We start from the raw sequence: 144,179 nt of genomic DNA on the forward strand, positions 1-144,179 counted from the left end.
ATTTTTCTTAGTTTGGAGCAAGTTATGATGAGATATGAGATATGAGATAATAGTAATCAAACTAGTGCCCTAGTTAGGCAACCAAATTGTGGATCTCTACAGATACTTTGGGTAAAGGATGAAAACTTCCACACACCATCATCCCCAACCTACATATGTCGATGATATTTTGTTGGTCTTAGACACAAAAAAGGGATTGTAGCTACATTTTTTGACTCTATATTCTTTTTGTGAGAACAAGACAGGAACGTATACCTAGGTAAAAGAAATGTTATGATTTAATAATGATAAAGCTCAGCTCCATTACAAGTCACACTCTATGTATACTTAGAACATATCTTCAAAGTTCCTAACGTCACCACCAAGCTAGAACGAGTTTTTCAAGCACATTTCTCACAGATACTACAATGTCCCTCCTTAACTCTCTAGTATATATGGGGGTGGTAGACCTAAAGGAAGACAAGTGGGAAAACTCTGAAAGGTTACCAATGCCCTCTCACAACTCCACGGAAGAGAGGTACACTCCACATGATATCATACTGGTTGAGTTCATAGAGAGACCTCTACAAGAAGCTTCCTCATTCATATCATTATATAATTTGATTAAGCTAGATAAGATCATGCAATGGACAAGAGAAGCCAAAAACAACCATGGGGACTCTTTCATCATGCACATTTCCCCACTGAATTCTTAATATTTAGAGATTACAAGATATGGATCTTTTTATAGCTAACAACCCCCCACTCTGGGTTCAAGAGAAGTCATTAGTGTTTGTCCCTATGCCTCTTATAGCCCCTATGTCTTTTATAGTCCATAGTGAAGTCATTAGGGTTTGTCCCTATGTCCTATCGAAACGTCAAATGAGGATTGCCTAAAAGACAAAATGTTGTAGGCCATGGAACAAAAGCTTCACTTGTCTCAGCCGCCACCTCAGACTTATCCAAGGCGAGAAAATGTATGGTGTCCACACTGCATGGCCAATCATACAGCAAATGAGTGCCCGGTCCTAAGAGCCAGGATTGCTACACAAGCAAATACACCACCAAGATTATGATGCCATAGCTACATCGTCGGTGGCCATGATAAAAACAATTGCATCTTCAACATGTGCAACAACCTGCCTGGACCTCAACAATACCAAGCGGCACCCATGATCATGTATAGGCAACCGGCACTTGCACAAGCACCCCTAGCTCTGAGGCTAAATCCTATTCCTGTTCGGACACACATCCGACAATTACTCAGAAATTCAAATCCACAACCATATCCAAGAGTGCCAAATCCAGCTCCTCGGGCAGTTCCAATACATCAATTACAAGTCGAGAAATTAGATTTGCCATTTGAGTATGAAGCAGAGTACCCAGTGTACTATGTCGAAGGCACACAGGGACTAATACCAGTAAATGCAAGTCAAGTACGTCCCAACACATATCGAGCACCAATCAAGTGCTACAGTTGTGGAGAAAATCATCGGATTGCAGAGTGCCCTCATCATGGTAGTCTCGCTACTTTCCAACCACTCTGTAGAGATTGTGGCATATGACATGCCTATATGGATTGTCCCATGAAAAATAAGGTCCCACAACAAACAGAGGTTAAGCCTGACGTCCCAATCAGCATCATTGGGGTGGACCATCAAAGTCTACGGCCGGCAAGCGTAATATCACAACCTGTGAATGTAATTACACGCCAGCAAAAAGAGGCCACCAAGGACCCTAACATTCCAATCCAACCAAAGCGACTTCTTAAAAAGAAAGCACAAGTGCCTCCACGTCCGCCAAGCAATGAGCAGCCAAGCTCATCCACATCAGCTCTCGAGCCTCAAATAAAAGAAGCTCCATACCCAAATGCAGAAGTGGAGAAGGCTCGTTTTCAGGCACTTCAAAAATGGGTACAAAAGGAACAAGCTCAATTTGAGACTGAGAAATAAGCTCAATTCGAGGCTGAGAGACAAGCTCAAGATCCAATCCATGACTTGGGTCCACAAAGTATTGATACTGTACTCGAGCCTCTGTTCCAACAACAGACTCCACAACATAATGTACCGCCATGTCAACTTGAAGGAGCCACACTCTCTAGCATCCTGAGTTGCCCTGTGTCAATTCCCATTGGAATCCTGAGTTGCCCTGTGTCAATCTTTGGGAGAGTTTCAAAGGATGGATTTCCAAATCCCCCTCCACCTATGAACAACATCAAAGATATCCCTGTGTGGATGGGTAAGAGAGATGACATACACAACATCACTGTGCCTTTGATCGACAAGGCATATAATGAAGTCCAAGCCATAGTGGATGGTGGAGCAGGTGTAAATGTCCTATCAAAGGAGCTCTATGATGAATGGGGTCTTCCACCAATGCAAAAGGCTAATTTCAACATATGCCTTGTCGATGATTCACGAGCTCAACCCTTGGGAATAGTGAATGGCATGTCCACAAAGGTCACAGGAGTCCGCTTTTCCCTTTAATTCACAATCTTAGATCTGCCCAAAAAATCCTATCAAATCTTACTAGGATATCCTTGGTTACGGGAAGCATCAGTCCTCCATGATTGGGGAACTGATAGACTAACAATCCAAAATTGTGACACCACAATCAGGGTGAATGTGGGGACGAGAGCTATAAAAACAATTGTGCCTAGAGCATTGGATGACACATCTTCAATAATAATCTCAAGCAAATCAACTCCCTTGCAATAGCATGCCATAGTGGGCGATTCACAAAGCAATGTAAATAATTGGATACAAACATTGGCAACCATCGACAACTAAGGTGAGAGTAAGGTTTGCATCATCGATAAAGATTGCATCAAGACTATGGTCAAAGTGTACTCGAATCACGTCTTATGTATGGCAATGCAGTTGAGATACTGGAGGATAAATATGTTTGGTCAACGCCAAGTGGGAGGGGGGAAAGTAAGAAATCATATACCCATGTCACAAAAGCCGGGGAGCCCAACAGGATGTCCACTTTGCTACTACCCCCTCCATGTGGAAAGCAAGTAAGCCCTCTGGATAACGGCCATCTGTGGAGGCCATTATATATAATCAAGCTGTATATAACTCCCATCTCAAGTAGGTGTCTCCCATATCTTGCTACATGTGCATCATCTAAAGATCCTTGCTATCCCAAGATCAATTAGGTCCATCTTTGGTACTCTGAGAGGATCCATCTCAAAGTCTTGCAACCCCACATGTCCATCTCTTGTGCGTGCGTTGAAGTCACCCAAGAGAATGATTTCTCTGTGTCTAGAGAGATCCATGATGTCATCATAAATCATCTCGTATGGACTGTGGCCCTCTGCAATGACTTCACATGCGTAGGATCATGTATCTAGAAAAAACTAGCACACCGCAATGAAAATCAATTATGCATCAGGTGGCTAAATCCAAATCCACATTTGTCATGCATGCTCCTCCTTCCGCATAACGGATATGAGTGATCTTAGATGTGATTTGAAGAGGACCACGCCCCCAAACCCTCGTGTCCCTATATCTCTCCTCATCTCCTTTCTATAAGCTAGCTCCTAGGTATACCCTAGGTCTCTCTCCTCATCTTCTAGGTATAAGCTGACTCCTAGGTATACTTTACACAAGGGGGCAATCGAATTGACGCATGGAGGGGGATTGCTCGTAAAAAATAGGTACCTTAGAAAGCTTTTCAAGCTCAGTTTTGATGAACTCCAACGGCATCTCAACATTATAATTCTCACTAGCACTATTGTTCTTCACATATATGTCCCACTCACTTGGGCTCTCATGTGTCTTGGTATAGAAAATAATATCTCTATCTTTGTATGTGTCTGAAAAAACTCCTAGATCGGACCAAGAGAGTACCATTATAATTCCAAACAACCATGCTCAATCTGTCCCGTGTCTCTATCTCAAAGGCTCGATGCCATCATGCACTATCTGTTCCTCTTCCTCGTCTTTTGGGCCTCTCAAATGATTACCATCTTGCTATACCGCCCATTTTTCCTCTTGCCTTGCAGCCAACACTCAAGTCATTCACTCTCTTCTGTCCTCTTGTTGCAAGAGTGTGAGTTCATCATCCAAGTATGTCTTAATCCCCTTTAAGACTACCCTCATGCTCATGAAGATAGTGCTACTGTCCGAAAGTTAACTATCATAGGTCTCGGTGGTGCCGCATCCTTTCCCAATCGCCAAGCTACCTAAAATGTGAGATTGAATCCCATCTTAGTGATTAATGCTTCAGCATCTGCCATCACAATATCCCCAACTACTAGGCCTCTAACAAGGATGCTTAGAGCTTTACTATTTCTTCTCTTCTCTTCTTCTAAGACATCTAAAATAAATTCTTTCTTTATTGGGGCTATTGTGCCCTTACTATGAACTTGTATTGTAATTGGGGCTATTGTGCCCTTACTATGAACTTGTATTGTAATTTGTAGGACAACCATCTCTTCTTGAGCTTTTTATTCTCTATATTCATCTCCTCATTAAAGGGTGGTTGAATCTCCCCGTCTTCAAGTGGATTGCGAGCCTTCAGCAACTAATTTGCTTCCTTAGTTTAGCGACCTGAACTTCTAGTTCTTTTATCATGCATCTTCTCTCGCATCTTACCAAGTTGGATCCCCATTTGTATGTGGATTTCATATTTCCACTTGTTTATTTCCTCTTTCAATGAGGTACACATAACCTGGATGAATGCATCAATATCTGTCTCTTTATCACCCCCAAACTTCTTTTGCAAGTTTTCAATGTCCACATTTTAGAGACTTGTTTCATTGTATTTATGCAATGATTTAATGTGCTAGTCGCTTATCTTCTAAGTACTAGCCCAAATGGCACTGTACTTCCTTTCTTTTCCCCCTCTTGTCTTTCTATCCCGTGAGCCATCCATGTTGGGCATACAACTCTACATATCTCCTTGAATAGAGTGCCAGATGTGGATTTTTATCATTGACAATCTCCTCTTTTTCTCTTTTTTCAATAATGCATGCTTCTCGAATATTCTAAGTGCTTACCACTATCTTTGCATTCCAAGATAAAGTGCTTTGGAACCTTTTCTTACTTAAATTCAAAAAAATGTGAAAACTACCTTAATCTATCTTGTGTTCTTTTTGTTGAAGTTGTATTGTTGTTTGATGCTGATTGTGGGCCCTTTTGATTATACTGATTTATAGCATTCTTGGTTTGTGTAGAAGCTCAATAGGCGCAACCCCTTCAAGGTAGCTATCTATGTAGAGTGGGGCAAGTATACCTCTATTGCAAGTAGGGATTGCTAGAGACAGCTCCCTATGGATCTTGTGCAAGCAACAACCCCCATAAGCGCTAGGAGCTCGATGCAAGGTTGGGGGGAGCCTAGAGTGGACCAACAACGTGCAACTGAGGCATAAGGACTTGTAGGTGCCCTACAGCCTGCACAATGCCAAGAGGGGGGGCTAGAAGAGCCTCTTGCTTCCTCTGGCATAGGGGGTTAAGAGCCCCATGACCTATTGGTAACTAGTTCAATATCAAACAAGGGAGGGGGGGCTAGAAGAGCCCCTCGACCCTACTACCTATGAGAGAGGGGACTAGAGAGCCCCGCGACCTATTGGAGCTATCATCAAGCCACGACCAAGAGGGAAGAAGAAACAACAAGACCTCACAACCAAGAGGGGAGCCGAACGCTGTACCAAGGGGGACGGGGAGAGAGAGAGAGAGAGAGAGAGAGAGAGAGAGAGAGAGAGAGAGAGAGAGAGAGATGATACTTACATTTCAAGCATTTTGGAGAGAATGAAAAAAATCGACGAAAGAGTACTATATACATGATAGAGCGGGCTAATAATAGCCTCGATTAATTTAAAAGAATGATTGTACTCATGATAGTATAACAAAGGCCGTAGTTACTATGGTTAAATAATTGAGAAAGGATTGTAAAGATCAATCGCAATATAAAACGTCTTGTGTGGCTCCAAATAGCTAGTTAACTCACATCACATGGAACTGAAGTTCAAAAGTAGCATATAATATGAAATGAGTTGATAGGCTAGGACACGTTCATTGCAAGTAGAGGCGGTTTGGTTGTATCAAGCTAGTTTTGATCCAATGATAACGAACAAGTTATGAGTTCTCTTTTGTTCAAACTCTGTTGTTATCTTCTATTGTCTAAGTGTAGAGAGTGCATGATAAGTCAGTATTCTCCCATCATCATACAGTTCCCCCCCATTAGCTAACCATGACATTTGAGTGTTTATTTGTTGCCGTTTTTTTGGCACCCGAGCACACTCACCTAGGACTGCAAGAGTAAGCATATTCACTCAACACAGCACCGAGCAAGTTAATAGACAAAGCAGTTCTCAATTAGCTGGGTGAGTGTACATTTTACTTAAATGAATACGCATTAATCCATGCATGACTTTCCTTAAATGTTCAGATTTTATTAACAACTAATACTTTCAAGGTTTCCAATTGATTTAATTAGGCGCAAGTTCTTTCACAAGTTTCACATAATTATGCATTGATTGCATTTTGGCTCAAATGGTTATGAATGTTAAGTTCATAGTAAGAATATCCACATACATCTACATGAATTCAAGAACATGCCCAAACTCATCATCTGGAATCATCAACGTGGTGTGCAGTTGCAATCTCATGACCATCACTCACAATGTTGAAAACCATAACTACATCACTCATACTAGGGTGACATATCCACACCCACAATGACTTGAGATTCATTTCAACAAACGTCTTCCTAGTGCGTTTCTATCAACACTCCAGAGGTGAAGGGCAGACTAAGCCATGACAAAGGCCAGCACTGAAGTAGTCCAAATTCTCTCCAATCAAGCTAGAGAATGTCTGCTACCTACTTGACCAATGGTTCTGGTAAATTTTAGATTTCTGCAATTGCAGCAACGTATCAATAATTATTAAATTAACTCATCCGACCCAAAGCATGTCAACCAAAATCACAAGTTGTCAGCAAACATTCCAAGACAGTCACATACGTATATCTCATTTCTTTTCTAAAATGGGCACCTCAACCCAAAAGGTGCCCCAAGAATCCTCTTGAAGTCTCCAATAATTATTAAATTAACTCATCAGACCCAAAGCATGTCAACCAAAATCACAAGTTGTCAGCAAACATTCCAAGACAGTCACATACGTATATCTCATTTCTTTTCTAAAATGGGCACCTCAACCCAAAAGGTGCCCCAAGAATCCTCTTGAAGTCTCCACACTACATGCTAGTTCCCAAGTCAGCAACAAGCAGATGCAGTCTTGAATTAAGCTCAGCACTTCCAACATTTAAACATATGAATGCCTAAAATCGAATGAGCTGCACCATGTCTAATCACATAACCACGACTGTAAGTAGGGTCTATCAAAAATAAAACTGCATTCCAAACTTTCTAAATGGACACGCAGAACTTCATTGCATTCCCATTTAATCCGCTTGCAGCTACATTTTCCATGTTGAAGGGCATTCATTAACACACCAAATTGCTAAGAAGGATTTTCTTCAAGTGCTATGATAATGGTGGCAGCAGGTTGGGCAAGCCCACCATGCAAATTTGAGAGAATCAGCATAAACCAGCTGGCGCCAGAAGTTAGAAGGCTTCATGAGAATCTGCAAGTCCAATAAAAAGGCCCAAAGATGAATCTATAGAAGACAACAGACTAATAACGAAGAGCTGCCCTGAATCTATCAAAGATGCAGATCATTTAGCCCAAATTATACAAAGAAAGTAATATCTGAACCCACTAATTTTTTGTATCCGCTTTTTTCCAAGTCTACTGTCACAAGGTAAATCCTTGACTGCTGAGGTTATAAATCAATCTTCCATCTCTTGTAAAAAACTCTTACGCAACTTGAACAGGGAAACTTGCTGATTTGAAATCATCCACCATGGGCCATGCAGAGCTTCAATCAACTGGACCAGAATATGCCCCAAGAGGAGAGGTGTTCAAATGCTTCTACTTTTCAGCCTTACTACTCGATAGCAATGGCCCTCAAAGTTGCACGATCAGTTGCATAACCAGAAACAGAAAGAGCTACTAAGAATATAATTTTATAGTTAGTAAGAAGGTGCTGTACACAATAATAAGAATTGTGATTGAAAATGGACTTATAACATACTAATGGACAAACCATTTCAAGTTCCTTCCAGGGCAATCAGTACATTTGGTGGGACACACTAGACTAGACCAGTATTCAACCACAACTAACACATACTACAGTTCAAAAAACAAATCTAAGAATGAGCACAGCAAGAAATCTGGTTACTAGCTCACATTAGTGAATTGAAGTTAACCGAACAAACACAATTTTTAGAGACACCAATAAAGTATAATGAGGATAGAAACACTACCTGTTGTCATTAATACTTGATTATTTGCTACGCCTCACAAGCACATCTCTGCATCAACCTTCAGCACATGCAACCACTAACTGAGCAGTACACGCACCCTCATGCCATGATTTTTTTACGTTGCTAGACCAAGTTAAAGAAAGACATATTATTTATGCTCTAAAGCTTGAGACTGCTGTGCAGATATAACAGGACCATCATCCCCAAGCTGTTCATCTTCTGTTCTGCTAAGTTGTATAGTACTAGCTTCTGATTCTCCAACCGGCATCTCAGACCCATTCTCTCTATGTTCAATTTCACCGTTCATTAAAGGTCGCACAGACTCTGCATCAACATCTGAACTTAATCTATCACCTGTAATTATAGAAGAGGATAATATGTTACCATCCTCCACTGTTCTGCTTATCCCATTGTCACGCAAAACAAGGAATGATGCAGTGAACACCAATCGACAAAGGTTCTCTAAAAAATCCTTTGACTGTATTAAATTTGAACCAGGATAACACCGTCCAAAGCAGGAGACACAGTAAGGACATGCCACCTGCAAGGTCAACAGTATGATATTTAGCCCTCTATTTAAATTTTTGAAAGACCACGGGGAAGGGGCGCAGGGGGGTGGAGATGTTTGACCCAGAAAACTAAATAACATCAAAAAATTGAATTTACATAATCAAGTATCGAGCATTAGAAGTGTCACATGAGTCTCCAAAAAATTAGAGTTAATATGTAAGTTCATTTCTAGACAGAAAAATTAACAATCTCTATTTTTCCTTACTGAACGAAATTCATCTTGCTCGCTTTACCACATGATATAGATTTCTCGCAGATTGGTTCAAAATTTTAAGCCACTTGATTCAACATGTAAAAAGTAGCACAGCTTTGTCTGCGCTCTGCTACTCATTCTCATCTTTTACATGTTCTAAGGGATGTCCTCCTTCGATCATTTTTAAGACAGCCTTATTATTCAGTAAAAAGATACTGAGTTCGCAGAACCTACTGCTCTACGGACAACAACAGAAGAATATGCTAAAGAAAAAGTTGCTCAGAAATCTCAATTTGATATTAGTTATACTCATGTTTGTGTAAAGAAATCTCAATTTGGTATTAGTTATACTCATGTTTGTGTAATTTATTCACCTACCCTATATAAAGTGAAATCGTGACGTATCTGAGTCATTGCAAGAAATTCCATCAAAACAACATGCATTTTGAGGCACATTCTGTGTTTTTAGGCATACATTGTTGCAATTATTTTAGGCTTGATAATCTTGTTGGGCGATATTCTCAAAACATCCACATTAGGTGGAGGCTTAAGGATCTCAAAAGTGCCCCTCTTTGATGAATCTAGCTTCATTTGAAAGTTTTTAGAAGCTCTTTTGTTGCAATAAATGTGTGAACCTTCTATCAGGGAAGCCTTAAGGTCAATGCAAGCTTTTCAAGTAGTGTAAAGAGGCGCATAAAAGGCAGAATTTCATATCTTGATTGTTAGTTATGATTACTCTCTCAAGGACGCGGTGAGTAAGATCTCCTTGCTAAGGAGTCTCAGGTAGGCCTTCTAAAAGAACCACAAGAAGCTATGTCCAAAATTTACATGGTTGAGGACTGAGACACAGTGACTAAGGAGTTTCAGGTAGGCCTTCTAAACGCACCACAAGAAGCTATGTTCAAAATTTACATGGTTGAGGACAAAGACGTTATGCATTGACCACTGCTCTATTACAAAAGTTTCTTGCAAAATACTCTCTAGCAACAAAGTGAGAAGCTACGCATTAAAATTCCAACACCCACTTGGCCATTAGATAATCTCTCTCTGTAACCCTGGGCATGAGTGGCTGTGTTGGATAAATAGGGTCAATACCCCACCCGTTAGCCCCTATATAAGGAGTGCGACAGGGCTTGATACCTGTAGGAGTATGGGTATGTCCGGGCATGTCGAGAGGGAGGTGAAAAGACTGCCAAGTGGCAGCAGACAGGCTGCAACATGCTCAGCAACAGATCGTCCTACATATTGCAGCCAATGAGGCCACCCTGGTCAGCAGATATGGCTGACAGTAGACCCAAAGAGTGGGCTGATTGTGGGGTTCATTCTTGGCAGCTCATGCATATCTTACTTGAGCAAGAAGCAACCCATTGTGGTCATCTACCCTGAAACGAACAATTTCTAAGCTCTCTGGTTTTCGTTGATTCTGATTAGCTCACAGGCGCTGGCATCAGTATTTCCTCCCAGCCAATCTCATGGATCGCATGCTCACACAAGATACGTAAATTTTTTTTAATCCTTCATGCCTATCCACAAGCCCACAACTCCCTAGATGGTTCCCTCTGCCACATGTCGTCATTTTAGACCTTTAACTTGGTACACCATTTACCCCTCTCTTGGGGCACAATTAAAACATTTGCCCCTTGGCATTATTACACATTTAGGTGCACCTAGCCCTTAGCACTCAGAACCACCTAGTCGATGCCAATACACCCTCACCTAGGACCTTGGCAGTTACTTCCCTTGACCATTTTATTTACGCACATAAAATATTACAGAAGTCAGTCATCTAAGGGAAAATGCCCACCAATCTTTCCGAGGTCATGCTATCTCGGCTAGAGCATAACATTCCTTCCCTCTTCAAGCATCAGCGTCCTCCATGATGAAATTTGGGAACACTCTCCGTAACTAGTATACGGATTCCCACGTAGCTTCCGATAGAGGTAAACCATGCAATGCAACCAATACCGTGGGTATCTTCCGATTGCGCACTTTCATTGTTCCTCGGTCCAGGATTCTTGTTGGTTTGCGTCTTGCATTATCCTCTATCTCCTGAAATAAAACCACACCTTCGATTAGTGAGTCACCAGTATGCAAAAATTTCTTTAAACGAGAAACATGAAACAATGGGTGCACCTTACACCCTGGTGGTAATTCTAATTTATAGGCTACCTTGCCTATTCTTTTTTGAATTAACCATGGCCCACAATATCAAGGTGATAGCTTAGCACACTCTCCTGCAGTCAAAGACTTGGAGTGCGAACGAACTCTGAGAAAAACTTTTTCTCCTTCCTTCAATTCTCTAGTGGATTGGTTCTCATCCGCGTACACCTTAGCTCTATCCATAGCTTGGCGGATGTTAGCTCTCGCAAGTGCTAGCATCTCCCGACCACAAAGTTCGCGGCACTAGGCACTTTCTGAGGTACTCCAACTATAGTTGGAATTGCTGGTCTATAACCATAGTTCAGCTCAAACGCACTGAACCCTGTAGAGAAATGTTTTCTATCATTGTAGGCAAACTCCAACAATGGCAGCCACTTGTCCCATGTATGTTGCCTCAATGACACATATGCTCTAAGCATATCCTCTAAAATCTAGTTGATTCTTTCTGTCTGACCATCCGTTTTTGGATGATCCCCACTACTCATTCCCAACTCAGTCCTTAGTGTCTCAAATACCGCAGTCCAAAAATGACCGGTAAATTTGACATCTCTGTCTGACACTATGGATCTGGGTAATCCATGCAGACGAAATATGTCTAATAAACAAATCCGCCACTTGCGGGGCACTAGCAGATTCTCTAGTTGGAATGAAGTGAGCCATCTTGGTAAGACGATTAACCACCACAAGTATAGAATCGTATCCACCTTGTGTCGTAGGCAGACCTACAATAAAGTCCATGGAAATGCTCTCCCACTTACTTAGTGGTATCTCCAAGGGCTGTAAAAGTCCGAGGGGCTTCACCCGCTCGGCCTTACTTACCTGACACGAAAAACAACATGTCACATATTCATGAATATGCTTTTTCATCTTTGGCCAAAAGAAATCTCGCTTCATGAGATCATATGTCTTCTCGACTCCTGGATGTCCCGCACACGGGCTATCATGGCACTGTTGAATGACTCTCTGCCTGAGATCATTCTGATTAGGTACTACTACCTTGCCATTTCTTTTCAGCATACCATCTCTTATGGCATATCTTGCATAAGTTTGGCCTTTTTTGAATGCCAAGTCATCATTTTCGTTTTTCCTGGGTTTTAACACATGAGCCTTAGGCCATAGACTCTGGACAAACTCGTCCACCTTTTAAGTTTCTCTAATCTCGGCCATTAGAGCACTCTCTAATACCGTGAAACTCATATTATTCATAATGCGTGACAACGCATCAGCAACCTTATTATCCTTCCCTCTTCGGTACCGAATCATCAAATTAAACTCCTGCATGAGTTCTGCCCACCTAGCTTGGCGGCCTCTCAAGTCAGGTTGTTTACAAAAATGTTTCAGAGTATCATGATCAACATCCACATAAAACTCTAATCCATACAAATAATGTCGCCATGTTTTCAAAGCATGGACAACAGCATACAACTCTAATTCATGAGTTGGCCAATTCCTTTGAGAGGGAGAAAGCTTCTTGCTTTCAAAGGCTACTGACCTTCCCTCTTGGAGGAGAACTGCTCCCACCGCAATGCCACTTGCATCGGTTTCCAGGAACAACGGTTTCTGGGGATCAACTATTTTTAACACCGGTCCTGTGACCACATCTTGTTTTATGGTGTTAAAACTTTCTTGTTGATTCTGTCCCCATATAAAAGGTACTTTATCTGAGGTCAGATCAGTCAATGGCGATACTATTTCGGAATATCCTTTGATATGCCTTGGATAAAATTGGACAAATCCCAAGAATGATCGCAAAGCGGTCAGACTCTGAGGGATTGGCCAAGTCAGTATCGCAGGCACTTTCTTTGGATCCATTTCTACCCCCTTTGGAGTAATTATGAATCCTAAGTATTCAAGTCTAACCATGCACAGTATAGTTTTCTTCTTATTTACATAAAGACTAGCTTTCCTCAAAGTACTGAACACTATTCTTAAGTGTTCACGATGCTCAGTAATACTTTTACTGAATACTAGAATATCGCCAATAAAGTGTACTACAAACTTTCCAATATACGGACGTAGTAAATCGTTCATAAGCATGACGAATATAGCTGGAGCATTGGTAAGTCCAAAGGGCATTACCAAAAACTCATAATGACCAAACTTGCTTCTAAAAGCGGTTTTATGCACATCGTCGGCTTTAATGCGGATCTGATGGTAGCCACACTTAAGATCTATCTTACTGAAAATTACGGCCCCATGTAATGCATCTAGCAAATCATCGATCCGAGCCATCGGATACCTGTGCTTAACAGTGATATTATTCAATGCTCTGTAATCTATACAGAGACGAAAAGTATCATCTTTCTTACTCTTTGATATCACTGGCGAAGCAAAAGGTGAAAAACTGGGTTGAATCTGCCCCAGCTTGAGGTATTCTTCCAGTTGTCTTCGCACCTCAGCTTCTTCTGTAAAGCTTAGTCTATAGGGAGGTCTATTTACAGGTTCTGCCCCCGGAATAAGCTCAATTTTATGTTGAACATTCCGCTCTGGAGGTAACCCATAAGGTAACTCATCCCTAAAATAATCAGAGAACTTCTCCAATATCTCTTTAGCCAACTCGGCCATTTCCCCATCTTGGGTAGCCTCAGTGCTAGTCGACGCATCATCAATCGACTCTACCAATGCTATACACAGACACAGAAACTCTTTCGGAGTCTTCCAAATTTCCATGGCTGAAATCAATGGTCCTCAAGGTAAATCCTTTTCACCTCGCAAAACATATTCTACCCCGTTCATCTTGAACTGGTAAATATGCTTTTTCCAATCAATGGCTGGATTTTTTCAAAAATGCCAAGCCATGCCTAGGACTATATCTGCGTGAGCTAGCCTGGTCAAATCAAAGTCCAGCTTCTCAACATAGTCCTGAATTCGAAGTTCCAACTGGGTAACCCTCTGGTCCCATACTTCAGTTGCACTTCCGTCCGCCATCTTGACCGTATAAGCATAGTCAAACGGACTAGTTTTCAACTTGAGCCTCTTAATAAGCTTCAAGTTAATTACATTGTGCGTTGACGCTAAGTCAAACAACACAATCACATCACGATTGGCTACTTGCCCTTTCATTTTAATCAACTCGGGCTCATCGAAAACTGTATACCCCGTTGCTGCGGGCTTTGAAAGGATGTTATCAGGTGCACCGCTTACTAACTTAGTAATAGACACACTTAACAACACAGGTACTAACCTCTGAGAAGGTCCCGCCAATTGCATCTGCATATGTTCTGCATTGGGACTCTCCTGCATCTCCGCGTCGCATTCAGATATTATCATGTTGGCCATGCGACGGTCTTTATTTAGTGGATAATCTTTCCACTGATGTCGCTGAAGGCAGCCGAAGCACAATCCTTCTTTTCTAGCTTTCTCCTTTTGCTCAAGGGTCAACGAGGACTTTGACCAAGCCCGGGCTGCCATTGGAGTTACTTTCCTTTTCACCCAACGGTGGTACTTGTCTTTGATGGTCCCTCAACCGGCTTCACTTGCTTGGTTTGGCCACTTGGCTGCGAGACACTTGTCTTTGAAGTCCATTTCCTCTGAAATCCCCCTTTTCTCGGGTACTCATGCAGAGTCCCTGCCTGCACAAACCCACTAGGTCTACCTCTGGCATCCTCATAGTTCAGGGCTACTGCAATAGATTCATCTAATGTAGTCACATATTTAGCCCGAACTTCCATTTTAATCTTGTCGTTCAGTCCATAGATATAGTCTTTCAACTGAACCGACATAGGAAGAGGGTATGTTATTTTCATAACACATTCCCTGAATTTGTCAGTGTACTCTGCCACCGACAAATTCCTCTGGCGAAGGTTTCTATAAGCATCCCAAGCTCGGGAATCTTCGTTGAGTGGAAGAAAGTGTTTCTTAAATTCAGCTTTAAACCCTTCCCAAGTGGTAGGGGCAACTTGATCTTTCTGTTGCTTAATCCACCATCTATCCGCTACCTCAATAAATAGGTGAGTGGTCTCGCGGATTTTCTTTAGATCAGATCCAATTTCACAAATGGCGAAGGCTTCTTCCCACTTGTGTAACCAAACCTCGATCACATCAGAACTGCGCTCGGTCATCCGACCAACGTACTTCTCCGGTCTATAGTTGGCAATATTAGGTACCTTGACCTTCGCACGTTCTGATGAGTGTATACTGGGCTCTGGCTCTGCTGAAGCTTTGCCCTTTTCATTTCTAGATGGTCTAGCCGACAAGGCTTGCACCATCTCCCTCATTTCATTTTGACCAGCGTTCACTTGAAGCTGCTAGTTCATGATCTGCTGTAAAGCATCTTCTAGTACAGAAATCCTACCCACCAGAGTAGGTGTTGTGTGATGGGACACTTGTCGTGTAGACTGCGCTCTAGATTCGCCAGGATTTACCCTGGAATCTTGTCCCTCTGCCTCCATTCTTTCAAAAGGGAAAATAGAAATTTTTTTATTTTTATTTTTATTTCAACTTTTTTCCGTACGTCAAAACCCCAAAAGTATATCACACTTCGAATTCCCCTTTTGCTGTACGGGAGATGCTCCCTGGATGTTCCACGTAGTGCAGATGTCCCGAACTTCCTTCTTCTGCCCAAGCCTTTGCAAGTCTCTAGATTTCTGCAAAACTCTGTCTTTCTGACAGGAAATTAACCGACAGCAGATAAGTGGAAATTGGTGACCAAAAACCTCTTTTTTTTTCTCTCTCTTTTTTTTCTCCACAGTAATTGGATGGATAACTGTCTGGTTACACTAACTGGACCAACTGGCTCTGGTTTGGTGAACAGATTGGTAGGCTTGTTCACACGTAGGGCTTCGAGCTAGGCAACGGCCAGCCTCGAGTGATTACCCTTGTCGATCAAATTTTTCAATGCAGCCCAACATTGACGATCCCTTATGAACCAAAAAAAAGGGGATCATTTATCGCGTCAAAGGACCTCCAATCTACAAAGCTTACAAAGACGTACGTGGTGACAGATCGCAGAGCGGGCTTCTTGAGGTGAGGACCTGGCTTCTCGCGTCAGGACTGTTTGAAGAGCGGAAATCAGTGCTTCCTTCGTCGATGAGGCCACTGATACGCTTGACACCGCCAACACCTCACTCACGGGCTATATCGCTGTCTGTGCATCGTCCATCGCTACGCCTGATTTACCAAAGTTCGAAAGGGTGCACTTGCTCCAAAACCTGTTTCCTCATTTTGCAAAACCACAGCCTTGCGTTTCCTTACACGGATGAAGTTCCGAATGTGGCCAGCAGAGTAAGAGCTTAAGCTTCTGGCATCAACCACTAGCACGCGAGGCTTGTCCATCAAATAGTTGAAGGTGCGCCATGCCATCACAGCTCATCGTCAACCTACCCTGCTGCTTTCCCCCTCGTCAAACCTCTCTCCATGAAGTAATCCTCCGTCTGCGCTCCTTTCGTCCAACCTGAACGCTCACCTGCTCTGATACCAAATGAAACGAACAGTTTCTAAGCTCTCTGGTTTTCGTTGATTCTGATTAGCTCACAGGCGCTGGCATCAGTATTTCCTCCCAGCCAATCTCATGGATCGCATGCTCACACAAGATACGTAACTTTTTTTTAATCCTTCATGCCTATCCACAAGCCCACAACTCCCTAGATGGTTCCCTCTGCCACATGTCATCATTTTAGACCTTTAACTTGGTACACCATTTACCCCTCTCTTGGGGCAATTAAAACATTTGCCCCTTGGCATTATTACACATTTAGGTGCACCTAGGCCTTAGCACTCAGAACCACCTAGTCGATGCCAATACACCCTCACCTAGGACCTTGGCAGTTACTTCCCTTGACCATTTTATTTACGCACATAAAATATTACAGAAGTCAGTCATCTAAGGGAAAATGCCCACCGATCTTTCCAAGGTCATGCTATCTCGGCTAGAGCATAACATACCCACGTGAAGCTGACTACAAGGCAGCCTTCACAATAACAGTTGAGTTTGTATAGCTCAGGAGATTGTTGAGGACCTTCATGGAAGTTTGCAATCACCCACGCGAGTGCTATTACAATAGCACACAGACCTATGTTTCGTGCTTGCATGAAACACATTGAGATACACTATCACAATGTCAGAGAAAGATTCCATGTAGGAGAGATTAGACTAATTTTATTGTCCTACACAATGTTGCAGATCTTTTCACCAAGACTTTATCCAGAGGAAAGTTTGAAGCTTTCCGCAAAGTAGTCTTGATACTTTGTGGTGATTGATCTACTTTCCTGTACATGTTCATGCTGCCACTATAGGGGGGAATTTGTTAGATTATGAGTACTGTGGTGTGGACACATCCACAGGGCACTTTTCCCTCCCGTTAGGAGAATTTTCCCCGACGTTTACTATTAGAGTCAACTTCCTTTGTAGAGGACATATTCCTCATTTTGGTCTTTCTTTGTGATACAACTCTTGCGTCTCCACATTTTTGGTGTTCTCCTCTCATCCCCATTCCCAACTAGATACCTCATCCAAGAGGGAGGGAGAAGTAATCAAAGGCCCGACGTTTTGTGACAGCAATAAGGTAGAGACATGCAAACACATGCTATATTTTGCTCTGCATGATTTTTAACACACACACACACACCACACAGAAGTATGTGCAAGTGCTCACTCATCAGGATCAGTTGCTTAGCTCAAGTTCATACTAAACTAATCCTAGCCAGTCTCCAATTTTCAATCAACCACTATATCTCTGTTTTGTCAACAACATATGCACATGGCCTGGGCATCGGTACACCACGTACACTGCAGCTTTCATGCTTTCTGCTTTTGTTTTTAGATTCAAGATTGCAATGTAAGTCACAAATTTGCTGAAATCTTCCACAAACTAGCAGGGTTTTTTCAGCTTTTTTTGAACAATGCCTACACAGGGATTTGTAGAAGACATTTGGGGAAAACAGGCCCTGGAAACAGCTATGGAAGCCCTCTCAAATGGGACAGCTCATAAGGGTCACTTTCCCCAACAAAATATGCCTCGTGCTGATCGAGAAAATTGAGGTTTGGATGCCACAAATGCGGCTTTATTGGCTGATAAAGCTCACATAGACAAGACACTAGCTGAAATAAAAAAGCAAGGCGGGAAAGTACAAGAGGAATGGAGGGAGGAAAGGGCCAAGGAAGAGGAATGGGAAAAGGAGAGAGCAGGCTGGGAAAGTGAGAAAACCAAGCTTCAAGACAGGGTACATGCATTGAGAGTTGAATTACAGCAGATGAGAGAGATGCAATTGACCTCAGAGGGAGGCTGTGAAGCCATGGAAGAGCTCAGAGCAGAGAATGCAGGTCTCAAAAAAGAAATGGCTGCCATGCAGGCCACAATGAATGGCAAACATGCAGAATTCACAATTCAGCTCAATACGGGGAAGGAAGAGACGCTTGAATGGACAGTGGTGGTTAAAAGGGATCTGCAAAGCCCCTAAGAAAGAGTTCATTTCTGAGGCTCTAGAAGAAGAGAAAAGGAGGGCCAGCAAAGCATTGAATGTCTGAGTAAGAGGTTTGACAGTAGGAGACACCCCAATGGCAGACGCTCAATCTCACGTGTGAGGCAGCCTGGAAGATGGGAAAACAACAAGATGGGGGTCAATCTCACGTGTGAGGCAGCCTGGAAGGTGGGAAAACAACAAGACCACTAGTGCTGAAACTGCGGACTGCCATAGATAGATCTACCCTCGAGGGCAACTCTGAAAGGGAAAAAATATACTTGAATGACAACCTTACTCTCTTACAACAGGAGCACAGAAGGGAAGGAATGGTACGAGTAATGGCAGCAAGAGAGGCTGGAAAGTGGGCTGCCTACAAAGATGGCAAATTAATAACCTAGAAAGAGTAGATAGAGGAGAGAAAGAAGAGGGGGAATTATGACAGTGACTGGCCAATGGGATGTGTGCACAAAAGGGGCTAAAAATGGCACTGTGGAATTGCAATGGTACCCTTTGGTCTGACCCAGGGGGTTTTCTCGGAGACCTACACTGATGAAGACATGATCTTCTACATTGAGACACATGAGAGCCCAGAGAGAAAGAAAGAAAGAAAGATAATTTATTAAAGTCTTCGGAAGACCAATGGGTCTATGAGACTGCGAAAAAACCTGAATACAATGAGCTGTGGTAGTGGAGCTACTAAATGAGCATCCACACCAATGCAGAATGCAATAAAATGCAAAATGGCAGTACTAAGTCCTAAGTACAGCATAGTCGTATCCCAACTATATATATATATATATATATATATATATCTCAGCATCATCGTCGGCATCACCATCATAACCATCATCATCATCATCATGAGCAACAGAACATCAGGATGGATGAGGCTGTGGAAGCGGAGACATGAGGTCAGCAATAGAGCGTTGTCGCCCCCTCAAGGGTGCAGTCCTGGTACGTCTCCTGGTCGTAGCTCTGTGTCTAACCAAGGCCATTGTGATCCCCGTCGATCAGGCTCCGACCCTAAACAAGGAGGGGATGTCCCCCAGTGTGATCTGTGAGTCAACCCTCTGTCTGAGCTGTCGAGTCACAGGCTCCGGGTTGCGGTCATGTCGAGGTCTCGCCTCATGGGGGTCTATGTGATCTGGCTGAAAGAACTCCGTGATAGAGCTCTGAGAGGTATCAATCAAGGGAGAAGTCTGCTCCTGTCTCCGTGCTCGCAGTATCCTATCTCGATGTTTTAGCATCTCATGAATGAAACCAGCCAAACATCGCTGGTCTAGGTAGGAGAGGACACGAGCCAACATCCCAAAACTATCTCTAAAGAGGCTGTAGAAACGCCCTCGGATCTCATAGTAAACAGGACATCTGAAGATGAAATGCCCCTCTATCTCAACCTCCTGCATGTCACACAGTGTGCATATGCGCCTCTCCCTGGGTAACCGCTCTGCTCGGCTGCTCTCGATACGAAGTCTGTGTGAAAAGACCCGGAACTGCCTAAGGGAGATCCTCAACGAGTGGGGTAGGTGAATCTGTGTGTACCCTGGTGGGTCAATGAAACCCTCCACTGTGATATGTAAGAAGTGATCTCTGTAGAAGCCCAACTTCACTGGAAGATCACTCAGGCCCACAAGCCAGGTCCGAAATGTGTGTAGCTGTAATAGATCCTCATGGATAACCTAGTTGACCTCGTGTGATAGGAGGGGAGAGAAAGGAGCATACATGCTGTACTGGAAAGGGGGTAGTCTGTCCATGTGGAGTCCTAATCCTGCAAACCATCTCTCTGTGCGTGCATACCAACACCTCTGATCTCCCCCTGCTGCAAGTGCCATAGAAGAGGACTGCTAGCCATGGTATCCTGCTACACCCGAAGGTGTGATCCCCATACTCCTTGACTCGATACAGATATGTAATGACCCGAAATGCAGCATCTAGCTGTAATGGAGGTGACCCAAACTCCGCCCGAATGATCTGGTGAGGGACGGATGGCTTACCACGAATCATCTGTGATAACATAAGAACATGTAGCCGCTCCACCCTGGCCCACTCTGTATCCGACAAATCTGGTCCCCAACATGGGCTGCCATACATCCCTGCAGGGCGGACCAAGGAGTCAAAAAGCAACCCTTTGGTCCGTGGATCCTGAAAATGAGAGCAGAAGCACTGTCTCTCAAGTCTAGCCAATAAAGAATATCCTCTGCTCAGGCGCACCTGCATCGCGGGTCTCATAGTGAAGGTGGGTACGACCCCCACATAAGTGTATGATGAAACTTAACCTTGGTTTTACCCAAGTTGACCTTCAAATCATGGGACTCACAAAAGGATTGTAGTGCGTCAAGCTGTCTCTAGAGCCCCTCTACTGAGGACGACAAGAGAGCCACGTCATCTGCATAAAGTAATATCCGGATCAGCGTGCCCGCAAGAGAGCAACCTACCCCACCTTGTGCCTGCATCACTGTCTCGGGCTTGTCAATGTAGAGGCCAAACAATGTAGGTGACAATGGGCACCCTTGTTTGACCCTGATAGTGCTCATGATCTCGTCTGTCCATCCGAATCCTGTCCGAACTCTGGCTGAAACTCGCTCATAAAGTGCCATGACAACCCAAATGATCTCTAGGTCATAACCCAGATCCTGTAGGCGTCATAAGAGACGGGCTCTCGAAACGGTATCAAATGCTTTGCGGAAGTCCACAAAGCAACAGTAAACCCTCTGCTTCCGTGCCCTCTCCTCCTTAATGATACATCTGAGCGTGAGAATGTGGTCCATGGTCCCATGATCCCGCCTGAAACCGGCCTGTCCCGCTGCTCTGAGTCCTCGACACTCCGCAAATCTGTTGACCTCAGAATCAAGTACTGATGCATAAATCTTGGACATGACATGTCCAATCATGATGGTCCTATAGTTCTCCGGGTTCATGGGATCCCCTGCCTTGTGGATGGGTGAGAGTGTGTTGATGGTCCAGGTGCGTGGAAACCCCAAGCAAATGGCTTCATTAAATAGCTTGGCTAAGATCGGGGCTAGGAGGTTAATCCCATATGCAATGAACTCAGTGCATAGTCCCTCATGATCCTTCGCTCAGCCATTATGAAGTTTCATTACAGCATCCTTTACCCCCCCCCCTACCCTAGTGAAGAGGGTGCAAGATGTGGGGTGTGGCATATGTGATAGGTTAGGGACTGGCTGATATGGGATATCATAGAGCATGTGTGCATAATCAGACCACACTTGAGTGTCATTGAGTGGCGGGGGTACCGTCCCTCTAGAAATCTCCGCCTGAAGTCCTTAGAGTTGTTACTGACCAGAATGTTCAGTAGCTCCTCGTTCCGACGCACGAAGTCAAGTTTCTTCCTGCGTACCAGACGACAATACTCGCAAAGCGTCACTGATTCGCTCAGAAGGCTGTTTTTCGTTTCGAATCTGAGCTGACGGCGTAAAGCCTTACACTCATCATCGTACTAGCTATTATAGGGTACGGTCCCAAGAGGTGTTGGACGGGTGGAGCGGGTGGTGTGGGGGAAGGCATGAAGAGCAGCCTCGTGTAGTGAGCGAGTGACTAGGGCAGCATGGTCACAATTACCTTCCCACCCTTAAAATCCGCCTTATTGGTTTGCGAGTGCATGGTTGGTATCCTTGGGAAAGTTAAGGCTCTTAATGGAGAGTGCATATAAGTGTGCATTTCCATTCGCATTTCAAAAGTCTAGTGGGACTATTGTCTGAGGGGAAGCCACCTATTCCCATCACGAACCTAGGGGTTTGGCACACCTATGCGAGTACACTTTATGATATCCAGATGTAGACACCACCTTATATGTCTTCTATGTCCAAGCCCACCACATGCCACTTATTCACTACACAAAATGTATGGGGTGCATTCATTCGGCTTCATAACCAGAGAGCTCAAGATCATGAGGAACTACAGACTGAGCACTTCGCACATGGGCAAACGATCCTGGCTCTGATCCTTGCGGAGATGTTCAACCACGCTATATGCCACGGCTTTCCATCTACCTGGATCACTACCATTGTGTCCATACACAAAGCAAGAGACCCCATGGACTCTGGAAATACTGTAATCTGATGACTGGCCACACTTTGGCCAAGATCTATGAATCAAAACTGGAGAGGGAGATCAGCAATCATACAGAGACACACGGGCAGCAGGCTCTAGGGCAAGCAAGTTTCCGATGACACCACTCCACCCTTGACCACATCTTTACTTTGAGGTCCATCACTGAGGAGGTAAAATCAAGGCACCAGAAAGTCTACGCTTGTTTTGTAGACTTTCGAAAGGCTTTCGACACTATCCCACGCTCCCACATGATCAGGAGACTTCAAGAGATGCAGATTCCACAGGTTCTAATTTAGGGGTGACAAGCCTATACGAGTCCGTCAGAGGTAGAGTTCGAGACCTGGGAAGTATATCAAACTAGGTTGAGAGCACCATCGGAGTGAAGCAGAAATGCTCTCTTTCGCCGACCCTCTTCGCACTCTACATCGACGTGATCACATCCTTTATTAACCGATCACTATTGGCCGACTTAATGATACAAATACTGCTATATGCGGATGACATAGTCCTCGTATCATCTTCAGCAGAGGGACTATAGAGGCAACTGGAGGCATTAGAGGTGTTTTCTAGAGAGAGAGATACTTGAGAGTCAACCTTGGAAAGACCAAGGTCGTGATCTTCAACCCCTCACGTGCGGTACTACACTGACATAGCTTCACTTACTGAGCTGAGCCAGTAGAGATGGTGCAGTCCTACACATATACCTAGAAGCAGTCTTCACAAGACCAGTTTACAAGATGAGAGAGGCGGCCAGAGCACGACTCTCATTTGGACAAGGAGCCTTGGCCCAACTAGAGAGGCAATGTTTTCACGCGCACTTTCAGGACCCGCCAACGAAGGGCTGGTTGTTCGACATCCTAGTGAGGCCAACTGCCATGTATGCAACACCTTTCTGAGGGAGCAACATTTCGGCAACGGAGTGGAAGAGATTCAAGCGGGCTGCAAATGATCATGGGTTCTAGGATGATCTGAAGTAAGCCCTCAGTCCCACATCAGATAGTACAGGCAAAGTTCGCCATGACACCTCTCCAAATCGATGCCATCTTTCAGAGAGTGGCTTTCCTCCACAGAGTATGGGCCTTACCCCACTGGGGACTACAGGCGAGCACTGGATTCTTCCATACGACTAGCGGAGAGCAGGGCTGATAAATGATCGCCCTTGAAAGGGGGGGGAGGGGGGGCTGTAGCTACGATACTAGATCGGATTTCACCTTGTATTCCGATGACATATCATATGATGATAGTGATGATGTAGATGATCATTCTGTTTGATGGTTCTGATGGTATCAGTAACATGATTATGACTCTGTAGCATTTAGCATGGGTGTTCGTGCTCATTTAGTAGCTCCACCCTTTCACCTTGTTTGTATCAAGTTTCTCATAGTCTCATAGACCCATCAGTCTTCCGAAGCCTTCAATAAACTTTCTTTCTTTCTTCTTCCTTCTTTCTTTTTCTTTCTTTCTCTCTGTCCACCAATACATACATACATGTGTGACACGCATGCACCCTCACAAGCATGCATGCATGTGTGCTAGAATCTAGAGGGGTGCACAAATGTACATACATATTTTTATATGAATCGTTGTATCTGCGCACTTGCATGTAAAGGTAAGTGTGAGTGTGGGTGCATAGTCTATGGTAACGCTCGACTCCATTGTCAGTAGAATAAAGGGATGTTTTACATAACATATGAACGTGATTTACCTCAATAAAAGCACGGCACATAGCCATAAAAAGGTTTGATTCATTCTCTCTCAGCATGCAAGTCGCATTGTATCGAAGGAGGGAATCTGAAACACTCTGCAAAGCTTGTTGAAGTTCTAGAGCCAAAATACCCTTTAGATTTATTGGTGCACAATGCCTCAGTTCATTTAAAGCTGCTAACACACCTGCATAAAAACCATACAGATAAGTTTCCTAAAGAGATAAAAATGAAATACAACGAAAAGTGTCAGATGCTAGCAATGCTTTTATTCAAAGTCTTAAAGATGAGAAAGAAATTTAAAAAGAGACAAAGAAATAAAAAAGTGAAATAAACACCATCTTACCATTGACAAATGCAGCAAGAGGAGGATGTTCCATCAAGACATAGGGTGGGGCACTATCATTCGATGTCTCATCACTTGCACCTCTACTTCCCATACCAATAGGAGGAAGTGAAATCCAGCGATGAGAGTCCAACACATGCTGAAACAGACAGCTAAATGTCAAATGGTTGCCTGTACCTTACAAACATGTAGGCACTGGGTAACAGCAAGAAAGATACTGAGGACAGTTTTTTTTTAAAGGTGATGCAGAGATATGTCTGCAAAGAACATACCATAATCATCTCAAAGACAAATAAGGCCTAGATTTAATCAGTATAAGTAGTAAGGCTTGGCGAATTCCACTGAAAGATAAGTACAGCAAGAGAAAACAGATAGGTGACTTGCATGGAAACCCAAAGCCTGGGCTGTGGCCATAATAGATGTAGTACATGGCTGTGTTAGAGACAAAATTGCTTGCTACTGCCAACCCTTACGCAGCCGAATAAAGAAAGTCTTCATACCTTACAACAAAAACTCTGACTGCCAACTCAATCTATCACGTATGTTACAAACAGAAATTCAGAGAAGCAAATCTCATAAATAGAGGTGATGTCCAATTACATATATACCTTTGTAAGACTAGAATAAGTCCAATCATACAACTTTAGAATTTTTTGTTGTTCTAAAGATCAAAAATCTACAAAGAAAATAAAAGAGAAAATGAAAGAGAAGAAAAAAGAGGTAAACAAAAACTTTTATGAAAAGCAAAAGGAAGACATACTTAGCAAGCAAAGCAACACTTATGTTGTCATCAGTGCCCAAGCATAAGCAGCTATACTGGGTTTCTAAAAACCCGCGGAGTCTCTTGGGCAAACTATAGCCAATTACAAACTATAGCCAAAACTGTCCAATTACAAACTATAGCCAAAACTGTGACAATATGCTGAGGTTAGGCACCAAGAACAAGCTCTATTTGCTGATGCAACTGTTGTAAAACTCTCCTAGATCACCGTGTTTCCCCAATGGACTTCAGTAGCTGCTGTAGGAAGAGGATCCTCACCCCCTTCTTGCATTGAGATTGTAGCAACACAAATGAACTACAAAGCTAGGGAAGTCGTAGAGACAAAACCCTAGGGTGGACCCTAACTGAGGTCAAAAGATGTGTGGTGACTGACTCACCCACAAACTCAACCTCTAGCTGAGGTTAGGAGGAAAAACCCTTAATAAAGGGAAAAAGGGCCCCTAGCCCCTTATTACATAACATTGGTCATTCCCTTCAGAAATATAAATATTTTTAACACCCCCCTGCAATGACATTGTCACAATGTACAAGCTAAAAATCAATCACCAAATGGATATAGGTTTAAAGTTTTGCAAAAAGCCTTAGACTTGGATGAGGTAATGCTTTCGTAAAGAGATATGCCACATTCCCTGTGTAGGGAAGAAGACCAAGCTGATGTCCCGTGCATGTAGCCGCTCATTACATAATGATAATGAATTTCAATGCAAGCATGAAACACAGAATTCCGTGCCACTACAATGGCACTCTAAATGTCAATGAGAATTGCAGTAGGCTCCTCCAATGAAGCATGAAGATCACCCAACAAGTGCCTCAGCCAAATACGCTCGATGTTGTTATGAAGGCTTCCTTGTAATCAGCCTAACATGCTGAGGTAGCCACCGTAGGCTGTTTCTTGCTTAGCCAAGAAATGCACGAGTGCCCAAGAAAGAAGAAGTTACCACTAGTGGACTGCCAAGAATCAAAATCACCAGCCCAATCCGAATCGTTGCAAGCATGTATGTGAAAGTCAACCCCCCCAGGGAAAAAGCAAACTAAGAGACCGAGTGCCCTACAAATATCAAAACACATGCTTCACAGCCTGCCGATGTGAAGTCTTTGGGGTGTGCATAAACCTACTCAACTGGGACACTGAACACTGAATGTCAGAACATGTGTTGCATAAACAAATGAGGCATCACACAGCGTGTCTGTAAACAGAGGCATCAAAAGGTTCATTGGCATCATGAACGGACAGCTCAAGCCCCGGCTCCATAGGAGTAGAGATGGGCTTGCAATTCTGAAATTTGAACTGTTCCTGCAACAGCCCAATACTTCTACCCTCCTGTATAAACTGGATGCCCAAATAGTAGCAAAGCAACCCCAAATCTGACATCTCAAATGGCTGTTGTAATTCAGCCCTCAAATCTGCAATTTTTGCAGCATTAGTACCAATGAACAGCATGTCATCAACATAGAGAATAATGCTGAGCAAATCCCCCTTTCCTTCCTCACATAAAGCTTGCTCTCATGTGAACTATCCTGCATTCCCCGGCTGGTCAAAAAGACATCTATCTTTGCATACCAAGCTCGAGGAGCTTGCTTCAATCCATACAAGGCCTTTCTCAGCTTGCATACTTTGGCTCCTTGCCAGGTTCCACAAATCCAATGGGAATGAGAAACATAGACCTCCTCCTGAAGGTCCCCATTCAAGAATGCAAATTTGATGTCCAACTGATGGATCTTCCATCCCTGAAAATGCGACCAATGCAACAACTGTACACCTAACGGTGGTCATACGAGAAGTGAGCAAAGGTTTCATCAGAATCTATGCCTTTCTTCCACTTCATGCCAATTACCTTCTTGCAAGCAGGTAAGTCCGCCAACTCCAAAGTGTGGGTTTTCTTGATGGAGTCGATTTACGCTTGCATTGCCCGCATCCAATGCACATTGTCTCGTGCATCATCAAACCAATCAAGCTCATATACCTCAACTATGCTGCTGACCCAAGCAGCTACATCCAAGTATCCACCATAGCCGTTGCTATCCTTCGTCTCATCGAGCTCTCCTTCTGCTGCCCATTCCCACCATCACGGGCGTGGAATCAGGGGACTTCTTACTATTGACCTGCTTGGATCCTTGACCCTACTAACTTTCCACCTTCTCTCTCTCTTACATAGCACCTTCTCTTTCCACCCCTTGTCACTTCCCCCCTCTCTCTACATCACCCTTCTCTTGTCACTCCACCTTCTCTCTTTGCATGAGGCCTTCTCTTTCCACCCCTCATCACCCCCCCCCCCCCTCTCTCTCTCTCTCTCTCTCTCTCTCTCTCTCTCTCTCTCTTGATTGGCAGGAAAATTGGGTTCATCCCCTTTTCAAGGGAGGCGACAGAAATTCAGTTACCAATTATCAAACTATAATGGTCAGCTCCACCCCAGCCAAACTTTTTAGTACAATACTTGAAGCAAAAATCAGCAGCTGGGCAGAAGAAGCCAAGAAAAGGGCTATTGGGCAAGCAGGCTTCCACAAAGAACACAGAACTGCAGACCACCTCGTTACACTGAGGGTCCTCATGGATGAAAGCAGATTACACAGAAACACTCTACTCTGTTGCTTTGTTGATTTCAGAAAAGCATTCGATACAGTACCACGAGGAGGTTTATGGGATAGAATGCACATCCCGGAGGTCCCTCTGACACTCAGAGTGGGCATCTCCCGGATATATGAAAAAGTTCTATGCCAATTGAAGCAATCTCAGGGACTATCGACTGCATTTCAAAGCAACATGGGAGTCAAGCAAGGCTGCCCACTCTCACCCACTTTATTTGGGATATGCATTGACAGGCTAGAAGAACTTGTAAAAGAAGCTATGTCAACAGAAGACATACAAGGCCCCAAAATAGGAGTGTGGGTAATATTGTTACTACTATATGCAGATGATATAGTTCTTTTTGCATATGATCCCGACCACATGCACAAACTATTACAGATATTGAAGACCTTTTGTCTAGAGAGCGGGCTGCAGGTAAATGTCAACAAAACCAAAATGATGGCAGTGTGCACCATTCAGCCTTTACATCCCCCAGACATTATATTCGATGGACAGCCCCTCGAATATGTCAATACTTTTAAATACCTAGGAATTGATATTCCAGCAGATCATAGATGGTGGCAATGTGTCCAAAGAAGACTAGACACACGCTGGGGCAAATACTATCACTTTGAAAATGACTGCAGGCACATCGACACTCGCAATTGGAAGATTCGGAACATTTTGTTTGATGCATATGTAGTTCAAACAGTACTCTATGGGGAAGTATGGGGAGGCAGCATTCCCCCATCGACATGGAATGAGATCGAAAAAATGCAGAAGGCTTTCTTACACCGCCACTTAACTATTAGAAACAGGCAGGAGACCTATCGAGTTCCATGCTTTGGTTAGAGTACTGCAATACTTAGTGGAGGTACAACAAATGCAAACAGATAGATTACTCACAGGGCATGGATGGCCAGCATGAAACTTCAAAAGAACCATAAGAGCAAGATCATTTGCACAGGATGGGGGACAGATATAAGGAAGTGGTTCAGCAGATGGAATGTAGACTCATACCTGACTATGCCACCCGCAAGAATTGATATCCAAGAGTTTCAGATGTCCCTACTGAGCACTCTACAGACTCAATGGCTAACAACAAAGAAGAGGGTGAAGCTGGAGTATTACCAAGATCACATCAACCCCACATGTTGGTCCACATATATGACAAAAGAGGCCCCTGCTCAGGCATACATCAGCACTTCCATCCCCTTGCTCTATCGCAGAAATATTGCTAGATTCCGGACTAGATCTCACATGCTTGCAATTGAGAAGGGAGCGTGGTTGAATCTTCCGCGACATGCCAGAATATGCAGATTTTGTGACACTCAAACAGTGGAGACAGAGGCACATATAGTTCTGCAGTGTCCCAGTTATGCACACATTAGGGAGGACTACCGGAAGTTACTGGGAGCCTCCACACAGTTAACATCAGTCCTTTCCACTGCCTCGCCGGCAGCATTAGGATCTTTTGTTACCCGCCTCTTTTTGTACCGTCAAGAACTTGAAAATTCTTGACCCCTCCACACCGGAGGAGACTTTTCTTGTACACCGTTCGGGTCCCATGGGTCGTTTTCTGCCCCCCGTGGACGATAATAATTTCTACTTCTACTTCTCTCTCTCTCTCGCGCCCGCTGCAATGAGCTAGAAATTCTAAGCAAGCTCATATGCACTCTCATAATCCTCTGGCTTGAAACTACAAACACATCACTGAATGTCTATACGCAGCCCATGGAGAAACTTGCTCAACTTTTGGCTTTCCTCCAACTGCATCTGTATGAAAACCTAAGTAAATTTATTGGCCTAATGATTCACCGCCTCAGTGTCCCCCTGGCGCCACTCATAGAACTGACTCTGAAGTCTATCCAGGTACTGAGGTGGTAGGAACACTGTTTTGATATCTTTCACGAACTCCGTCACCATAAAGAAGTGTATCCTCGTCTGCATCATTGTGGTCCTTATACCACTTGAGCCACCAGGTGACCGCCTCACTTGTGAGGTACATCGATGCCAGAATGCACCTTTCGTTGTCGCTCGTAGGCACAATTGAAAAATAGCTTTCGAACTGATTGAGCCACGAACCAACACTAATTCGGTCTTACCATCATATTGAAGAAAATTGAGCTTCCTAGGAAAGAAGATTTAACGGGCTGCTAGACTTTCTCCCTTCCTTCATCTCCATGTGGAGGGAGTAGAGAAATGAAAATTTATTGGTCCTGTTCATCCTTCTCCTCCCGAGCATTGCCAACAGATATTCCCCCCCACGCTCTGAATGGAGGGTCTGCAACCTGCATTCAGATTGATTTTCAACCAAAGCCACAGTGTTTGACCAAATTGCAAACTTTGGACTTGTCCTTAAGAGCAAAGACCCAAGTAAAACACATGAACTCATCTATGAATGTAACACCATAAAGATGACCTCCAAGGGACGAAGTGAGCATGGGTCCACAAACATTAGTATGGATGAGCTGTAATTTATCTATAGCGCAGACTGCCACATCCTTGGGAAAGGAAAAATGATGCATTTCACCCAAAATACAGCCCTCACATATTTTGTTTAGAGAGATCTCCAAATGAGATAAGGCATTAACCTTATTAAGCTTCCACAATAACCGAAGGCTGCCATAATTTACATGTCCAAACCTGGCATGCCATAGTTCTACGTCCTACGTGGCAGAGGTAGAAGCCACAAAAGCTGAACATGCTCTTCTCCCATATGCATCAAGCTGAAATAACCCATGACATACTGTACCTGGGAAAACCAAGGCATAGTCTCTCTCCATGTCATCACGGACCGTACATCAATCATCCTTAAAGATGACTTGGTAAGCTCTTCGAGAGAAAGAAGATCTTAATCCCAGGGACATACAAAACATCCTGGATGCAAACATATGAACCATCCATTGTTGTGAGCGAAAGTTATCCAATCCCTTTAATTGGATAAGAAGAGTCATTGGCACAAGAAACTGACTTGACAACTGGTGCACTAGATAACTTATCAAAGAAGGATTTATATGGCGGGAAGCACCCCATTCAGAATGTGCATGTCCAGAAGAACTACTGCTAGAGACATGACTTGGCTGAACTTTCTTTTTTCCCTCATCCTTGGCTGAAAAAGCATGCTCCTCACTACGAGAACATGAATCCATAAGATTCCCACACATCGAAAGGTTGAGCGACGTATAAAAAGAAAGATAAGACATCGACAAGGAGTTTAAAGTAGTAGAAACAAGCTATGAGTCTGGCATCGATATCAAGAGTTGCTCACATAAATCTTGAATCATGTGCATAGAGTCACCCTCATCCATGTGCAAGCTATCAAGCACTCTGCGCAAAAACCAGACTCTAGCATCATTACAAGGTTGATACATATTCTCCAAATATCATAGGCAGCTTTAGCAGTCCAGCAGGCCTTGATACGAGGTCTAATGAACCTCTTTACATTCAATGAGATCAAAGACAATGCTCAGGCATTCCTAGTATCCCACCTCTTTTGCTCAAGAGTGACACCTACAAGTGTCATCCAACCTATCCTCCTAAGAAGCATCTAAAAGACGATCTATATTCGGATTTTGTTGTGGCATTTGAGCAAACAAAAAGAGGCAAAGAAATATCAGCAAAGTTCACGTGCTGTGAATACTCTGCTCAAGCAAGAGAAATCACTGGCAAATGCTATACTAGGCTAGAGGATGCACCTCAAATCTGCCAGAAAAATCCATGCTGGGATAAATACTGCAATTTCAGGATTCTCTATGAAAATCACCTTTGGTCCGAACCAAACAACCAATTACAAATTCCAATGTCCTCTCAAGGATGTAAACGTGTGAAAGTGAAGACGACGAGAGCCCGCCCGATGCACGAGGAAGTAAGGGTGGGATCGGCTTTTGGTTCTTAGCTTCTTCGCAAAGGTATGTCATGTATTGACAAAATGCATCTCATTCCAGAGATATCATTCATTTCTCCACTAGCATGATGGGGCCTATAGGGGGTTTGCACTTTGGTCCCCAACTCTCCTATTAAAAATCTTTTGCCTTTTGTTTCTAGTATTTTCCAATATGCTCTAGAGAGCTCAACGTGCCCAGGCTTGGCAGCCATGAAGAGCCAGCATTTGCACAAGCATTGCATACAAAAACTTCCTCATTTATCGATTCCATAGATGTGATTTCCTGCCCCTTTTCTTGGAAATGGTATAAGACTTTCAAACCTCCTTTACTCTTTTTTCCACGCAGGCATTAACAATATGTAGCTCTACGTTACCCGACCTCCATACCATATGTGCACATAACAAGAGGCTATAGAAAGGAGCTAACAATGCAAAAGCACAAAGTAATCCATGCAAAAAGGTAACCTGTACATTCCAAAGGGCCAATATAATAATCCCACGTTGCAATACAATTGAAATAAAATGCAAGATCTAATTTTTCTTCACCCCTTTCCACACTATTAATCAACCCCCAAACGACTAGACAATAACTAGCTCTGAATTCCCTCTATTAAAAAGTAAACAAAAGGATAGGCATATGAAGAAATTGTTTGGTTGCCTTCAAAAAATAATTCCTAGAAAATAAAATAAGGGAAATGAACATGATGGGCATGCTTAATTGCCTTCAGCAATATTATATAGATCGATCTTATCTTTAACTGTCTTTTTCACTAAAAAGGAACATCTTGTCAAAAGGTTACCCTCCTTCATAGAGAGCAATGTAAGACAGAATCAACTAAGAAAGTAGGTAGAACTCACTTGAAAATTTTCAATTGTAGCTGACATATTGTTAGCGAACAGATTGTATACAGATCTGTAAAGTTTCACAGCAGGCAAGGTGGGATCAGCCTTATGATTCAAACAATAATAAACGATCATTTTCTTGGAAAAAGGTAATCAAAACTCACGTTTCAAAAAGTGGCAGGAGCAGACCTCTGAAATCCATACCCACACGGCCAAGGCTCATGCCACAATACTGAAAGAATGAGCACCAATGCACACAAATCACTGAATCATTAAAAAATCCAGATCAACAGTGCTTCCAATTACATCCCACAAATTTTAAGTGCAAACATACCATGCATTGCTCAAGAAGAATTGCCAAAGATACTCCCTCTGTTATTTTGGGAAGTAAAGCCTGAAGAATTGCCAGGTGTAAGGTGATTCTATGCATGGCCCAGCTATAAAGAAGACCCCCATCGTAATTTTCCTCATTTCCTGAAGTGTCGTCAGCAAAGATGGCTCTGTATTGAGTGACTACATCAAAAAGATGCACTCGATGGCAATCTGCCATCCTTTTCAAGTAATCATATGGATTTCCCTGATCCAGATCATCAATTATGCCCGCAAGCCATGTATCTCTGCACCTCAAAAACTGTGTGGATACGCAAGGCTCAGGAATGGAAAAATAAAAAATTAGACATCTGACAAGGCCTCTAAGGTCGCATTGAGTGGAAAAGGTACCTGCAGACGCATTTCATGTTCAGTGAACACTCCCAGACGCCGCAGATATCCTATTATCCTGAGACATTCTGGCAACTGGATTCCATTTTATCAAAGACAGAGAAATTTTTAAAAAAATTAAGAAGCATACCCTAATGAGAACTTCCTACACCCCTTTCCACAAAAGAAGATGAGTTTAAAATCTCGCAATGAACTCTAGGAATTGAGTTAAACTCACCAAAGGAACTTTACTTCAGCTTAGCAATTTTAATCATCAGAATCTCGAAAAAACAGCTGAGCAGGTATGAAACTTTTACATACTTGAATATTGGAGCGTAGCCTTTGAAGCAATTGTAAAAGCATAGACTCTGTTATTTGTTTTACATCTGCTACCAAAGACTGAATTACAGGAAGCCTGCAAGTGTTTGGGAATGTACTTTTACTTAACTAAGTTACATCAGAAGTATAGAAAGGACCTATTGACAACATTGTGGAATTTCTGAAATTTGATATCAAGAAAGATGCAGACAATAGAAAATATCAAGAACCAAAATTGTGAAACACATAAGATTACTTGGAATGCATAGTTGCCAGCTTGGAGACGAATGCTTCCAAATCAAGTGCTTCATCGTAATTTCCATTCCGCACACACCTGTGTATGTAGCTTGATCATGTTCAAACCTCTACTACCTCACTTACATGTGCCTTCAAAACAAAAAGCTGCAATGGTCGTTTTACATTGGTTGTTGGTTATCAAAGAGGGCTTCACCCACTTTATCAATGCAAGAAATACTGCTACCGAGAGGTCATTTAGAAGGAGCAGAGAAATAGACTCAACCTTCATCCTCGGTAGTTATAGCCCTTTTTCCACTAAGTATAAAGTGTTTCTTTCCCATTCCATCCACGTTGCTTTGTACACTCAAACAAAGAGGTTTTTACCCCGTACATTAATATTTTAATTTCCCATACCTTCTGCCCTCGTTTGTGCCTATACACTAAACGCTAATTGCAAGCCAATCATAACTAAAGTAGAGCCAAGATCAAATCAGAAAATGAGATGAAACTTGCAACAAGAACCCATTCCATCCTATTTTAGAAATAGGCGACTTTCAGAGATAAAAACCAAAAACATTTGTGCATAACAGAAGGCCTACGTGTCCATGAGCTGAGGAATTTCTAGCAAGTCTAAGATAGCACTGTGATTTGCGAGGAGTGTCTGGTTCAAGCTGCGCTTCTCCAATATTTGTTGGCCAGAATCCATGAAGTTATTACAGCCACCAGTGAGCTCTGGAATCTCCCCAATCTGCATGGTCCATGACCACCAATGTAAGTTCATTCACAAATTAAAGCACTACTGCAATTTTGTTCAAATAATACTGCCAAACAAAAAGTGCCCCAAGATGTTGGCTTTTCCTGAAGTTTTATAGCACAATAGGCACAAAATTCCAATTGTAATATAAGATCTGAGAATTTCAAACAATCTAAAACCAAAGGGTGGGTGTGTGTGTGTGGGGGGGGGGGAGGGGGGGGCGTCTTGGCCGCTCAACCCAAGTGTAATTGTGTATACCTCTTTACTGCTAATCGTATTGATGCTGAAAAGTACAGCAAGGAGAAGCTTGAGTCTGTTTCCAAAGATCAGCCACGTCATGTGATAAAAGTAACTGAGACCATTGGAGGTGCTCTAAGGCTAGCATGTGCGTGCGACCTGAAGTATTATCTCCAGGCTGTGGAGCATTATTAAAATCTCCACCAAGAAAGGCATTTTGCCTCCAGCGATATTGTCGAAGGTCCTGCCAAAGGGAAGCTCGCACCTACGAGGACTCAGTGAATTCATAAGTATCTCCTTGCAAAAGGCATTGTATCAGCAAATTCATAAGTATCTCCTTGTAATAGGCATTGTGTCAGTATCCATCGGCCATGTTGGACATTCTGATCCAAAACGAGCTGAATAGTATGTTTGACTACTATTCTTGAGAAATTTCAGGTGCCAGCATAAAAGATATCGTATCCCGCAAAATGGCTAGTCTGGCCTGCATAACCATGCTGGTTATGTTCTTGTAAAGCAACCATATCAGGCTGAAAAGTATTTAAATAAGCCCTAATAATCTTCCATTTGTGCAAATCACATAACCCATGTACATTGTAAGTGAAGCACTTTTTGTGACTGCATATATATAATGTAAAAGTATATAAAATCTGAAATACGCACTAAGGAAATCAGGTCTTCATATCCATCTCAGGATCCCATGATCCTGAGACTCCGGCAAAGAGGTAATGGCATCCTCTTCAAGAAAAAGCGTGCGATTAACAGTCACCGCAGCCCAAGTGAACACATGCCAGAGTTTTCAGCTGGACTATGTCCACAGGAAGATGCACCATTCCATGTACGGGAGAGAGGGGGCCTTCTGCCAGAGATCATTACCCTGGGTGTTTGCCCGTGTTTGCCAACCGTCACTTGTACCATTTTCCTTTGCTTTTGGCTGAGCCAGAAAAGAATTTGAACCAGCTCCATTGTTAGTTGGGGCGACTTTGGCTTTTCCCTTTTCTTGCACTGTAGGTGGTGATTTATTGCTTTTATTTTTGGGCCCAGAAGTAGAGGCAACATCCTTGCTTTGGATAGGAGCCGGCATCGCATCAAGAGGCATCTTATGAAGAACCAATGGACATTGAGAAGCCATATGCCCAAATTTTCTACATTCAGAGCAAGCTCCTGCAGAAAAAACCCATTTCAATTTATAAAAAGCACTTCCCATAGCCACATTATCTATTGTGACAGAGTAGGAATCTGGAGTGGGGACATCTCTGTCCCACAATATGCAAAAATCTGTTAGAATTGCCATTCTGTCTAGGAGGGCATACAACGTTGCCTAATGCAGCAACATCGGGGGAAGTCCACGAGCTCTACCCATACTAGGCAGCGATGCCTAATCAGCAAGCCATGATCTCGAGTGGGAGACCGAGGCAAGAGATGCAACCATCTGATGCCCATAATAAACCAGAGAATGCTCCAAGAGTGTTTGTTTGTGCTGCTCATCAGTCATGATAACTTCAAAAAATCCCCTGGATGCATAAGCCCTTTCGCAAAAAACAGCCCCCCAGGGTCCTTGTGAGCCAGTTGTCCACATCAGTAGCTTTAGGCATAAGACCGAGAAACAAAATTATGACAGCATTTTTGGCTACTCCCTCATGGGATAAACTATCTCATCAACCTACACCATTATGCCCACTGCAGGGGCAGGATCTTTCCAATCCTTACTGGTGTCTTCGAACCTTCATGCATAACTTCATATACCAGCTGTGCCATCATGAGAGGTGCGAACAGGGTCATCCTGGCCTTAAATATGCTTTTGTTTCTTACTTGTGAGAGTCTTCCCCTGACAAAAGTCTTATCCATTTGAGAAGCTGCCATTTCTTCAAACTTCGATAAAAAGATGAGTCTATTTGAGGAAACAGCAGTGCTGAAGCAAACAGCCACAGAAAGAAGGATGAAAGTCGATCAAAATATACAGGTATGGAGTGACAAAACCCACACAAAATTCACGCACACAAACCCTCACTCACACAGTCCACAGCCTGCTAAAACACACACACACACACAAAACTACGTGCACACACAAAGGCTGCGTCCAAAAAGACAGAGAAATATGGTGATTAAGCAGGTCGCAGGAGAGAGAAGAGTTCTGCAGAGGGAGTCGAGACCAATGAAATCCCTGATTTAGGGTTGCAAACAGCATAACGAAGGCTCCAAGGAGAGTAGGAAAGACCACAGAAGGTCCAGCCAAGAGCATGTGTAGCAAAAAGAGAATCCCAAGAAGGTCCAAAATTAGGTCATAGCAGAGGAAAACGAATCCGAGAACACACATGACAGCAGGTAGAGGCAAAATTAAACTGCAAGCACTTGTGAGGCGAGGCGCTGCAGATGGGCGAAACCCTAGGAGCTGGCAGGACAGGAATCACCATAGCTGAGCTCCTCTCTCAACACACACACACACCACACACACACACACGTGTGTGCACATATATATAGATCTCTACATATGTATAATTCATATTTTCCACACACTAGATGCGATTTGCAGATTCAGCCTTTTTTTCTCTGAAAGTGTGATTTATTTTCAGGCTGTTTCCTCAGTCCAGGATTTCGTTTTTCATCTATGGGCACTTCTAAAAAGTGAAAGAGATTTTACTTATTTCTAACCTACCTTCTCTGAATCCTGAGAATTCCAGTCATGTTTGGTTTGAGAACATTGACTCCTAGGGAGTTTCTAACTAAAATTTCTAACACTAACAATTTCAAATCTGGATTTTCTATGTTTCAGAGCTTGAGAGATAGATTGGTGCCAATACATGGTGATTCTAAAGATATTGGCCTTGATGTTTTGCTGAGGCTCGAAGGATTTTTGGGTCTTTCTTCACCTAGATATCTCTGGGGGCTGCTCGTGGCTATTTCCTTTTATTTTCTATTACTTTGGATTCTCATCTCCCATTTTCATTCCTTGGGGAAATCATTGTAATAAACAAATATAGGACTTCTAGGTTTCCTTGGGTTCTGTCTGAGGATCTGAATCGCTACTGTAATTGAAGCCTTTGCATCATTGTAATAAAGAAATATACCTAGGATCAACCCAAGTAGATTCACACCCCATCGGGTGCCGAAGTCCTCTCTTTTTCTTCTCGTTATCCTATCCCTTCCAAGGAATTTTGAATCATGTGATTGTTAATTTCTGACTAATGGCGATTTGAATTCTAAGTTTATTAAGTTATTTAACTAGTAATTGCACAAAACAACTCTGAAACTAACCTGGGGTCGCCAACAACCTAGAGTTAGACTAGAAAGAAAGAAAGAAAGATTATTTGAGGCTTCGAAACTTGCAGGAAGGGAAGCATAGGGCTGAAAAAGCTGACTGTCAACTATGCGGCACATCCTCTACATTATGTATGAGGGAGTAGGCACCATGTTCAATAGCGGACTAAGAACAGATAGGAGGGTCTCAACTGACAGTGGCTCCAACAAAGACTAGGTCGCTGAGGGATAAAACCCGTGATGGAGCATTGCTAGCGACCGACTTGGGTAGTCGTCTGTGCCCACCTCATGGTACCTCACTGTCGGAAAGTACCACTGTCACCCCAACCAATTGTCTCCCTGAGCCAGCGAACATAGGGGGAAGATTTCCGAGCCTCGAGTGTCGTCAACACGCTGGTGGGCTTGTCAGTCACCTTCTCTAGGTCTCGACTGCATCTTCTCCCAGGGGACTGCTGGACAGTGCCATCTGACTTTAAAAAAGCAGTAATCACCCTCTGTCTAGACTCTGACTAGGCCTCATGATCTTGTCTCTATATCATGAGCAATTGGTCTCTATGCCAAGAGGTTGGAGAGGGGTCGAACCCATCTTTGAATAAACAGTGGTGACGGCCTCGGATCTCATAGGACACAAGATATCTGAAAGCAAAGTGCTTATTCGACTCGATCAAAAGGCAGCAATCTATCCATTTGAAGTCTGACAAATCATCTACACGTCCAAGCATACCACATCTCTTATCTCACTTGGTCGCTGAGTGGATAAAGCCAGCCATGGTTCCGCCTAAGGATGTGGAACCGAAATCCTTGACTCGATGGGGTTATGTGATCATTTGCAAAGATGCATCAAGCTGGAGAGGGACAACTGGTAGGATCTGATGTGGGACCAAAGGTTTATTGCAGATCATCCGTAAGAGCAACAAAACCTTGAGTCTCTCTACTGAAGCCATCTCTAAGATCAAGGCCCCAACAAGGACTTTCATACATACAGGTTGGGCGGTCCAAAGAGTCAAAGAGAAGACACTTGCTCCTGGGATCCTAGAACTGAGAGTGAAAGCATTGGCGCTCAAATTACACACAGCCCCTGCTCAATAGGGCCTACATAGTTGGTCTCATAGTGAATATCAGGCCAGAGCAGAGCACTCCGGATATTTAGGACACAACAACCTCTGTTGGCAACCCATTGATAGTTGATTGCTCTCCATGCATGACTGCCCGGGATGTATTGAAGATCATAACTTGGTTTTACCAAGGTTAAGCTCCAAATCATGTGTCTCACAAAAGGTCAAGCAACAAAAGAGTCAAGTAAGATGTTACGCTCAAGTCGAGGTAACATGACCTCGGAAGGATCAGTCGACATTTTCCTTTAGAGGATCAATGTTTGTATTATATTTGTTTGGGCTTCATGTAAGTGATCAAAAAGGAATCAAGGTCAAGGTCCTTGGTGAGGGTGATATGGCACTAGACTAGGTGGATCTAAGGCTAAGGGACCTAAATGCATGAAATGTGCCAAGGGGCAAATGGTTTTAATGATATCCCAAGAGAGGGGTAAATGATGCATTAAGGAAGGACCCTAAAATGAAGACATGTGGCATACTAGATCCATCTAGGGAAATTTGGGGCTTGGTGGAAATTAAGTAAGCAAGAGCTTCACGTAATGAATTAGACAAAAGAAGAGAGAGCTTACGACCACCGAGATCGGCTGGGAGGTGATTCAATGTGCCTGCGCCCGTGATTCAACGTAACAAGCTAGGAGCAAACAAGTTTTCGTGTTATATTTGGTATCAAAGCGCAGATTTGGGATCTTGTCGAGTTGACAGGCTAACATTGAATTGAGGAAGGATTTGGCGACGGACAATATGGAACTGGGATTTTGTCTTATGGGATCAAAGAAAAAAAACTAAGGTGGTAGATTGTTTGCGTCGTCTGGTTCGGGCCATCGGACAGTTCGTTAGTTTGAGTGGACGTCGAGCATCACGGTGGCGCACGCGCTGGTCACGACTTGTTGACTGTTGAGCAGACGAACCTGAAGACAGTGATCGGTAATATCACTGGATCATTCGCTGTATTTGAATTTCGGGGTCCACTTCTCCAGACACACGGCTGAGACATGGAAAAATGCCGCTTTAAAACCGAGGAACCAACAGTTTTTTACAAGTAAAGGGGAGAAGCCAGCAGGCAAAGCCAGCATTTTGGACGGGAGATTTCTAAAACTGACGAGCAGATGCACGAAGCAATTCTATTCCCAAACAAGTCCAAAAGCTGCTTCAATACTCCCTATCGATCATATAGGAACCAAAGCCGAACCATGGATGAAAAGCCTTGAAAGTTTTTTCTAAGTCTCCTGAACGGGCAGCTTTTTTCACCCATTCGTTGCAATGGCCATGTTTGGTTGCTGCCTATGGGTCGATTGCAAAAGAAGTCCATGTGGAAAAGCAATGTATTTTTGAATTGGCTGGCTGCTGCCTTCATACGTAGGGCTCTCTTCATTTGAAGGCGAGATTACTGGAGTTACGACTACCTGCAGAGTTACTGGGTGATCGTAAGAGCTGTGGTGTTTTGGGTCTCCAACGAGGGTGATGTTACATGAATGACAAGGGAGTTTTCTATGCCTTCTAAGTTTACTGGTCTCCGTGTTTGAGTTATTTCGGACTGCAGGAGTTTCCCTAGTATAGGGAAAAGTAGGTTTGGTTACAGTGTGATATATGCCTGGTTAGCTGTAAATTTGGAAGTTGGGCTTTTGATTTGTAAATACAGTTTCAAGCGGTGTTTTATTATTATTCCAAAAAAAAAAAAACCACCCATCGACCTAAATGAAAGTAGAAGAAGAAGCTTCTAGGATGGATCCCGTAGAGTCGGGAGTCCGGCCGACCCCGCAGGTGTCGCGTCCAGCAGGTCATACACTATCTAGCAGAATGGCAATGTTAGAGGATGCCTTGCAACAGATTTTAGTGCAACAGTTACAAGCAAATGCAGGGCAATATGAGCTCAGGAAAATGGTACATAGTATGTCTGCTAGGCCATCCCGTGAAGAGAAAGGTAAATCTTCAATGGAACCGGAGTCCAGTGTTCATACGGTCGAGCCTAAGAGAGCTAAGGTACCTAATATTGCCAATTATAGGCCAGAAAAGTATTCTGGTCGGTATACAGCCTTTAATGATACAGAGTTAATTAAGATGAAAGGGCAAGTAGCTAATCATGATATCATTGTGTTGTTTGACTTAGCGTCAACGCACAATGTAATTAACTCCAAGCTTGTAAAGAGCCTGAAACTAAAGACTAGCCCATCTGACTATGCATATACAGTCAGAATGGCAGATGGAAGTTCAACTGACCACCCGAGATTCAGATCCTCATGCCTGGTGATGACCATTGGCTGGGACAGTTCACCCCCCGTGGCATCCCACTGGTGGTTGCAGGTCGGATGGACGACACCTCTGTTTCCTTCTTCGCGGTTATGGGGGACAGCCGACTCAGGAGAGAGGATGTGCTCATCGACCCCCTACTCCCATAGCAGAGGGTTCGGGTCGTAGGCCTCGTGGGGAAGGTTTGGCGGACCGATCCCAGTATAGAGCAGGATCAGCTGCAGTTATGGCGACTCTGGCTCTAGGAGGGGCGGGCCTTGTCAGAGCTTGATTGGGACCCAAGAGAGTGAAGATGGCCAGAGATTGTGACTGGTCAGGGGCCGACCTCTTTCTTTGCCTACAGCACGACATTGGGCAGGCGAGTTCTCGGGAGGATGCAGAGCCGCCCTCCCACCCAGCGGCCCAGTTGGTATGCTCAGGGTATTCTCCAGGTTATTTTTGCAGGCCTTCTGGAAGGCCTTGTGGGAGAGCTGGCGGCCGCGGAAGATCTCCTACTTCCTTTGGCTTCTCGCCCACAAAGGTCTTCCAGTGGGGAGCTGGTTGCGGCAGATAGGTCAGGATGGACGTTGTCAAATCTGTCATGAGGACGAGGAGTCACCAAAACACTGCCTATGGAGCTGCACTCGCGCCCAAGAAGTGTGGAGGTGGACCTTCAGGATCCTTACTCGCGCAGCACCGGAGTTAGGTTTGATCACTTGGGGCGCGTTCTGCTGGTGCAGCACCGCACCTGGTTTTCATCACTTGTTCGAGGCATGTCCACAGGACCCCACGTTCCTTATCACACAGGGGACGTGGGGGCCGCTCGAGAGCATTCCGCCGCACCTGGTAGAGGTTGGCACAGGATCTCAAGAGAGGCAGCCAGTCTGGGAGATTATTAGCAGCATCGCAGGATGGCACATTTGGACCTCGCGCTGCACGCAGATCCTCGGTGGCACCTCCCTTTCGACTGCCCAAATCATGACTGACATCTGGAGTGAGATTATACACACCCTCAGAGGCCAGTGGGACCAGATACAGGGAGACTCCCGGGCTGGCCGGGAGAAGCGGAGACGTTTCCTCCGTGTTTGGGACACACAGGGCCTCTTCTTCGAGCATACTTCACAGGGCCTTCAGTGGCGCTACTCACCACCTCTCTGGCTGTTCATTCACACTCGCCTGATCCCTCCGTGAGAGAGAGCTTTACTTTTTTGTTACCTTTTGGGCTGCATCCGATTTGTGAACGCAGCCCGTCAGTTGCAAAGCTGACCTCATGTATCTTGTTTTTGAAGTAATATAATTAGCACTGTTTTTTCGGCCAAAAAAAAAGTAATAACCTAAGTCTTAGGGACAAATGAAAGGGCACATATAATGAGCTCGTGTGGTCACATCCCGTCTTCCACTTCTTCTATTGGAGGGAGAATAGAATAGGTTCTAAGCACGTAGTTAGTCAGTCCAAGGTAGGAAAAGATTATAAGATAGGCAAAGAGATACCCAACGTAGAGGTCATGGGATGCCACTACAGCTTTGAAATGCTGCAAGAGCGCCTGGTAAACAGCCATAGAGTCTGAGTTTCTCATCAAAGCAAGCGAAAATGAAGAATCCGAGGAGAAATAGAGAATCTGGTTCATAACAAAGGAAGTAGTGGAGGTGCATGGGATCTGCAGGACTCTGATGTTAAGAGCCTTGCTGGCTCTCTGCTGCTGTTCAAGTATGGAAGCTGAAACAGTGGATTTCACAAGCTGCCATTTCACGACGTCCACCAACCTAGTGGTCTCCTCGATAGCTGACTGCATGTTGGCTATCCTCCTCCACTGTTGGTCCACCACTCAGTGCTAGCTCAACCTAGTGGCATAAATTAATGAGCTCCTTACGGAACTATGTAACCTCATGGCTAAAGTTATGAATGTATCTTGCTGGTCGGTCTCTCGCATGCAAACATGGTGAACCTCCACGAGAATCTTCTCCAGAAGAGCTGTGGGAGCTGAGAGCTGCTGTGGTTGATAGGTGTAGAGGAAGGGCGCGACTGGCTGGTTGTGAGAGGAGGGGAGTCTAGAAGTGGGGCAGGAAGGTCGTGAAAGAACGCTGGGTAAGGGGTATAGGGGCCTTCATTTCAGCAGCCAAGAGGGGGGCACGAGCAGGGAGGTGGAGGAAGAGGGAAGGGAGACAAGGAGTATGGAGGCGTAGGAACGGAGTAAGGAGGCCGTGAGCAAGAGGGAGATGGAAGGCAGAGAGGCGAAGGGAGGGAGCAGGGAGGGGCGAGTATAACAGAAGCATACCTGTTTGTGCTGCTAGCATCTAGTTCACTAAGGTAGGGCTTAGCCTAGAAAAGAAGGGCTATTCTAGGGCGTGGCTATTTTAACAATAGTGGGCTATCTACAGCACAACCCTTGTATTTAGGATTATGCGCTAATTATAGTGGAGCCTGCCTTATAAATACAGGCAGAGGGCTCGGGGTTCTTGGGCAGAGTAGTCTCCCAAGCGTAGACCTGAAGGCTGAGTAGTTCGGCTTCTAGTCGTGAGCTCCTCGGACATAGATGGCTCACTGCTAGAGGCACTATCTCCTGCAGGCAAACTAGACCCCGGCCTCAAATGTCGTTCTTGTATCTCGAACCTATGGCTAGGTGCCCCTAGGTCTCCTCCTTATGGTTTGTGCCACTATGGCTAGGTGCCACTAGGTCTCCTCCTTATGGTTGGTTGCTAACAGGGTACTCTGTCAGTGGAATCCTCGTGTAAGATCCCCGTGCTTGCTTTCTACCCGGTCAGGAGATTGCATGGTCTGGCTATGGAGTAGTGCGGTCAGAATCCTACTCAAAATGGTCACTCTAGGTATTGGACATATCAGCACACAAACACATTATTCAAGTCATTTGAGAGAACCATGTTTAGATAAGTTGACATAAAGAATGCACACAAAATCCCAACAATAATGTGTACCAAAGAGTCCAAATGCTTGTCTACTGATGTCATTTCTTGACCGATGGAGCGTAATGCATCAGCTGCTGTGATGAATGATCTATAGTGCCCAACAGCTACTTCATGCATCTGTCTGCGGATTCTCTCAGCATCAATACGCAGGAGTTCAGGTTCCTGATTTTACCACCCACACCAAGAAAGTCAACAGTCCATTAGACAAAATGGAAATGCTAAGTAGAAAAAAATAAATTCATCCTATACCTAAACATTGAATACCTTAGAAAGTAACAAAGAGCTCAACTTCGCAACCTTGCTATCAACAACAAATAAAAATTTCAACTCCTATCCCGGCATCACCACCTTGCTTGTCTCCTCTCTTCTGAGCCAAGATGGGCTGTCTTCTTAAGACTAGAGATAAAAATCCTCTTGTCATTGGAAGTAAAAAAATTAGAATTTCAAATCAAACCAAACCCTTTTCTTGGACGTGTTTTCAATCATATGACATCCCACACATAGTTGCACGAAACACCGTTTCATGCAACTGAAACGGAAACAGGAAACGGAAAAATGTTGTTTCAAAAACCCTGTTTTGGTAAAAAACTCAGTGCAGGGTTTTAGTCGCACCGCATTGCATTTTGCCTCCCAAATCTCCGCTCTAGCCTCTCCTCTCTCTTGCTCTCCTTCTCTAGCCTCTCCACTCTCCTACCCTCCTCCTACTCCTCTGCTTCTCCTCTCATACTTCTCCTACTCCTCTACTACTACTACTACTACTACTTCTCCTCACCTACTTCAGCCTCTCCATCCTCTTACTCCTCTCCTCATTCTTTTGTTCTCCCTCCTCTCTCTCTCTCCCCATACTCCATCTGGATAATAGTAGATACTATGGATGCTTTTTACTTATGCAGTTAAAAATTGTAATCCGGTTCAGATTGTTGTATCTTATTGATTCTTGAATCATTATTCATGAATGATAGATCATAGAATCGTAGATGTTGAAGCATCATGCATGCTGCGTAAATCAAGAATTAATGGCAAATGCTAAGTAGCATAATTTGTCATTTTAAGCACTATATTGATAGTTGTATTATGTATTTTTACACATAAATTGTACCATATTGCTGTTCCTTGTTCTACCCTTTTAGCTCAGGCCGGAAGCTCTGTTTCCTGCGGTTCTGCCGTTCCATTTCCCCTGTTTCTGTTTCGGCGTGCAGCTATGATCCCACGATATCCCATTGTTGATAGAACAAGACATCCAACAGCACAAGTTTCTGTATTTCTCTGACTAGAAAGCTCATACAACCCCCCAATAACCATCCAAAACAAGAATCCCAAGAGAATCAACACACAAAAGAAAATCTTTTTATCCTATTTATACAGGATCATAAGCCGAGTGCTAGCAAAAGTCTCCACAACCTCTTTGGAGTCATCTTAAGACTGATGTACACATGCCATCACATCAATGTACCAAGAGTCAATGTGCTTAAGAATGCAGATCCAGGGACAGAAATAGCTGCCTAATGTGGACATAAATACAAAATGTACAACCAGTGTAGTAGAAGAGTACTACTGTAAACTACTCGGTGCTTTCTATCAATTCAATCAACGGATTTTGCAGAGGCATTTGAATGAGATGATTGCGAGTTGCCAAACACATATACTTGAACTTAAGAGTTTGCAATTAAGCTGGAATTAAGACTTATACAGCTTAAACACAAAGTGACATCATTGGAGAATGCAATATGATTGAGGGGCCAAGACGGGCCCCCCCCCTTATCCAGGCTCACTTTATTCTTGAAAATGGAGATACAAGACCAAGGTGCAATGCACCTTCCAAACTGATGAACTCAGTGAAAACCTAGGACCTAGATACAAGACTCAAGAGCATATGTACAAGGTAGACAACAAAAAGGAGGACTCCAAGCTCAGGTTTCAGCTCTTGGCTTGCCCAATCCACAAGGAAGAAGCCTGCAACAATCACCACTTACATCCAACATTAGAGACAAACACTAGTTTCTAGAAAGATAGTAGAAACAACATGAAATAGTGCTGTAAATGAGATAAACTTGACAATACAGGCTCCCTTCGTGACTTGGCCTTTTTGTAGATGAAGTCCTTGATGCCTCTGAAGCTACCTTGGGTGAGGAGAGTGTGGAAATGGGGCTGGAATGAGAACAGCTTAGAAAAACAGCCTGTAGGCTAGAGAGAGAAAGCTTTTATGGAGTGATAGCTGTAGAGAGATAGTGCCTATGCTGATCCCAAGGGAGGAGATGTAAGAGAGGAGCTGCTGCTGTTCCAGAGGTGCACAGAAAGGCAGATTTCTGCAAGGGAAATGGGCTGGAACAGTAGAGAGAGAAATTCTGCAGTAGAGAGAGAAAGACTGCAGCAGGAGAGAGAAAGGGGCTGTGGCTGCTCCAGGCTAGGTGAAGGAGAGAGGATGCTGCTGCTGTTCTAGAAGAGCTGAGAGGGGGCAGATTTCTGGAGAGGAGGGGCTGGAACTGTAGAGAGAGAATGTGATGTTGTAGAGAGAGAAAGTGCTGCTGAGGTGAGAGAATGGCCTGTGGAGAAGCTGGCTGCACCCAAGGAGCTGGAGAGGTTTTGCTGCATCATCTAAAAGGAGGGAGAAGAAAAGTGACGAAATTTTCATGTGTGGAATGAAGGGGAGAGGCCTTCTTTTATAGGCTCAGCCCCCCTCCTAGGCCTAGAGTGGAAGGTGGACACTTGTCCCAGATTTTTGGTGGGCTGCAGTCCCAAAGAGGACAGCCCACCACTTGCCCTAAATCTACCAGATTTGGGGCCAAACACTTGGCCTGCATGCCCTGCCACTTGCCATGCATGCTGCCACATGTGTGGGACAGGTGGACTGACCTGCCAGCTCAGATTCCAAGTGGCAGTCTGCCACGTGTCAGCTGCCACGTCACTCCCAAAAACCCTAAAATTTCAAAGTTGTCAGAATTTAATTCTGATCGCACACACGGGTTCCTAACAGCTTAGACTATCTATTGATGTACTCTAAGGTCATAATTGAGCCATACTGAGCTCATTTGTTTGTCGTCTTATCTTGTATCTCCATTACTCTTGGCATGCTACCAGGCCCACACCCAAAGCTTAGGGAACATTCTCTTGAATGGTTCCTAGGTCGGTATGCAATCTGTGCATTTGATTGGTCCCATGTTTGGGTACTCAGGTGGGGTGTGGTTTCTAGATGTCCCTCTCAAAGAGAGGCCATCACTCTTGTGGGCCACTAATGCCCATAACCCCAAGCAAGGGGGTCCACCCTCAAATGCTAGACCTAGTTCCCATTGTCCGTAACTGAACAGAAGGAAAACATTTCATTTCTTAATAAGCATACTATTGAAAAACAAAAAGAAATAGTACCAAGCAAGTGGATACATGTTGAAGCAGGATGACATTCCCTCCGTCTTTCATTCGGTTGTCCGCAACTGAAATGCTTCCTCATAAGCATCCAGGATTTCAGGACACGACTGAAATGTAGCTCTGTCCACCCATTGGGCATCGGTGGATGGGAGCCCTCTGAACTTCAAAAGGTACATTTTGCGAGTCGTGCCTCGACGTCCCATAGTGAAGTTATGCAAAATAATTTGCTCTGGGATCAACAAGATCTCAGTGTCCTCTACTTCAGGTGCATCGTCCAGTGTGGGCTCTTGAGGTGGTTCCCCAATGAAGGGTTTCACCAAGCTTACATGGAAGACATTGTGGATCTTCCAATGCTCTGGAAGTCTCAATCGGACCGAGACATCATTTATTACCTGCAACACCTGAAAAGGACCATAATATCGAAAGGATAGCTTGAAGTAGATGCGCTTTTTGCCCACTTTGGTTTTTAACCGGGCTTTCTCAAATTTCAATAAGACCCATTGGCCTTCTTTCACTGCAAACGCCCTCCGTCTTTTATTTGCAGCTGCTCTTTGTTTCTCCTGTGCCTTTTGAATGGCTACTCGAACCGTGGCATAAGCAGAGTCATAATCCTCCACGAATTGATCAGCGGCAAAGATTTTCTCGTTTGTTTGCATGAGTGGAGTTGGTAAAGATCTACCATATACAATTTCGAAAGGAGCTTTTCCAGTGGAGGAATGAATTGTGTTGTTATAAGCAAACTCCACAAGAGGAAGGAATTTCTCCCAAAAGGTTTGCTGGTCATGCACATAAAATTTCAGCAAATCCAAGAGTGTACTATTCGTAACTTCAGTTTGGCCATCCGTTTGAGGATGAAAAGCTGAGGAGAAACTTAGAAGAGTTCCAAGGTTCTCAAACAAAGCCTGCCAGAAATTACTAGTGAACTTTGAGTCTCTATCTGATACTATAGACTTGGGCATGCCGTGGTGTTTAAAGATGTGTCTAATAAATAAATGGGCAGCTTCAGGTGCCTTGAGATTCTTTCTGCAAGGAATGAAGTGGGCTTGCTTGCTGAATCGATCTACTATCACCCAAATCATGTCATGATTTTGATTGGTCCTGGGAATTCCTGTAATGAAGTCCATGGTGATGTGTTCCCATGGTCTCTCAGGAATGGGTAGGGGCTGAAGTAAACCCTTGGGTTTTCCTCTCTCATACTTAGCTTTTTGACATGCGAGACAAGCTAAAATGTAGGCAGCAGTGTCCTTTTTCATGTTAGGCCAGTAGAAAAATTTATCCATGGCTGAAAAGGTGGCCACAATACCCCTATGACCAGCATAGGGTGGGTTATGGCTTTCCTCCATCACTTTAGATCTAAGCTGCTTTGTGATACATAGTTTGTTCTCCATGAATAAATAGCCATCCCTGATGTGGTAGGCATGATGGGTGCCTCCATCTTTCAAATGTGCCCATGGCTGAGCAAAATCAGCATCTCCCTCATAGAATTCTTTGAGGGCTGTTAGCTCATCATGATAGGGAACTGAAATATGGTGAAGCCGTGGTCTACGAGAAAGGGCATCAGCCACTACATTCTCTTTTCCAGGAGTATATTGTATCTGAAAATGAAATGATTGCAGAAAGGTAGACCATTTCATATGTCTCTCTCTGATCAGAGGTTGAGTTAGAAAATATTTAAGACTTTCATGATCAGTTTTTACAAGAAAATCTATCCCTAAAAGATAATGTTTCCAAAGTTTGAGAGCATGAATTACAGCTAAGAGTTCTTTTTCATAGATATCATAATGAAGTTCAGCATCTCTTAGTCGTCGGCTTTCAAAGGCCACAGCATGACCATCCTGGGTAAGAGAAGCCCCAAGGCAATCGCCACTGGCATCAGCTGCTACTAGGAATGGTTTCCTTAAGTCAGGAATGATAAGTACAGGAGCTGTAGTCAGGGCATGCTTTAGAGCATTAAAAGAGTCCTTTTCTTTTTGGGTCCATCTGAACTTTAGATTTTTCTTAGTGAGATCATGTAGAGGGGCTGCAAGTTCAGCAAAATGCCAAATAAACCTTCGGTAATATGAGCATAGGCCTAGAAAAGACCTTACCTCATGGGCATTCTTCAAGTCAGGCCACTCTACAATTGTCTGTATCTTGGCTGGGTCCATACGGACACCTTCTCGTGAGATAATGTGACCAAGATAGTGAATCTCAGGAAGAAAGAACTCACTTTTCTTCTCATTGATGTAAAGAGCATTTTCAGCTAAGATTTGAAATACAATCTTTAGATGTTCCTTATGCTCTTCCTCATTCTTGCTGAAAATGAGGATGTCATCAAAGAAGACGGCAGTGAACTGTCTATAGTTCTTGAACAACCGTTCCATCAGTCGATTGAACGTGGCTGGGGCATTAGTAAGGCCAAATGGCATTACCATATATTCATATAGCCCAAATGTGGTTCGGAAGGCTGTTTTATGAATGTCCTCAGGTACAACTCGTACCTGATGGTAGCCACTCTTAAGATCTATGCGGCTGAAAATTTCAAATCCTCCTAAACGATCAAAGATATCGTCTATACGAGGAATTGGGAAACGATTCTTAACCGTCTGTTTGTTTAAGGCTCTATAGTCTATGCACATCCTGAAGGTTTTATCCTTCTTTTGGACTAGTAAGACAGGAGAGCAAAAAGAAGAACTACTGGGTTGGATCAATCCCTTGTCCAAGAGTTCTTGGACTTGCTTGAAGATTTCATCTTGTTGAGATTGACTAACTCTATATGGGGGTCTATTTGGAGGTGAAGACCCTGGAACTATGTCAATTTTGTGATCCTCTGGTCTCTCAGGAGGGAGGTGACTAGGAAGTTCCTGAGAGAAGCAACTAGAGAATTCCTGAAGGAAATCTAATCTTTCTTTTGTGAGAGGATCTGACTTTTCTTCACTTGGTTGCTTATCGCGTACAAACACTAGAAAAGAACATACTCCTTTCTTGAGCAAATTGGGAGATCGTGCATGACTTACCATAGGAATGGTGTTTCCTGAAACTCCCGCTGTAATGCTCACATCTCTACCCTTATGTTGGAGGGTTAGAATATTCTTCACATAATCGATTCGGGGGTTGACTTGCTTATGCCAGGGCATGCCGAGAATTACATCTGATCCTTGAAGTGGTGCCACCATGAAGGGTAGATGATCCAAGTACCCCTGGATGTGTACCCGAAGCTTGCCGATGATGGGGTACACCTTCTCTTCTTGGTTCTTGAAGGCTGCAGTTGCCTCCAAGGCTTCTCCTTTATCCTCTGGGGCTATCCCCAAGTTCTGTGCCATCTCATGAGAAATAAAGTTGTGAGTAGCTCCACTATCGAACAAAAACAAAGCGGATTGATCCTTTACCTGACCCCATGTTTTCAACAAACTATGGGTGTCGTTTACAGCTCCCTTTTCCGGAGGTGCTTCCACCTTGTTGACTACCAAAACTGGCTTTTTGAGGGCTGCTTCTTTGTCGCTGTTGTTTTTGGCAGCTTGAGGGCATTCGTAGAAGTTGTGGCCTCGATCGCCACACTTGAAACACCGCCCTTCGGAGTAATACTTTTGCTTCTATTGTGGAGACAGTGAGCTGAAAGTGCGGGCTGCTTTCTTCGAAGGAGGCTGGCTGGCTGACTTTTGCTCTTTTGGTGCGTCCTTTGCTGTCTCCTTACCCTTTTGTTCCTTGGAAGAGGTTCCCTGGGACTTCCGCTTGTTGTTGCTGCCATTCCGCTTGTTGGAGAAAGATTGTTTCTTCTCCACCTTCAAGGCGATGTTGATGGTGTCTTCGAGAGAAGTAGGAGTGGCAATGTCCACCTCATGCTGAACGATATACCGTAGGCCAGCAAAGAACTTCCTTTGCTGCTCTTTTTTATCCTTCCTACTGAATGCTTGAACTTTTAACAAAGTATCCCAAAAACGATCAACATACTCACTGACTTTCTCTTCTTGGCGTTGGCGGAGGATGTCCCACTGCACCATTGTATCTCTCTTAAACTCCTTAGGCAGGAAGTGCCTCATCAAGTTCTTCTTGAAGTGCTTCCAGGTGTGGGCTTGCTGTCCAGTGTTGACCATAGCTGCCCACCAGAGTGAAGCACGGTCTTGCATGTGCAGGACGGCAAACCGGATCTTCGCCTTGTCTTCGTACTCGTCCCCCTCAAAGAAATATTCGAGGTCTCGGATCCAGGCCAGCAAGACCTCGGGCTTGTCCTCTCCCTTGTACTTGGTAAACTTGAAGAGCTTATCTCCAAGAGGTACCTTATGCTTTGCATACCTTCGTCTCCGTGGACGTCTCGAAGGAGATGGACTCCGATGACGCCGTCTACCTCGAGGAGGGGAAGAAGAGGATGATCTTCCCTCCTTGTTGGAGTTGGTGTTGTCCGCACGGCCTCTTCCTTGGGATTGGGGCCCTATGTCATGAGTTCCTGCTTGGCTGCTTTCCAGCACTTGAACCTGTTGAGCAATGTTTGCCAAGAGAGCACTCAACTCATGCAGGTTAGGAGGAGGGTCAGGTCCATTGGCTGCCATGATGACAAGATAACTGAATGAAGGAGAGACTCAACAAGAGAAAGCACAGAGTACAGGACCACTACCTAAGCTCTGATACCAATGTAAACTACTCGGTGCTTTCTATCAATTCAAACAACGGATTTTGAATGAGATGATTGCGAGTTGCCAAACACATATACTTGAACTTAAGAGTTTGCGAGAGATGATTGCGAGTTGCCAAACACATATACTTGAACTTAAGAGTTTGCAATTAAGCTGGAATTAAGACTTATACAGCTTAAACACAAAGTGACATCATTGGAGAATGCAATATGATTGAGGGGCCAAGACGGGCCCCCCCCCTTATCCAGGCTCACTTTATTCTTGAAAATGGAGATACAAGACCAAGGTGCAATGCACCTTCCAAACTGATGAACTCAGTGAAAACCTAGGACCTAGATACAAGACTCAAGAGCATATGTACAAGGTAGACAACAAAAAGGAGGACTCCAAGCTCAGGTTTCAGCTCTTGGCTTGCCCAATCCACAAGGAAGAAGCCTGCAACAATCACCACTTACATCCAACATTAGAGACAAACACTAGTTTCTAGAAAGATAGTAGAAACAACATGAAATAGTGCTGTAAATGAGATAAACTTGACAATACAGGCTCCCTTCGTGACTTGGCCTTTTTGTAGATGAAGTCCTTGATGCCTCTGAAGCTACCTTGGGTGAGGAGAGTGTGGAAATGGGGCTGGAATGAGAACAGCTTAGAAAAACAGCCTGTAGGCTAGAGAGAGAAAGCTTTTATGGAGTGATAGCTGTAGAGAGATAGTGCCTATGCTGATCCCAAGGGAGGAGATGTAAGAGAGGAGCTGCTGCTGTTCCAGAGGTGCACAGAAAGGCAGATTTCTGCAAGGGAAATGGGCAGGAACAGTAGAGAGAGAAATTCTGCAGTAGAGAGAGAAAGACTGCAGCAGGAGAGAGAAAGGGGCTGTGGCTGCTCCAGGCTAGGTGAAGGAGAGAGGATGCTGCTGCTGTTCCAGAAGAGCTGAGAGGGGGCAGATTTCTGGAGAGGAGGGGCTGGAACTGTAGAGAGAGAATGTGCTGTTGTAGAGAGAGAAAGTGCTGCTGAGGTGAGAGAATGGCCTGTGGAGACGCTGGCTGCACCCAAGGAGCTGGAGAGGTTTTGCTGCATCATCTAAAAGGAGGGAGAAGAAAAGTGACGAAATTTTCATGTACGCCACAACCACATCTTCCCGGTGCTTTGAAAGAAGCTAGCAAGATTGCTAAGGGGAGAGGCCTTCTTTTATAGGCTCAGCCCCCCTCCTAGGCCTAGAGTGGAAGGTGGACACTTGTCCCAGATTTTTGGTGGGCTGCAGTCCCAAAGAGGACAGCCCACCACTTGCCCTAAATCTACCAGATTTGGGGCCAAACACTTGGCCTGCATGCCCTGCCACTTGCCATGCATGCTGCCACATGTGTGGGACAGGTGGACTGACCTGCTAGCTCAGATTCCAAGTGGCAGTCTGCCACGTGTCAGCTGCCACGTCACTCCCAAAAACCCTAAAATTTCAAAGTTGTCAGAATTTAATTCTGATCGCACACACGGGTTCCTAACAGCTTAGACTATCTATTGACGTACTCTAAGGTCATAATTGAGCCATACTGAGCTCATTTGTTTGTCGTCTTATCTTGTATCTCCATTACTCTTGGCATGCTGCCAGGCCCACACCCAAAGCTCAGGGAACATTCTCTTGAATGGTTCCTAGGTCGGTATGCAATCTGTGCATTTGATTGGTCCCATGTTTGGGTACTCAGGTGGGGTGTGGTTTCTAGATGTCCCTCTCAAAGAGAGGCCATCACTCTTGTGGGCCACTAATGCCCATAACCCCAAGCAAGGGGGTCCACCCTCAAATGCTAGACCTAGTCCCCATTGTCCGTAACTGAACAGAAGGAAAACATTTCATTTCTTAATAAGCATACTATTGAAAAACAAAAAGAAATAGTACCAAGCAAGTGGATACATGTTGAAGCAGGATGACAACTACCCAGATGTGGACCCCTATGCACAACCAATACTTATTCTCCTACCTCCGGGGCACTCTCAAAACACTCGGCCTGCATACTCCATGATGAGCTTAGGTGGGCCTCGTTGCCGTGCCTTCCAAATACACCTTAAGCTATGTAACAGGGAGATAGCCTAACTCCCTCTCTCTCCTGCTCACAACTATCTGAACTGAAAGAATGATGCTCAAAACACAAGTGCAACTGGTAGAGTGAGTATGAGAATCAGAGGAAGGGAATACAGTGGGCCTCCGAAGAGAGAACATAATAACTAAAACAATGTCTGGCCCTAAGAACTGAATACAATTGTAAGGAACTAAAAGGACTACATACTGTATAAAGGAGATGAACCCTCGCTACAAAAGAGGAACGGAACTACTGTATGGAGGGACCAAACCCTCACTATCCAACTGAGTGTTGAAGGCTAAAAGGGGCTGGTCTGATGCAGAACCCTAACTCTGCTGCTGTCCGAACTGAATCGGGATGGCAAATGGAACTTATGGATGCCTAGGATGGAGGCTAATCTGCTGCTGACTATACTGGGCTTGAACTGCTGCAGATCCCTGTGGAGGCTACTGAGGACTGAAGCCCAAACTGCCTTGGAAGTGGATGAATAATGAGGGCCAAGGGGGCTGCCTTTGTTGGAAAGGTCACCTCCCCATCTGTAAGCCCCCATATGAGGAGAGCATGTGTGGGGTGAACCTAGTGTCTAAGAGAAAGCCACATGGGCAGCATCATGGCTGCCATGAGGGCAGGGATCAGACAAGAAAAGAGAGAGGGAGGGGCTGCCACATGGGCAGCACCTCACAGCCAAGAGAGAAGAAAAGGGGCTGCCACATGGACAGCAAACAGGCTGTCATGTGGGCAGCACAAAGACCAAAGCACTGAGGTGGAGGATCCCTAAAGGAACAGTACGGAACAGCAGCGCCTCTAGTACGAGTGAGTACACGTGGCTGTACAGGACTGGTGCAGGCCCTTGGATGCCTGGACATGACCTAGCAGAAGGCGGAACCAGCAGGTCTCGGAGGCACCTGCATGTGGATTGCTGACGTGAACATGCCACGAGCTGAGGATGTGACATCCCCTTATATTGCAACTCGAACTAGTACATGAAAGTGGTCTCCCAATATGCTGAAGGAGGTGGCCAACCGTGGTATGCCTGGCTTATGAATCCTGATATGAATACTTGGCTCATGAACCCTGATCTGAAGACCTAGAATGCTACTCTGAAGGTACTGAATCCATGGGTCTTCTACTAGCTTCTGGTAAGGATACTTGTTGCGGTGCCATGATCCAGGAAGATGCTCAATGTGATTCTCCTTTGTGCGTATTGGTAATAGGGGCGGAGGAAGATTCGTCGTGAGGGGACATGCACTGCTCAATGTCGTTTGTAGGCACAATTGAAAAGTCACAAAGTCAACACTAGAGGTTCTTACTTACTGTCGTACCGAATAAAGTTGAGCTTCCCATGAAAAGAATATTTGACGGGCTGTTGGACTCTCTCCCTGCCTTCGTCTCCATGTAGTCAGAGTAGAGAAATAAGGAGTTTCCGATCCTGCTCTTCCTTCGCCTCCGAGCGGTATGCTCTTTGAGCTCCCTGGCCTCCTCAGCCTCAGGATCGCGTTCTTCTTTCGCCTCCTGCTGCTCTCTCGCGTTCTCTGGCGGCCTGCTCACGATCGTCCCACATCTCCTGGAGCTGAACCATACAGTTGAGGAGACTCCAGACTGTTGTTGCAATTACATCATAGTCTGCATCATGGGCATCATGGCAGACATCAGAGCCTCTGCAAGATTCTGTGGTAGTAGGGCTTGGGAAGCAAATTCCTCATCCCCACCGGAGTTGGACTTCTCACTTGTATGCATGGTGTCCTTTCCCGATCTTGTCTACACCATAAAACGGTAGGGCTGTTGACCCTCCCTATCTCAGCCTCAGGATCGCGTTCTTCTTTCGCCTCCTAAGCTGCTCTCTCGCGTTCTCTGGCGGCCTGCTCACGATCGTCCCACATCTCCTGGAGCTGAACCATACAGTTGAGGAGACTCCAGACTGTCGTTGCAATTACATCATAGTCTGCATCATGGGCATCATGGCAGACATCAGAGCCTCTGCAAGATTCTGTGGTAGTAGGGCTTGGGAAGCAAATTCCTCATCCCCACCGGAGTTGGACTTCTCACTTGTATGCATGGTGTCCTTTCCCGATCTTGTCTACACCATAAAACGGTAGGGCTGTTGACCCTCCCTATCTCAGAAAGAAACTTTGAAGCTCTCATACCAATTTAACAAGGAGATAGCCTAACTCACTCTCTCTCCTGCTCATTACTATCTGAACCAAAAGGATGATCCACTCAAAACACAAGTCGAACTGTGGAGTGAGTGTGGGAATCAGAGGGAGAGAATAGAATGGGACTCTGAAGAGGGAAAACAATAATTGAGGCCCTGAGGGCTGAATACAACTGTAAAGAACTGAAAGGACTAAATACTGTACGGAGGGGATGAACCCTCACTACAAAAGAGGAACGGAACAACTGTAGAGAGGGACCAAACTCTCACTGCTGAGCTAAGTGCTTAAGGCTAAAAGGGGCTGCTCTTATGCGGAACCCTGACTACTGCTTCTGTCAGGACTGAACCAGGCCAAGAGATGGAACTTGTAGAAGCCCAAGATGGCGGCAGATCTGCTGCTGACTATCCAGGGCCTGAACTGCTGTTGATCCCTGTGGAGGCTGCTGAGGACTAAAGCCCAAATTGCCCTGGAAGTGGATGAATAAAAAGGGCCAAGGGGCTGCCTTTTATAGGCCCCCTAAGCCCTTGGGCCCTAAAACAGGCTGACCACACTGTAATGCCCACCGACCAACCTGTTGCCTGACCCAACTGCTGTTGGGCCCCCTGACTACCACGTGGCACTGCGCCTGATAACGTGACACTGTGCCGGCTGACGTGGCACTTACTCTGTTGTGCGCTGGCTGTAAAGGCTGCCATGGTCGCCCTGGATGACCTGGCTGCCTACGTGGCAACCTGCTGACCTGGCTGCCTACATTGCAGTCCACGTGGACCTGCATCTGTTGACATGGCTGCCTAAATGGCAGCCATGCGTGGACTGTTGACGTGACAATCCACATGGCAGTCCAGCATGCCACGGGCTAAGGATGCCCGTGACAAAGCTATTCTACAAATCTCTGACCTCATAGAGGGCCACATTCTCCAGATACTACCAGTACGACTTTGACCACTCCCTAGACCACCTATATGGTAGCTATCTCGTCTCTGTTAGAGCACATAGATAAGCAACCACACACAGATGTCAAAGCCTTCAATGCCCTCCTTACTACCAATTCGATCCACATTGCAGCCTAGACTCTTTCCCTTGTACAATCAAAAACATAAGAAAGCCACCCGAAGGTCTATACCTCAAAATCGTTGGTATGATGACGAGTGCAAAGCACTTAGGCAACACTAGCACTCTGAAAGGACCAAACAAGGACACCCTAACCAAGAATACACCAAAAAAGTATGTGATTTTGGAGCTTGAAGTAAGACCGATACTCAGCACAAGTTCACTAAGCCATACCAATATATGATGAACCTCAACACAATATGCACCCTTGACATTTAAAACTGAAATAAACGAATAGAAATATAACTAGCAAGGTTATCTCATACAAAACAAGTAAAAAATATGAAATTTTTATTGTAATACCTTTTGCAATCGATCAAGACTGAACGAAAGCAATTCTGAGATGTATGCTTGTTGTGAAGAAGAATTGAGGGACGATGGAAGCACATCCATGTTGCTTGGAAAAGTTACTGATGCTAGCATTGTGTTATGCTCTCAAGGCTTGCAAATGTAGTCTCTTATGCATAAGGAATTAGGCACACAATATGCAATCCTGAAACAAGACAATGAGATTAGTTTGGTTGTGCCATGCCAAAATTCAACACAATATACAATCCTGAAACAAGACAATGAGATTAGTTTGGTTGTGCCATGCCAAAATTCAAATCATGGATTGCAACCCTTTTAAAAAGTGACATTCATAAGCATACTCACAACACGACAAAATTTGCAAACATAACATCATTCCACTACCTCACATCACTCACGTCATGATTCATTTCTTGTACATAATGCCAGCTCACATGCATGAATGTAAAACAGACTAGTTCTAATGGAGGGATTCAACAGTGTAGATGGGGATTTTGGAAGCGTACACTATGTAAAGAGGTTTATACATGTCCATACCAATTGGAAGCCAAAATGGGTCTCTGCCAAAACAAGATTGATAGCAAATTGCATCACTGAAATTTCACGTTGTTGAAATAAACGTGGCATAGGAAAAATTGCATTGTGGATTCTCAAAACTGTGCATCACAATCAACCGCATCCTCGGCACCCAAAAATGGATGTCTTCCCCCTATACAATGCCCATAAATACTTGAACCATAGCTAGAACTAGACCTAGTGCTCTAGCCCTGTTGTAAGCCCTAAGTATGGCACAGGCATAGTAGCACTTACTATCCCAATTATGGGGTAATTTTACAGCTGACAGTAAGGAGTAGACAGGTAAGAGTGAGCAATTGGAGCAGCAAGCAAAACCCTGAGAGGGCCAGCGCACACAAACAGGATCTACCATCCCTCTCTTGGCTGAGACAATCAGCAACAGGCTGAAATCAATTCACGTCATGGCACCTATCTACACGTGGGCCTACTAGACCCCTAGTAGCTATAAAGGGGGGTGCTATACATCCAAACTTGAGAATCGCTTAGGCCCAGACCTAGAGGACTTACCATCACAGGAGCTGGTCTACCAGACCTGAAGCCACATAAAGGCAGAGTCTAAACAGCCAAGTCTACTGATTGACACTGTGGAGCAGAGGTTGGAGCAGAATATCTTTCAAGAAGAAGATCTCGAAGGAAATTTTACCTTGGCTTTATAGAGGCTTGGAAGAGGCAAATTGTAACGCAGGCAGCAGTAAACGATTTCAAATTCCTGTCTCCCTACTTAACCCGAGTGTAAATGAATGAGCCGTTCGATCTGAATCAAGCCCAACTATCAGATCTAAAGGTCACCAGCCATAATTGGATCTGAAAGCAGGCGCAGCTAAAGCGCGCTGAAAAGGAGCTTGCTTTGCTGTCCAACGTGAAAGAAGCTCAAATCTGCCCTTCTCTCTCTCGGTGATTGTGATTCTTAATTGCTATTTCGCCACGGCCGGGCGTTGTTCATACCTCTGCTCTTTCTTTGAGCCTGCGCAAAGCACTGTCGCTTATGATACATAATTCTACGGCTTGGTAGCTCATGCTTGCACACCTAAGGAGTACTTGCCAATGGAATTCTCTACTGGACAAGAATGCAAGTGCTCGCAAGCTCCATTAAGCACATGATTGCACCAATGTTAGGCTGCAAGATCTTTGAGCTGTGCAATATCTCTGCGGGAGCTTTCTCCAAAGGGCAAGCGTGCCAAATGTGGCAAAATCTGGTCAAGCACTCTGCTTTAAGGAAATCGTTCGTAACCAACGGAGCCCTTCCAACCAGATCTTAGATTTCCAACGTTAACTAATTGAAGAGGCTGAAAGCTTGAAGGTTCATCTCCACTTTATTCCGTCTTCAACCAATTACTTTGCAATACTTTGGGACAAACTCATTGCTCCAAACTCATGCATAGATCCATTTCATAGATCGGAATCCAGCATGGTTGAGAGATACAATTCCAATGAACATTCCAAAAAATATGAAATGCCCTGGTTTTTCAAAATGCCTCAACCCAAAGGACAACCAGGTGTGTGAATTGATATTTAATTATTCATCTCGCCTGCCCCACATCCAAACAAGATGAATGATGGTATCATCGCGCCCGAAAATAGCAAAGAAGAACAAAGAACAAGCAATACCCGAAAACGTTGCATCAAAGCACATACATCCTCACCAAGAGAAAGCCTAAAAAGGTGAATTTCATTCATGTGGCCTTCTTGAGGATGTTTATATCCACAACAAGAGGTTTTAACCTTTCATCAACTGTTTGGCAAAATCATGTCCTTCCCTTCATTAAGTGAATAATTTTATGTCTGTTGTAGGTGTTGAATCATTAGATTCACTATAGTGTTATTGTATTGAACCATGGGATACATCTATTGTAGGTGCTGAATCACCGGATTCATTGTATTGAGAGGTGTGCGTGTAAAAACTAAAACTAGATTGTTTGGCCAGCTGGGCTCTTGATGAATACTTCTCTCTTTTGCTATCTTGTTGAGGTTCACATGAGTCACGTTGTCAGAAATGATGCAGAAGATTGATGTTCAATTGCATGCAACCTTTTGTAGAGATTTCGTTATCATCCAGTCCTGCTTGCACTTGATGTTGTTCATGTCGACAGTAAAATGTAGTTTTTCTTTTTTTCGGAGGAAGACAAATTCCTATTCTTTGCACTGTAAGCAAATCTATTGTCATTCCACTTCGAGCGAATGACGGGGAGATGTATTTCAGAAATGTATAAATAATAAATCAAAACCAAATTGAGACAGAAGCATGCAACTGTGACAGGAATAATCCAAGCCCAAAGCTGCATTGCATGTACGACAAAAGTTCTAGCACCATTTGCAACTTCATTGGATCCCTTTTTTCGAAGGCACAAATGTTTATTTTTTGGGTCAAATTATGTTCCTACGCTTTAGGAAATAGTACTTCCATGCTCTAGCCGGATGGGCCTCGAGCGTGTTGTAACCTAATGGACCTACTGTGTTGTGGCTCCTTATGTAGTACTGCTCTAAAGTTCGTGCTTTGTCTACAGTGTCTGTTGTTTCCAAAACTTTGATTTCGAAATTTTCTTTGAAGGGCTTGTAACGTTGCAAGTCCTCTTTCATTTTCGCCGGTGGTTTTTTATTGTGCTGTTTGATCCTCCGCGGTAGGTCCGTCGTGCTCCCTATGTATTTTCTGTTGTTGGGCTTGCACGTGATGCAGTAGACGACGAGGCTCGCACGATTCCCTTGCGTGGGCGCTTCAGTGGAGGCTCCTCCTTCATCTGGAGGCTCACGTCTTTCAATGTCGTACCTACGTAAACACTGACAATTACGTTAGTCATCGAGGTTTTCGGTCTTTTTTTTTTCGTTTGACGTCCATAATAGAATGCATTTATTTACTTGCCTTGGTTTTTCTCTGTTGGCGTTAAAGGATCGTTTCCAATACCGAAGCGCTCCTCGTATAAGTCCTTGTCAAAAATATATGTAAGCTTCTCCATTGTCGTCATCGGGTGCATCGCATCGTGCGTCCCTCCAAATTGTTCCATGAATTGTTCGAGTATAGCCGTTCCTTGATCGCGCGTCGTGTCCCTCAGCAACTCCAAGGATACGTTGTACCCGTAATGCAGCACCTCACACGCATACGCTGTGATCCCTTTCATCTTCGTGTCTAGTAGCTTCTGCCCCTCCAAACTTTGCATCATCCTATCGGTCTCATCGAACTCAATGTCAAGCTCGACAAGGATCTCTTTGAGGAGTCCTGCAGGAGAAGTGCAATCCATGATGAGTTTGTTGTTCTTGCAACTCGTTAATTCTTTTTCTCAATTGTTGCGGTTTTTTTAATTTTGGAAGCATTACGTACCATTTGCGAATCTCAAGCCTCCTGGCTCTCTTTTAGCTGGCAAACGCCTATTGCAGTTGTCAATGAAGTCGCGTAGTTCCGCATACGTGTTGAACCCGTTGATGTAAGCTCCCGAACGTTCTCCTACATTGTTTGCTAGCTGGAATTGCTTTGTGGTTAGGAAGAACCTCCTCTTTGCTGGTGGAGGTTTTGTTGCCTTCGCGTTGCTTTTGTATAGCTCAAATAGCTACTTGCAGGCACGACTTATTACACCGTCTTTTCAAATGAGCTGTCTTTTTAAATCTTCAAGATTTGCGGCACATATTGCGAGGTCGATGTTTTCCGTTATCATTGCCTTCGCCCCCATGCAAATTTTTCCTATCTCGTTGAAGCTTTTGTCCTCCAACCATTCTTTGAGAGCTGGTTCGCTTGCGGCGTTACTGTGTATTTGAACATGCACAATCATCTCAGGAGTGTTGAATTTCTCCACAAGCTCATCGTTGAAGGTAGCGACATCGACTCTGTGCGTGCAAATGATGGTTGTTTCGGCATCGATGAAGTGGCATGCACCTTCCTTGTCGACAATGCACTGCCCCAAATAGTCGGAAATCTCGTCAGTTGTGGGCGTCCTGAGTCTTATGGTATGCAAGAATGCCAGGAACGGCATGTCTAGTGCATGTCGCACCGAGAATTGCATGTGGTACATTTTCGCTTGAGCCCAATGCGCGGAGGACGTGATGTGGCACGGCTCGCAGAGATCCTTGCGGTGTTTGCAAACTGGCGGTAATTGCAACAGGTCACCAAAAATTATGAGCATTTTGTGTCTGAATGGCTCATGCAATGTGCCATTAGTGACATTGACGATTTGTCTTACCACCATCCTTGTTAGCATGGACATCTCGTCAATGATGATCGCGTTGGCTTCCTTGATTGCGAGGTGTTGCTCATCTGTCTCATGGATGTTCAGTGGGTACTGACTACTGCACACAGGGATCTTGAATTGGTAGTGTACAGTGGTTCCAATCCCGCTCAGCCGCGTTGCAACCGCCCCTGTTGATGCACAGAGTATTGTTGTTTTGTTTTGCGCTACTAGATGCGAAACATAGTACCGTATCAAGAAGCTTTTGCTGCTACCTGGTGTTCCACAGACAACGTGCAGCCCCGAGCTTGTTAAAGCTAGGCTTTCGAAGAATCTTTGTTGTTCTACTGTCAATGCGGCATTGGCGACGGTGCGAAACTCGGCCATTTTTTCCAACATCCTCGTGCGTGTTGGCCCTGCGACGGTTTGCTAGTCGATGTTAGGTGCTTCCATTGGGCAGTCTCGGATGATCGCAACCTTTTGCAATATCATATTGATCAACTGGTCTGTGTGGTCAGTCGCTAGCAAGTTCCTTTGCGTGTATTCGGTCACATACATTTCGAGGTCCTCGTTGCTCAATATGAGGCCGCGCATTTGGCATTCGACAAAGTAGGATCCAGCTGTGTTGGCAGGTGATATGAGCTCCGTTTCATTCATGAAGCTGAGTTTTCGCAAGAGCATGTTGTAGAAGTACCCCTCTGGTTGATGTCCAGGGTGGTAGTCAGTGAATCTGACTACTCGCTCACATTTTGCGATCCTGTTGCCTAAGAGGTCAAGACCAACCATTCCACGTTGCATTTCCTTGGGCTTTTGGATCACATATTGCCTATGGTAATCGTAGAATGTGCTACCCTCGATGACGCTCGGTCTCCCATAGTATAAGTCGACCGGGTGAAGGGTGACGTTGTTGTTTCATGAGATGATGCGTTGTCTTAGAGATGGTGGCAAGGAGTCGACATAGTGAACGGTCTCGCTCCTTGTGATTGTTGGTATCTGCATGTAGTTTAGCGCGGCCTCTGTTGGAGAGGTTGGTTTTGATAGGAGGCTCGCGGCGATGAGTTTCAGCTTTACTTCGTCGAGATGTTGCAATCCCAAACGCGAGGCGTCTTCTGAACGGATGTTCAGTTTGCCCATTGGTTCAGATTTCATCACGTACTTGAGGAGGTAGTGAGAGATTGAAGAGTTTGTCACCCGCTGTATGTTCATGTGTGCACCCCACAACAGTAACACGGAAGGGTGGTAAGGAACGACGTTTCGGTGCTAATGTCCCGGCCGGTAATACAACCAATGTTGCGTCAGAGGGTCGAGGATGGGTTCATATTCTGGCTGTGTTGCGAAAGGGAAGCCGTGCTTGCAACTGTGGTGTGACGGTCCGCCGACGTAGCACGCTTTCCTGCATACGTGCAACTGCTTCCTGAGAACTAGTTCTCGCAGCCTTGTGTTTCGAGGATCCAAGGCCTCGTTCCTGGGGACGTAAGCCACAATCTCATTTGCAATTCGCTAACGGTCATCATGGTGGACCCACAATATGACATGGGCATGTAGGGAGCCCCTGTTTTGTATCTCATAACGAACGACAAGGTGTTGTATTCGGCCAAGTAGACCGTTGGATGAAAGCAAACACTTGCGCATGAACATGTGGAAGCATGCGTGGAAAAGTGCCATGCATTCAACAGGACAGTCCTTCCAAGTGAATTGCGCATTATAATGTGTTGCGATGCTCTCGATCACATTAATTTCTTGCCACCGTGTATCGGTGACCTTGTCTGCAGTGAATGTCAGAAAGAAATCTGGGAGGCCCCAAGCATCGACCATCGTTATGAGGTCCTTCAGTTGCCGTCGATGCCACAATGGGGACCCCGGCATTGTTGATGGCATGCTGTAGCAAAGCACGTGTCTCATTGCGTCTTCATCAGTCGTGGCAGGGTTGGCTTTCCTATATTGGTCAATGTCTCGTTGCAGGCATGTAGAGTTGCTTGAATTGGCAATCATCACTGCCTATTTTAACTGGAACATGATCAACAAGTATGGCTTGTAGAGTGTGTAGATAGAGAATAAGGTGCATATTCTCATTTTCACATAGTTGCTGAACTGTATGCAGCCATCATAGTAGCCCCGTCCGAAAGGGAATAGGAAGGGGAACACTAGAGTGTGTAGATAGAGAATAAGGTGCATATTCTCATTTTCACATAGTTGCTGAACTCTATGCAGCCATCATAGTAGCCCCGTCCAAAAGGGAATAGGAAGGGGAACACTGCTGACTCCATGGTTATGTCAACGCACGCACTGCCAGCTACTGCTACTCCGTCGACGTGGAATGAAACGACCCTCTCTAAAAGCATTTCTGTACCCCGTAGCTATATGGAGGCAAACTCATGCTTGTCCCTTGCATCAAAGGCGTGACGGTTCGCGGGTTCCACCATGTTTTGCAAAAGCAGGAGCTCAGGCTGAGATTCCGCTATTGACATTAACTCAAAGGGAGCTGTCTCATCGTGTATTTATTGAAGTGTATAAATGCCAACCTCTAATTATTTTTAAATATTAGAATGCCAAGATTTGATTATGCTAGTATAGTTGGCTTTTTACGCAGCTTTTCAAAAGCTTTCAAAGCTTTTGGGCTTTCAGAATTTAAAAAATCTAAGGGTGTATATTGTGCCAAAGCATTGCATATGTCCGGCGGGGATCATATCCACGCCGGGACCGTAGTGGGTAAACTGGAGGGAGAACGAGAAGTCACACTGGGTTTCATCGATTTGCTACGACGGCCAATGGCAACAGTTTAAACAGACCGATCTATAGCCATAAGGTTCGTTGAACCTCTCAAAGACACAGAAAGCATAACGAAGGAGATTCATGGGTAGTGGCTTGATACAAGCTTCAGTATAAGCAGGAGCAAACCTGATGGTGACGGCACGTGAACATTCAAAAGCCAATATGTGAGGGTCTCTTCACAAACCAATAGCCTTCATAAAGCAATCTACGTTGTTTTTGGCTTACGTTCGTCCGTTTCACCTATATTTAAAGGTTTTGCCTTGGCTTTTTACGCAGTTGCAACAGTTTAAACAGACCGATCTATAGCCATAAGCTTCGTTGAACCTCTCAAAGACACAGAAAGCATAACGAAGGAGATTCATGGGTAGTGGCTCGATACAAGCTTCAGTATAAGCAGGAGCAAATCTGATGGTGACGGCACGTGAACATTCGAAAGCCAATATGTGAGGGTCTCTTCACAAACCAATAGCCTTCATAAAGCAATCTACGTTGTTTTTGGCTTACGTTCGTCCGTTTCACCTATATTTAAAGGTTTTGCCTTGGCTTTTTACGCAACTTTTCAAAAGCTTTCAAAGCTTTTCAAAAGCTTTCAAAGCTTTTAAGCTTTCAAAGCTTTTCAAAAGCTTTCAAAGCTTTTGGGCTTTCAGAATTTAAAAAATCTAAGGGTGTATATTGTGCCATGTGGAAGCACAGGATTTCAGAACCAATAGCCTTCATAAAGCAATCTACGTTGTTTTTGGCTTACGTTCGTCCGTTTCACCTATATTTATAGGTTTTGCCTTGGCTTTTTACGCAGCTTTTCAAAAGCTTTCAAAGCTTTTGGGCTTTCAGAATTTAAAAAATCTAAGGGTGTATATTGTGCCATGTGGAAGCACAGGATTTCAGAATTTGAAAAAACGTCCTAGTGCTGGCCAAGTAACGAGAGTTCCAATCGGGTTAGTTTAGTCCCATCAGTAGTTTTGATGAGGCTATTTTGCTAATGCGCTCACACTACCATTTGTGAAAGAGGGAGGGTCTTGTTGGAAAAGGAAGTGAGATAATGAAGTTGGATTGAAATTACACATTTAGAATGAAGTGTTTACAAGCCTATAGGATGGACCCTAACTAGGGTCAAAATATGTGTGAAGAGTAACTCAACCTCTAATTGAGATTAGTGGGAAAAAGCTTTAATAAAGAGGAAAAGTGCCCCTAGCCCCTTATTCCATAACAATTGCAACCATGCTTTAGGAAATATGAATATTTCTAACTCCCCCTGCAATGAAAATGTCAAAATGTAAAAGGCAAATATCGGTTAGGAGTTCAAAGATTTGCAAAAACCCTCAAACTTTGAATGAGGTAATGATTTGGTGAATAGATCCACCACATTCTGTTGTGTGGGGCAGAAGACTAAGTTGATCTTCCATGCATGTATCTATGCTCCCTGATAGAGTGATAATGAATTTCAATGTGTTTCACATGAGTGGATTTCATGCCATGGCAATGGCGTCTGACTATTAGTGAGCATTTGAGTAGGCTCCTCCAATGGTGCATTTAGATTTGCCAATAAATGCCATAGCCAATTATACTCAACTATGGTTGTGAAGGCTACCTATTCTTAGCCTCCTTGGATGAGGTAGTAACCGTAGACCAAATCTTGCTTAACCAAGAAATTCATGAGTGTCTAAGAAAGAGATAATTACCACTGGTGGTTAACTGTCAAGTATCAAAGTCACTAACCCAATCTGAATCGCTATAAGCATGTAAATGGAATCCACCCCCTGGGAAAGAGCAAACCAAGAGATCACGTGCTTGCAAATATCCAACATGATTCTTAGACTGTCAATGAGAAGTCTTAGGGTTATCCATAAACCTGCTTACATGGCACATTACATGGGATTACATATTGAATACATGACCAAGTATTGCACATGTAAACGAGGCATCATACAACCTAGCTATAAACAGTGGCATCAAATGGTTCACTAGCTTCATGAATGGACAACTGAAACCCTGGCTCCATAGAAGTGGAAATGGGTTTGCAATTTTAAAATCTAAACCATTCAAAGAGTTCTCCAATATATTTGGAGTGCAATAACCCAATGGCTCTATTATCCTACACAAATTAGATGCCTAAATGATAATTAAGTAGCTCCATATTTAGCATTTTAAGTACGTATAGTTCAACTTCAAAATCTGCATTTTTTCCAAGATCAACGTAAAGAACTATAACAAGCCAATCCATCCCTTCTTTACTAACATAGAGGGTGCTCTCTTGTGTACTATTTTGCATTCCTTGGCTATTAAAAAAGGGCATCAATCTTGGCATACTAAGCTCTAGGATCTTGGTGTACTATTTTCCAATATATTTGGAGTGCAATAACCCAATGCCTCTGTTATCCTGCACAAATTGGATGCCTAAATGATAATGAAGTAGCTCCATATTTAGCATTTTAAGTTCGTATATTCTCTTCTCTCTTTTCGCTCATCTACCTTTCGGCACATTCATTCACCTTTGCTTGCATTTTTCTCTTTCCCTTTTGTAATCTTCCCTTTCCCTTTTATAAGTTACTAGAAATTTTTGTTATCATATTTATTCGAGATACTTTACATTTTCTCTAAGTGGGGACTTAGTAATTGTGCCACCTTATTGAAAGCAAGGCCGTAGTGGTGACTTCTGACAAAATATGAAGAGGGGAGAGGAGAACAGTGGAGATGAGGAAAGAGGGCACAGCTAGAGAGCACACCACAAATGACTAACTGTACACTAGATTTAGTTGAAAAAATAGAATATATACAAACCCATTTAGGGTTAGGGTTAGGGGATCTAACCCTTTCCTTTATAGCACTCTATAGGGTTAGTGCTATGCACATATGATCACGTGATGGTGCTATGCACACATGATCACATGATGTTGAGCGTGAACTCTCAACACCTTCCCTCAAGATCAACATCATGAAGTAGGCCTTCCCTCAAAATGATGATTCTAGGGAATCGAAGAAGGACTGAGCGTTACATTCCATCACACCCCTTTAAGGGGAATGTCCTTCCTCTGCGTCAAACCAAGAGCTAGTCGGTGTTTCTTGAATAGCTCTTTACTGAGTGGTTTGGTAAAGATGTCTGCAACATTTTCTTTTGTATCACAATGCTGCAGTGTGATGTCACCAAGTAACACTCTTTCTCTGATGAAGTGCTCTTTGACATCAATGTGCTTTGTCCTGGAGTGATATACTGGATTCTTGGCCAATGCTTGAGTCGATTTATTATCATAGTATATTGTTGTTGGCTTTGACTCATTAAAGTAATCTGTTTATGACAATAGTCTTCTGAGCCATATAGCCTCACATGCACCTATAGTGAGTGCTCTATATTCTGCTTCAATCGAAGACAAAGAAACAATTGGTTGATTGTTTGACAACCATGGTATAGCACCTTGACCAAGGAAAAATGCATATCCTTGTGTTGATCTCCTGGTCTTATGATTTCCGGCATAGTCACTATCATAGTATCCATGCAACCGTGGATGACTTCCTCTGTATTCTATCCCAAACTGTCTTGTACCTTTGATGTATCGCAAGACGCTTTTGGCTGCATTCCAATGAGACTATTTTGGATTTGCCATAAACTGTGCTAGTGAGCTTACTGCATAGCAAATATCTAGCCGTGTGATAGTCAAATATATAAGAGATCCGATGAGCTTCCTGTAGTATATGTCATTGACTGTAGGCTTTTCTGAATCTTTAGTAAGTTTCAAACTCTGTTCCATGGGAGTGGCTACAATCTTGCAATCTGCCATATGAAACTTCTTCAGGAGACTGTCAATATACTTGAGTTGACTCATGAATGTGCTATCTGAATCTCTCCAGAACTCAATTCCAAGACAATAGTGCATAAGTCCAAGATCTTTCATGTTGAACTCTGCAGATAAGTCTTGTTTCAATTTTCTGATGAAGCTATCATTGCTTCCTGTCACAATTAGATCATCTACGTATAGAAGTGCAATAGTACATTGGCTCTTCTGTAGCCATGATGGTAGTCATAAGAGCATAGTTGGTGGTTTCCACCTGCATTGCTTTGCCTTTCTGAGCATATGTCAATCTGGCTGGTGGTCTGCTTTCCCTAGTAGACCGTTTGAGATACTGTGGCTTTGCTTGGGGTGTTGCTAGCAATTCTTGCTCTTCTTCATCAACCTGTTCTATAGATGACTGTAAAGTCGATGCTTCTATCTCCTATGTAGGTGAGGTTTTCCATTATGATTCCTCATCAAAGATTACATCTCTAGAGATAATGACCTTGCGGTTGATGGGATCATAAATTTGTATGCTTTGCTTTCTTCACTGTAGCCAACCATGATGCATTTGCATGACTTCGCATCCAATTTCCTGCAATGATCATCATGTATGTGGGCATATGCTATGCAACCAAATATGCAGAGATGCCCAATGTGTGGCTTGTGTCCAGTGAATACTTCATAAGGAGTCATACCTTGTATCGGTTCGGTAGAAAGCCGATTAAGCAAATAGTTTGCAGTAGCTATTGCTTTTGCCCAATACTGATTCGGAAGATGCTTTTCACTAAGCATTGCTCTAGCACTATCTGCTAAAGTCCCATTCTTCCTTTTAGCTCTTGCATTCTGATGAGGAGTATCTGCACATGTGAATTGTCTTAGAATGCCGTGATTTTTGCAAAAGTTCATGAATGCTGAAGACATGTATTCACCTCCTCTATTTGATCTCATGACCTTGATTTTTCTGCTTGCTTGGTTTTCTACCATGGCTTTAAATTCTTGAAATCTGAAAAACACTTTAGATTTCTCTTTCAGAAAGTAGACCCAACAATATGTGCTGTAGTCGTTGATGAAAGTCAAGTAATAAAGTGAACCATTGATGCTGCAGGTCTGGACATAACCCCATACATCTATATGTATCAAATCAAGAATACCTCGTGCACGAGAGGTACTTCTGACAAAGTTGGTTTGCTTTTGTTTGCCAAAGTATCATGCTTCGCAAACTTTTCCAAGAAACTGTAGCTTCAGAATCCCAATTGCCATATTCTGATTCTTGAGATCTAACAAGTACTTGAAGTTGACATGACCATATCTCTTGTGCCATTTTGCAGATAGTGGCATCTATTGCAGTTGAGCTGACATGGCATGCTTATTTGGTACTGTAGCTAGCATTTTGTATAAGCGCCTTCTTTGACACCTTTTGCTACTAGTTGACACCTTTTGGATTTATCTCTGATAGTGCATTCATCACCTTCGAAGATGACTCTGTAGTTGTGTTCCGTCATTTGACCTACTGACAAGAGGTTCTTGCTGAGCTTCAGAACATAGAGCACATCTTTCAGTAATCCTTTCGTACCAGTGAAATTGTTCATAGGGATAACACCTGTCCCTTGAACTAGATTTGGTGTATTGTTTGCTGTATAGATGACATTCTTCTAACCTTCTAATGGCTTCATTTCTGTGAACCATTCCTTATGATTTGTCATGTGAGATGATGCACCACTATCGATATACCAAGGATCATGTTCCACTTGGTCGACTCGATAGCTGTAATCCTCTTTGGGATTAAAATTAGTGTCTGGGTAAACTGCATCAGTCTGATGCATTTCCTCACTTGCAAGAAACATATTCCCATGTTCATTTGCAAAATGACTATGACTAGAATGTCCACCATGATGATTTCCTCTGCCTCAAAAATTCCCTCGATTACTGCTGGATTGACGGCCTTGGTCGTATTGCTTCTTGCGGCAATCTCTTTCATAGTGTCCAAACTTGTGACAGTAGTTGCACTGAATGTTTGACACTTGGTGGATGCATTCCCTCCTCCTTGGAATCTCCTCGGTTGGAATGATTTCCTCTTTGCTGATTCTGATGTTGTTGAGGATGATGTTGATGCTGATGCTGATTCTGACTTTGATTTTGTTGATGATGACCACTTTTCTGATATGATCTACCTCTACCTTTGCTTCTGCCTCTGCCTTTGCCTCTGCTTCTATCTAAAGGTGTGAATGCGTGATCATTAGAATGACCTCTTGAATTGCCTGAGTTCTAAGTTCTTCATCACTAAGTAGGACTGACTGAAGCTCTTCTAATGTCGAAATTTACCGTTGAATGGCAATACTCTAGACTAGATTCTCGTATTTCTCTCCTAGTCCATTCAGAATGACTTGAACCATTTCTGCGGGGCTCATAGTCTATCTCGCTAGTGCAAGTTCATTGTTGTAGTCTTTTATGCAAAGTACATAAGCATGATCGGTTTCGCTGCTGTTGCGGAAACTTTGGTTGATCTAGTTTCTCAGTGTGAGAATCCTAGATGTGTTCTTGGACTCATAGAGAGCTGCGAACATATCCCATGCTTCTTTCGATGTCTTGACTGTGTTGAGCTAGCATGGCATCTTGCACATTCTACTTGATTAGATGATAGGCATACTTGTCTTTCTTATCCCATTCTGCCTGAGCTCGGGCAATGGCAGGATCTGCTACCGATGCGAAAACTATTTGTGTAGCTATAGATGCCGTTGTAGATCCCGTTGCTGGTGTTGTGACAATAGATGGAGTAGAGCTACTTATGGCTGGATCGACCAATGGTCTAGGTGTAGACCCATCAACATACTCCCATTTGTCTTGAAGTACAAGAATGGTCTCCATTCAGTATTTCCATGTACCGTAATTGGAGTTGTCTAACTTAGTAGATGCCTCCAGATTGAGGTTGCTAGTCAACATGGTGCAAGAAATGTACTCAAAAGGTGTCGTGAAAATCTCTATATGAATCAACTGCAAATACACTTACTATGCTAAGTGAAATCTTTGAACCGTCAATGAAGATAGAACTATAGTATATAAAATTTGATCTGTATTACAAGGCTTGTGGGAATGATGCCGGGAATAGCCAAGAGGCTTTACAAGGTTGAAATGATGTGCACGATGCCGTGAGATAGCTAAATAGGCTTTACAATGGTGGCATGTGTGTGTGAAATCAAATGCTTTCTGCCCACTGAAACAATCTGTAATGCCTCTATACTCTCTGAGGTTTGCTCACTGAACTGATGAACATAAGGTTTCAGGTAATGTAATGATGTAAAACCGTATGTGAGCATATGGACTGACTCCGAGTAGGTACTAGTCACGAATTTCAGGCATGGCTTAGATTGGCAACTTGGGGAAATTCAAAGCATCGCCTCTATGGCAATCTGGTCTACTTTGATCTAGATCTATACCAACCTTTGATCGATGAAAGAATAGCAAATAATTCCTTTTCTTTTGTTCTTTTTTGATGCTAGGTCAGATGCATCGATGTAGAGGTAAATGTGCATGAAGGAAGTGGTTTTGTTGGCGAGGCTCAAATGTGTGTGTAACTTGCTCCGAAATGTGTGCGTGATGTGACGAGCACGTAGAGCTACTTGTACGCACCTATCAACTCAGATTTTTTTTTGTATGCAATTAGACAGTGCCAAATTTGAAAGTATCTTCAACTGGTAAGACCTTTGCAATGGCAATACGCACCCCAACTATTGAGAAGTTCACTGGGGAAGGATTTCACATCTGGTCTACACAAATGAGGTATCTCCTTATGCATCAAAAGCTTTGGAAGACTATAAAAGAAGACATACCCACTGCGCAAAATGATGCTTGGAAGGAAAAAGATGAAGCAGCACTATCACTCATTGGTTTGCACTTGGGTCCAAACATCATTCATCATATAGACTCCAAGGATCATGCCAAAGATGCATGGGATGAGTTGAACATAGTGTTTGGTGCAAAAGCCAAAAACCAAGAAATCCATCTTCAGATTGAGTTCTATGGTATGCACATGGGCTTCAATGAATCCATGGCACAATTTGTCGACAAAAAATCAAAAGCATTATGACCCAACTAGAGGGCATAAATGCAAAAAAAGGGGAAAAAGATGCACTAGCAATTCTCCTTAAAAGCATGCCTACAGAGTACATTACACTGACAACCACTTTGAAGAATTTGCTAGATCCAAAGTTTGAGGAATGTGTATTCTCTCTTCTTGAAAAAGAAAGAGAGTTAAGGCATCGACATAAACATCTACATCAACACACAATAGCTATAATGAAGAACAAGCACTGTTCAGTAAAACATCAACGAAGTGCTACCATTGCAGAAGGATGGGTCACTATCAAAGTGACTATAGACTGAAGAACAAACCAAAGTGTCACCATTGCAAGAAGCTGGGACACAAGGAAGAAGATTGTAGATTGAAGAACCAGCAAGTCAACGACAAGAACAACATGTATTAAGAAGCAACATCCTTGCCACCTTCAGCCCCCCCCTCTCTCTCTCTCTCTCTCTCTCTCTCTCTCTCTCTCTCTCTCTCTCTCCCCCCTCTCTCTTCTTTTCTCTCTCTCCCCCCCCTCTCTCTCTCTCTCTCTCTCACCCCCCCTCTCTCTCTTTTCTCTCTTTCTCTCTCTACCCCTCTCTCTCTCTCTCTCTCTCTCTCTCTCTCTCTCTCTCTCTCTCCCTCTCTCTTTCCTCCCCCCCACCTCTCTCTCTCTACACCCCCTCACTGGCCGCTCCAATCCCTACCCTACCCTCTCATAACCTAAGGGCCTAAAGTCCCTAATAATAAGGGCTTATAAGCCTTTGCCTTGCCTAAGGTAAGGCAACGCTGACAGCCGTGTAGTGCTCGCCTATGCGATGACGTGTTAGTGGCGCTTGCCAATTCGAGCGACGTAGCCACCCTCTGCCCTACTATGACGGTGGCACCTACCCCGTCTCCTCTAACCAAGCAGTGCGGCACCCGGTGCCTAGTGCCTCCTGCTCGCCCAGTAGCGCCCCGCAATGACTCAGCCCCCCTCCACCTTGGCCGTCTCCTCCATCCCGCCTCCTACCCTCCTTCCTACATCCCTCCACCCTCCATCCTCCTAACCCCCCTCTCCCCTCACACTCCTCTCCCTTCCCCATTCTCCTCACAGCCCCCCTCTTCGGTCGCAAACCCCCCTCTCGATGGCCACCGTGCGACGCCCCTCCCCTCGGAAATTTTTTTATTTATTAAAAAAATAAAAATTAATTTAAAGTATTAAAAGAAAAGAAAAGAAAAGAAAAGAAAAAAATCTAACCTAACTTTACCCTAGGACTAACCGCGTTAGGTTACTTTAAACCTAAGTTAGGTTAGATTTAACCTAGGGTTAGTTAGTTTAACTCGAGACTAATTAGTTGCATTTAGGTTAGCCTAACTGCTAATTAGTTAGACTAATTGGACACCTAGGTTAGCTTAACTAACCTTGGTTAGTTTATGTAATTGTCGTCAGTTTGACCCACTGTTAGGTTAGGTCAGATTAATCTAGGTTAGGATAACTCATAGTTAGAACAACTGGATAGGTAGTTAGACTAACTAGAAGTACCTCAATAGTACACCCTCAGTTGGATTTAAAGTCCATTCACACTAACCTTTAGACCAAGGGACCACTCCCCCCTCCCATCCCACAAAAAAGGTCCATTTTCCCTCTTCTTTAACCGCTCGCAACTGATCTGTTTGAGCCCAAACTAGACCCTGTTTGAACCACAATTTCACACACAAAAACACCACGCTATAGGGTATTTTTCTAGCAAATTGCACGCCATTTCGGCATCCCTAGCACTCGCTCATTCGCGCCCTTGTGTGGGCATCGTTTCGCACTAATTCACTCGTATCTTTATGCCGTGACCTACATTCACATTTACCTCTACATCGATGCACATTTTCCTACACACATGGGACAATCTTAGGCACATTATTAACACAACGGTACCTAAAACACTAACACCACTCTAACCCTCCAAACAAAACTACATCAATACCCGCACTTGCTACAAAGACACCCTTTGCAACTCTTGCCCAATATGTATGCAACTATGCTTTCGCCAATGCCTCTGACTCCAATGCTCGCCAAATCTGCATACAACTCTGCTGCAACCACCGCCTCTGACAATCCTCTACCCTAATTTCCCCTCAAAATTCAAGAAATCCCTTTAACTCCTCCACGCCACAACATGGCTGGATGCTGTTCGCGAGACGATGATGGAAATATTGACCTCGATGCAGAGGCTGATAATTTCTTTAATTGCAAAAATAATAACAATCAAGGCAAGCGCCCCCTGGCAAAACTGGAACTTCCAAAATATAATGGTAGGGGAGATCCAACCCGATTTCTCTAGCATTTTGATGCCACATGCCGAGCAGATGGAGATCAATCCAATGAAACCAAAGTCACCTGGTTTCCCATGGCCTTAACCGATGAAGTGTCTGAATGGTACCTAGACCTCCTAGTTGAAGAGCGAGCCACATGGGACCTACTTCAAACAGAATTCAAAAGGCGCTTTCAAACGGAGAGGCTACAAGATGATCCTGCTCTTCAATTAAGCAAGATCGAACAAGGCCATCGAGAAGATGTACGCATGTATCTAGGCAAGATGAAAAGATTAATTGCCAAATGTGACCCACGCCCCGATGCAAAGTACCTCACGGCCTGGTTCATTGTAGGACTAAGAAAGAAAATCCAGAAGGATATGAAAAAGATTAGCAGCTATGAAATGTTCAGTGCTGCTCATGTGGCAGCCATTGACATCGAGGATGGGATGATTGACTCTGACACTAGTAGTGATGATGGTAGATCCAGTGCACTAGATAAGCACTTTAAAAAGGGCAAATCCAAGTCCACTACCAAAACGTCAAATGAGGATCACCTAGAGGCCATGACCATGAAGCTAAAAGACGAAATGATGTAGGCCATGGAACAAAAGTTTCACTTGTCTTAGCCGCTACCTCAGACTTATCTAAGGCGAGAAAATGTATGGTGTCCACACTGCATGGCCAATCATACAGCAAATGAGTGCCCGGTCCTAAGAGCCAGGATTGCTACACAAGCAAATACACTGCTAAGATTGTGATGCCATATCTACATCGTCAGCGGTCATGATGAAAATAGTTGCATGTTCATGCGCAACAACTCGCCTTGACCTCAACAATACCAAGTAGCACCCATGCCAGTGTACAAGCAACCGGCACTTGCACAAGCACCCCTAGCTCCGAGGCTAAATCTTGTTCTTGTTCGAACACAAGTCCCACAATTACTCAGGAATTTGAATCCACGACCATATCCAAGAGTGCCAAATCTAGCTCCTCAGGTAGTTCCAATACATCAATTACAAGTCGAGGAAGTAGACTTGCCATTGGAGTATGAAGCAGAGTACCCAGTGTACTATGTAGAAGGCACAAAGGGACTAATACCAGTCTATAGAAATTTCCCAACACATATCGAGCATCGATCAAGTGCTACGGTTGTGGAGAAAATCATCGGATTGCAGAGTGCCCTCATCGTGGTAGCCCCGCTACTTTCCAACCACTCTATAGAGATTGTAGCATAGGACATGCCTGTATGGATTGTCCCATGAAAAATAAGGTCCCACAACAAACAAAGGTTAGGATTGATGTCCCAATCGGCATCATTGGGGTGGACCATCAAAGTCTGGGTTCGGCAAGCGTAATATCACAAACTGTGAATGTAATTACACACCAGCAAAAAGAGGCCACCAAGGACCCTAACATTCCAATCCAACCAAAGCGACTTCTTAAAAAGAATGCACAAGTGCCTCCACATCTGCCAAGCAATGAGTAGTCAAGCTCATCCACATCAACTCCCAAGCCTCAAATAAAAGAAGCTCCATACCCAAATGCAGAAGTGGAGAAGGCTCGTTTTCAGGCACTTCAACAATGGGTACAAAAGGAACAAGTTCAATTTGAGACTGAGAAACAAGCTCAATTTGAGGCTGAGAGACAAGCTCAAGATCCAATCCATGACTTGGCCCCACAAAGTATTGATACTGTACTTGAGCCTCTGTTCCAACAATAGAATCCACAACATAATGTATCGCCACGTCAACTTGAAGGAGCCGCACTCTCTAGCATTCTGAGTTGCCCTGTGTCAATTCCCATTGGAATCCTCCTACGGAATTGTCCCAATCTTTGGGAGAGTTTCAAAGGATGGATTGAATTTGCAAATCCCCCTCCACCTATGAACAACATCGAAGATATCCCTATGTGGATGGATGAGAGAGATAACATATGCAACATTATTGTGCCTTTGATCCACAAGGCATATAATGAAGTCCGAGCCATAATGGATGGTGGAGTACGTGTAAATGTCCTATCAAAGGAGCTCTACAATGAATGGGGTATTCCACCAATGCAAAAGGCTAATTTCAACATATGCCTTGCTAATGATTCATGGGCTAAACCCTTGGGAATAATTAATGGCGTGACCACAAAGGTCGCAGGAGTCCGCTTTTCCCTTCAATTCACAATCTTGGATCTACCCAAAAAATCCTATCAAATCTTACTGGGATGTCCTTGGTTATGGGAAGCATCAGCCCTCCATGACTGGAGAACTGATAGACTGACAATCCAAAATTGCGACACCATAGTTAGGGTGAATGTGGGGACAAGAGTTATAAAAAAATTGTGCCTAGAGCATTGGATGACACATCTTCAACGACAATGTCAAGCAAATCAACTCCCCTGCAATAGCATGCCATAGCGGGCGATTCACAAATCAATGTAAATAACTGGATACAAACATTGGCAACTGTTGACAACTGCCATTCATTAGACTCCATCTTCATACAGATAGATGCTAAGGTGCTATAGGTAGATCCTCTACTCACACATGAAGAACCAATCGATCTAGAGGTGCCATTCTTTATGGCTGACCTCAAGTGGGATAATGAACTTGAAGAAGGTACCCATACCAATGATGACTCTGATTTTCCTTGGGACCTTGAAACTGAGGCTGAGAATGCTGAAATTGAAGATCAAATCTTTGATAATGACTTAGCCATTCTACATCCCTAATGGCAGTCGAGCTCCCAAAAATTAAACCTCCAAAGTTGAATAACAACAGAAGATCCTACAAGAACGTTGCAAGAGAAAATCGTAGAAAAGCCAAGGCCGAACACTTCAATGAATTTGAACGAGTCCGAACAAGGATCGTTGAGTTGTATCTAGCAAAGCCAGCTCCCTCAAAATTAGAACCACCACCTCTTGAATGGGTCTCCTGAGGGACTAGAAGGAGTATGCGTAGCAAATGAACCCTTACTTGGGAACACCTTACCAATGGAAAAATTACGCCAAAGTTCACAACGTAAGAAGTTTCGAAAGTATAAGCCACATGTGTCTATGAAGATCAATCAAGAGGATTAAAGAACAAAACAAAACAAAACAAAAAAAGGTCCCCAAGAGCCAAACAAATTGGTTAATGATACTATGCTACCCCATAACCATAGCACATGTCAGGCTAGTTCAACACCATCAGAGGCTGATCTTCAAGAAGTGCTGGAGTACTTCAAGAATTACACAAGTGGTAGTGTCCCCATAGCAATGCCAAGACCACTAAAAGAATCTAAAGTTCAAGCTATGCTGCTGGAAACGTTGGACGAAGTCCAATTCAACACAACCATGAATGAGAGCCGATTGAAGCGATACAACATCAACACGCAAGCCATCCCCAACAATAATAAAGTTTTGGGAACCCTAAGTCTTCAATAGTTTGCACTAGATTGTTACACACGCACTCTCTGGCATATGCACGTTTTTTGCACATATAATTTTCACTAGATTGTTACATGCACACTCACTGGCATATGCACGCTTTTGCACATTTAGGAAGACCTAATCAATTTTGTATTAGGGATGATTGAGTCTTAGTTTCCCTATTACATCCCACAAATAAGCATATAGTAAGTCCCTACCTAATCAACACATCACGTGCACTCACACGATTTTGCATAGGCACATAATAGATTGCATCAATAATAGTATCACACAGTTTCATTCCATACTCTCAAAGCATGCAATGAATTCACAAGAAGGACAAGAAGCTATGCCAAAACTCAAGATGACAACTCAAGATGAATTGGCAAAAGAGTCTATAGCCTTAGCAACAAGATCCTCGCCAAACATCACAGCCATCTCCTAAATGTAAAAATATCGGACTTGCATACAAACTTATCTACAAGCTCAATGATACGGGTGCAATCGCATCCAACGTGTATGCAAGATAGCAAGAAATGCCAGCCTCAACAATGAGACCCCCAACAAACCTCTTCCCAAGAAGATTCGATGGTAGAGTCTGTAGCCTCAGCAATGAGATCTGCTCTGAAATTCATAGTTGTCTTCCCCTCCTCAAGAGGAGATAAGCTTCTTGATTAGAGACCACCAATTGTATGGTGCAAAAGCATTACAGTAGGAATGACTCCCATGCCACAAGCTCAACAGCCACTAGTTACGCACATGGTGCAAAAGCATTACAGTAGGAATGACTCCCATGCCACAAGCTCAACAGCCACTAGTTACGCACATGGAATCCCAATTCCGAAATCAAAATAAGCCATAACCCGAGGACGGGTAATAAAATGGATCCAGGAGTATGATGTCTCTATGCCAACATGGACTTAGGTAGAATAGAATGTGTGTGTAGAGTAGCGGCAAAGCTCCACTTGTACTTGTATAAGGCTAGAAATAATCTCTCTTAGGAATCCTCAACATGCAAGTTCTACTTGCGATTCCTACATGCGAGTTCTACATGCAACTCCTACATGCAATTCCTACATGCAATTCCTACATGCATGTTCTACTTGCAACTTCTACTTGCAACTCCTACATGCAAGTCCTACATGCGAGTCCTACATGCGAGTTCTACATGCAGCTCCTACATGCAAGTCCTACATGCAATTCCTACATGCATGTTCTACTTACAACTTCTACTTGCAACTCCTACATGCAAGTTCTACATGCGAGTTCTACATGCAACTCCTACATGCAACATGCAACTCCTACACGCAACTTGCAACTTCTACATGTAACTTCTATATGCAAGTTCTACATGCAGAGAGAGAATGTCTTACAATTCCTACATGTAGAGAGAGAAGCTCTACAACTTGTATAAATACCCCACAATGGAATGAAGCCCACACTCTTTGGGGCATTGTGTTGTTCTACTTTTGGTATTCCAAGCAATTGTCTCAAGTGTCCATGCTTCCTTGCACTCCACGTCCAAAAGCATGTCCTAACCTTGCAACTCCTCCTCCCCTCTCCTCCAACCTTGCAACCCATCCTCTCCCTCTCCTCCTCCCTCCTCCTCCGCCCTCCTCCTCCCTCCTCCTCCTCCCTCCTCCTCCTCCTCCTCCTCCTCCTCCTTCTCCCTCCTCTCTCTTCTTTCCCCCATGCTCTTACACCTTCCGCCTCTCCCACTCCTATGCTCCCCCTAAACCATTAGTTCCTCAACCCTTAACCTCCATGATCTATGAGCGAGATGAGTTCTCCACCATGTACTCTACCCTGAACCTTGGATCCTCCTTCTAAATCCTAGAACCTCCTTCTAAACCTTGGAACCTCCTTCTAAACCTTGGACCTCCTTCTAAACCTTGGAACCTCCTTCTAACCCTTAAACTCCTCCTAAACCTTGCAACCCCCAATGAAGGCGAAAGCCTTCATTACCTCAACCATGATGATGCACAATCCTTTTACACATGCTTGCACTATGTTTGCTTACCACACTTAAGCCTACGTCTCTCATTAGAATATGACTAGAGGTCCTAAGCTACACATATACTACAAACGACAATCCCGATATATCTGTAGGTAACAAAAAGCCTCGAAACCCTGCAAACTGAGAATACCCTACTCTTCCCTGCAGAAGCCGTGGGAAACAACTTGGAATAGTGTTCAAGTATAAGGTCTCTCTCTCTCTCTCTCTCTCTCTCTCTCTCTCTCTCTCGTGCTATGAACTTTATCATTTTGAATATCATATTGAATTTCGTATATATCAATGCTTGCAATTATTAAAATAATATTGTCACTAATTTTTGTAAATTTTAGATTAAGAAAAAAATGTCAATGTTTAGCATGGAATGGTGCTCAATGGTAGTAACATGTGTCTAACATTAATACATGATTATGTATAATTGGTCCAAAATCATATAATATGTATATAATAATTCTCTCTTGGGCAACCAATCTTGCATGGATGTATATCTAGGGTAGCCTAAGGGCCATGCAAAGTTTCATCCCTAATAGATAAGTCCACATGTGTAATTGGTTAGTACATGTGCCATTTTTCATACATAGTCACTAGTAGGGATTGCATGCAAAAATGTATGCATTATACCTTCCACAGGCATATACGAAATTGATTGGCAACCAAATCTTGCATGGATATATATCTAAGATAGCCTAAGAGCTGTGCAAAGTTTCATCCCCAACAGATAAGTCCACATGCGTATTTGGTTAGTATGTGTGCCATTTTTCATATGTAGTCACTAGTAGTGAGTGCATGTAAAAATGTACGCATTATACCTTCCACGCGGCACATAAGAAATAGATTGGCAACCAAATATTGCATAGATGTAGGTTTAGGGTAGATTAAGTGTTGTGCAAAGATTCATCCCCTTCAGATAAGTCCACATGCATGTTTGGTTTGTACATGTGCCATTTTTCATACATAGTCACTAGTAGTGAGTGCTTGTAAAAATGTATGCATTATACCTTCGACGAATCACATACGAAATAATTAGTCAACCAAATCTTGCATGGATGTAGGTCTAGGGTAGATTAAGGGCCCTGCAAAGTTTCATTCCCAACAAATAAGTCCACATGCATATTTGGTTAGTACGTGCATCGTTTTTCATACGTAGTCACTAGTAGTGAGTGCTTGCAAAAATGTATGCATTACACCTTCCACGCGGCACATACGAAAGCATTAGGCAACCAAATCTTGCATGGATGTAGGTATAGGGTAACCTAAGGGCCGTGTAAGGTTTCATCGCCAACAGAGAAGTCCACATAAGTATTTGGTGAGTACGTGCACCATTTTTCACACATAGTCACTAGTAGTGAGTACATGCAAAAATGTACAACCAAAATTTCCATGGATTTTGGTCTAAAGTAGATTAAGGAACATGCAAAGTTTCATACCCAATAGATAAGTCCACACGGGTATTTGATTAGTATGTGCACCATTTTTCATATGTAGTCACTAGTAGTGAGTGCTTCCAAAAATGTATGCATTATACCTTCCACACGGCACATACAAAATCATTAGGCAACCAAATCTTACATGGATGTAGATCTAGGGCAGCCTAAGGTTCGTGTAAAGCTTCATCCCCAACAGATAAGTCCACATGCGTATTCAGTTAGTATGTGCACCATTTTTCATATGTAGCCACTAGTAGTGAGTGCATGCAAAAAAGTACGCATTATACCTTCCACACGGCACATATGAAATCATTTGGAAACAAAATATTGCATGGATGTAGGTCTAGGGTAGCCTAAGAGCTGTTCCAAGTTTCATCCCCAATAGATAAGTCCACATGCGTATTGGGTCAATAGGTGTGCCATTTTTCATACGTAGTCACTAGTAGTGAGTGCTTAAAAAAAATGTACGCATGATACCTTCCCCGCAGCACATACCTAAGGGTCATGAAAATTTTTATCCCCAAGAGATAAGTCCACATGCGTATTTGGTTAGTACGTGTGCAATTTTTCATATGTAGTCACTAGTAGTGAGTGCATGTAGAAATCTATGCATTATACCTTCCACACGGCACATACGAATTCATTTGGCAACCAAATCTTGCATGGATTTAGGTCTAAGGTAGATTAATGATCATGAAAAGTTTCATCTTCAATAGATAACTCTGCATGGGTATTTGGTTAGTACATGTGCCATTTTTCATACGTAGTTACTAGTAGTGAGTGCTTGCAAAAATGTATGCATTATACCTTCCACGTGGCACATACGAAATCCGTTGGCAACCAAATCTTGCATGGATGTAGATCTAGGGAAGCATAAGGTCCGTGCAAAGTTTCATCCCCAAAAGATAAGTCCACATGCGTATTTCATTAGTATGTGCTACATTTTTCATACATAGTCACTAGTAGTGAGTGCATGCAAAAATGTACACATTATACCTTCCACACGGCACATCTGAAATCATTTGGAAACCAAATCTTGCATGAATGTAGTTATAGGGTAGCCTAAGAGCTGCTCCAAGTTTCATCCCCAACAGATAAGTCCACATGTGTATTGGGTCAATAGGTGTGCCATTTTTCATACGTAGTCACTAGTAGTGAGTGCTTGAAAAAAATGTACGCATTATACCTTCCACGCATCGCATACAAAATCTATTGGCAACCAAATATTGCATGGATGTAGGTATGGGGTATTTTAAGCACCATGCAAAGATTCATCCCTAACAGATAAGTCCACATGCGTATTTGGTTAGTACGTGCACCATTTTTCATACGTAGTCACTAGTAGTGAGTGCTTGCAAAAATGTACGCATTATACCTTCCACGAGGCACATACAAAATCATTAGGCAACCAAATATTGCATGGATATAGGTCTATGGTAGATTAAGCACCGTGCAAAGATTCATCCCCAATAGATAAGTCCACATGCATATTTGGTTAGTACGTGCACCATTTTTCATACGCAGTCACTAGTAGTGAGTGCTTGCAAAAATGTACTTATTATACGTTCCATGCGACACATACAAAATAATTAGGCAACCAAATATTGCATGGATGTAGGTCTAGGGTAGACCAAGGGCTGTGCAAAGTTTCATCCCCAACATATAAGTCCACATGCGTATTTGGTTAGTATGTGCACCATTTTTCATACGTAGTCACTAGTAGTGAGTGCATGCAAAAATGTACACATTATATCTTCCACACGGCATACGAAATCATTTGGCAGAAAAATCTTGCATGGATGTAGGTCTAGGGTAGCCTAAGAGCCATGCAAAGTTTCATCCCCAATAGATAAGTCCACATGCATATTTGGTTAATAGGTGCACCATTTTTCATACGTCGTCACTACTAGTAGTGAGTGCATGCAAAAATGTATGCATTATACCTTCCACGCGGCACATACAAAATAATTAGGCAGCCAAATCTTGCATGGATGTAGGTCTAGGGTAGCCTAAGGTCCGCTTCCACATGGCACATACTGAAGGACAAATTGATGTAATGGGATCTAGAGTTAAGGTCTAAGGTTGTGAGTGTGAACACATGGTGTGCCTGGATAGGTGTGATTGAGTGAATCTAGGTGTGTGGCCTGTCATTGAGAGAATCATGGAATTGATTGAGAGATTTGTGGATCTAGATGCTCTAGTGAGCTCATATGTGATGTCACTACTGGATGTAACTGGAGCCTATATATTAGGTCTGTCTCTCTTGAATATAAAAACTCTCTCTTTTGCTTTGTTGCTCAATCCTTGTTGCAACTCCAACATGTGGTATCAGAGCTTTGGTTCACTCTCCTTGAGACCTCCTTGAGTGCCATGTCATCATCTTCTTCCTCAAACTTTCTTCTTCTCCATTTTCTTCTCGTTTGAGTAGAATTTCCAAGCACTTGTTCTCCCAATGTAGGCAACCATTGTCCAAACCCTTTTAGCCATTGATTCCCCTCATATAGGTGCACTTCCACTTGAGGGTTTTTGGAAATTGTCTTTCTACAGCTCGTGCTTACACTCGCCCTATCCCGTGCCATTTCTGATGATATAGCTTACTGGGGCCACCATTTAAATACGGTCTAACGTGCACTTAGGCGACCCTATGGGCTACCTAATGGTGAATTTTGAGAGAAAATGGTGAAGGGAATGAGGAGAAACTAAGGAAAAACCAGTCGAGTTTTGAAGACATGTTTTTAGAGGTGGAGAAGATGCTGCTGCCCCTGGAGGTGTGAAGCTTCATTTGGTCTGAGACTTGCACTGAGTCTTCTACTTCCAAGTACCTTTGATTGCACAGCATATTCCCTCTACTTGATGATCTGTGGAGTGAGGTAGCAACCCTCCAATGTTCCTCTATTTTTTGCAAGCATTTCTAGACTATTTTTGAAGGTTGATGCTACACAAAATGCTAAGGTGATGCTTGAGGAGTTAAAGTGCAGATGAGAGATTCAGAGATTGCTTTTTCAGTTGTGAGAATGCTCTTTCAAGTTCAGTTGAATGCATTTTTCCTCTTTTATATTGAGGTTATGATACTTTGAAGTGGATTTCACTATCTTGTTGACTAGTTGACTAGTTGACTAGTGTCGGTTGACTTTGACAAGAGCTTTCATGAAGGAAGAATATATCATGACTTGCGTGATGATTTCCAATGGATATGATTGGAACAAAGGTCTCAACTACAACCATTATGATTCTTATTTGAAAGATGCCTTAGTTATGGTTTTAGTATCTTTCATGATGTATGAAATGTACTTGCATTTGGTTGACTATACCTTGCCATACAATCATGACCACCTCTTGTACAAGAGTAGGAGTTGCCAACAAATGCATCACTTGTGTTCTTTTTGTGTCAACAAAATCAAAATTGTAGATGAAGTGTTCAACTTTAGAGAACATAGCTCTACTAAACTTGCCCTTCTAGTGTATTTGCCAAAATGGTTGTTCTCTTAGCATATATTATCACCATGCACGTGACCACTAACTATATAATAGAAATTGTAGCATCTTTTACACAAAGTTTGAAATTTCTTTGAAAATGAAATAAGACCAATGATGTACATCTAAATCCCTTTGTCAATAACACCATTCAATAACTATCGTGTGTGCATCTTCCATTGAAGAGTGGAGCAAGTTGGAGCATGCAAGAGTGCATGTGTTGCATTTGCAACATAGCACTATTGTAGGCATAGCCACACATTTGGCCCATCTACTGTTAGGTGCATAGGATGATCCCAATGACATCCTACCTCATCAAGGAGTACTTGACTAAGTGTAATTAATCCAACAAATATAATGATTTAAACAACACATTCGCCTACACATCATTTTGAAATCATATGGTGTGAGAGGTTGATGCAAGGAGAGGGTAGATCATGTGGCTAGCAATCCCTTTATGTGGCACATGAAACTATAGAAATAGGGAACTAGGGAAGGTTGTAGATCTATGTATGGATATAGTTACATAGACAAATACAAAGACTAATGTGATTCCATGAAACCTTGTCATGAGCTTTTGCAAAAATTCAATCGAAATTGGCTAGCTAAAAGTTTTCATTACCCAAATAGAATATTAAGTCCCATTGAATAGAATATTAATTTTCATTACCCAAATAGAATATTAAATGCGTTCTAGTCATGTGTTTTATTGCGTCATTGAATAATACAAAGTTCTTTTATCATTAGTGCATTCTAATGTAAAGTCTTTCAATTCCATATGTTTTTTTGTGCATGCGCCAGCTAGTGCGTAGGTTCTAGTACCACTGTTCATATGTAGATTGTGATTTTGAGAGCTAAGATGAGGGCACTGCAGGATGCTGGGGCACCCCCTCACTTGGTCGCGAGTCTCGATTTAGTCATTGATGCTCTAGGTCGATTAGACACATACGAGGATGTTTTTGAGACCTTTAAGGCACAGGCTGAGGCAGAGATTGGTGGTCATGGCATGGATTGGACAACCATTCAAGAGTTTTTTGAGCACAAGTCACCTCATAGGCAAGCATTAGAGAATATGTTCTGGGATGGTCACATTGAGGCGATGCGACCATGATCAGGGTAGCCCTTTTATATTTTATGTTGTAAGGTCGATTAGACACATACGAGGATGTTTTTGAGACCTTTAAGGCACAGGCTGAGGCAGAGATTGGTGGTCATGGCATGGATTGGACAACCATTCAAGAGTTTTTTGAGCACAAGTCACCTCATAGGCAAGCATTAGAGAATATGTTCTGGGATGGTCACATTGAGGCGATGCGACCATGATCAGGGTAGCCCTTTTATATTTTATGTTGTAAGCACCCTGTCATGGCAGCGTACATTTATCCGAGATATCTCGCTGTGAATGGTGGTCGATTGCCTCACAACCATCAGATAGCCAGGTCATTTGCCATGCAGCTATATGTTGAGTTTGTGCTTGGTCATCAAGTAGACTACCTTAGTACCCATCCAAGATTAGGAGCAGGACTTGGTAGGATGGGGCGTCAGGAGTGTCAGACTGTAGGTGTTCGGCATCGGCACAAGGCATCACAGCTACACACTATCCCTGCACCGGCATTGCAAGCTATTGGAGGACGGATTAGGGGGGATGTTTATTAAGTGGCCTCGTCCTTGCACGACATGGTGTCTACCCTATTGAGATCACTTTCGATTCCACCTCCCACATCTACGGAGCCTCCCACATCTACACCATGTGAAGATAGTGGGAGAGAGGGAAGGAGTCTCACTTGCGACTTTCTCACATGAACAATTGGGGGAATACACACAAAGGTGGAGGTTGAAAACAGTTTTCCTCTTCTTAGTTGTGAAAGCCAAAAGAACTCTAGTACAAAGAAAATAGAAGAACCCTATATGTGGGACTCAAACCAAACTCAACTAACTAAGGTGGCATACTAACTGAGCCACAAACTAGAGTAGATAAGGATAGCTGTCATCCAGCTATTATTCGTGGGCGGTGTACCAACCGCATCTCCAGCTAACAAGTCGGTGACATAAATGCACAACAGTCACCCTCGCATATCGTTTCACCTTCATGTGGTAGTCATTGATGCTCATGTTTTCTCTCTACGCATTGTGCAGCTCCTGCTTGAGCTCTCCTGCTTGAGCTGCATTTTCCTGGCTTGCATATTTGTGCTGTACATTTTTGCCAAAGTATCCCATGCCTCCTTTGCCGTACTTGCATCCTGAATATGCACAATCATGGAGTCCAAAATACTGATAGACAGCCAGTACATAACTTTCCTGGCTCTCTCATGCCATCCTTTGAATGCCTGCATTTCCTATTGACTAGGAACATTAGGAAGAACAGATTCTTCTTCATTTCCTGTAATGAACTCCCAATAGCCTTTTCCCATCAAGAAATTCATCATTCTAAACTTCCATGCCTGGAAGTTGTTCTTGTCAAGCTTTTCAGTGACAATCTGTGAAAGAGAATCAGATGCCATTATAGAACACTGCAAAATATTCTGTCATTGCAAAAAACACAGCTTTTGCCTCACACGGGCAGAATTGCAAGACTGACGAAAGTGGTATTTCACCACACAGTCACTTCCTAGTGACGATTTTGCATCAACAGGAAACAAGCATGAATCTGCAACTCCCAATATCTCTGCACAAAGGCATACGATGCAATTTCTGTGGCAACTTTTCATCGACCCGCAGAACAGTGGTCGCACAGCAAAAACAGGGCCTTTTTCTGAGTGCCTGCGGAGAACTTCCATCTCCAAAACGGACCCCGAAATGACCTCGAATCAGAAAAGTAACGTCACTGAGGGCTTTGCCTATACCCGTAGCATATACTGCGCTCTCGCCACACCGCAAAGGGCGTCTCAATCTGAGACAGTGCACTCTTGCACTTCTGGCTGTGCTACCTACAGAGATTTGCTCCCAAACTCGAAATAGGAAAGCAACACTGGTCCTCTTACCAGGACACCACGAACTTGGCTTGCTTTCTTGAGCTCCTTACCATGAACAAGGCTCTGATACCATGTGAAGATAGTGGGAGAGAGGGAAGGAGTCTCACTTGCGACTTTCTCACATGAACAATTGGGGGAATACACACAAAGGTGGAGGCTGAAAACAGTTTTCCTCTTCTTAGTTGTGAAAGCCAAAAGAACTCTAGTACAAAGAAAATAGAAGAACCCTATATGTGGGTCTCAAACCAAACTCAACTAACTAAGGTGGCATACTAACTGAGCCACAAACTAGAGTAGATAAGGATAGCTGTCATCCAGCTATTATTCGTGGGCAGTGTACCAACCGCATCTCCAGCTAACAAGTCGGTGACATAAATGCACAACAGTCACCCTCGCATATCGCGAGTGGAGCTCGATATCTCAACACACCACCTCCCACATGTGCACCACCTCCCACATCTACATTGCCTTAGCATGAGTTGGATACTCGAGATGCACGGATTGCAGAGTTGGAAGCATTGTTGGCTGAGTCTACCACAAGGTTAGTTATTTTGATTATTTTAGTTTATTTTTTTGTTGCATGTTTTGAACTAAAGTTTTTTGGTTCATTCTCACCTAGGGTGACATGTTTGCTTGGTAGGCACATCTAGATAGGATATGGAGTCTCATGTATGATAGTTGGAGGCAGATTTGGAAAACCAAAGGATTCGGACATGCATAGCCTACCGTCAAGCAGAGCACTAAATTTTGCAGTTGAGACATATTAGTCATGATCCATCTCGCCATACGATCCACACCAGTGTGGCCCTGTACCTCGCCCCTCCTATAGATGTGCTGACTAGGACACCCATAGATGCATCAATCATAGCCAGGCTTCCTACGGCCACTTGCATCCTTTGCCACGAGGATTTTAACATCGTAGGGTGGTTTGGACTAGGGTGTGGGGTGTGGCCACATCGCACATCTCCATTACATGACCCGCCACATGGTGGCATGATCACTGTGCCCTGTATGCTTTGTTGACATTGGTGTGGCCACTTATAGAGGACTAGGCATGGAAGATCTGTATCCTGGTCACCATCAGGCCATTGATCCATTTGCCTACATGGTCTTGATAGAGCACTATAGGGAGGAGGCACAGAGAGCTTTGTTGCTGCAGTAGGAGGGTGCTAATACTTCAGTGGTTGCACTGTCTGTTCCACGATGCTTCTCATATGGGGATTTCATGCTAGGTGATGAGGCATGAGCAGAGGAGGCACGTCATATTGAGCGAGAGGAAGAGCTTCAAATATCATTACAGCAGTGGGTGGAGCAGCAACTTGGGTGGGGCCGAGACTAGCGTCTTCTACATGTAGAGACGATTACTAGAGTTGCATTTGAGGCACGGGTATTTGCAGATGCATGAATTTGGGAGCTGAGGCACACATACATAGAGGAGGCAAGGGAGGCATCCATGGTAGTCGAGCTCATGTAGCATGCCCTCCTTGTCTCATCAAGATGAGGCTAGCCCATCTGATCCAAGAGATGAGGCTTTGCCCGAGGGTACACAACAGAGCGGATGGTTGGGCAGCGGGTCTCGTACAGGAGCCACGTAAGAGAATGACTAGAGGATCATATGTGGAGTTATCAGATTATGATTCAGGATGATTGTTCATTCTTCATGCCATATCTTCTTTAGGCATGCACCTCTGCACGATGATGATGATGATGTACATATTCATTTTGGTACTTTCATGATGTTGTTCTTCCTTTTATGATGTATGAACATTTTGGTACTTTCGTGATGTTGTTCTTACTTGTAGAGGATCATATTTACTCTCTTTCTCTCTCTCTCTCTCTCCCTCTCTCTCTCTCGTGCTATGAAATTTGTAATACAATCAATACTTTGTTTATCTCAGTTTATAGTTTATTCAAATCTCATATAAACATTTAAAATTATGAGTATCATTTTGAATTTCAAATATCTCAATTCTTAAATCTAATATATAAGGTATTTTAAAAATAATGCCATGTGAAGTAATTCTAAACATTAAGCATTGAAAAGCTATTCAAGTATAAGGTCTCTCTCTCTCTCTCTCTCTCGTGCTATGAACTTTATCACTTTGAATATCATATTGAATTTTGTATATATCAATGCTTGCAATTATTACACTAATATTGTCACTAATTTTTGTAAATTGTAGATTAAGAAAAAAATGTCAATGTTTAGCACGGAAGGGTGCTCAATTGTAGTAACATGTGTCTAACATTAATACATGATTATGTACAATTGGTCCAAAATCATATAATACGTATATAATAATTCTCTCTTGGGGCAACCAAATCTTGCATGGATGTATATCTAGGGTAGCCCAAGGGCTGTGCAAAGTTTCATCCCCAAAAAATAAGTCCACATGCGTATTTGGTTAGTACGTGTGCCATTTCTCATACATAGTCATTAGTAGGGATTGCATAAAAAAATGTACAAATTATACCTTCCACACGGCACATACGAAATCGATTGGAAAAAAAATCTTGCATGGATGTATATCTAGGGTAGCCTAAGAGCCTTGCAAAGTTTCATCCCTAACAGAAAAGTCCACATGCGTATTTGGTTAATACGTGTGTCTTTTTTCATACGGAGTGCATGCAAAAATGTACACATTATACCTTCCACGTGGCACATACAAAATCGATTGGCAAAAAAATCTTGCATGGATGTAGGTCTAGGGTAGATTAAGTGCCCTGCAAAGATTCATCCCCAACAGATAAGTCCACATGCATATTTGGTTCATACGTCTGTCATTTTTCATACATAGTCACTAGTAGTGAGTGCTTGCAAAAATGTATGCATTATACCTTTCATGAGGCACATACGAAATCATTAGGCAACCAAATATTGCATGGATGTAGGTATAGGGTAGGTTAAGGGCCCTAAAAATTTTCATCCCCAACAGATAAGTCCACATGCATATTTGGTTAGTACATGCAACATTTTGCATATGTAGTCACTTGTAGTGAGTGCTTGCAAAAATGTACGCATTATACCTTCCATGTAGCACATACAAAATCATTAGGCAACCAAATCTTGCATCGATGTAGGTATAGAGTAGCCTAAGTGCTGTGCAAAGTTTCATCCCCAATAGATAAGTCCACATAAGTATTTGATTAGTACGTGCACCATTTTTCACACGTAGTCACTAGTAGTGAGTACATGTAAAAATGTATGCATTATATCTTCCATGCGACACATACCAAATGAGTTGGCAACCAAATCTTCCATGGATTTAGGTCTAAGGTAGATTAAGGACCATGCAAAGTTTCATCCACAATCGATAAGTCCACATGGGTATTTGGTTAGTATGTGCACCATATTTAAGTTTAAAATACACCATTAAGTATAAAATGGACCTCATAAACAATCCTTATACACAATAATGAGAGTAAAGAAATCAAAAAAGTAGTTAACATTTTATTAGATATTCACTTTACATAAAAGTTCAAAACTTGCGAAGTTCAAAACTTGTGATTACAAAGCCATCAGCCATCATGTTCCTCAGTACCAATGTCCTCAATGCCAGGCCCTTGACTGCCAGGGTCCTGACTAATAGGCTGATCTAAGATAGTACCAATGTCCTCAATGCACCCTTGACTACCAGGCTCCTGACTAATAGGCTGCTCTAAGACTGGAGTCTTAGTAGCAAGGTCCTTAGTAGTTTGCTCTTCAATTCCAAGCACCTAACTAGTAGGCTGCTCTAAAGTCTCATGTCCAAGTTCTTGGTGAGTAGGGTTCTAGCTACTAGGTTCTTGACTAGTAGGATGCTCTAGAGTCTATAAGGTCATGGTTGAAGAACCATCCATGCCTCTTGGTAACTCCTCCTAGTCATGCTCTACCTCATCCATACCTTCTTTGAGTAAGGATTCCTTGCTTGATCCACTTGCATGTTCTTCACCCAAGATCAAAGGTGCCTTTCTCACTTTTAATTTCAAGGGAAGTGCTTCCGTCTCTTTAGCCTTACCGTTTCCTATGACATGCTGTACTACTACTTCTTGTTGCTGCGAGCCTTCTCGTACGATGAGTGGAACCTCCTTGACTCTAGTTGATAATTGATCACCCTTATTCTTTATGCAAATTTCTTCTTGGCATAAGTCATTAGATGCAGAGCTTTCATTCTCATCATCACCTGAGCTAGAATCATCACCCTTAGACTCACTACCCTCATCTTCGACATTTTTCTCACTATCCTCTTCTTTGACATTTTCCTCTTTAAAGAAGGTAGTGCAACTGTAATATGTGTCAAAGAACTCAATTTGATGGGGGGTATCAATGACATTTACATTTCTACCTTGGCGTAGCAATTTCTCAGTAGCAAAACCCATTTGATACAATGCTACTTCCCACCCATCATTTAGTAAATTCTTTGTCATCTCTAGTATCACATCAAGATCCATCGGCTTTCTGTAATCCACCATTGTTGCATCAAGTTTAACCTTATTGTCCTCAAAGTAATGAAGCTCGAGAGTCCTTAAAGGAAATGCTCTGTATTAATACCATTGATGTGTGCAAAATTTGTATCATTCTCTGATAGTACAATATCATAGGAGAAGCTAAATGGAGAACCATCATCTAAACCACCAATTGCTCTACCTTGGGCAGTGGACTGCAAGGCCTTTTTCTTGATGTCCATATATTATGTCTCAACAACCTCTGGCATTTTAGCTCTTAGATCCTTTGTTGGTGTGGCATCTGCATCCATTGAAGCCAACCACTTTCTAGCATGTCTTATCAAGGAGTTGACTTAGGCTAAGTGCTTTCTTATTATCCACATTAATTGACTTGCTAGCTAACTCATCATCAGATTTTAATAAAAACAATAATGCCGAGAGAGCAGCCTCACTTTGAATCATTCGGGTCACCACTTCATCCAAGTTGCTATGCTTGCTCTTCTTTCCAAAGAAGCATTCATCGCTTAGGATCTTCTTGCATACTTCTTCTGTTATTGCATCTGGAATAAACCTTAATGCTCTCCACCAGACAATAGACATCAGTTTCATTATTTCTTTCCTCTAAGTTGCAGTGTGCTCTGGTGCCTCAAAGGACATCTTTCCTATTTCATATGCTTGGCAAACCTCCACCATGCTCTAAAACACAGAGTCCTCATGGAAGACAATGTAAGTAACATTCCTGTATCTTGCAACAGTGGTGTTTAGATCCTTTGCCTCAATCTTATTACTTGGTATGCCTTGCATATTGCTCACAACACCTTTCAAGCATCTATAGAACCGAGTCCTCTTTGCCATGTACTTAGATGTAGGTCTCCTGCCCTTCACTATTTGTGGCTTTCCACAGCCCACCCATAACTCCCTTGCCTTTATCAGGATCTCAGAAAAAGAAGAGCTTTTTTTCAACCTAAATGGAGCAGAATTTAGCCTTTCTGATTCTAGAATGTACTTTGAGACATCGTTAAATATGCATACATGACAAATGACCCATTGAAACTTTTCCATCCACTCAATTTATTGCAAGTTTCCTTTTCTTCCCTCATCAAGGGCGATCTTGCAAGCTTCACAAAAGTGTTGCCCATCAATGGGCTCAAACCTGCATCTTTCCAAGAATCTATTCTTTGCCAGCATGTATCTCTTCTCAATGTCAGTCCCATATCGGCTTTGGTACAAAGACTTTCCACAAGCAAAGTCACTCCTTCTAAAGTTCTCAAAAGCATCAAGAAAGTCCACGCGCTTTTGAAATGTGACATCATGCAATGTAGGATCATTTTCTTGAAGTCTCTTAAATGCCAGAGGATGAAGAGTGATATTAGTGGCAACTGGAGTTCTTGTTTTCCTCGTATCTTCATACAATTTGCACGCAAATGTCTTATCTAGCTTTCTTTGATTTGTGAACAACGAAGCTCGATCAATAAGCATTGTGGCCAAGTTGAATTTTGAAAATCCCCAAATGTACCCCTCATCCTCTGGAGGATGTAAGTCTGCCACACTTATAGAAAAGTCTGCGAGACTTGTATCTTCTTCTTGCGGATCCTCCTGATCATCACTATCCAATTTTTTGCCTGGTTTTAAATAACCTACACTTGAACGATCTACACGTGGAGTAAGAGTTATTTTTGCTCTCTTTCTAGGAATAGCTGTGGAACTTGAATCTCTACTCCACGATCACTCCTTGTTCCTGTAGTTGCAGTAGTCGATGGTGTAGGTATAGTTGGAGATACTGTAATTACTGCTGCAGATATTGTAGTTACTCTTGTCGAAGATACCGTGGTTATCACCACAGATATTGGCAGTACAACTTGAGAGTTACATGTTATAGATGGCATACTTACTGCTGCTGAAGGTACAACACCACCACTTGGAAATGCATTCCACATTTTCTTCAATGCTTCCAAGGCACTAAGTAATTCTTGGGATCCCTCAATTGAATCTGGTAAGGGCTTCAAGAAGTGCTTGTGTGTAACTCGTAACTTGTAGACCACATTGTCATTCTTCCCTTCGCACACAACTTCTATCAAATTGTTTTCTTTAATGTTGATGATTGAGACCATGCCACCATTTCTTATTGGCTCTGGAGAATATTTTATGCTTGACACATTCTCGGTAGTGATCACCAAAAAATACTCTGATTTGCGCTCCATAAAATACCAAGCATGTTCAAGATATTTGAAAGACACCTTGGAACCAAAACTCAAAGCCATAGTTTTCTGCAAAGCAATCAAAAACAAAAAATGAGAATTACAATGATTTTCAAACTCAAAATATTAAAAAAATTACTAATTAAATATTTAAAAATTAAAAATTAAAAATTAATTGAAATTTCAAAAGTTTAAATATATTTTTTAAAATATATATTTTTATTTCTAGATACTATTTTTTAATTTAATATTTTTCTACATAAATAATTTAATTCAAAATATTTTAATTTAATTTTCCTAAAATTTTATTTGATTTTTAAAAATTTTTATTTTATTTTTTAAATTTATTTATTTATATATCTATATATTTAAAATTTAATTTATTTTTTAAATTTTTTTTAAAAAAAATTTTAAAATTTATTTATTTATTTAATTTTAATTTTTAAATTAAATTAAATTAAAGTTATTAATATATTTTTTTTAATTTTTTAAATTATTTATCTATACATTTAAAATTTAATTTAATTTTTTAAAATTTATTTATTTATTTAATTTTTTTCAATTAAATTAATTAAATTTATTTTTTTAATTTTTTTTTTAGGGAGCCCCGAAGGGCCTCCACTTTAAGGAGAGGAGGGGATTAACCCCCCCTAACCTGTTGCATGCTCAACAGGTTGGAAGGGTTAATCCCCTTGCCCTTCCCTCCCCTCCCTGCCCCCTGCCCTCCCCTCCCCTCCCCTCCCCTCCTCTCCCGTCTGCCCGCCCCGCCCCTCCCCTCTCCTCCTGCCTCCTTGCCTCTCCCCTCCCCTCCTGTCTCCCCTCCCCGCTCCTCCCCTCTCCTCCCCGCCCATCTCCCCTCCCCTCCCCTCCCCTCCCGTCCTCCTCCCTGCCCTCCCGTCTGTCCCCCCTCTTCTCCCCTCCTTGCCCCTCCCACCTCCCCGCCCCTCCCCTCCCCTCCCCTCTCCTCTCGCCTCCCCGCCTCTCCCCTCCCCTCCCGTCTCCCCTCCCCACCCAGCCCCTCTGGGTGGGGAGGGGAGGCAGGAGGGGCAGGGAGGTGGGAGGGGAGGGGCGGGGAGGTGGAGGGGTGGGGAGGAGGACGAGAATGCGGGGCGGGGAGGCGGGAGGAGAGGGGAGAGGGGAGGGGCTAGGAGGGAAGGCGAGATGGGAGGGGAGAGGCAGGGAGGAGGGTGCGGGGAGGGGGGATTAACCCCTCCTAACCTATTGTGCACACAATAGATTAGGGGGGGTTAATCCCCCCCTCCCCGCCCTCCCCTCCCCTCCCCGCCCCTCCCCTCTCGCCTCCCCTCCCCCCCTCCCCTCCTTGCCCCTCCCCTCTCACCTCCCCTCCCCCCTCCCTGCCCCTCCCCTCTCGCCTCCCCTCCCCCCTCCCCACCCCTCCCCTCTCGCCTCCCCTCTCCGCCCCTCCCCTCTCGCCTCCCCTCCCCCCGCCCCTCCCCTCTCACCTCCCCTCCCCCCCCTCCCCTCCCCTCCCACCTCCCCTCCCCTCCTCCTCTCCCCTCCCCACCCCGCCCCTCCCCTGGCCTCCCCTCACCTCCCCTTCACTGTTGGGAGGGGGAAGCGAGAGAAGAGGGGAGGGGAAGCGGGAGGAGAGGGGAAGGGAGAGGAGGGGAGGGAGGAAAGGAGGGGAGGGGGAAGCAGGAGGAGAGGGGAAGGGAGGGGGACGGGAGGAAGGGAGGGGAGGGGAGGGGGAAGCAGGAGGAGAGGGGAAGGGAGGGGAAGGGAAAGTGGGAGGAGGGAGAGGACAGGGGAAGGGAGGGGGAGGGGAGGGGAACGGAGGAGAGTGGAAGGGGGAAGCGGAAGGAGGGAGGGGGGAGGGGAGAGAGGAAGCGGGAGGAGAGGGGATGGAAAGCGGGAGGAGGTGGGAAGGGAGGAGAGGGGATGGCAAGCGGGAGGAGAGGGGAAGGGAGGGGAGGGAGGAGAGGGGAAGGGAAGGAGCGAGGGAGTACCTGGGTGGAGAGGTGGTGGAGCTCTAGGAAAGTTGTGAGAGAGAATGAGGAGAAGTAGAGTTTTATAGGAAATGGGTAGCTTTTAGGTCAAGTTAGCTTTTTTTTAGTTTTTTAGGTTTTTTTAGTTCTTTTAGGTTCACTATAAGTAGAACGTTTTTCATTCCCTCTTTCATTCAAAGTTCATTCTTTCACACTCCACGCTTCTCTTCTCTCATCAACCTGTTGCAGGATTCTCAAAATTTTTGAAATGTTGCAAGAGGTGAGTTCATTTCCAACCTATTGCATATGCAAGAACTTCTAAGAATCAAGTTTTTGTAAATTTGAATTTTTTTCAAATTCGATTCTTTTCTCAAAAACTTGTTGCGTACACAACAACTTCAAAAAACCATCTTTTGCATTAAGTCTTTTTTTCCACAAATTTCCCTCTATACCTCAAACTCTCACAACCTATTGTCACAAATTCTCAACCTCAAACTCTCCCAGCCTATTAGGCATGCAATAACTTTTCAAAAAAAATAAATCTATTACAAATTTCTCTCTCAACCTCAAAACCAATCAAACCTCCCTACCTATTGCATACGCAAGAACTTCAAAACAAAATTTAACCATAAATCTCTCCAAAAACTCTTTGCACGACACTTTATTAATCTAAGAAATCCATTTATAATATTTTTACTCTATAATATATAAATTTTTATTAACTAATATTAAAATATAATTTTGCTAAAAATATATATTGTTAATCTATAAATTAATATAAATATTATATTATTATATAAATACATTAATTAAAAAAAATATAACAATGAAAATATTTTTGAATGAAAAGTCTTCTAGCATATGTGTTGTATATAATACTTATGCTTAAAACAATGAAGAATTAGTGAATGTATTTGTAAGGTAGTTCTTAATATGAAAAATCTCTACAATATTCTTCTTGCTATTAACTAGATATTAAATTTAAGTTTTAATAAAAATATACATTATTAACTTAAAAACTAATATAAATATAATGTAATTATTGTATAAATTTAAATAAATATATAAATTATTAATATTATACATTAATAACATTTAAAATCATGTATATTATATACTAATAACCTTTAAATTTTAAAAAGGTAGTCAATCAAAGAATTGAATTAATTTAAAAAATAAGGAAATATTAAAATTTACACAAGTGCTTTTAGCATGTATGCTTTTCTTCCATGTGTATAATACTTGTTAGTCGAACAATGAAGAATTAGATAATGTATTTGTAATGTAGGTATTTAAAACCATAGAATCTGGAAGAGGTTTAGCATACTTGCTTATCTTTGTTACAATATGTAATACTTTGCAAAAGCCTTAAACTTTATTTAAGGGTTTGCACAAAAAGACAGTATCATTGAATCCATATCATTTTTCTACTTTAGCAACCACCAGATATCCATGGTATGAATCCACGATATCTTATGAATATTTCTTATCACATACTTCTTCATTTCTTCTGATACACCATGCAGCATGAATGTAAGAAAATATGAATCTGTGTGCTTTTAGCCTATGTGCTTGTCCCTAATAAGTAGGATACTTTAACTAGGTAGACTTATAATTACTTAAAGTAAAGCCTTAGCAAAGGATCGTACCTAGTATTGGATATATCCAACTTGTTGCACAAATCAAGAAAATTGTACATGGATAGAGAGAGAGAGAGAGAGAGAGAGAGAGAGATTTTATAATTTAATTATTAGTATATTTCATATCAAATAATAAAAAATATTTTTAGAACATCTTTGGAGATGATGACCTTTTGGTAGATGGGCTTGTATGCTTTACAAGTTGGATGTAAAGTCATGTAAATGCTATAGAGCTTGTAAAGCCCATATAGAGTCACCACTTGATAAGAGGTTTCTCTCACAAATATAACTCTTGATTGTTTATCAAAGAAACATGCTTTGCAAAATTTTCCAAGGAATTGAAAATTAGGAATTATAATTTTCATATTTTAAATTCGAATTGCATCAAACTTTTGAAGTTGACATGACCTGGGATATTGCAAAAAGTGTCTTTGGTTGAACATACCATACTATCTGTGCCATATTACTAAAAGTGACATCAAATGATGTTCAATTGACATGGCATGCAAGTCCAATGTTGAAGCTAGCACTCCAAATAAGCTTCTTTGCTTGAAGGGCTTTCCTACTACTTGATTCCTATGGCTTTGACTATACATTCGCTTCCATCAAAGATGGCTCTATAGTTTTGTTTTGTCATTTGTCCAATTGACAAAAGATTCTCCGTAGATTTAGGGACATAAAGTGCATCTTCCATCATTCCTTTCCTACCAGTACATTTACTTATAGGGACTATGCCTTTACCTTGAATTGTACTTGGTGTCTATCTACACTGTAGATAACATTCCTAGATCCTCCTAATGGTTTGATCTCTATAAACCATTTTTGATGTCATGTTATATCAAATGTTGCACCACTATCAATGCACCATGGCTACGCTCTCTTGGATGAGACATTATTGATGCTTAAGCCCATGGCCGGTGTTTGTGCTTGAGGCATTTGGCTCTTATTGGCATTGGGTCTGCCATTGTTTTGTCATTGCGGGTTGACATTTTCTTTTGGTCCAAATTTGCTCATATGGATGCATAGTATATGCACATGAGTCAGATGCATTTTGATGCTTTGAGCCTTGAGTTTTGGTGACACTATCCTTCATTAAGGCAGACATATTGGGTGCACCTAGTATTTAGTGTGATTTCTCTCTTACAGGTTAGTGCATTTGGGATCTTGTTTCATTTGCATCATGGCATCCTCCTCCATGTCTGAAAAGGAGTTTTTCAGCATTAAAAAGTTTGATGGGACAAAGTTTTCTTTGTGGAAAGAACAGATAAGGGATGTGCTTATTCAAAAGAAGCAGATTAAACCCTTGGCAGGGATTGAAGCTAAACCTACAGATATGTCTGAGGATGATTGGAATGAGTTGATGCATTAGCAAAGTCTACTGTAAGACTTCATCTTGCAGAGTCAGTTTATTTCACAGTAGTAAATGAGCAAACTACAGAAGATTTGTGGAAGAAATTATGTGCCACTTATGAGAAGGAAACTACCTCTAATAAAGTTTACCTCATGAAGAGGTTGTTTGAGCTGCAAATGAAGGAAGGGGTCTCCATTGCTTCTCACTTGAATGAATTCAATATTATTTTCAGCCACCTTCAGGCTCAAAAAATCATTTTTGATGCTGAGACTAAGGCAATATTCCTCTTATGTTCATTGCCATGATCCTCATGGGATACCTTCCGTACAGCTATCAGTAACTCTACACATGGTGGAGTACTAAAGTTTGATGATGTTATGGGTATCTTGTTGGTGGAGGAGATTAGATGGAACTCTATGGATGGCAACAAGTAGGATGCAGACTTAAATGTGCAAAGGGGAAGATCATAGTTCAGGGGGAAGTCCAAAGAAAGAGGAAAGTCTTGTAGCAAATCTAGGGCATGGAACATTGAGTGCTACCATTGTGGCAAGAAGGGCCACGTGAAAAGGATTGCTACAAGTTGAAAAGAGAGCAAAAGGATAAGAAAAAGAATGCAAATTGGGGATAAGAAGGAAGAGAGTCCAAGGGAGGACAAAGGAAAGATGAAGATCGAGGAGATTAATGTAGTCACTGATGATAGTGACAATGACATTCTCTTCATATCTAGTCTACTTGCAGACTTGCTTACCACTTCAGATGATGCATATTCCCCATAGGGAATGGTTCTCCACTTATGATAGTGGAAAGACAGGTTGTATGCAGCTTGGAAATAACTATGCATGTGACATAGTGGGAGTAGGTGACATAAAGTTTTCTTTTGCAAATGGATTTGCATTTGTTTTGAAAAATGTGATACATGTGCCTAAGCTGATCAAGAGTCTTATTTCAGTAGGTCAACTAGATGATCAGACCACTTTTGGCTTTTAGAGTTGGAAAATTAAGAAGGGCTCTATGGTTTTGGCTAGGGGTGCCAAGTGTGGGACTTTGTATCCCTTACATGTATTAAGGGTGTCTAATCATGTTGTTGTAATGACCAAGCAGCCAAGTACTTCTTTGTGGCATTACAGGTTTAGGCACATGAGCCAAAATGGAATGAAACTCTTATGCCATTTGGGTTATGTACATCATTTGAGTTTTTTTGACTTTGAATTTTGTGAGTATTGTCTCTATGGGAAGCAAACTAAATCAACCCATAAAAGAGGGGGAAAGAAAGAGCTTGAACGGCTTGATTTGGTGCATTCAAACATATGTGGTCCCATGTCTACACGATCATTAGGCGGGGCTGAATACTATGTGGCATTCATTGATGATGCAACTAGGAAAGTGTGGGCTTATGCTATCGCTCGAAAGAGTGATGTGTTCCAGGTATTTCAAAAATGGTTGTGGCTTTGGCTGAAAATCAATCAGGTAGAATGCTTAAATGCCTATGGACTACTGATAATGGTGGAGAGTATATCTCTCATGACTTTCAGTATTTTTGTGATGCACATGGGATCAAGAGGGAGCTCACATCCCCGTGTACTCCAGAGCAAAATCCAATTGCAGTACAGATGAACCACACCATTCAGGAAAGGTTGCAATGTATTTCGTTCCAATGCAAGTCTTTTTGTTGGTTTTTGGGCTAAGGCAATGAAGACCGCAGTGCATGTGATCAATAGATCACCTAGCAACAGTTTTGATGGCAGTATTCCTGAAGAGGCATGGAGTGGCAAGAAGCCCTCTTACTCTCATTTGCATATATTTGGGTGTGAGGCATATGTACATGTGCCAAAAGAGCTTCGGAAGAAGCTAGATCCTAAGTCTAGAAAATGCATCTTTCTGGGTTATGGTGAAAGTGGAGATATGGGCTATTGTCTTTGGAATCTAGAAGCAAAGAAAATCATACAAAGCCATGATGTGGTCTTCAATGAGAAGAAGATGCATAAGACACCCACCATGAGGGATGTGGAAATGAGGAGAATCAATTTCCAAGATGTGAATCCACCTACATCTGTTGCCAGATAGCAAGCTGTCCATGCACCAAATGTGCATGAAATGGTGCCACTGGGTACTCCCACAGGTACACAATCAAGGGTAGATGATGGATCATCTATTGGTGGCAATGATGCACCAAATGTGGCTGATATGCATGCGGGACAGTAAGTTGAAATACCCTTGAGAAGAACATCTAGAGTGTCTAGACCGCCTAAATGGGTAGAATATGTGATGCTTACTGATTGTGGGGAGCCTTCTTGTTCCATGGGTAGACTATGTAATGCTTACTGATTGCAGGGAGCCTTCTTGTTATAGAGAGGTTATGATGCGTGACGATCAGTGCAAGTGGGAGTATGCTATGGAATTAGAGATGAGTTCATTCATAAAGAATAAGACTTAGGACTTGGTTTCTTGCCACATGGAAAGAAAGCATTGCCATGTAAATGGGTCTACAGGATGGTCATAGGTGATGATGTGCCTAAGTACAAGGCATGTATGGTTGCTAAAGGGTTCAAGCAAGAGAAGGGTGTGGACTTTGATGAGATATTCTCTCCAGTTATGAAGATGAACACACTTAGATGTGTACTTGATTTTGTGGCAATAGAGGATATGGAGCTTATGTAGATGGATGTGAAGACAACTTTCTTGCATGGGGATTTGCATGAGGAAATTTACATGGTACAGCCTCTTCTTTGGCAGAGGAGAGATGCGTGTACTTAGGTACATAGATTTAGACTATGCAGGGCATGTGGATAGCAGGAGATCCACCTCTAGTTATATATATGTTCACCTTTGCTCGTGGTACAGTGTCGTGGATGTCTCGCGCATAGAAGTGCATTGCTTTGTCTACCATAGAGGCCGAGTATGTTGCAGCCACAGAGGGTTGCAAGGAGTCTATATGGCTTGATTGGCTAGTGGGAGAATTAGGGATTCATACAGGTGTACTGACATTGCATAGTGATTCTCCATGAGTGCTATTCAGCTAGCACAGAATCTGGTCTTTCATGCAAAGACCAAACACATTGAGGTCAGGTGCCATTTGATCAGGGAGGTACTTGAGGACAAGCGCATAGAGCTTGTCAAGGTTCATACAAATGATAACCCTATAGATATGCTGAGATGAAGAGTCTACCTAGTCAGCGGTTTGAGTATTGTCGTGTATTGATGGGCGTTACATAGTATGCTCATTGGTTGTTCTCCCTTAAAGGTACATTGGCCTTTAAGTGGGAGGTTGTGGGGGTTAAAGGCCACTGTACCTTAACCCTAGTTATGTACAATACTCAAACACATACATATATGGATGACATAGAAGATTAGGGTGTTTTGCACCCACCAAAACTTGTGTGACTCTCTCTTCTAGCTCACCCTCTCTCTCTCTCTCTCTCTCTCTGTGTGTGTGTCTCTCTCTCACCTTCTTCCATTTCGCTTTCGTTGTTGAGATCTCTCACATTGTGGCCACAAGAATATATTGGATGACTAGGATTCATGCATTCTAACCAAATAGGCCCTATACTAATTCCTTCGTTTGGCTTGACTTCATTTTAAACCAATCAAAATGTTGGCAGATGAAGATACCTAACCAAGGGGTACACTCAAATAGCAACTTACCTCACCCTTGCGGATCAGTTGAGCTTGCAGTCACTCAACCAATTGGGAGTGGGGAGGGGGGGGAAGGGGGGAGTGCAGGTTCAATTCTTAGATCAAATGTTTTCTACCAACTACAATGTGAGTTTGACACCTTGCAAAACTATTTTAGGATATATATGAGTTTTACAATGTGGCCTTCATAGGCCTCTTCTTAGAATGAAATGATGTCACTCAGCAAACAGTTGAGAACATACTTGTTTAGTTGACTGAATGATAATCCTTTTGATAAACTCAACCGCAAATGCCCCATTCAACGTATGGATAAGAGGAACTATACCAATTGCAAACAGTAAGAGGGCTAATGAGAAACCCTATCTAGCCCCTATCAAATGGATGTCCTCATATCAAAGTTGCCTACATCAACCCCATTTTATCAGAGCATGAGGGATGCATTTCCAAACATACAAGCCACCAATTTTCTTAACCCAGGGCCAAATCCCAATATCTCATAGGAAATCCAATCTTTCTTGATCATAGACCTTATTGTGGTTGAATCCAAACAACATTACATGTTGGCCCAAAGCACATGCATGGTCAAGTGCTATTGAAACATTCAAAACATTCTCACACAATAATCTCTATATGTTACACCCTTTCACAAATCCCTTCTACTCACATTCCACAATTGTCATGCATACTTCTCAAATTCGAATAGCTAGAGCCTTGAAATCACTTTGTAGAATGTGTTGAGCAAGGTGACAAGGTGCCAATAGCCCACCACCTTTATCTAATTTGGTCTTTTTGGGAACAATTTTAGCAAGCCCACACTTACATCAACCAACAACATTCTTCTAGAGGTGAAAGAGTGGGCCATGTCTGTCAAGGCCTACCCCAATAGGTCCCAGATCATAGCCCTATAGAATTCTATCATAAATCAACTGATTGGGGACCTTTGTTCTCCATCACATTAAGGGCCTCTTCTAGCAAGTCCTTGGAGAATGGTCAAGCAGCAAGAAATGATATTTGGAACTCGGAGATTCTACAAGCTAACCCTTGCATCACCTCATTTAAGAAATCGTGCCATTCTTAACAGTGTACTACATCTTGGCCCACTATCACACTTAACTCTAGAGGAAAGATATCACCCACATGCTAACACTTAGATGTTACATTACCTTGTGAGTCCACTACTCTATCAATGTTTTCCCCTTGGTGTTTTCTTTTTGTTGATTCGAAGAAGACCTTGGAGGGGAAATTGCAACTGTAGAAGAGTGTGGCGTAGAAGAGATGCATCATGGCACAAAGACTGAGAGCACAAGTGAGGAAAATTCCATGTATTAGAATAAAGGAATGACCTCCATTTTATAGAAAGAGAGGATGGTGTAGGCACCTCCCCTATATCAATGGCAATCAGCCCCTACATTTGTGGGACTGGCCTAAATCAAAGGAACCTCCCATGTGGGGGCCTTTGGCTTACATCATCACTTAGGTCACACACTAGACACATCATAGCACTAGATGTGCTTCTACAACACACACCACACATACATGTGACGCCCTTGTAAGAAAACAATACAACGTCTGTGCTCAATAGATAATAGGATCTCATATGCAAGAGAGAAAAACAGATAGTATGGAGAATAAAAAATTTGATTACTATAGAACTGATACAATAGATGGCGCTGCCTCCCAACCGTGCGCTCCTGTGGAAGAAGCTTCGATGGCAAGCTTGAAACAGTAGAAGACGGAGGCTGGATGCTAAGGAATCAAGGTTGTTGTAGCCAATGATGAAATGGGCTTCATGGGCTTGCTCTTATATAGCCACTAGTCGTAGTCGGTTGGACCCAATTGGGTGACTGACCCAGTTCGCCCAAAACGGTCGATTGGGGGTCGGTCTCGAAATAGGCCACCGACCACACGATAGAATCGTGGTGTAAAATAGAGCAACTAACCTACGGTGTCTGTTCGGCCCACAACCATCCGAGATCATCTGGGACTCCAAACGGGCCTCGCAACCCGAGAGTGGGCTGCACCAGGAAATGCTCTGTCTACCCTTAGTGCGGTCGGTCAGGGGATGCCTTCCCACACTTACATGTAGCCTAGTTGGTAGTGTGCCAACTCCGTCCAGCCATCACGCCACACATGGCCCCCATCTGGTGTCCAAATCAGGACCTACCGGATAACCGAGCTACTCAAATGCCTTCTCCTCATATGGGGGGCTTATAAGTAGAGTTAGTTGGTTCCCGCGTAGTTACACGAGAGTGGAGCATTGATATCTAACACCCCCCCTCAATGTCCACCCGCAAGTGAACTTACTTTTTCGGCCCAATGCCAAGTCGATGAAGATGCCTCTCTAGCAAGTCTCTTCCAAGAGCCTTCGTGAAGATGTTCGTAGCATTCTCTGTAGTTGGACAATACACCAAGTCGACCTCTCCATCATGATGAGCTCACGTACAAAGTGATATTGAATCTCAATGTGTTTTGTGCGAGCGTGGAACACAGGGTTCTTTGCAATCGCCATGCAACTCTGATTGTCACATGATAATTGCATAGGCTTGTTCTGCACTGCACCCATGTCCCCAAAATCCTCCTCAACCACACTGCCTCACAAGAAGCAAAGCATGCAGATTTGTACTCGGCCTTGATAGAAGAAAGAGCAACTGTGGGTTGCTTCTTGCTGACCCATGACACAGCTCCAGATCCAAGTGAGAAACAGTAACCTGTCACTGATCTCCTGCCGTCCACATCTCCTGCCCAATCCGAGTCACAGAATCCGGTCAAGATGTTGCCCTTGGTATAGGTGATGCCATATTCAAGTGTGCCTTTCATGTATTTCAGCACCTGGATCCCTGCCCTCCAATGGTTCTCTCGAGGCTTATTGGAAAACCTGCTTAGTACACCAGTCGCAAAACTGATGTCCAGCCATGTGTTGCACAAGTAAATCAAACTGCCCACAAGTCTTGCACTCAGCCATGCCAAATGCCTTCAGTATCTCTCTAGCATACTTCAGCTGTGAGATGAAGATCTGTTTCGGCTCTTGCCAAACTTCAATCCCCAAACAGAAATGCAGCAGTCCGAGGACTGTCATTTCAATCTCTCTTCCTAGCAAATGCTTTGTCTACGAGATCTTCTCTCATGGTTCCCTGTTATGACAAGGTCGTCCATATAAAGGACCACGATCATACACTTGCCTCCTTCTCTGAAGATATACAAATTTGCATCAGATGGGCTCCTCTTGAACCCGTTTTGCAGAAAGTAGGCATCAATTCGCTGGTACCATGCTCGTGGGGCCTGTTTCAGCCTGTAAAATGCCTTCTTCAGTTTACAGACTTAACCTTCTGAACCGAGGATCTCAAGACCTAGTGATTGTTCCACGTATAGGTCCTCCTTGAGATCTCCATTCAGAAAGGCGGATTTTACATCCATTTGAAACACGGGCCAACTTCCCTGGGCAGCTAAAGCCAAAACACTGCGAATTGTGGTTAATCGAGTTGTGGGAGCAAAAGTATCTTGATAATTAAAACCATGTACCTGTGTGAATCCTTTTGCCACGAGCCGAGCCTTGTACTTATCCAACGTGCCGTCGGACTTGTACTTGGTCTTGTATACCCACTTGGTGCCGATTACCTTGCGTTTTGGTGGATGATCCACAAGGTCCCAAGTGTTGTTCTTCATTATGGAGCCATACTCCGATTGCATAGCCTCCATCCACCTATCATCACCCTCTGCCTCTTCAAGACACTTGGGTTCATCAGCATGGATCACTTTTGTCATCAAAGCATAGTTGACTAAGTGTTCCTGCGCCCTTCTTTGCTCCTCTAATCTCTTGGACTGGTAGTGTTCGGATGGTTCCTCCTCAATGGCTGAAGGTTCTCTGCCATCCAAAAGCTGCTTTACCCACTTCGGGAATGGCTGTTGCCGTTGTGGTTCTGCAGGCTCTTCTTCATCTTCTTTATCTTGAATCCTCCCAAGCACCGTTGGGGGAGTTTGGTCTACTGTTGGTGGTGGTACTAGATGGATATCCTGGTCCTCGTTGTCTGGGAAGGAAGCATCCTCCTCCAATTGATGCGGCTATTCTGAGAAGACCACATTGCGACTTACTATTACCTTCTTGGTAACAGGGTTATAGAGACGGTAACCCTTCGCCTCTTCACTGTAGCCCAAGAAAATACACTTCCAGCTCCTCGGTTTCCATTTGGTCCTGTTAGTATCAGGGACATGTACAAAACAGTCACATCCAAAAACTCTGAAATGTGCAGCTGAAGGTTTCTTACTAGAAAAGGCTTGCAGTGGAGTCATCCCATTCACAGCCTTCGTGTAGCTACGATTCAGAATGTAAACTTCAGTGTTGCATGCATGCACCTTAGAGCAAGCCCTTGACCATACTTATCCCAACATACCCCCCCTCAATGGTTAGCCTCTTGCAATGTCAAGGATTCATCTAGTCACATAATTTCTCATGCCATCTCATGGTGGTCAAGGATAAATCTATGTCTAGGATCTCATGCTAGCAAAGGTGCCCAAGGGTCAAGGTTTACAAAAATGGGATATACCAAACACATATCACATGGCCTACATCATATGGTGACCAAAGGTGATTTACAAAAGACAAAACACACAGCATTCTTTTTAGAGTACGACTCCAGGCAGAGAACCTCAAAATTTAACCAAGTGATGATAAACAAAAATTCAAAGACAAGTTGCTCAAAAGGCAAAGTACTTGTCTTCTACCACAAAGTTGGATGCTTCATTTGTTGATGGAGTTCTCTCTTCAACCAGATTTGTCATAGTCCTCTTTTTCTCATTGCAAAACTTCTCAGAGTGATTATTCTTGCCACAATAAGAGCAAGGGTTGATTCTATAACAATCCTTCTCAAGATGATTGTTTTTTCCATAGTGTTTACAAGCCTTGTACCTACTCTTTGAAAACTTCACTGCAAGTGCTTCTGTGTGCATTTTGCCCATTCTTGAAGTGTTCTTTCTTTCCTCTTCTTGTAAGGCACTGATGATGCCTTCTAATGTGGGTTGAGGAAGATTCTTCAAAGTAGTAACCACATAGTCAAAGTCTTGAGGCATTCTCTTTAAAAGTACTGCCATAGCATAATCCTCAATGACATGAGAGTGAATTGAAACTAGTTGTGTCATAAGGCTCCTCATAATGTTAACATGAGCAACAACATTGTCTCCCTCCATTTTAAGTTCAAAGAACTTAATTTTCAGATTTAATTTGGAAGTATGTAAGGTAGCACTAAGTGATATGTCTAACTTATGCCATGATTCAAAAGGGGATTGCAAATCTGAAATGTAGTGTACATAATCATCACACAAACCTAATGCAATGATTGCATAGGCTTTCTCTATCCTTTTTGCATCTGCAAGTGTAGAAGTAGAGTCAGTGGCCTTTCCTTTACCTTTGGTTGTAGTTGATTCACCTTCCTGAGAGGATTGAATTCCTTCCTTGACTAAGTCCCATAGATTTTATTTCATAAGCATAAACTTTATCTTCATTTGCCAAGTATGGAAGCCTTGGCCATTGAACTTGTCAATTTTATAAGTAGCCATGAGAGGGTCTTACCTTTGTCAGGCAATGTCTACTCTCTTACAAAATGACTAATCTTGTTAAACAAAGAAATCTCCCTCACCATACAAATGTAAATTGCTAGAGATAAATTTAGAGAATCCTAATTGTTTAGCATATTCATACCTAGTTGGCTTCTCTCAAAGTTTCTTGGCTGGGGTCTTCTTCACTTTGAACTTTGTCCTTCTTGTAGTCTTCTTTAAGTGCTTAGCATTGGAAGAACCTTCAGAGCTTGGCATTTTGACAAGAGATCAGTCCCAACTTAATTTCAAACTGAAAATGCATTCTCTGATCTGTACTTTAGCATTACTTCAATCCTCAAACATCACTCTAGCATTTACTCTAGCATCAAATGTCAAAAACTGTCAAAAATGCTTTGCTGAAGACTAGCTCAACTTGGAGGGCATAATTCACACAATTGGAGAAGAGTTTGAGAGGGCTTTCTGTGCAAAGCTAAAGCTTGAATACCAAGGTAAGTTCCGCACATAGCATAGACAAAATAGTGCACCTTTTTGTTTGGGAGAGCTGTGCCTTCTTTACTATCTTTTCTTTGATTTCTCCTTGCTTTGGCAAGCATTGGCCTTCAAAATTCACTAGTAGCAGGCTCTAGCATGGACCAACTTGTGCTAGAAGGGCTCTGGAAATGGTTGAGTAGAAAGGCAGAATTGCATGATTTGTCGTCAGAGCTTCCTTGGATCAGTGCAAGTGATTTACTTCATCTCTGGGGAAATGCTATGAGCCAGAGGAGTGCCCCATAGTGTAGAGTCTTCAGCTAAGAGGGCTTAGCAAAAGACGTAAGGGATGAGGAGAATGGAGCTAAGCCATTTTTGAAGAGGAAGGAGGAAGAAAGCTCAAAAGGAGATGGTGGAGAAGATGATGAGGTGGCACTACCAAAATGGGTTCTCCAAAGCCTACCAGCTCTGATACCAAATGTAGAAGAGTGTGGGGTAGAAGAGATGCATCATGGCACAAAGAGTGAGAGCACATGTGTGTGTGACTCCCCTAGATACACACATGCACCTTAGAGCGAGCACTTGACCATACTTATCCCAACAACAACCATAGCTACTAGCTCTTCAAGTGGGTGCATTGACTTTCTCTAGCTCCCTTTCTTGCATCACAAACTCAGCATTGTGGAAATAAAAGGGTCCTCTAGCAAGCATCTTTGTCTACATGTAGAGACTGACAATCCTCCAGCAGCACCTCCTTAGTCCCTCTTCTCTCGGCCCTGTATCGGCATCATACTCTTTATCTATTAAATTCATGTGGTGGATGGCAATGTCCTACCTTTGGCATGGGTCCATACAAGCCACACCAGTATCCAACCATGCTTCTCTAATTGTTGCACATTGAATCCAGATTTATCAAAGTTTTAAAACTTCTTATTGAATTTGAAAGGCACACCCAGGATCTCCAAGTAGTTTACAGGCACGCTAAACCTTTTGCTCTGATATGCAGGTGATCGGATAGAGTGGTAACACCTGGACACTCACTCCTCATTAGGGCTCTGATTCACCACCCTTCCTTTGAAAAATAGAATCTATTTGACCTCTTTGACACAAAATTCACACCCTTTCCTAGGATTACTCCAGGTGAACCCACTCAAACCCTTGGGGTCCAGTTTCGAGTAGTAAACTAAACCTCGATGAACCATCCCATGAGTCCTACTCGGGAACTACTCATCATTTCCCTTGATGTGATCTATTTGCACCCAACTTTTTGAAGTTCCAATCCCCACCGAGAACCCATTGGGAGTGTGACATCTCAGAATTCAAGCAATCCCAACACATCCCACTCTTTTGCAGGTGGTTTAGGGTGTAGACACTCACAACTCTGAATTCAAAGCTTTCAAATGTAGTTGACATGACTACTGACTAGCGTTCCTCATCCCTAAACACTTCCTTCACACTCATTATGTATGGGCTAAGACCACTACCCATCCTCCCCCTTGAGATGGGCAATTCACAAAGACATCATACCCTAACTATGTATAGCTACCCCGAGATGGTCAATTCACAAAGACCACTACCCCTTCTTTCCCCGAGATGGGAAAGTCACAAGGACATCATACTCTAACTGTTGTTTATAGCTGAACCACATCTGATCTCATGAAGGAGCACTAATAGGGGTTTGAACTTTCTAACAATACACAGGCACCCTATCCTTTTTCTTTTATTGTTGCAATAACCCCTTAGATTTTGTGAGATGATGGAAGCCCTCGCATCCAACCCTTTGCCTTCTTGGGCCTACCTTGACTTAGTTTGACAAGTCCTTATACGCATCCTTCAAGAAATTAAATCTATTCTCCTTTCCACCTCGAGTCACAATAAACTTCATAGATGTCATGTATGGTCCCAAAATAATCTAACTCTGTGAGGAGAGAAGATTGGTATCAAAAGCACTTGCCCACCTGACCTCCTCCATTGGTTTCCTCTCTCTACCTTTATCCTCAAGCACCCTCTGGTGATGATTGCCATCTAGCATTCCCTCTTTCTAAGGTTTGGCATGTAGGGGTTGCTTTTGCATTAATGGCTAACTCTAGGTTTCCTTCAGACCCTCACCTATGAAGGCATTTTTGAGGGTTTGGATCTCTAATTGTAGGTGAGTGATCTAGCATGTGGGAGAATCTCATTTGGATCATGATTCTATGCCATCGCCTTACCTCTCTTATGTCCCACCATCTTCTAGGGTTTCGACTACTAAGATTGCACCGAGCTAGCTTTTGGATGATTCACATTAGTGGTGACTTGAGCTGCAATCGGTTGTCACATGCGTCATAACGTCACTGGGCATCTCTTTCGATGATTCCTCCAGCCGTGAAGCCTTATCACCAAGAGCCAGATCTACGTTTCCATCTTTTTTAGAGCAACACTTAGAATGGTGGCCAGATTTGTTGCATACAAAGGCCCAAACCAGTCTTGTTGAGCAATCGGTAACTGGTCCAAATTTTTGATTTGACAAAATCTAGCATCTCTTGGCTTTAGGTACCCAATCCTGCTTATGTCTTGCCATTGTGTGAACTGAGGAGCATATGGGCAAGACCTTGCCCAAGGCCTATACAAAACAGGGTCTATACAAAACAAATAGATACCCGCTTTCAACAATCGAGCAAGCTCTAAATCCATTTGAAGTTCACGTTACACCATGTTCTCGGCTCGACTCATACCTTCTTTTGTGCTTCTCCTGTCGGGCAACTTCTACGAGCAAAATATTCATTGTGCCCTCATTTGCCAGTGGTGAGAAACCACTATGCAGCTTCTTGGACAAAATCCTCGCATATAAAGGGAGCCCTAACCCTCCTCTTCATCGAGATTAGCAGCCTTTCTTCCTTCCAATTCTTTTGAGGGTGTCTTACCCTTCCCACTTGTGCACTCTATTCTCTACCTCAAGATCGATGAACGTCTCTAGGTCCCTCTTGCATCTCTTCAAACACCCCCCTACCATGTAGTTGGTGCATGTCGTGCATGCATAGGCTGCTCCTAGTTCGATCCCTTCTCCTAAGGTCTAGACAAACTTCATATCTCAACCTACAAAATGCTTCACTACATTGAATTACTCTTGCATAAACTTGACAAACAAGAAAACATCATATATTTTAGAGACTTCAACATTGATAGCATCACTGAATGTAGAAAATGTTATAGATGAAAAATTAATACAAAACATTATATGAGACATCATAGACGAAAATTTTAATTTGCAGCTCCACTCACAACTAGACACATATGGTGTTAATCAAGTACAAATAGCATAATATCAAGTACCTTATTTGGTTACTAGAGTACTTCATAACTATTAATATACACAGTATATTCTTTCTTTAGTATGGAAGAGCATATAGTGCTTTTGCAGCTTGCCACCTTGTTTTTATCGTAGTGTTGCTATGAATTGTTGCTATAATCTATTTTCCCAAATTTGTTGCAAATACACTGCATAGCTTCATGAGAGGTGAGAAAAAACGAAAATGTGACCGACAATAAAGGATTCCTTTTGGGAAAGTGCGTTTCAGGGTGACACGTTGCGTGCTTTTCAAGATGACACCTTGCCATCAAACGCATTTTTTGCTTTTGAAGCTAATATAAAATATAAAAAGGAAAGGAAGCTCTCTCTTTGCTCTTCACGTATACATTTCCTGGCTTATTATAGACGATCAACCATGTCTCATCCTTCATCTGCTTATCGAATGCTCCCTGTGTCAAATCTCCATAGCTTTCGCCCCCGTCCTCATGCTCCTTCTCTCACCTTTCCTGTCCTCGCTTTCTACCCATCCCCTCATCAGTTCTTCCCACCAGATTTCGACGAACCGCTCGTTCGCACCTTCCTTTCCGCATCGCAGTATGTCTCGGAATTCGAATTCATTCGCACCATGGGTTCAATAGTGAAGCACCCTCATGACTCCAATTCGGAATCTGACGACTCCTCTTTCTTCGAGACGGTCCGGGAGGAGTGGAGGAGCAACAGGGTGCACGATGTCGTGCCAACTGATCATCGTCCGACTTCGACTATGGTACCCGAACTTTCATCCGCTACGGCACCTTCATACGCTAGCGTTTCTAAGACCAAGAACGTTAGCTCTAGAGGCTTTTTCAGCATAAGAATGTGTCGCGGTTATGCCGAACTTGCTTCATCAACGCAGCCTCAGAGGCACAACGACCTGCCTTGCAAAAGAGAACGACCTGAGAGACAGGTGGATCAAAGCCAGAAATTGGGGCAACCTCAGAGTCGGCCCAAAGACATGCATTACAAAAAAGTGAGATTTGTGGGAGTACCAGGAGAAGATCAAGGACAGAGGAGCGGTAACAATCAGGGAGTGCAGCAAACTTCAAGAAAGAAGTCGAATCACGGGAGATTAAGCGTCACAGTTTGTGGTGGAGACATGATGCAGGCGTTGAGCTGTGATAAGATCAACCTCATGCCCTCCATGGGAGCGGAAGCTGCAATCAGGAGATCATCCCCAACGACGCTGAGATCGATATTAAAGAAGCAATAGCCCATTGCAAACAATCTCTTGGCATCCTTACGTAGAATTTGTGAAGGACGTCGCTTTGCTGCATATTGCTTACTGCAGTATGGTTGAAATTCATCCATTATTAATACTAATCACAATGATTGTGCCGGTAAGACTTGACCACAGTTCACATAAATAGAGTTGATTGGCATGTTGAATGGTGTTGGTGGATTGTAAATTTAATTAGTTCATTGGTCAAAGCTAGTCCAATGAGGAAATCAACCACCACTCGGGTTGTTGTGTAAGAAGGGTGTTATTAATGGGAGAGATGCGTTTTCTCTTTTGCGCACACACTCTAACAATTCATCTTAATGTCCTTTTGTTCTTTTGTTTATGCAATTACTATGCATCTATGAAGTTTTAATGCATAGTAGTTCACCTTGATAGGATAAGTGTAATTACATCCTAGCATACTTAACGTTAACCCCCATCTCTTTTGCAATCTCTAGAAACCTACTTCTTCACGAAACTAAAGTACGACTATTGAGGGCGAGGCTTTGGCAAATGCAAAACGATGCACCACATAGATAGTTAGAGTGTGGGTTGATGGATTGTATGGGCTATAGACCCACTATAAAGCTACATCAAAGGCACATGGTATTGATTTTTGGCATAAACATTTCAAAAGCAAGCCAGTAGCCTTGTGGTATATAAGGTACGGATGCCTACCAAGCTTTTGCTTGGGAAAAAAGATATTTTGAATATATTGAGAGTGAAGGATTTTACAATGAAGTTCATAGTTGAAAGGCACTCTAGCCATTTTAAAAAGGGAAACAACATTTGAGCTCAAGTACATATGCTTGAATCTTCCTCTTGGTCCTTCGTAGAGTTATCGCTACTTGGAGCTTGCAATCCTCCTATTCTTTTTTGAAGGTACATCTCTTCACATAGTCTTCAACATACTCATCAATCTCTTTAAGGAATTGACCATCAGCCTAGTTGAAATTTATGACTTCCTCTGAAGGTATTTGTTCTTCAAGACTTTCCTCAGTGTTGACAAGAACATTATTAAAAAATGGCCTAAATGAAATCTCCATCGTTGAGTGTGTTCTCTTTGAATATAAGTGTAACCTTATGAAAGATGCATCCCCCAGAAAGATAATTTGACATTTTAAGGCTTCACACAACTTTGAAAGGGATTTTCACATAGGGCTACCTTTGGAAGTGTACTAGGTTCAGTGTTGTAAAGTGCTTAGAAGGCATGGCACCTCTTCCAATTAGGAGCCCTCAGAGGCCTAACCTGACCAAAGTTTCTTAATAAGAGCTGAGACGAAGTCTTATTAGAGTTGAGAATAGCCTTAACTATCCAAGAAGTTGGTAACTTAAAAGTAGTATGTTGAATGTCGACCACACCCAAACCACCTTCCTCCTTGGGTTTTGTGGAAAAGACTGCTAGAGCAAAGAGATCCTTTTCTTGTCAATGTTCCCTTCCCAGCGAAATTGGTTGCACTATTTGACAAACTTTTTCAACCCAAAAATTGAGGGGCACTAGCAAGAGAGGTAGAAAATAGCAATAGGAAAAATGCAATGGTTTAATATCCTTGTTCTAGCTAGGTTTGCTTGAAATCCTCTCCACTTTTCAATTTGAAAATCATGTTCAGAAACGAATTACATCTCCTTCATGGCCCTTGGTAATATGAAAACAATAGCACCCTAGCTATTTTGATACCTCTTGTTCCTCATTTAGAGGAGTGCAATACCCTATTTTGAAGTGATTAATCTGACCCTAAAGCTAAGAAGAATGTGTTGAGCATTCAAGAACACTGTTTACATCCTAAGTTCTGTTCATGGGGGTTAGGTTTATTTTTGACTCATCAACAAATTATTGATTGACCATCTACTTTCTAAGGGAAGCTCAATGCCTTTGTCCACAAAGGATCCAACCCAGGGTATCAACATAAGGAGAATAGCAAGAGGACGCCATTGTCTGATAGATATTTTGAGGATGAAAAACTATGTCATTTCTCCACTAACACAAACCTTGGTTGTAGAATTCGAAAGCAAAGCTTGACATATGTTCTTTCAAACAGACCCATCTTTGCGCCCATCTATTTCTTAATCCAAAGACACTATCACGAGTGGTCTCAAATGATCATTTTTCATATGCATCCTCCCCATTCTTATGTGGCTTCCTTGGTCTCCAAACTTTATTAGAGCCCTCAAATCCACAAAATCGCCAATGTTAAGGGGATGAAGTGGATCGTAAATTGTACATGTTTAAAACTAGTTGAATATGCTTAGATTGATTTTTGGAATGGCAAATGTATAACTATTGCTTACAATTTTTTGGAACAAAATGTTCTTCTCTAATGAGATTGCAAAAAGTAATTGACATTCACTCATCTTTTTGGATCACTCAGCACTAGATGCATTATCAATAGTTTGGAAAGAAAGAATATGAACAATAAGCAACAATATTCATTTATTCATATTTTAGGATCACTCAGCACTAGATGCATTATCAATATAACAATAATATGAACAATAAGCAACATTATTCATTTATTCATCATAAAGATAGAATTTACAAAGTAATTATCTACCAAAAGCATGCTCATTCCATTACAAGAGACAATGACCAAGTGTCCATAATCTAGATCTCAAAACTATATAAGTGACAATTCAAAAGGTGCACCTCCTAAGTGGTAACTCTTCATTTAATAGAATTTCTCTTTTTCTGGTTAAAAAACATGATGACTCATCATATCTCCTTGGATATATTCCTTGACTTAAGTACATTTCTTGACTTAAATATGGGCTAGAAAAATGTATGGTTATCAATACATTTTTGGTGTTCTTGGGGCAATGATTTGCCATTTTGTCATGGTTGACATTCATGCACCATGCAAAAAAACATGGGCTTCATCAATTCATGGAGGTTGTTGAACTCTTTTTTGTGGTTGAGCCATCTCCACCCTCATGCTTCTATGTTTTTTTTTTGCCTTCTCCGCTACTCAATCTATCATTGAATACTTGGGAGAAATTTATCCATTCATCATCTTTTGAGTTATGGATCTTCATCTCCCCATTTATACCCCTCAACCTCGTTTTATGCCCCGCTATTAACTTTCTATCAATTCTGAACATGTCTTCTTTACCCATGGATACTTCTTCTTCCTATGCAAGCTTCTCTATAGGCTATCAAGCTCATCCTTTGCTTAGTTCTTGCCACAAATTTTCTTATAAAGAAGCAAAGTATACAAGATGAAAAAAGTACTCAAAGTAATTCCTTTAAAACAATTGTAGGTAAACCCAATTTAAGGTCTAATGCATTTCACTTGATGGCATTTTCAAACTTATGACTACTATGACATTCAAACCCCTCACACTACTAAATGCAAATATGTCAAATCTGTATGATGAAAATAGAAGTCTCACAATAAAGAATAACCAAATTGTTTTGCAACACCATGTAGTAAAAAAACTACTACTCTCATTTAAGCTAACACTTGCCATGTTGGGTCTTTTGTAACATCCATAATCTACACTTTCATGAATTGGATGATGGCCCCCATGTGAGTCATCTTCTATTATTTTAATTTGTGCAAATTGGCCTAACCTAATGGCATTCGCAATGCGTTTCTCTTCCATTGGAGGATCCAATTGTTCCACATTTAAACCAATCAAATGTCTCACACAGAGCATTACTTCAAGCAACACCACCCCCATGATGTGCGCTTTTGAAATAAGCACTTCTTGCCTTATATGTGATTTTTCCATTGCTTAAGCATTTCCACAGATTGAGAGCACCATATTCTCTAGCAAAACACAAACTATGGGCAGACAAAATGTGTGAGATGGAGATAAGAATTTATATGCACCATTAACAATGGATTTTGTTTCTATTCAAACCCTTTTCTTAATGTCTTATGCTTATATATGAATGCATGAGGTAATATATAAACAAACTGAAAATCATTTATCACAAAAGTAAAAAATTGCTTGGGTATTAATGATATCCTTGAAAGAGTCCAAAAATTCTTAAAGCGCATAACTTAATGTATAACTTATGAAGTCACAATCTAAAGGATAACACCGAAGATCTCATAAGGTTCACCAAAACCCTATACAATGCTATGTCAAAAACCCATAAGGTTCACCCAAACCCTATACAATGCTATGTCAAAACATCCCTTGTAGTATTTCAGTCATAATCATAAAGTATCCACCCATTCTCAATATCCAAATGTTACCTGCATAGAATAGTGCATGCAACCTTTGTACATTAGGCTTCTCATCATGCAATCAAATTCATAGATTCTCCAACATGCCTCTAAGGCAGAGACATAACGTGCATCTAAATAAATCTCAATCTCATCAACAGCTTGCTCACTTGTTTTAATACCATTGTTATGTACATCTGAGAATCTTATTGTTGCCCCTGATCATGACCTTTGTATATGTACTTATAAAGATATTTGAAAGCTAAAATGGTGGAACATATTTCAACATTCATGTGAGTATTGTATGTAACTGATAAATACGGATTGTAGGGTACAATCCATCTATTGTCAACTTTGTTGTTCTTTAGAATTATAGTCTTTCCATCATCTCGTCTCATGTATACAGGATAACCGCTACCATCCACAGTACTTTCTTTTGCAAACTTATGTGGGTACTTCTTTGTACATTGTCCTTCTTGCATGCAAATGGCCTTTTGGTGGAATGCCTCACATGGCACATGGATATTGCATTGGAAACATTTCTTGATTGGGCACTTTTGCAGAAACTAATCTATCATATTGGCCCACTGTTTGGGGTTTGTGAGGACCATCCAATATAAGCAATGTATGAGAATGGGGCAATCCTCTCTTTTGAAACTCTATCATTGAAACATAGCCAATCATTGTACCAAAAAGTTTCCCTTGAATTATTTCTTTCATTATGTTTCTGTGCTTATGATGAAAAACTCTACATGTTAAGTATGGTCTGTCATTTGCACTTTGTCCAGGGAGTAAGTGATCGGTTACTTCTTTCCATCTGGGGTTGCACGTGAAGGTAATAAATAGATCTGGTTTCTTTTGAGAAAACAATGGCCATAGCATATAGATAAAGTTGGTACATTTGTCGTGGACCCCTAATAAAACTTGAAGGTAATACTATTCTACTGCCTACACTTCTTCCCATAATGTTATCATTTCTTGTGCATCATCATGCACCATGTCTACTAAGCTGGAAGAAAGATCACTATGCGGAACCTTTTGGTTGTTCTGAATCTAGTGCAATCGAGTTCTTATATACTGCAATACCCATCAACCATGTATTGTTGAAGTAGCCATCCTCCACATAGCAAGCAAATGTTTGTGTCAAGTCGGATCTATAATTGATATGCATAATACTCTCTTTGAATGATGCATTGACTATTTATCAATGATGATTCAGGAATATCATTTGGAAAAATTGTATAGGGAATCCTCAAATGCCATCCATCATAGCCAATTCAAAATAGAAGAACATATAGCAAAGGCATGTAAGATCTATGCAAATTGAATATTCTTTTGTATCTCCCTTGTGTAGTACGTAGTAAAATATCATGACAACCAATGTTTTTTCCATCACCCTGGCCAATCATGATTCTTGTAATCTCAATTGCTGAGGGAGCTGAGTACTGCTTTGGTGGTATCTATCTCTCACATATTGTCATTTTAACTCAACACCTCAATTCTCATTGAGCATTTGACTGACACACTTTAAACCTTGTGCAAAGGGATTGAATTCCTGCATCATATGTTGTAGAGATTCAAGTATTGTTGGATACAAGTCATTAATTACAGCCAAATGATTTTGTAACTCATGCTTAGAGTCATATACATACATCTGAGCAAATTGAGGCCTATGATTGTGTGTCACATCTAGTAGTAAGGATCCAATCCTATGATACATAGAGGTATGCGCAGTGTGATCAACCTCAACATGTACATAAGTTTGTAATCAACGTATGTATTGGAACAGAAATTCCTTGCTATTGTATTTTGTGTTTGAAGAGCCTTTGCTCTAGCCATGACTCTTTTCCTAGCATGGAAATATTGATATCTTCTAGTGGCCCTCAACTTATCACCCAATGTCATAAATGAATGGATTGCATATTGAGGCTCAATTTCTCCTTGCATTGAATTACACATTTCCAAAGCAAGCATAGCTTTATGTCTTTTTTCAAACTTCTTCTTCTTCTAGCACACTCACAATGTAAGTATCGGGTGTTATATAGCCATGATAGCAAATGTTGAGCTCATCTTCTTCTCCTATGAGTTTCAAGACCAACTATCTGAGATGGAATCCTCCTTGGAGGATGCATTGAATACATTTTTAAATTCTGTCACCTATATTTAGGAATATGAATCAAGATAATTTAAAAGAGAGAATGATTGTAATTTCTTGCTCAAGGTATCAACATGTGAGAAAAGTTAAAGAGAACAATGAATACTTTTTAGAACGCAAAATAAACTTTTATTCCAAATATCAAAAGATACAAATATTGTGATAACATATTTTCTTGTTTTGTCCTCTCATAGAGCTTTCCCCATTCTAATAAGGAGTGCATTAAATTTATTTAATGCTACTTTTGAAGAAGTAAGCTCAATTTCAACCTTATGAACGTGAGCTTGCAATGTTCGTTGTTGTTTGGTAAGGGTAGTCATTGTATTCTCACAACTCCAACTCTTCCAATTTACTTCCTCTTGCCCTTGGTTGCTTTTGACTTCAATGTTGTGACATTGAATGACATTCCTAGTGTCCTTAGTTTGATGACACCCTAAATCGCTTACAATAGTTTGAACTTGCATGATATGAGAGTTTGTTGCATTCAAAGTTTTAAGGATTTTTTAAATATTGGGGTTTTTTTGTTTGTCCCAAAGAAGCCACTCAATGGGCTCCTTGCTTTCCTTCTACATTGGAGAAAAGCTTTAACAATCCCAGCTCCACTTTCTCTTTCGTTGTTTTTAGGTTCAACTTTGTTTTTTGGTAGATCTTCAGACAAGAGATTTTCTACTTCCATGGGGTTAATTTCTTCTTCATATGTAGATTTCACAATTTCTTCTTCCATACTATGCATAAGATGTAGAGTTGATTATAATCATTATGCATGAAAAATCAATGTTTATTTTCCATATGGTGCATAAAATGTACATGATCATATGATGCATACTATCATTCAAAGAAGGTTATCTAGTAATATTGTGTGTTGGATCATGCTGAGAATATTCAATTGAGGGAGTGTTTTTCAATAAATTTTGGATACACATTACAATCAACACATCATACACATTACAATCAACATGTCATCCATTATTATTATAGTATAAAGAAAATGCAAATTTGATTGAAATAATGCCAAAAAAAGATTAAAGATTTAGCATATGTGATGCATATATCAGGAGGAGTTGTGATGTCAAAGCCAATTTGAGAATAAAAAGCATGTTGTTGTCCTTGGTGCATGCTATTTTTATTCTATGCGTCTACCCATTGCATAAATTTATTCTATAAAATTCAACTTTTCCCATTGTTCACTTTCTAGGACCTCACCTATGGGTTCTCTTCGTCACATCCATCCTTCATCCGAGTGGTTGCAAGGTTGCTAATAAACAACTAAAGGAAAATTAATCACATATATATTTGAGAACATTAAATTGTCCTCACGTTGGCTTATGATCAACTGTTTGCTCAATCATTGCTGGAATAGGCTATACTATCTCTAATTTCTAGCCTGAGACCATGGCCATGACAAACCTAGTGTTCAACTTGTGAATGCTATTGTGCAACTTGTGTTCACCATGGGTTATTCGTAGGTCTCTAAGCATTAGCCAGAGGATGTTCTCTCTTCCCTTAATTAATGGTTACATCTTATCAGTATTTTTTGCAACCCAAATTGAAAAAAAAACTTGTCTTTTACTATTGAACTGGCTTCAATCTCGGTTGCACAACTCAAATTGGTCTTTTTTGCTCTGTTGGGACCTTATTTCAGTGAGAATTTCTATTAGCTCATACCTATTGAAATAGTGATAGTATTGAGCCACTCGACTAATGCCAAAGATCAAGCCCAATGGACAATCCATCCTTCATATCTAATCCAAATGGATTTTCGCAATTGGAAGAAGCATATAAGAAATCGTGCATGAACAAAGAAACCCAGGTAGGAGACGAATCGAAATGTTAATAATGGAACGTTCAACTCCCCATTGCAATCACAAACTTGAAATTCCATGAGAGACTTTTGAAATGCAATGAGAGACTTGAAACGCCACCGTAAGAGACTAAGAGACTTGAAACTCAGAGACTCTAAATCATTGACATGTGGCAGCTCCTCTCTCCTCCATCCTCCTTTTTTTTTCTTGTCCGTGGTTAATAGGTTAAAGATATAGACATGAAGTCTCCTTGAAACCTACATCCTACTCTTGAGATTCTAGCTACCTCTAGCCCCAAGCTCCAAGACAATAGTCTTCATTGCTAAGCCACCTTCATCTTGTGTAGCTACATGCCTTGTCTCAAAGTAACAATGCTTCAATTCTCTATCCATAGATTCAAATGATCTAGTCACATTGCAAATAAGCCATATAGTAGATTAATTTGCAAGCACATAGTGATGTGTCATATCAAAATAAAAGTTCACCTATGAGATAGAGTCCACCACAAATAGGTCAGACATGGAATTTGATTTCCATGTTAGCTTATCATGACAAGTGGTAGTAGAACTAGTGAGTAGGACATACGGTAGTGCCACATTAATATCTAGCCTAGTAGTCCACCTCTAACTACACACCTTAGTAGCCATGTGGCACGCCTAATGCCTCCTCATTACTATTACTACATAGGCACACTTGTACTATAGCACATGCACACACACTGCCATATCTTTTATGAATGCCACCATCTTTTTTTAGCACTCTTTTTATCAAAGTTTGACAAATCTTTTGAATGCCATAATGTTTAATCCAAAATGAATTTTAGGGTGCTGTAAAGAGAACTTTTCATGATAGCTCATGCTCTACACAATGGCCCCCTCACTTGTAAGTTTTGACCTTATTGCATTGCATAGCCCCTCCCATTAGTCTTGAAATCTTGACATCCAATGCATCCATTTCTCTCCCCCATTATCTGCTTTATGAATGTTTTGCAAAAAGTGAATGTGAATGAGGGATACATTGTCTATGGGGATACTACAATCTACAAGGACAAAAGCCTGATTGAGAACGTTCTTAACATACTTGGAGGTAGTTTCCAACCTACTTTCTTAGAGAATCCATGGAAGAAACAAGACCTCTTTAGGGAATTCACCCATGTGTAGGCTAGCAATGATGGTGAAGTCAATGCTTCTACCTTGTTAAAAAGAGTTTTAGCATATCTTGAAGTGTACAAGCCATTTCTTTCTAGATACTTGAGGAACCATGAAGGTATTGGCAAGTTTAGGCAATAGTAGAGCAATTTTATGGACATGAAGTCTTAAAAACTTGAAGAATGCATAGGAGGGCAAGTCAAAACTATTTTCTCAGTCCATGAGCATTGGATTAGTCACACTTCTTTCTTTTTTTTTCTTTTTTTTTTGACTAGTCACACTTCTTTGATATGAATGTGAAAGCATTGGACTGCATCTATTCGATATGAATGAAAAAGCATGGTTGCACCAATGGGTGAGAAGATGAGGAAGGCAAAAAGGAAATCCAATGAAGAAAAATTTAGTATGGAATACAAGCGACATCTCAAGGAGGGTGTTGAAGTGAAGGCAAGCAAGCACAAACCATTGCAGAGGGAACACATGCTAAGGTATTGCAAGCATGAGAGTAAACTAAGGCATCCAAGGACAAAGCAAGGGTAGTCAAAAACTTGGTTGAAGAGGAGAGGAAGAGAAGGCAAAATGAAAAGAAGCAGATCAGGTACCTAAATCAATAGTTAAAGCTCATTGAATTCAATATACAAAAAGGTTGAGCTCAAGTTAATGCTATAAAGTATTAAGTCTTAGAGAGTGGATAAGGGTGCAGGTGGCCCAAAAAAATTCTTTTGCAAGATGTAATCTAATCACATTTGGAATTGATTGGGCCCTAGTGGCCAAGAAGTTTCCTCAGTGACCATGATATTTCACACAACTTACAATTTAATGCATGCTAGTGATTTATATAACTGGCTCTAATAGTCTAAACTATAGAGGCTAGGCTATTAGTATGGTAGGCACCTAGCTATTGAAGTAGAACTTCTTGTGATGATTGATTCCCTGGCTTGTTGACCAAGTCTCAACTTTAAGTTCTCGGTCTTGATCCACCATGTTCAAGCTCCACCATGACCTATCAACATCGACATTATAAATAAAGTTTAAACTCAAAACCTCATGCATATGCTCTACTATAGATTCATCTCCTTATTTGTATGTGCTTGTTTCAAGCTAATGCCTCATCACCCTATGCCTCAAATCTAGACCTGGGTGATTCCCATATTGTCCTTACCTACTTACAAAGTGGTGGCCCTACATTTCCACCAGTGTTGTATCTCCAATGTCATAACAAACCTTGTGCAGGATGGCATTTTCCCTTTCAAAATGGATGCCTACAAGATTTTCATATCACTCTCAAATTAAATTTTTTTAAAAGTTTGCTTGGTCCTCATGCCCTTGTCAATAATGAGGTGGTCAACATGTTTATGGGGAGTTTCTTTGAGTTGCCCCTTCAGAATGGTCTGCTAAAGATTAGCCAGCCATTGAATTTGATCCATGATCTTTTATAGGTCCCTTGTAGGCATTGTCTCTCCATGAGTATACTTTATTTGAACAATAATACCAATATTGTACTTATATTTACACTTTTCTCAAAACAAACACTTTCTCAAACATGGATGGCCATTGAATCTAATGCCTGTGCTTTTGTAGGGCACTTGTAAGACATCTAAATCTGCTTCATCATGTGGAGTCTTATAATAACAATACCCATAGTTGTATTCATATAAACACTTTTTCCAAACTAACACTTTTCTCCAGCATAGATGATGTCAAAATCTTGCATGGTTAGGAGTAGAGTGTTGATTATAGAGATGGTGAATCATAGGGTGAGAGAGAGAGAGAGAGAGAGAGAGAGAGAGAGAGAGAGAGAGAGAGAGGGAGAGGCAGCAGGAGAGGGAGGGAGGGAGAGAGAGAGAAAGGGAGGGAGGGAGAGAGAGAGAGAGAGAGAGAGAGAGAGAGAGAGAGAGAGAGGGAGGGAGAGGGAGCAGGAGAGGGAGGGAGGGAGAGAGAGAGAGAGGGAGGGAGGGAGGGAGAGAGAGAGAGAGAGAGAGAGAGAGAGAGAGAGAGAGAGAGAGAGAGAGTATTTGCAAAACATTGTCATTCCCATCACCCCAAATGGTGCATACAAGCAATCTAACTTCACAACCAACTAGTGCATTGTAGGGTGATTGAGAGAGAGGAAGAGAAATAGAAAGATTGATTGTTCTAAGCCTCATGGGAATATTTTGTGCTCCATCACCGCAAAGGATGCATATATTAAGCAATCAAATCACATAAACTCAACACCTCCCTTGGAAATTGATGTGACTTGTCATGGTTTCCATGTCCATTGTGGGGAGTGACATGACTAGTTTCAATCATTGCGGTGGTGGATGTAGCGGGTTTCAACCATCAAGAGAGCGTTATTGTTCTTTGCTTGCATCAAAAGCCATCTCATGGCTAAGCAAGCAATAGCCCCCCCTATACAGTTGTGTGCACAATAGCATGCAAGACATTGTGGCTGAGATGGATTCTAGAGGATATTTTGATTGGGCAGGTGATGTGGATACTAAGAGATCGACCATGGCTATTGTTTTTTTCTTGCATCAAGGACCATCTCATGGCTAAGCAAGAAACAACCCCCTCAGTTGTCTTTTCATCTTAAGAGGCAAACATCATTTCCCTCTCTATTTCTCTCTCTTGTATATGCTATCTATTTTCTATTTTTTGAGTGAGGCCTTCATGAGTAAGCTACATCATTGAGTGTGAGAGACGGAGTTGATCTCATTTTGTAGATAGTGTGGATAGCCATGTTAGCTACCCAAGCCAGCATACATGGCTGACAAGCCCTAGTATAAGGTAGGCAATAGAGCTAGTATATGCCTATACATAAGACTTAGTTGTGGGTAGATGGGCTCGGAAATCCCAATCAAATCATCCTAGAATGGCCAGTTGACAGGTTAGGTCAGCCCATGTGGGGTAGTCGAGTCAATTTTGGAGGGGTTTCTCCCCTATAGAAGGTAACCCAATTGTGCAGTTCAATCAGTAGCAAAACTTGGCATCTAGAGTGTAGACCTACAACCTATAAGAGAGCATATAAAATGCATGTGCTTGAGTAGTATGTATAACTACTGAAGCCTATAGAGGCACACTACGATTTTTGTGGCATTCTACAACAATGGGTGCAATAGATAGTTGGTTGGTGCCATACTTGGCTACACCTTACAACAAGTTGTGGCACACTATTGTTGCAAGCTTTGTACTTAATTCATCTATCTATCTCCTATCTATACATGAGGTTTGGTTGTAATACTGTGTGTTGTCGTTTCCATAGCTCAAGTTGTTTTAATCCACATGTGCATGCGTAGTATCTTAGCAAGCTTATGTGTCAAAAGTTGGTGCTTGATGCAAGGCCATTGTTCTTTTAACATGATGCTTGAGGTGTTTTTCACAATGGGGTCTCCCTCCAAAGCTTTATTGTATCATTTCCACCGATGATCACATGGATCCATTGTCCTAAGAGGAACCAAACAAAATTCTAGCATGGAACCGACCACCATTGCCTGATGCCACTATTTAATAGAATAAAAAAGGCAAGTCTATAGGACCATCCATACACACTTTGCTAGTAAACCCAAAGTTTCATTGACAACACAATTTCTTTGCTTTTGGGCCCATCCATGGTAACCCTGTGTGACCCTTTTAATTGATCATGGTTGCTCTCACAATTTTCTTACCAGTTCCTTGGTGGCACATCTTAAATTGCACAAGCCCCAATCCAATTGTCAATCAGAATCAAACTGGCCAATGGCTCTTCTTCTTATGTAATACATGTTGAGATATCGAGCTCCACTCGCGATGTGCCAGGGTGACCGTTGTGCATTTATGTCACCGACTTGTTAGCTACAGATGCGGTTGGTACACCACCCACGAATAATAGCTAGATGACAGCTATCCTTATCTACACTAGTTCGTGGCTCAGTTAGTATGCCACCTTAGTTAGTTGAGTTTGGTTTGAGACCCACATATAGGGTTCTTCTATTTCTTTGTACTAGAGTTCTTTTGGCTTTCACAACTAAGAAGAGGAAAACTGTTTTCAGCCTCCACCTTTGTGTGTATTCCCCCATTGTGTATGTGAGAAAGCTGCAAGTGAGACTCCTTCCCTCTCTCCCACTATCTTCACATGGTATCAGAGCCTTGTTTGTGGTAAGGAGGTCAAGAAAGAAAACCAAGTTCACAGTGTCCTAGTAAGAGGACCAGTGTTGCTTTCCTTTTTCGAGTTTGGGAGCAAATCTCTGTAGGTAGCACAGCCGAAAGTGTAAGAGTGCACTGTCTCAGATTGAGACGCCCTTCGCGGTGTGGCGAGAGGGCATTATATGCTGCGGGATACAGGGCGAAGCCCTGGGTGACTTTATTTTTCTGATTTGAGGTCATTTGGGGGCCCGTTTTGGAGGCGGAAGTTCTCCACAGGCACTCAGGAAGAGGCCCTGTTTTTGCTGTGCGACCACTGTTCTGCAGGTCGGTGAAAAGTTACCGTAGAAATTGCATCGTATGCCTGTACGCAAAGATATTGGGAGTTGCAGAATCATCCTTATTGCCTGTTGATGCAAAATCGTCACTAGGAAGTGACTGTGTGGTAAAAAAAAACCACTTTCGTCAGGTTTGCAGATTTGCCCTTGTGAGGCAGAAGTTGTGTCTTTTGCAGTGACAGAATATTTTGCAGTGTTCTATAATGGCGTCTGATTCTCTTTCACAGATTGTCACTGAAAAGCTTGACAAGAACAACTTCCAAGCATGGAAGTTTAGAATGACGAATTTTCTTATGGGAAAAGGCTACTGGGAGTTCATTATAGGAAATGAAGAAGAACCAGTTCTTCCTAATGTTCCCAATCAACAGGAAATGCAGGCATTTAAAGGATGGCATGAGAGAGCTAGAAAAGTTATGTACTGGCTGTCTATTAGTATTTCAGATTCAATGATTGTGCATATTCAGGATGCAAGTATGCCAAAGGTGGCATGGGATACTTTGGCTAAAATGTACAGCACAAATACACAGGCCAGGAAAATGCAGCTCAAGCAGGAGCTGCTGCACAATGTGCAGAGAGAAAATATGAGCATCAACGACTACCACATGAAGGTGAAGAAAATTGCGGATGCACTTGCTTCCATTGGGTCGCCAGTGGATGATGGCGATTTAGTTTATGTGACCTTGAATGGTCTAGGAAAGGATTATGCACAGTTCCAGACATCCATTGCCGTCTGTGAAAAATTTCTTGATTTTGAGGAGTTGATTGCTCTTCTAATTTCTGAAGAGCAGAGAAATGGTGGTGCATCTTCTTCAGGGGAAACTTTAAAAGAAACTGTCTTCTACTCAAATGCTGGAAGGGGTGGAGGCAGAGGTAGAGGAGGCCGATCTAGAGGTCGTGGTAGAAATCAGAATATGCAGCAAACTCAAGAAAACCAGTCCTATGCAGGAGGACGTGGTAACTCTAGAGGAAGGGGGAGCCAAAGAGGTCGTGGTGGATGGCAGAGAGGCCAAAATGCAAACAGCAATGTTGAATGCTACTACTGTGGTAAAATGGGGCATATGGCTAAAGACTGCTACAAAAAGAAGAATGATATTATGAATGGAAAATTGCAGCAAGGCAATTATGCATCCTCTCGTAGACAGGGTGATGACAGAAATGAGCATTTGCTTATGGTACAACATATGACAAATTCTATGATAAGTGCAGAAGAATGCAATGATGTGTGGTATGTTGACTCAGGTGCATCAAACCACATGACAGGTCATGCTGAATGGATGCAGGATGCAAGGAAAATGGAAAAACCAGGATTTGTGGAGACTGGTGATGATACTGCACATCCTATTGTGCAGATTGGCAAAATTCCTTTGTCTATGCAGGATGGGAACAAAAAAACTTGTCTGATGTATTTCATGTCCCGAACATCACCAAAAACCTGGTTTTTGTTGGTCAAATGGTTGAGCAGGGCTTGCAGGTCAGATTCAATCCTCATGGATGCTTTGTTGAGGATATGAAAAATAATGGTCGCTTGATAGCAAAAGGAAAGAAGAAAAGCAGGATGTTTACGCTGGATGCGGACATGCCTGAATTGAATGCAGCAATGTTTGCACATGGGACCGATGTAGTTGTAGATATTGATATCTGGCATAAACGCATTGGTCATGTTAATGTACAATGACTTAAATCAATGCAGGCCCAAAATATTGTTGCAGGATTGCCTAAATTCAAGGTTGCAGAAATGCATAAGGTGTGTGAAGCCTGTCAATTTGGAAAACAGGCAAGGAAACCATTTCCTAAGCATGTTCAAGAGAGTAAAAAGCCATTGGAATTAATCCACTCTGATGTGTGGACTACTAAAGCTGCATCTATTGGAGGCTATCACTATTTTGTCACATTTATTGATGACTTCAATAGAAAACTTTGGGTGTACTTTATGAAAAAGAAAAGTGAAGTGTTTGGGCACTTCAAAGCTTTTAAAGCTATGGTTGAAAAGGAAACAGGCCTGCAAATAAAATGCCTAAGGTCAGATGGAGGGGGAGAGTACCTCTCAAATGAGTTTGCAAGGTTCCTGCAGGAGCATGGCATAAAACAGCAATATTCATGCAGTCATACCCCACAGCAAAATGGAATTGCAGAAAGGAAAAACATGCATATTGGAGAGGTATCTCGAGCTATGCTAAATGAAAAAGATCTACCAGATTATTATTGGGCTGAAGCAGCTGCTACAGCAGTTTATATAATGAACAGGACTCCCACTGCAGCAATACATGGCATGACGCCAGAGGAGATGTATACTGGTAGGAAACCAAACATTTCTCATTTGAAAATTTTTGGTTGCATTGCCTATGTTCATGTGCCAGATGAGTTGAGGTCCAAGTTGGATCCAAAGGCTGAGAAGTGCGTCTTTATTGGTTATTCTCTGCAGCAGAAAGGGTATAGATGCTATAACCCTTCTATGTTGAGATATCGAGCTCCACTCGCGATATGCCAGGGTGACTGTTGTGCATTTATGTCACCGACTTGTTAGCTAGAGATGCGGTTGGTACACCGCCCACGAATAATAGCTAGATGACAGCTATCCTTATCTACACTAGTTCGTGGCTCAGTTAGTATGCCACCTTAGTTAGTTGAGTTTGGTTTGAGACCCACATATAGGGTTCTTCTATTTCTTTGTATTTGAGTTCTTTTGGCTTTCACAACTAAGAAGAGGAAAACTGTTTTCAGCCTCCACCTTTGTGTGTATTCCCCCATTGTGATTGTGAGAAAGCCTCAAGTGAGACTCCTTTCCTCTCTCCCACTATCTTCACATGGTATCAGAGCCTTGTTCGTGGTAAGGAGCTCAAGAAAGCAAGCCAAGTTCGTGGTGTCCTAGTAAGAGGACCAGTGTTGCTTTCCTATTTCGAGTTTGGGAGCAAATCTCTGCAGGTAGCATAGCCAGAAGTGCAGGAGTGCACTGTTCCAGATTGAGACGCCCTTCGCGGTGTGGCGAGAGCGCAGTATATGCTGCGGGATAGGGCAAAGCCCTAAGTGACTTTATTTTTTTGATTTGAGGCCATTTCGGGGCCCGTTTTGAAGGCGGAAGTTCTTCGCAGACACTCAGAAAAAGGCCCTGTTTTTTGTTGTGCGACCACTGCGCGGCTAGTCGGTGGAAAGGTGCCGCAGAAATTGCATCGTATGCCTGTGTGCAGAGATATTGGGAGTTGCAGATTCATGCCTATTGCTTGTTGATGCAAAATCGTCACTAGGAAGTGACTTTGTGGTGAAATACCACTTTTGTCAGTTTTGCAGATCTGCCCGTGTGAGGCAAAAGCTGTGTTTTTTTGCAGTGACAAAATATTTTGCAGTGTTCTGTAATGGCATCTGATTCTCTTTCACAGATTGTCACTGAAAAGCTTGACAAGAACAACTTCCAGGCATGGAAGTTTAGAATGACGAATTTCTTGATGGGAAAAGGCTATTGGGAATTCATTACAGGAAATGAAGAAGAACCTGTTCTTCCTAATGTTCCCAGTCAACAGGAAATGCAGGCATTCAAAGGATGGCATGAGAGAGCCAGGAAAGTTATGTACTGGCTGTCTATCAGCATTTCGGACTCCATGATTGTGCATATTCAGGATGCAAGTACGCCAAAGGAGGCATGGGATGATACTTTGGCAAAAATGTACAGCACAAATACGCAAGCCAGGAAAATGCAACTCAAACAGGAGTTGCACAATGTGCAGAGAGAAAATTTGGGTATAAATGACTACCACATGAAAGTGAAGAAAATTGCAGATGCACTTGCTTCCATTGGGTCGCCAGTGGATGATGATGATTTGGTTTCTGTGACATTGAATGGTCTAGGAAAGGATTATGCACAGTTCCGGACATCCATTGCCGTCCGTGAAAAATTTCCTGATTTTGAGGAGCTGATTGCTCTTCTAATTTCTGAAGAGCAGAGAAATGGTGGTGCATCTTCTTCAGGAGGAACTTCAAAAGAAACTGTCTTCTACTCAAATGCTGGTAGAGGTAGAGGCAGAGGTAGAGGAGGCCGATCTGCAGGCCGTGGTAGAAATCAGAATATGCAGCAAACGCAAGAAAACCAGTCCTATGTAGGAGGACGTGGTAACTCTAGAGGCACGGGGAGCCAAAGAGGCCGTGGTGGATGGCAGAGAAGCCAAAATGCAAACAGCAATGTTGAATGCTACTATTGTGGCAAAATGGGTCATATGGCTAAGGACTACTACAAAAAGCAGAATGACATTATGAATGGAAAATTGCAGCAAGGCAATTATGCATCTTCTAGCAGGTAGGGTGATGACAGAAATTTATGGTGCAGCATATGACCAATTCTGTGACAAGTGTAGAAGAACAAAATGATGTGTGGTATGTTGACTCAGGTGCGTCAAACCACATGACAGGTCATGCAGAATGGATGCAAGATGCAAGGAAAATGGAAAAGCTAGGATTTGTGGAGACTGGTGATGATACTGCACATCCTATTGTGCAGATTGGCAAAATCCCTTTGTCTATGCAGGATGGGAAAAAGAAATACTTGTCTGATGTATTTCATGTCCCGAACATCACCAAGAACCTGGTTTCTATTGGTCAGATGGTTGAGCAGGGCTTGCAGGTCAGATTTAATCCTCATGGATGCTTTGTTGAGGATATGAAAAATAATGGTCGCTTGATAGCAAAAGGAAAGAAGAAGGGCAGGATGTTTACGTTGGATGCAGACGTGCCTGAATTGAGTGCAACAATGTTTGCACATGGGACCGGTGTAGTTGCAGATATTGATATTTGGCACAAATGCATTGGTCATGTTAATATACAATGACTTAAATCAATGCAAGCCCAAAATATTGTTGCAGGCTTGCCTAAATTCAAGGTTGCAGAAATGCACAAGGTTTGTGAAGCCTGTCAATTTGGGAAACAGGCAAGGAAACCTTTTCCTAGGCATGTTCAAGAGAGTAAAAAGCCATTGGAATTAATCCACTCTGATGTGTGGACTACAAAAGCTGCATCTATTGGAGGCTGTCACTATTTTGTCACATTTATTGATGACTTCAGCAGAAAACTGTGGGTGTATTTTATGAAAAAGAAAAGTGAAGTGTTTGGGCACTTCAAAGCTTTCAAAGCTATGGTTGAAAAAGAAACAGGCCTGCAAATAAAATGCCTAAGGTCAGATGGAGGGGGAGAGTACCTCTCAAATGAGTTTGCAAGGTTCTTGCAGGAGCATGGTATAAAGCAGCAATATTCATGCAGTCATACCCCATAGCAAAATGGAATTGCAGAAAGAAAAAACAGGCATATTGGAGAGGTATCTCGGGCTATGCTAAATGAAAAAGATCTACCAGATTATTATTGGGCTGAAGCAGTTGCTACAGCAGTCTATATAATGAACAGGACTCCCACTGCAGCAATAGATGGCATGACGCCAGAGGAGATGTATACTGGTAGGAAACCAGATATTTCTCATTTGAAGATTTTTGGTTGCATTGCCTATGTCCATGTGCCAGATGAGTTGAGGTCCCAAGTTGGATCCAAAAGCTGAGAAGTGCGTCTTTATTGGTTATTCTCTACAGTAGAAAGGGTATAGATGCTATAACCCTTCTACACGTAAGTTCACAGTGAGCAGAGATGTTGTTTTTTATGAGATGAGCAGCTGGTATAAACCAGTAAATGTGATGATTGATGTAGATGCACAAAATGGTAATGCTGCACAGAATGCACAACAGCAATCACAAAATATCAGTGGACCTGGAGTGTCCTCTACCACTGGTTCACATACTTCACCATGGACAGGCAGATTGAGATCAGGAGAATCCCCTCAAAGCAATGCAGAGAGTGGTATGCAGGTATCACGAAAAGAAAAAGAGAAGGTAGATCAGCCCATGTTTGATGTGAATGCAAGTCACTCTTGTGTGGATGGTGAATCCAGTGGCTCAGAACAGAGCATTGATGATGAGTTGGGTATTCCTTCTGTTGTTACACCTGGAGTAAGGAAGACCAGGGATGTTTTGAGAGCACCTGGAAGTGAGCCTATTTTGTGTAGGTCTACCAGGGTTAGATATCCTGTGGATAGGTTGAAATATGATGGATTTACAGCCATTCATTATGCCTATATGGTCAAAGTGATACAGGAACCAGAACCCACTTCTTTTGAGCAAGCCATGGGAAATGAAAAATGGGAGAAAGCCATGGATGCCTTGGATGCTAATGCTACATGGGAATTGGTGCCTTTGCCTAAAGGCAAGAATGCAATTGGTTGTAAGTGGGTTTATAAGATCAAGCACAATGCAGATGGTTCTGTGAATAGATACAAGGCAAGATTAGTTGTCAAGGGGTATGCATAGACATATGGCATTGATTATGAAGAAACTTTCAGCCCGGTTGCAAGGATGGCAACCGTAAGAGCAGCCATTGCTATGGCTGCATCAAAGGGATGGTCTTTACATCAGATGGATGTAAAGAATGCCTTCTTGCATGGTGATTTGCAAGAAGAGGTCTTTATGGAGCAGCCAGCAGGTTATGTTCATGCTATTCATCCTGAGTTTGTTTGCAGGTTGAAGAAAGCCTTGTATGGCTTGAAGCAAGCACCTAGATCATGGTCTAACAAGATAGGATATATCTTGTCACTATTGGCTTTCAAATTTCCAAGGCAGATTTCTCACTCTATGTGAGAAAAACAGAGAAAGGGATTATGCTGCTGGTCATTTATGTTGATGATTTGATCATCACAGGTGATAGTGATGAAGATATCCTTCATGTGAAAATGCTATTGAGGCAGAAGTTTGAGATGAAGGATTTGGGAGAGCTGCGTTATTTCTTGGGCATTGAGGTGATTAGATCACCAAGTGGGATACAGCTCTTGCAGAGGCAGTATGGATTGGACATGCTATTCAAATATGGGATGACAGGCTGTAAGCCTATTTCAGTTCCTTTGGAGCAGAATGTGAAGCTGAGCGCAGATGCAGGTGAGCTTCTGGAGGACCCTACTATGTACAGACGCATAGTAGGAAGTTTGATTTACATGACTATTACCAGGCCAGATTTGAGCTATGCTGTTGGGTTGGTAAGTCAGTTTATGCAGGCTCCAAGGAAACCGCATTTGGATGCGGCTAGACGCATACTCAGGTATGTGAAGTCCACATTGCAGTATGGACTATTTTATGAGGCTGGGGTTCAGATACAGTTGCATGGATACACTGATGCTGATTGGGCTAGTAGCATTTCAGATAGATGATCCACCAGTGGATATGTGTTCTCTTTTGGGAGTGCTGCAGTCACTTGGAGCAGCAAGAAACAGCCTACAGTTGCCTTGTCAAGCACAGAGGCTGAGTACAGGGGTGCAGCAATGGCTGCATGTGAGGTAGCTTGGTTGCATAAGCTACTCTATGATATGCATCAGTCTACAGATGGGCCAGTTGTCATTTATTGTGACAACATGAGCAGTATACACTTGGCAAAGAACCCAGTCTTTCATGCTAGAACAAAGCACATTGAGGTGCATTATCACTATGTGCGGGAGAAAGTGTTACTAGGTCTTATTGATCTAGTTTATGTCAGCACAGAGGATCAGGTAGCTGACATCTTCACAAAAGCATATCCTCGCATATCACATCCTTGGACAACTTACCATATCCTCGCATATCAAGTACAACTTACCATATCCTCGCATATCACATCCTTGGACATAGTTTCCATCAGCAATTCAGATAAAAAAATAAGTCTTCAGGACATTCTAGCATGGGCTCAATCATGCTTGGACCCAGCTATCATCACGCGAATATTTATGCATCAGTGCTATCGTGCCCCAGTGTAGTGGACATCATCAAGTTTAGCCACAGTGCAACCTAGGGAACTTTATTGTTTCAACATGCACTTATGGTTGTCGTCTACAGTCCATATTTGATGCAAATTGTGGCTGGATCTAGGACTTCAGATCAGTAGTCCCTACATCAGCATTTGGCATCGCATATGCCTCAGGGACATCTTATGCATTTTCAGTGATGTTTTAGGCTTCTAGGAATTTTCACTGTCAGCTCGACCTTGAGCCTATGATAGATGCTACATCCGATGCCGACGAATGTTTAGCCATGCACATATTAAACAACCTTCAGCTCATGATAGTCGAGCATACAGGGTTGGTAGGTGACCATGCCTCATCAGTTTTACGGGCCTCTTCATTAGGAGAGTAATATATTATACATGCACCTTTGGCCCCCGCTTTTATGCAGCCCCCGGATCACTCTGTGCACATCAACTATGCGGTCTTCTTCAACTCCACATCATTCAACAGATATCATAGTTCTACTGCAATACATCTCTGTCATTGTTGCCAGTTCTTTTGGGTTGGTGACACTCTTGTATGTCACAGCCTCTCGAATTCTTTCTTCATAGCTACATCGAATAGCTTCACATCCCAAATGCCTCTTCTATAGAGCATTTGCACTGTCCATGGCAACACATGACATGTTCATCTTTGACATGTTCGGCATGCAACCATACACCCTGTTTTTTCACGCAGTCTTTGATCCAGGTGGACTTTACTTTCTGCATATTTCCTTCCTCTTCCCTTTGGCCTATCTACTAGGTTTTGTTCCCAAAGGTGAAGGATGACCCACAATTTAAGAGGGGAAAATGCATATTTATGTACAGAATCATTAGTTGTACTCATTCTACATGCTTCCACTACATAGTCACTATGCTCACACATGCACATATTACTCTGATTTTTTCATGTTTTCTTTTACAGCTTTGGATGCTATCATATGCACCAAAGAAAATCCAAAAAGAACGTGTACATGCACCCTCTACTTACCTAGAGGGGGTGTTGAGGATGGTGTAAATTGCACCATACCTATAGGGCATTAGGGGCAAGCCCTAACCCTAACCCTAAGGGGTTCTCGTGTATATATACATGTTTATGTTCAATACAACATAGTGTACATGTAGCTATATCATGTGCTCTCTCTCTCTCTCTCTATCTCTGCGGTGTATAGGCCATCCTTCCCCACCAAGTTTTAAAACCCGCGTGGGTCTTGGTGGTTAAGGCTCTGGTTTCTGTCGTTGGGTGTTGTGTGTTCGATCCTCAGGGATCGACGTCGGATGAGCCAAAATGGCTCCTTGGGATTGTTCCTACGACGTTAAAAGACTATCTATCTCTGCGGTGTATAGGCCATCCTTCCCCACCAAGTTTTAAAACCCGCATGGGTCTTGGTGGTTAAGGCTCTGGTTTCTGTCGTTGGGTGTTGTGTGTTCGATCCTCAGGGATCGACGTCGGATGAGCCAAAATGGCTCCTTGGGATTGTTCCTACGACGTTAAAAGACTATCTATCTCTGCGGTGTATAGGCCATCCTTCCCCACCAAGTTTTAAAACCCGCGTGGGTCTTGGTGGTTAAGGCTCTGGTTTCTGTCGTTGGGTGTTGTGTGTTCGATCCTCAGGGATCGACGTCGGATGAGCCAAAATGGCTCCTTGGGATTGTTCCTACGACGTTAAAAGACTATCTATCTCTGCGGTGTATAGGCCATCCTTCCCCACCAAGTTTTAAAACCCGCGTGGGTCTTGGTGGTTAAGGCTCTGGTTTCTGTCGTTGGGTGTTGTGTGTTCGATCCTCAGGGATCGACGTCGGATGAGCCAAAATGGCTCCTTGGGATTGTTCCTACGACGTTAAAAGACTATCTATCTCTGCGGTGTATAGGCCATCCTTCCCCACCAAGTTTTAAAACCCGCGTGGGTCTTGGTGGTTAAGGCTCTGGTTTCTGTCGTTGGGTGTTGTGTGTTCGATCCTCAGGGATCGACGTCGGATGAGCCAAAATGGCTCCTTGGGATTGTTCCTACGACGTTAAAAGACTATCTATCTCTGCGGTGTATAGGCCATCCTTCCCCACCAAGTTTTAAAACCCGCGTGGGTCTTGGTGGTTAAGGCTCTGGTTTCTGTCGTTGGGTGTTGTGTGTTCGATCCTCAGGGATCGACGTCGGATGAGCCAAAATGGCTCCTTGGGATTGTTCGACGTTAAAAGACTATCTATCTCTGCGGTGTATAGGCCATCCTTCCCCACCAAGTTTTAAAACCCGCGTGGGTCTTGGTGGTTAAGGCTCTGGTTTCTGTCGTTGGGTGTTGTGTGTTCGATCCTCAGGGATCGACGTCGGATGAGCCAAAATGGCTCCTTGGGATTGTTCCTACGACGTTAAAAGACTATCTATCTCTGCGGTGTATAGGCCATCCTTCCCCACCAAGTTTTAAAACCCGCGTGGGTCTTGGTGGTTAAGGCTCTGGTTTCTGTCGTTGGGTGTTGTGTGTTCGATCCTCAGGGATCGACGTCGGATGAGCCAAAATGGCTCCTTGGGATTGTTCCTACGACGTTAAAAGACTATCTATCTATCTATCTATCTCTCTCTCTCTCTCTCTCTCTCTCTCTCTCCCCACTTCACCATGATTGAGTCTAGAGTCTTAGCTTACTTAAGTCACGAGTCTATCGTAGAATAGGTTTTTCACTTACCCTTCCATTGGTTTTGTAATTGAGTCCAACTGGAGCATTGTTTCTCAAAGTGAGGGTAGTGTCCCCAGCCGAGGCGCGTGTCTATGTATCCAGTTGTGTGTCACTGCAACAATAGTAGTTTGTAACATGTCGAGGCCTTTTGATAATATAAGGATTGGGTTTGCTTTCTTGGTTATTAGGTGAGTACCTTGTGATGACTTGTATTATGTCTATGCATGCTCATCTGCCCATCTGCATATGTTTTCATGCACACTATACAAACCCCTCATGTTAGTTCTCAACATTTAACTTTTTCACCCAAGCACTGAGTCGGTCCCGTGCACCAAGCAACACAAGGAGTGCAAGAGAGGTCAGCTTCTAACCACTACTACCCTGTGCATCTGAGCACTGGGTTAGCTGGTCAATCAACAAGTGAGAGGAATAGATAGTCAATCCCATACATTTATCGGATCTAAACAAACATAGATACATTTCAAAGGATATATGTACATTACAATTATCGGATCTAAATAAACATAGATACTTTTCATATATACACTTGCATAATGTGCAATTTTTACAATGCATGTCGGTTGAGATTGAGAAAGAACATGGAATAAGGGACGAACAGGGGAGCATAGCCTACTCTATAACTAGCCCTTAACTATATGGGAATGTTTGAGGCATCTTATTTTGTTTCTTTTTAAAAAGATAGATGAAATGGAGAGTCTAGAGAGTTTCTTTTTTGAAAGATAACAAATGAAATAGAAAATTTAGGGAGGAAGCATGTTGGGCATCCATACTTTGGTGGAGGTATGTTTGTGAGAGATATGGGAACCCTATGGGAACTTACAAAGGAGGTATGTTTGGGAAACGATACTTTGGTTGTAGATGAAGTATATAAATAATTTTTTCAAGCTTTTGAAAGGTATGAAGAGGTCAAACAAGTCTGCATATAGGTGCTATTGGCAATTTTGTCAGGCACACTACCTTGCATTAACTGCATTTCTTTGGAGATCTTTAATTGATTATTTTAGATGTTCACAATATCAGTGACGTTGATGCTTAAGGGACTCAATGCTACAATTTAATAAATATGAATTATTAATGCAATAAACCTATAAGTCTAAAAGATGAATAGCATATCCTATTAAAAAAAAGGATCAAGTGATGTCCCATCAACTTAGACCTTGCCCTTGAAATAATAAACTACTTGCAACTAGCTTTGGTACAAAATAAGAATATTCGAAGCATGAACATTGATGTTGCTCAACAATCAAAATAGAGTAGAACAATATTTATAACATTGAAAGCCAACTACTTCAAGACATAAGAAGGCTTATGCATACACTAATTAGTTCACCTCTTGTGTTCTTTTGTTTTACTCTTAACTTCTTCTATGTTGTTGTGTGCCCGAGGCCTCAACCCACAACTAGGCCACCTTTTGTAAGGTCCTTTTTTGCTTGGGGCCTGACCACCCAATGTTAATATATTTAACTTTTCTTGCCCAAAAAAAAAGCTTCTTGTACTTTCTCTTCATTAAAACTCTCAATTAATCTTTTTCCTTCCTTTTTTTTGTAAATTTTATGAGCATCAGATAGCAAGGATTCTCTTAACTCATTTATAGAATAGGTGTCACATAAATTACACTCCATCATCTTCACCATTATTGTAACAACTAACATTTTGTGGCAACGTAAATGATCTTGTATAAGGATATTAGATGCACTTTTCAAAATGAAAAGGTTTGTAATTAGGAAGATTAAGGGCTTAGGGATGTATAAATAAGCTTTTAATATAAATGGGCATATTGGCACATAATAGCAACTTCTTGTAGAGAAGGTGGATATTAAACCATAAATTAAACACATCAACATTGTATATAGGGCTTGAAAACTTAGATTTATATATGATATTAATTTCTACTTGGAAATATGTAACATTTACTTTGATTCATATGGCAAGATAGTCACGTTGAATTGAGGGGATTGAGCTTAATGAAGAAAAAATCAAAGGCTACAAAAGAAGAGAGTCCCCCTTAGCTTGTAAGCAAAATGGAGATTAAATTAGAGGTAGGGTTTTAGTGAAGGAATCTAATGTTATGGGACGCGGCAAAAAATAAATAGCAAACAAGTGCACATGCTTAGTACATAGAGCACCTCCTAGTCTTTTTGAGAGCTTATGGCTTTACATATTCTTTCACCTAATCAAGCTTATGTATAAAAATAATAATTACAAATAAAAATTCACAGTAGGAGAATTGAACTCTCCACTATAGCACTAGGCAATCCTAAAAGGCAAGAAAAAAAAAAGTAAATCACACACTTGTGTGAGCACTAGCTAAGGCATGATTGGTGATTAACAGTGGGATGTGATTTTGAGCAAGAACACAATGTTAAGGGGTGATGGTCACAATGTATGTTAGGGATGTTGATAGCCTACAAGAGCCTATCGGAGAGATTGGGCACCCAATACTCACCTAGATGTTTGGTTGCACTCTTTGTGACACAGGAAGACCCTCTTAACTAAAGGATGACCTCATATACCCACTCACCCACCCATTTGAGCCTATTGAGGGGCACCCTGCCCTGGCTCTACCTTGCAAGCGGGATTGAACACACGCTGCTATCCATGTAGGCATCTTTGGGCTGCCACTACTTTTGCAGTTGTTGTACTATAAAGCAATGGAAGAGAATGAAGAGAGGTAAAGGTAAAGGGGAAGGTTGAGGCTAGGAGGAGGCCGTTTCCTCGGTTGAACGCAGGGAAAAGCGGCTTTGAAAGTGGCTGGTGGAGTTGCTACGTTTAGCGAAGGGATTGCTACTTTTACCAGATCAAGAGGCATTGCCCCTTTTTTTAAGCTTTAGGAAAGCGATGAGGAACTTTGAAATGAAATGAGATGGGAAGAAAGGTTAGGGTGGAGAGGGGTGGTGAAAATGGAGGATTAGGGGATGGAAAGGTGGGATTAGGGTGGGGATTAAGGGATGTGTGTGTGTTTTTTTTTTTTTCCTGGTAGGCTCTCTTTTCAAAAAACAAAGAGCTGGCGACTTTTTGTATTGTTCTTCTCTTTCGCGTCTTCTTCTTTTCTTTTCTGCTGCTCTTCTTCTTCTTCTTCTTCTTCTTCTTCTGCTGTTGAAGTCTCAACCAACTCACCAAACCAAAAGCTCCACGGATTCCTTGCTTCTCCTCCTTCATCGCCTCCCCCCCCCCCTCCTCCCCCTTTTCCTTCCCTCTCCGCTTCCTTCGCTCTTTGGAGCCGCCCCTCCTCGTTTTTGTTCCTGTGCCCCTTTTTGGTCGCACCCTCGCCGAGGAATCCTCGCTGCAGCCGCACAACAGGCAGGCCAAATAGCTCTGATTTTTTGCGTTTCTGCGTTTTTTTATTTTTTTTGGGGGTTTGTTTTGGCTGGTCATGCAACAGTTGCATCTTTTTGGCGAAGAAATTTGGGTAGAGCGATCTGTTGCATATACTCTTGCGATTTCTGGCAGTGCGTGAGAGAGAGAGAGAGAGAGAGAGAGAGAGAGAGGGGGGGGGGGGGGGGGGGGCGATCTCTTGCGATTCCCGGGGCTTGAGAGTTGAGACAGAAAGAACCAAAGATTTGAAGTTGAGAGAGAGAGAGAGAGAGAGAGAGAGAGAGAAGCAGTGCGATCTGATGGTGCCTATGCGCTTGCGATTAGAGTCGAGAGAGAAAGAAAGGCAGATTTGAAGTTATGGCAAATTCATGATCCGTTTGTATTCCCGATTCGACAGAGAAGATGGCAAGCAGCTTGATTATGGCGGATACAGCAAGTCTGGCGGCCCTCAAAGCAAGCCCTCTTCCTCACAGGAGCGCCAACGCCGCATCTTCGACCCCGAATCCCGGCCTGATTTGCAGGCCTGCGCGTAGCACGTCGAAAATGGCATTTTCTGCGAGCTTTTACGGCCAATTTCCGTCGAGTGTGTCCCGAACCAGCTTCTTCTCGGGGAAGAAGGTTGGAGGCGTCCTTTCGGTGTGCAAAGGACTTGGCTTCTTGCCGTTTGGGTGTGATCAGAGAAGAGCTTTGAAGGTGGTGGCAAAAGCCTACGAAGCAGGCAAATCGGACATCCTTCCTGGCGATGGTGCGGAGGATTCTGTTGCCTCCAAAGAGGATGTGGCTCAACAGGCGGGACGAAGGCTCAAAATCGGAGTCTACTTCGCTACCTGGTGGTTATTGAACGTTGTTTTCAACATCTACAACAAGAAGGTGCTCAATGCTTTCCCGTATCCTTGGCTCACCTCCACTCTCTCACTCGCTGCGGGCTCGCTCATCATGATATCGTCTTGGCTCACGCGCATCGTGGAGACTCCGGATGTCGACTTTGATTTCTGGAAATCTCTAGCACCGGTGAGTTTGCGGAATTTGATTTCCTCTCCGATTGCGACGAATTAATCTCATCGATCCTTGGAAATGCATGGTTGTTGCGGTCGAATGTAATGAAATCCTCGGCGGTGCAGGATTCTTGCGATAGCTCGAATTGATCTGATGGAATGTGAAAATTGCTTGATTCTGCCGATCTGAATTCCCAATCTGTTCTGATTTTTCCTTAGGTTGCTTTGGCTCACACGATCGGCCATGTTGCTGCCACCGTGAGCATGTCCAAGGTCGCAGTCTCCTTCACGCACATCATTAAGAGTGCCGAGCCCGCTTTCAGTGTATTAGTTTCGCATGTCCTTCTCGGGGAGCACTTCCCTTTGCCGGTTTATCTCTCTCTGATCCCCATCATCGGAGGCTGTGGTCTTGCTGCCTTAACGGAGCTCAACTTCAACATGATCGGTACTCCAAAATTCATCTCCTCGTTCTTCACTCCTTCGATAAACAGTCTAATTTAGGCATCTAAATTCCTCCGACGATATTGACTGTGGCCGATTCTTATGACTCATGCAGGATTTATGGGTGCCATGATCTCAAACATTGCATTTGTCTTCCGGAATATTTTCTCCAAGAAGGGAATGACAAAAGGCAAATCTGTGGGCGGAATGAATTACTACGCATGCCTCTCTCTCCTGTCGCTAGCGATTTTGACTCCATTTGCCTTTGCCGTGGAGGGTCCGAAGCTTTGGGTGGAAGGATGGCACTCTGCTATTCAGACGATAGGCCCCCATTTCGTTTGGTG

The 144,179-nt window shown here is 42.7% G+C and overlaps 2 protein-coding genes across 8 annotated transcripts in view; one reads left to right on the plus strand and one right to left on the minus strand.

Moving 5' to 3' along the window:
- Positions 1-7,068: 7,068 nt before the first annotated feature.
- Positions 7,069-60,476, minus strand: LOC147888768 (conserved oligomeric Golgi complex component-related / COG complex component-like protein). Of its 6 annotated transcripts, none has more exons than XR_015543018.1 (14): positions 59,434-60,260; positions 58,209-58,398; positions 44,610-44,762; positions 34,688-34,836; positions 34,108-34,185; positions 33,855-33,948; positions 33,555-33,629; positions 33,169-33,465; positions 32,999-33,066; positions 32,850-32,904; positions 24,759-24,897; positions 24,415-24,599; positions 8,315-8,855; positions 7,071-7,954 (listed from the first exon to the last, which is right to left on the minus strand). XR_015543018.1 is itself a non-coding variant. In XM_087392478.1 (13 exons), the coding sequence occupies exons 2-13, from the start codon at positions 58,326-58,328 to the stop codon at positions 8,463-8,465; spliced, it is 1,806 nt and encodes a 601-aa protein (XP_087248604.1). In that variant the 5' UTR covers positions 58,329-58,398; positions 60,399-60,476; the 3' UTR covers positions 7,069-8,462. The 6 variants fall into 6 exon arrangements, 2 of the variants coding, with proteins under 2 accessions (XP_087248604.1, XP_087248603.1); XR_015543016.1 differs by having other exon boundaries at positions 7,071-7,997; XR_015543017.1 differs by having other exon boundaries at positions 7,071-8,000.
- Positions 60,477-142,124: 81,648 nt separating this feature from the next.
- LOC147888769 (glucose-6-phosphate/phosphate translocator 1, chloroplastic-like) overlaps positions 142,125-144,179 on the plus strand; it is a 3,052-nt gene continuing 997 nt past the window's right edge. The window contains exons 1-4 of one of the 2 annotated variants that reach the window (XM_087392298.1): positions 142,125-142,384; positions 142,797-143,410; positions 143,614-143,839; positions 143,951-144,176. In XM_087392298.1, coding sequence (XP_087248424.1) covers positions 142,802-143,410; positions 143,614-143,839; positions 143,951-144,176 — 1,061 coding nt within the window. In that variant the 5' untranslated portion in view covers positions 142,125-142,384; positions 142,797-142,801. The remainder of the gene's footprint in view (positions 142,385-142,796; positions 143,411-143,613; positions 143,840-143,950; positions 144,177-144,179) is intronic. The other variant, XM_087392299.1, reaches the window with a different exon arrangement.

This window comes from Dipteris shenzhenensis, chromosome 21 (assembly GCF_047967505.1).
Source record: "Dipteris shenzhenensis isolate YYH24624 ecotype China chromosome 21, Dip_SZ_1.0, whole genome shotgun sequence".
Classification (NCBI taxonomy): Eukaryota; Viridiplantae; Streptophyta; class Polypodiopsida; order Gleicheniales; family Dipteridaceae; genus Dipteris; species Dipteris shenzhenensis.

Bases quoted from the DNA above. Each gene is read 5' to 3' on its own strand.
- LOC147888768 (XM_087392478.1), bottom strand. From the start codon at position 58,328: ATGCTAGCATCAGTAACTTTTCCAAGCAACATGGATGTGCTTCCATCG. The intron at 44,763-58,208 runs GTATTACAATAA...TGGTAAAATCAG, and splicing joins GTCTTGATCGATTGCAAAAG to GAACCTGAACTCCTGCGTAT. The intron at 34,837-44,609 runs GTACACATTATT...TGGACCATGCAG, and splicing joins ACAAGCATTTGGACTCTTTG to ATTGGGGAGATTCCAGAGCT.